Genomic DNA, 113,586 nt, shown 5'->3' on the forward strand with positions numbered 1-113,586 from the left:
TACCAAATATGGATTTTGGATTTTGGGGGGAAAATTAAACACTCAATTTGTGTGTTAGTTAATGAATGGTCTCAATAGAACATCTTTGTAAAAATAGTAGAGGTTTACATTGATTGATAGTAAAGTCATCTTGCTTCCCTGACCCCATGCAATGACATACTTGTGACTCTTTGTTTTACAGGAATGGCCGGGTTTGCAGCAATTGTTGCATATGGATTATATAAATTGAAGAGCAGGGGAAATACTAAAATGTCTGTTCACTTGATCCACATGCGCGTGGCAGCCCAAGGCTTTGTTGTGGGAGCAATGACTCTTGGTAGGTTCTTAGAGGAAACTTTCAAGTTTCTAATTCCCATTAATAGATTTTATAAATCAAGGTAGGTACTTTTAGCTGACTTTGAAGTAGTTTGAAATGTCACTTACATTTTTCACATAAAAATTGGATTAATAAAAGTAGTTCAAGTAGTGACACAGTTTTTACTGTCTGATACAGTAAATGTTTTATATGTTTTAAAGAAAAAAAGGCAATTCTGTCCATCATAGAACTTATAATTTCACTGGAGTCTAAATATGTAAATAGGGTTGGTACTAAGAGCCATTATCTGGGAGAGACATATGACATATGACTACTATTTTATTGAATTTTTGAAAGTGGAAAACTTTATTGGTTTTTTTTTTAGAGCCCAAAGGGGTGGGACAGGTTGAGGGAGAGGTAGAGAGAGAATCTAAGCAGCCTCCACGTTCAATGGGGAGACCAACATGGGGCTTGATCTCGGGACCCTGAGATCATGCTTAACCCAAAATCAAGAGTCAGATGCTTAACTGAGTCACCTAGGTGCCCCGGAAAATGTTTTTTTAATGTAGGTATTACACTCTTTTACTGGCTTTATAATTTTGTTGACTTTACTTACGGTTACATGGCAAGAATGACTCCTTTTAAAGTTGTAAGATAAATATTAATTGTTCTTTAAAACAAATATTTCAGTAGTCTGAAGTAGTCACACTAGCCTCGAGCTACTGGGAACCTATATAAAAAGAATTTCAGAAATTCTAATAAAGAAGGCAAGAGTATAAACAGCCTGGGGTCTTACTCCCCTTGTAAATATTGCATGCTAGCAAGGTGCTACTTTTAGCTCTTTTATGAACTGTTTTCCATTTTCTTAATATCATGGAAAATATTAAATGTTTAACTACTGTTTTTTTTTCTTTAGGTATGGGGTATTCCATGTATAAGGAATTCTGGGCAAAGCCTAAACCTTAGAAGAAGAGAAGCTGTCTCAGTTTTGTTGGTGGTGTTTGCTTTAGTTAGGCATCTCATATTGAGTTTATATGTTTATGTTGAAAATAAATCATTTGAATGGGTCAGATAATACTGTAGTTTAAGTACTGGCTTCCTTTCTTGCAGGCTTGATTTGCCTGGTTACCAAATTACTAGTGACCAGTTAACTAGCTAGGTCATTTAGGGGAGTCACATTAGCGCAAAAGAAGAAACATGTCACTTTTAAATGGACTGGACAGTGGTAAAATATGCTCCTCCTTAAACTCTTCTGATAAAATCAGTTATAAAGAGGACAGTGTGCCAGTCCTGAAGTACTCCCAGTTGCTGATTTGATTCTAGTATCAAAACATGCTTTTGATGTTATGTAGGAATCCCATTTAACTTTTTTCTGCCTATTTTGCAGATTGATTGGGTACTTCCGTTTTTAGGACTGATAGGCTCTTAACCCTTTCAGAACAGTGCATGGAATATAGTAAGCTTCCCCACAACCTAAAATAAGTTTATTTAAACCAAACCTAAAAAGCCGATAAACAGCTGCTTAGGAGTAGTATTTATTTCAGAATCACACTTGTAAACATGAGAATAACCTAACTGTGGATCCCAGTTTAGCTTTTTTTGCAATTGCAGAGTTATATTTATGCTGCTGTTGTATTAGAATAATTTTTAAATGTTGAAATGTGTATTTTAAGTACTAATGCAAAGGTTAAGTGAAAAACACTTTTTTAAATGTATGAAGCTTGTTTATTTTCTCTGTAAGAATCATAAATGTTAACAAATTACCTATAGTTGAAATGATTGATGATTTATTCGCAAGGTAGTTTGGTCAGACATAATACACAAACTTTTTGGTATACTCCAGAATGCTTTATCACATTTGTGAAATTTTCTTGTCTAACCTAAATTTACATTCCATGGTGATAACATGGTAAATGTAGTATTAGTAAAGAAGGTGAACACATCAATTGCCTTGTATTTATTTCAATTTGGAAAAAAATCAGTCATTCCTTAGTAACACAAGGATTAAGTTCCAAGAAAAAAGAGAATGTTTTGTACCTTTAGTAGGAACTATGGTTAAAGCGTATTTATCAAACAGGAATAATAGTTAATATCTGTTGAGTATTTACTATGTGCCACACACTATTCTAAGTGCTTTTCATGTGTAATGTCATTTAGACTTACTAACAATCCTAAGAGGTAGGAATTATCCTTATTTGACAGAGGAGGAGACTGAGGCATGAGTGTAAATATCTAACCCAGGGTCACAAAGCTAGAGAGGGTTGTAGGTTTGGGACTGGAACCTGGGCAGTCAAGTCGTAGATGCCAACAGGTATTAGAAATGATGGCCTTTGTGAAATTGAGTGGCCGCAATTATCATGAATTAATAAAGATAGGCAAGAGGTTACAGCATGGTCTTGACTCACCACTGACTCTAAAACTTGGATTAAATCCTAGTTTTCTCAATCTTAGGTATAAAATGAGAAGGTGAGCTAGGTAATTTCTACAGTCCTATATAGCTGATAGGTCATTATATGAGTCTGAAAAATGCTTTAAAAATAAAATCTATTGGGGCGCCTGGGTGGCTCAGCGGGTTAAAGCCTCTGCCTTCGGCTCGGGTCATGGTCCCAGGGTGTTGGGATCGAGCCCCATGTCGGGCTCTCTGCTCGGCAGGAAGCCTGCTTCCCCCTCTCTCTCTGCCTGCCTCTCTGCCTACTTGTGATCTCTGTCTGTCAAGTAAATAAATAAAATATTTAAAAAAAATAAATAAAATAAAATCTATTACTAGGAACTATTTTCTCAGGTTCCAGTAGACCTGATAGGAGATCCTGGTAGCAGTCCTAGCAATTGTACTGAGCATTATGTAATTAAAGGTGGGGTTGCTCATTCAAGGAAGAGAGTGGTAAATTAGCTGGATGAATAGATTGGCATCAGATAATGAAGTTCTTAAAAGTAGCTTAGGTGGATGTGATATTACATGGTATTAAGTCAGTCCTGGGTTCACAGCTCTGCCACCTATTACCCAAGTAGCCATGGTTTCGTCATCTGTAAGATGGGGGCAGTATTAGTGGCTGAGAGTCATTGGGATGGTAAAATGCAGTGGTGACTGTAAGGATCCTAGCATAGCACCTGATGCGGAAGGAAACCCAACAAATGACTGCTACGACCCTCGGGGTACTGTGGTAAGCTTGGGAAAGTCCAGCAGGGAAGGCAGCCATTAAGTGATTATAAAAAGCCTGCTGAATGCTAGGAAGAGGTAGCAGCAGTAAAATCCGGTGGGGGGGGGGAGGGGCTTAACCCAGGGTTGGAATCAGAGATAAGTACCCCTCAGGAAGAGATGGTATGCTGATTTTCACTGAGAGTTTGATTCCTTGGCTTAATATTTCTACATTATTGGGGCATTGATGTGTGATTGCTTCCATGTCTCCTTTAGTATCTTTGAGGCCATGATGATCCTTTCCATTCAGAGCACCTGGCATTAGTGCCTGTCTCATACAAATGTTCAATAAATATTTGTTTAATGGGAATAAATAGGTTTTGTTTTTTTACATTTATGAGTCAGTCCCCAGAAGTTCCCTATTTTTGATGAGCAACAGTGACATCTGGTGGTAAGAGTTGGAACTGAAATCTTCAAAGTACACGGCTTCCCTGTCAGGATTTTGGAGTAGTGTGCATCAGTTAGGGCAACCCTTTTGCCTCACAGATGAGGAAATGCTACTTGGAGAGTTTCAGGAACTTGAAATTTAGGCTCTATCTCTATGTACGTCTAAAGCCCATTGTAACATACCTACTAGGCCAGAAAAAAGCTGAATGAATAAGGTATTTTAAAGTTCTGTGTCAAATGATAGAACTGCCAATTACTATTTATATACTTGATCCTCTTTGAAATAAAGAATTTTCTTTTAGCAAGGTATACATTAGAAAATTTTTTTCCTAAATTCAGCAGTCATAATTGGTTCTAGTTTGGAGGTCAGTGTCCACATGATCCCTTTAGAGGAACTCAGTTAACAGGTCCTCTCTAGTATTCTGAGCTGCTTATAATGGTGTTTGTTTTTTTCCTGTCTCCAGTGTAACTGAAGTGTCACAGACAAAAATTTCACAATGTGAGAAGGAGATGCCATCCTGCCTTTCATGCCTGTATCTAAACTCAGCCCGCACGTAACTGTACTTACTGTCTTCCCCACTGGTGCCCCTTCTTGGCTCACCTATCTCTGTCACTGACACCATCCACCTCCCTCTGTCACGCTCTGGCCTCAAACTCTTAGAAGTGTCTTTACTTTCTCCTGTGTTATCACTGTTAAACCACTCACCAAATCCTGCCAGGTTTTCATAAACAGTCTCAGATTTGTCCTTTTCCACCTGTTGCTACTACTTTAAATGTAGGCCCTTGATCTCCTGTCCTATGACCTAGTTCAGGAGTGCCAAAGCCCTGTGCTCTCCACTGCCCCCAACACCTTTGCTCCTGTGCCACTGGTTTTCTGAATGTTCCCTGTCCCCATTCCCAGACAATTCAAATGCACATCATCAAGGCCCACCCCAAATTCTATTTTCAGTAAAGCTTCTTTGAACTCTTGTAGGCCACAGTGAACTTTCCCTTTTCTCACATCTTCCCATAATGAGTTGTAAATGCCTAAGACAATACTTTTGTGAAAAGGAAAAAAAAACCACAATACTTTTGTGCACTGCTTTGCTGTATAGTAAACGCTTCAAGACTCTTCTACTAGTTCCCCACAAAAAGACGCTGAAGTACGTATTACCCTGACTTTATCAACAAGGAAAACTAATTTACTCAAATACATGAAATTGAAAAGTGGCAGAGCACAGACCTAGAGCCTTGGTCACATAGAGAAACTGCATGATGGAAGGGAAGGTAGATAAAGAAGGTACATATAGTAATAACTGTTCAAGAAATACTAAGTCTTACCTTCATTTCCACCTTCCATCACACACACATGCATTCATTCCCTGTTCAGGTCCTAAGTCCAGTGTTTCTTTTTCCAATGTGCCATAGCTGTTTGTCCTCAGATTTCTTCATTTATGAAAATTCTCAGTATTTGTTTTGGCCTTTATGAGAAGAAAGATGAATGAATTCTCTCATATAAATGGTCTTTACTGTGAAGCTGGTAAAATAAAAAACTAATATGTACTCAAGGCACTGGGAACCTAATCAACAGGGAGAAACCAAGAATTCCTGACACCAGGTGACGCATCCAAGTGTTTTGAAAGACCGTGATATGAGCCAAGAGTGAAATTGAGAAATTTTGAGTAAAATATAAAATAATGACCAGTCCATTATGCTGAAGGCTAGGAGGAGAGCCAAGGTAGATCTCATCCATCAGATAGGTCCCTTGGAACTAAGGACTACTGAATCTTGGCGGAACATTGAGTTTTCTAATAAGATCTACACATGATGAGTGAGATCATATGTACAAACACATTTTAGATGAAATAGCACCATGGATAAAATAAGGCTTGATTGTAGCCAAAATGGTGTTACACTAAAACACGAAGTGTACTGGGAGAGGTCTGTTAGAGGTTGAAAGCCAGCAAAGAAAGCCCAAATCCATGGCGAGTTGAAGAGGTGGAACTGACGTATATTTACCACCTTCCAGCAAGAAGGATCTTGCCCCTGGCGAAAACGAACAATTTTTGTCTATTGGAGGGGGGAGGGGTTCCTGATTATGAGGAATATTTTTATAAGGCTTAACACTGGGTCAAAAATATCTCAAGGCAGTTTGCCTCTGTTTGCTCTGAATCCATGCTCAGAATATCTTTCCAATGACGCTTGGCTTTGCGGGTGTTTGATTCTGGGAAGGGAGAGGCTCTGAATATGGGTCACAATTCCCTAATGTAAACTAGTGGCTTAGTGCTCTGGTTTATATGTCAATCACTTAATGCCATGACTGCTGTTAAGTCTAGCCCCAGTAGACATTTATGGTATAATGACCAAATTAGATTTTGGACCTGCAAAGCTGAAGTCCATAAGTGGAGAGGTCTGAAATGTGTAGAGCCAAATGGTGCCTTAGTTTTAAGCTGCAGCAAAGCTTGCTTCCATTTTGACACAAAACAGCAAAATATGTAATAATACACCTGAAGAGCATTTCACAGTTTAAAAAACACTTTCATGACCTATTTGATTATCATGGTTATAAGAGTACTATTGTTATTTTAAGAAAATTGAGGTTTGTGACTTGACTAATGTCAGAGAATTCTTTCTTCTGATCATTTATTCAATTCAATTTTGCTTCTCATAGTAAGAATAGGATCACTGACTGCTTATGTTATATTTATTTGTGGGACAGTGCATATAATTCCAGTGAGGGAAAATCTATTTGGTGACCTTATGATCATCTTTTAAAAAAAATAAATAAGCATGGATAAAAGTCCCGCTTTGAAGTTGGAGCTATGGGAAAGACCTAATTGAGGGATTGGGAAAAAGAGCAGTGAGGTCCACACACATCGGTGCAACTGATTTTTTTATTTTATTGTAAAATATACACAACAAAGTTTACTATTTTAACCTTAAGTGTACAATTCAGTGGCACAAAGTACACTTGACAATGCTGTGCAACTGTTACCACCATCTGCCTCCAGAACTTCATCATCGTGCCAAAGAGAAACTTAATACCCTTTAATAAATCCAATTTCCCTTTCCCCGGCCTCCTGGAAACCTTTCTTCTACTCTCTATGTATTTGCCTTTTCTAGGTACCTAATATAAGTGGAATTATATAATATTTGTCCTTTTATGTCTGGCTCATTTCACTTTAGCATAACATTTTCAAGACTCATCTATATTGTAGCATGTCAGAATTTCTTTTTTATGGCCGAATAATATTCCACTGTATGAATAGAGCACATTTTGTATATCCATTCATCTATGATGGACACTTGGGTTGTTTCCACCTTGGGCTATTGTGAATAGTGCTTTTATGAACATTGGTGTACAAATACCTGTTTGAGTTCCTGCTTTCATATTTTGGTTCTATATGAAGTGAAATTCCTGGATCATATAATTCTATGTTTAAGTTCTTGAGGAACTGCCAGACTTTTCTATAGAAGCTTTACCATTTTATACTCCACTAGCAGTGCATAACGGTTGCTTTCCACATCCTGATCTGCACTTGTTATTTTCCTTTTTTTTTTTTTTTTGGTAGTCATGCTAATGGAGTGGTATCTCATTGTGGTTTTGATTTGTATTCCCCTAATGGGTAGTGATGTTGAGCATCTTTCCACGTGCTTGTTGGCCATCTTTTTTGGAAGAATCCGTTCAAGTCCTTCTCTATTTTCAAATTAGGTTGTTTTGTTGTTGAGTTTGCTCAACTGATTTTTGACAAAGGTTCAAAAGCAATTCCATGGAGGAAGGCTACCTTTCAATAATGGTGCTGTAGCAATTGGACATCCATAAGCCAAAGGATGGGGGGAACCAAAACCTCAACTTTACATTTCATGCAAAGATTATGTCAAAGTAAATTGTGACATTAAAATCTTAACACTTTTAGAAAATCATAGGGATGATGAGTGCTGTGAAATGTGTAAACCTGGCGATTCACAGACCTGTACCCCTGAGGATAAAAATACATTATATGTTTATTAAAATAAAAAAATTTAAAAAAAAAGAAAAAAGAAAATCATAGGGAAAAATCTTTGGGATCCAGAGCTAGACAAGGAGTTTTTTGTTTGTTTTGTTTTGTTTTGTTTTTGGCAAAGAGTTCTTAAATGATCCACAAAAGATTGATAAAATGGACTTCATCAAAACCAAAACCTTTTGTTCTGCGAAAGCCCATTCAAAGAAAATTAAAAGACAAGCTATAGATTGGAAGGAAATATTTACAAGCCACATATCCAACAAAGTACTGGTATCTAGAATATACAGAGAATTCTCAAAACTCTACAGATATAGGCAAAAGACATGAATACCAAAGACGATAGATAACAAGCAAATGAAAAAAATGCTCTATATCATCACCCATCACGCACATTAGAACCACAATGAGGTGTCACTACATACCTATTAGAATGGCTAACACAAAATAGAAATTACATCAAATACTGGCAAGGATGTGGAGAAACTGGGTCACTCAATGTACAGTTGCTGGTGGGAATGTGAAATGGTACATCCACTCTAGAAAACAGGTTGGCTGTTTCTTATAGAACTAAACATGCAGTTGCCATACAACTGCACTCTTGCGCATTTATCCCAGAGAAATGAGAACTTAGGTTCACACAAAAAAACTGTACATAAATGTTCCTATCAGCTTTATTCATAATATCCCCAAACTGGAAACAACCCAGAAGCCTTCCAATGGGTAAATGGTTAAACAAACTGGCATGTCCATACCATGGAAAACTACCCAGCCATGAAAAGGAGCAAATTATTGATACACACACAATAATTTGGATGAATTTCCAGAGAATTCCTCTGAGTAAAAAAAAAGAAAGAAAGAAAGAAAAATCAATCCCTGAAAGTTAGATATTGTATATTTGCATAAAGTTTCTGAAATGACAACATTTTAGAAAAGGAAGACGAATGGTTACCAGGGTTTAGGGACTGGGAGGTGAGAGAGGGATGTGGATGTGGTTATAAACCTCGAAGAGAGGGATCCTTGTGGTGAATGAAGTGTCCTGACTGTGGTGGTGGGTATGAAAACCTACACATGTTGTAAAATTGAATAGGACAAAATACACCACAAACATGAATACAAATGAAACATGAATAAGATAGGAGTATCAGTGTCAGTATTCTGATTGGTATTGCAAAGTGTGGTCCGGTGCCACATCTTTCTGAATGTCTATGGGGTGAATGCCTTATGAGGAAAAAAGAAAAGCAATTATGAGATGTCTGGACATTTTCAAATTACAAAGGCCTGGATCGATACTTGGAAAGCTTCCTTCGATTTCCTTTCATAGAAATTTGCCTCCCACTTCCACATAGCCCTTAATATGGTAGTGACTTAGGTTGGGCAGTGCCTTAAAAAAAACAAACATACAAGTGTTTTCCACGATGAAAATAAACCATATTCATTATTTTTAAAATCCCCCAAAATGCAAGAAGAAAAACAGCACTGTGATTCCACCACCCAAATATAATCATTTTCTTTTAATATTTCTATGTGTTCCTCACAGTCTTGTTTCTTTTTAAAAACAATTTAGCAATCACTATTTTGCGTCCTGCTTTTTTCACTCACCATCACAACACAATTTCCCCCATTTTTCAAAGACATGCAGAATACGTTAAATTTCGTGGTGGGATCATTTTTCAACTCCCTTACAGGACAACTGAATGTGCATCTCTGCACAAAATGTTTAGCCGACGAAACTTTTAAAACATGTTCCAGAACCAGATAACTGGGCCAGCGTTAAAGTTTCAGGCACAGGACTCCTATTTCAGCCTACCGCCCCTACTCCCATACCTCTTCAACCTGGGCCACAAACGCCACCGTCACTTTTCCAGCTCCCAGAGCCCCCTCGGCCTCCGTAGACACGTGGTGACGTCACGCTGGTCGTGACGTTGCTGGTTTCCCTGGTGACGGTTGCTGGGGCAGCGCATGCCGGCGTGGGGAAGAGACTGAGCTGCTCTGGCCTTGCAAGTGAGGAGCGGAGTGACGGCTGTAAGTGTTGGGAAGGGCGGGAGGTCCTAGGCTGAAGCCGGGGGAGCCAGCAGCTGCTGGGGGTGCGGGTGGAGGGTGCTGGACCTGGGTGGGAGCGCACAAACTCGCCCGGGCATCCTTCCCTGCCGCTGCCCCGTGCCCACTGCCTGCCTGGCGAGCGTGGTCTCTCCCCACTTCATTCTGTCAGTCTCCACGTACAGCTTCCTCGCCTCTCCAAACAGAGACTTAGATTCCATACGTTTACAGGAGGTGGTGAGGTGCAGAGAGGGATCAGCTGCCCAAAGTCACACAGTAGGCGCCATGGTCGGAACTCCGACCCAGGTGCGTCGGACCAGCACCCTCTTCTGGTTATCCTCTACAGAGCCCTGTTGCGCGGTACTGAGAGGTGGAGCGGGAACTAAGCGACTTGTTGGTATCCACTTCCCTCATATTCCCGATTCAGGGCCAGCCCCCACGGACCGAAACCCAGACGAGCGAGTGCCCTCAGAGCGGGACTCCCGCCAGGTGAACCAGACCTGTGCGCCCCACCCCAAACCCATCCCTACGTTGATGCGGGTCCTGACAGGCGACTAGTCGGTGCACAGGGGTCTCAATTGGGAATCTCTTGGGCTTCTCCTCTCCACCCCCAGGACCCCAGGCTGTTGCTCGGAATACTCTAGGAGAACATAATAAAAAAGAGAGAGAAGGAAGGAGGAGGCTGGTGGAGGCAGAGCGGCTCGTGCCTGCAAGATGCCTCAGCCCTTCCTCCCTGGTCTCTGTGCCCAGTGCTCAACTGCCTCTGGGACCTTTGCTTTGCTACAGGAGTAACCTAGTGAGTAGGTGCCATTCTCCCCATCCTTTGGCTCCAAATCTTTCCTGAGCCGAAAGTTCCTTCCATGCAGACTTAGCTTTAATTTTTTTTAAATTAATAAATAGGCTTTATTTCTTAGAGAAGTTTTAGATTTACAGAAACATTGAACAGAAAATACAGAGTTCCTATATACGCCTCCCTTTTCCCCATTATTACCATCATGCATTGCTGTGATACATTGTTACTACTGCTAAAGCTATGTTGTTATTAACTTTAAAAGTCCATAGTTTACGTTAGGGGCTGTGTGAATGTGTGTGTTGTACAGTTCTGTGGGTTTTGTCAAATGCATAATGTCAAGTATCTACCATTAAAGTATCTTACAGAAGAGTGTCATTGTCCTAAAAACCCATTGTGCTCCACTGTTCATCCTTCCCTCCCCTCTCCCCAAACCCTGGCGACCACTGATCTTTTTACTTCTCTGTAGTTTTGCCTTTTCCAGAATGTCATATAGTTGGAGTCATACAGAATGTAGCCTTTTCAGACTGGCTTCTTCACTTGGCAATATGCATTAACTTTCCTTCATGCTTTTTCATGGCTTGATAGCTCATTTCTTTTCATCACTAAACAATATTCCCTTGTATAGTTGTACCAATTTTTTTTTAATCTTTTCACATACAGAAGGATATCTTGGTTGCTTCTCATTTTAGGTAATTATGCATAAAGTTGCTATAAATATTCACTTACAGGTTTTTGTGTAGACATAACTTTTCAACACATTTGGGTTAATATGATTGTTGGATCATTTGGTAAGAATATGGTTAGCTTTGCAAGAAGCTGCCATTCTGTGTTCCAAAGTGGCTGTACCATTTTGCATTCCCACCAGCAATGAATAAAATTTTCTGTTGCTTCAAATCCTTGCCAACTTTTGGTGTTGTCAGTATTTTGGATTTTAGCCATTCTAGTAGGTGTGTAGTAGTATCTCATTGTTGTTTTAATTTGCAATTCCTAACTACATATGATGTTGAACACCTTTTCATATGCTTATTTGCCATCTCTATATCTTCTTTGGTGAGATGTGTATTCAGATCTTCTGCTCACTATTTGTTTGGGTTGTTTTCATATTGTTAAGTTTTAAGACTTCTTTTGTATATTTTGCATGCAGTCCTTTATCAGATATGTGTTCTGCAGTCAAAATTTTCTTCCAGACTGTGGCTAGTCTTTTCATTTTCTTAACAGTGTCTTTTGAAGAGCAGAAGTTTTTTATTTTAATGAAGTCTGACTTACCAGTTTTTTTCTTTCATGGATCATGCTTTTGGTATTGTATCTTAAAACTCACTGCTAAACCCAAAACCATCTAGATTTTTTCCCTATATTGTCTTCAAATAGTTTTACAGTTTTTCATTTTACATTTTATCTATGATCCATTTTGAGTTAATTTTGTGAAAGGTGTAAAGTCTGTGTCTAGATACATTTTGTTGTATGTGATATCCAGTTGTTCCAGCACCATTTGTCAAAAAGACTATTGAATTGCCTTTGCTTCTTTTCAAAGATCAGTGGACTCCTTTTGTGTGGATCTATTTCTGGGCTTTCTTAGTTCCATTCCATTGATCTGTTTGTTTTTTCCCCGATACCACACTGTTTTAATTTCTGTAGCTTTATAGGAAGTCTTAAAGTTGGGTAGCGTCAGTCCTCCAATTTTGTTCTTTTTCTTCAAAACTGTATTGGCTATTCTAGGTCTTAGGACTTTTCGTATAAACTTTAGAACCAGTTTGTTAGTATCCACAAAGTAACTTGATGGGATTTTGATTGGGATTGTGTTGAAACTATAGATCAAGTTAGGAAGAACTGACAACTTTTTTTTGTTTGTTTTGTTTGTTTGGGGGAAGAACTGACATCTTAACAGTAGTGAAGTCTTCCTGTCCATGAACATGGAACATTTATTTAGTTTTTCTTTGATTTCTTTCATCCGAGTTTTATAGTTTTCCTCATACAGATCTTTTACATATCTTGTTAGATGTATACTAAAGTATTTCCATTTTTATGTGAATGCAAATGGTGTTACATTTAAATTTCAGTTTCTGGTTGTTCTTTGCTGGCATATAGGAAAACAATTGACTGTTGTTTACTAAACTTGTGTCCTCAACCTTGCTATAGTTGCTTTTTATTTTTATTTTTTTAAAGATTTTATTTATTTATTTGACAGAGAGAGAGCGATCTCTGCAGAGAAGCAGGCAGAGGGGGAGAGGGGAAGTAGGCTCCCTGCTGTGCAGAGAGCCCGATATGGGACTCGATGTGGGGCTCAATGTGGGGTTCAATCCCAGGACCCAGAGATCATGACCTGAGCCAAAGGCAGAGGCTTACACCACTGAGCCACACAGGCGCCCCTATAGTTGCTTTTTAGTTCTAGGATTTCTTTTTTGTTCTTTTTGTTGATTCTTTGGGATTTTCTACATAAACAGTCATGTCATCTGAGAACAAGAAAGTTTTATTTTTTTTCTTTCCAGTCTGTAATGGTTACATTTTCTCTCCCACTGCCAGAAGCAGGATTGGATTTTCCTCTGATTTTCACAGTGAGAATCTGGTAGGGTTCCTGGGGCTAAAAATCATAAAAGTATGAGGGCCCCCAAAGAACTAGACCCCTTGGAGTTTTAAAATTGCAAGATAGTCCACACCGAGCCCCCAACAATTACTCAATTACAGGTTAGTGTGTCTACTGATATTGACTCTAGCTGTAGACTTCTGCTCCTAGTAAGCTGATTCTTTGTATTCACCTGACTCTCCAGTTTTCTGGGAGCAATTTGCCCTATGACCTCAACTGTCTAATGATTCTGAGCTCCACTGATTTCCAGTTGTTGATTTTTACATTTGTTCTTATTGTGAGGATAGAAATGATAGCTTCTAAACTCTTTACATGTCAGAAGTTCTGTTCAGCTTTAACTTCTAAAACTCTCTGTACCTCCACTTCCACTCCTTAAGTCCAGAACAAGTAACAAGACCCTGGTTATGCCCCAGAGCACCACATGTAGAAGGCACAGTATTATTAAGATGGATTTTAAAAGATAATGCTTGTCTAAGCTCTTGTTACCATTACTTATGAATAGCATGTTCACAGATACAGCTGGTTACCAAAGATGGTAGGACTAAGAGAGGCCTAATTAATCATTTTTCCAGAAATACTGAGCGCCTACTGTGTGCTAAATTCTGTTACAGGTCTGAAAAACAGCAGTGAAGATGTGCCGTGTCAGGTAGCTTATGTACTAGTTAGAGAACACAGATGATAAACAGTTAAAATGTTCTGTGTATCAGACTTTGAAAAGCATGATGGAGAAAAACATGGGTAGGGAAGAGGGAGTTCAGGGGCTGGAAGCAGGGGAAGGGAATATAGAACTAGGTAGGGTGGGCAGGGAAGGGTCCCTGAGAACATGCCCTTTGAGTAAATACCTATCTACCTGTCTGGCAGCTGGAGAAGAAAAGTAACCATTACAGGTTGGAAAGGAAGAAATAAAACTGTCCTGTTCCCAGATGATCTGATTGTCTGTGTAGAAAATCCCAAAGAATCAACAACAACGAGTACTTTGGAAAGAACATGCCAGCAGAGGAACAGCCAGCAGAAGAGTCTGTGAATTTGATGTGTCCTTGATAATGAAAGATGGGTTGGCAGAGGAACCAGATTACACGAGGCCCTATTTTTATGCTGAGGTGGGCATGGTCTGACTTAATGTATTAATAGCATTAGTATTGAGAAGAGACCATGGGGTTGGGGGCAAGGGCAGATGTCAGGACAGAAATTAGGAGGCTATAGCAGGGATCAGGAGGTGGCAAGTGCTTGAGTTCTGGGTATATTCTGAATGTAGACCAAGAGAATTTGCTGATGGATTAGGTGTGCAAGGGGAGTAGAGGCCTCTGGTCATTAGAGGCCCTGCCATTTTTCACTCTGCCACAGGGCCTCCACACATGCTGTCCCTCTGCCCCAAATGCTCTTCCTCTGCTTAGCTCTTACTCATACTTTAGGTCTCAGCTCACTTCCTCAGGACTGCTCTCCTAGATTCTCCAGACTATGTCAGACTCCCTGATGGAGAGTCTCAACCCTATGTCTCTCCTTCAGAGCATCCCAGTGACCATTTTATGCTTTTTTTTATGGGATCATTTGACCGATGTCTGTCTCCTCCACCAAACTACAAGCTCCATATGAAGAGATCTATCCAAAGCTCTCTGTGCAATGCCAGTACACATTTGCTGAGTGATCTTTCAACCACATTCTCCAGGACCAAATGAAATCAAGCTGAATGTCTTCGGTGCTATTTGCTCTAGGGCCAAAATAGCTGCTGTGCTTCCTTTATTCATTCATGGCACACATGTCAACTTAGCACCGCTGCATACCCATGCTGGAGACAAGATTCAGAGATGAACATAACATTTTCCACCTTGAGAGTACGTGGAAGGTGACAGGAAGCCTTCCATTCTTTCATCTGGACTCCCCAAAATACAAAGCACAGGCATATCTTTGCTCCTGTTCTTAATGTATACCAACCACATGGTCATGAACTAGTCAGGAATCAGGTGAGGCTAAAGGGTGTTTTGAAAAATCTAGCTTTAGCATTATTATTATTTGCTTTTATAAAGTACAAGTTTTCCTTTCTGCTTCCTGGGAATCAGCATCCCCTACTGAGATCCGTGTTGTCTTTGGTCAAGGGTCTACCTTGATTTGTAATTAAGTTGTTTAAGAAGAAGAAGAAGAATGTGGTCTGGGGCCCATCTCAGGAGGTCCCTGGCATCCACCCTTCAGTGGCCCCTAACTGCAGCTTCCTGCCCCCACAGTCTCTGCCCTGATCAGCCCACCTGGCTCTTTTTTGCTCAGTCAGACTCACCCGTCTGTCACCATATCTACTTAGTAGTATCTGCTCACTTCTATCTGCTCCTGGCTATCTCTTCTTCCTCCATTGTCCCCTTCCTTCTCTCTCACCTCCTTCCCAGACTCCTGCTCACCTTCTCCCCACTGGATTTTGTCCACCTCCCAATCTTGGGCTCCTGAGGCTCCAGCTCAGGCTGCCCTTCTGAGCCACAGACCCACCCAGCATCTCCATGTGGAAAGCCTAGGGAGTCTCAAATTTAGCAGTGCCTGGCACCAGGCTTGCCTGCATCTTGGAAAACTCTTTTGCCCAGGCCCACCATCTCCCCAGCCACTTAAACCCAAACCCACTAGATACCCCTCTCCTTCTAGGCTGCATCCTTGCCTCCCATCTCTTCCACTTGCCACCATTCCTGTTCCCCATTCTCCATCACCACGGCCATAGCCTTGATTCAAGGCCATGTTCCTTTCTGGAAACATCCTCCCAGCTAGGTCCCTTTGCCTCCAGCTTCACAAAATGCAAGTGTGATCCTGTCTGCACCCTCTGAACATCCCCAACATCCTCAGGATGAAGTTCAGGGTCCTTAGTTAGGCCAGATAAGGCCTTCTTTCCAGTCCCTCCCCAAACCTCTGCCCTGCCCTCTGGCCATCCTGAGCCTTTCTCAGTTCCCCACACTCATCACACTCTCTCTGCAAATGCTCTTCTGGCAGGACAGCCCTCTGCCCCCCATCCCCCAACTCCAGCACCCCCTTTTCCCCACCCTAAGCCAGTTTCGTTAGTGCTCAGCTTCAGGCTGATGGGGGTGCTCTCTCCTGCAGATCTCCCCAGCCCCTCAGACTGCTTACCTCCCCTCATTCTCAGGCCTAGCTCACCGTTAGACTCACATGGGAAACTGTAAAAATAGATGTAAAAAAAAACCACAATTAAATAAAAAATAAGTGAAAACACACAGAGGCCCAGGCCACAGCCCAGGTCAACGAAATCCAAATCTCCACTGGTTGCCAGCAGAGCACAGAGCGGATGCCAGCAGCCTGGGGGCTGATGTAGACCAGAGGGCCCTGTCTGTCTGCCATGCTGTTTGTCTCCCACAGGCTTGACCAGGGTGAGGACACCCCATTTCATAGGAGGAGAAAGATAATAAGAGCTAAATTGTCAAAAAAAAAAAAAAAGAGCTAAATTGTCAGGAGAGCTTCTGGGCCAGGCACTATTAACACTTGCCATGCATTCTCTCATTTACTCCTTGAGGGAACAGCCACCCTGTGAAGTATATAATGACTATCCCCCCATTTTACAGATGGGAAAACTGAAGCACAGAGATTAATTTGCCCAGGTAACAGTATGCATCTAGAAGTACCTGTTCCCCAGTTACTTCAAGTGCACATCAGGAATAGAAGAAAAGGCTTTACAAGTTACTCCTTGTTCAATTATTCACTCAGTCACTCATTTTTAAGGTTTTGTTAAAAAATCATAGTTGCCCCAATGTTACATTAGTTTCAGGTGTACGATAGAGTGATTGGACAAGTCTATATGTTGTGCTGTGCTCACCACAGTAAACGTGGCCACCATCTGTCACCATACGATGCTATTACAGTATCATTGACTATATTCCCTGTGCTGTACCTTTCATTCCGTGACTTACTCATTCCATAACTGGAAGTCTGTAACCTCCCACTCCCCTTCACCCATTTGGCCCATCTCCCACCCCCTCCTATCTGGCAACCACTTTTGTTTATTCTCTGTCTCATGCATTCATTTTTTCCCCTTCATCCTTGAGCACCTGCTACATTCTTTCAATGACAATTCTATAAATAATTGAAAGCCCATTCTGGGTGAGATGCTGAGAATTAAAAAAATAAGACCACTGCCCTTAGGAGTCCTCTTAGTAAAAGGAAGGAATAGAAACAAAATCATAGATAATTATAATACATTGAAGTATGTTTAGTGATTAAGGGACACTCAGGGGATTCTAGGAGTCCACAGTGTGCCCCCAGGGGAATCCTAAAGGCTAAAGAGTCAAAGGGGGGAAAGCCTGGGGAGGAAGGCATCCCAGGAAGGTAGAGAGGCTGAAGCAAGGCTCTGCGATGCCTCTAGGCTTGAGCATTAGGAGGAGTCACAAACGCAGACATCTGCTGGAGCTGATGGGAAATGAAAATGGTTGAATCCAGCAGATGAAAGAGAAAGAACAGCATTTCCGAGCAGTGACACCAGGCGGCTGATGTGCCGGCTGCAGCATCTTGGGGTGGTCTGGATGGTGTTGAGTGGGAAGAGCATAGCCTACCCAGAGGGAACTCCTTCTGCCCAGCCGCTGCTATTCATGCTGGGCTATGGACCCAGCATGGCCAGACCTGTAAACTTTTTAAAAAGAAGCTGGAAATCTGGCTTTAATTGAAATCTGAAGATCTTTGAATATTGGCAACAAATTCAGTTAAATAAAAGTTAAATAAAAATGTGGGATGCTTGGCACCCTCGGGCCAGCCAGAGTGCCCTCCATGACTCCTGTCAGGGTCTTGGAGAGGTAGGAGCCACATAGATCTGGTTTTAGAAAGCTCCTAAATGGCCATATGTGGTATAGATTAGAGGTACCGAGACAAGACCCGGAGCTAAGGTGGGAAGCAGGCAGCCAGAGAGATGAGGAGGTACTAGGAGGATACTGGGGTGAGCAGGCTGGAGATAAGGTGCAGAAGAGGTGACCTTGTGAGGTGAGGGAGTGGCTGTGGAGGCTTCCCCAGCCACGTCATGGGGCTGAGTCACTGGGGGCCCAGCAGCCATGGGAGGCTTTCTGCTGATAGGTCACAAGCATCACTGTGAGGGACAGGAAGCACCTGGGTGTGGGGCAAGGGGAGGAGGAAGGGAGAAAAAAAATATTTTGTTCTTGCCAATGAATAGTTAACAAAGTATCTTCACACACACACACACACACACCCCACCCCCGCTTTGCATTCGCCCTTCCCAACACTTCTGTGGCCTCTCTGTCATCTCATGCTTCTTGAAGAGGGGTTAAGATCCAAAGAGGTCTAGAAACACTCTGGACTCACACAGAGCTAAGTTCACTCTGAACCCTAGGTGCCGTCTCAGCTGGGGCCAGGCGACTGGTACAGTAGCCCAGACCAGCATGTCTGACACACAGGCTGCACCCTGACCTGTGACTTCAGACTCCCTGGGTGTGGGACCCAGGCACCAGGATCCTTAAAGCTTCCCAAGTGGTTCCGGTGTTCAGCAGGGGTGGGAACTGCTGCTTTATATGCTAGGCACAGCCTCCAAGTTGCTCTTGACCCAAAATGATTATTAATAGCTCTCCCTTTCACTTTCCAAGGTGACCCAATTTGGAAAATGAAGTATACGATTGTCCCCTCTTACAATCTACGGAAATAGGGAATCACAGGATAAACTTATTTTTAAACTCTTGGGTTATATTTTCAAATAATAGGCTCAGTAGGGTTTTCTTCAATCTCCGAACACTTTTTCAGGTGAAATTCCCCTAAATTGGGTTGGCAAGCTAAGGTCCCACAGTCCCAATTCAGCCCACTGTCTGTTTTTGCAATAAAGTTTTATCGGAAGGCAGCCACACCCACTCATTTCTGGTTTATCTAGTGCTACTTTCTGCTACAATGGCAGAGCACAGTACTTACAACAGAAACCATGTGGCGCACAAAGCCTAAAATGTTTACTGTCCGGCCCTTTACAGAAGAAGTTTGATTTGCCTGTTTGTAACAATGAGTCCAGTTGTTAAGTTACATTATATCTCTGGGTGTCCCAAAAGATGGGTTGGGAAATGGAATGACTAAGGTCAACCACGCAGGCAATCAGCCATGCCTATGTGACTGACCCCCAATAAAAACCCTTTTGTTTGTTTGTCTGCTTATTTAATAAAGTGTGAGTGGAGACTTATCTAGGGCTACAACACATTCACCAGAGGTGTCCAGGGGTTCCTGTAGTTTGAGGGTCCCCAAGACTAGCCTCAGTTTCCACGATTTGATAGAAGCATTCTCAGAACTCAGAAAAGCTGTTATACAGTTAGTTATGACAAAAAGGTCCAGATTAGAATCAGCAAAGGAGAAAGGCACATTGGGCAGAGTCCGGGAGACATGAGACACGAGGTTCCATTTGTCCTCTCCCAGTGGAGTCTCAGGAACAGTGCTTGCTTCTCCCAACAACACGCATGGAGCATTGCCAGCCAGAATAGCTCACCCAAGCCTTGGGGTCCCGGGTTCTTACTGTGGGTCAGTCACATAGGTATGGCTGACTGCCTGCATGGCTGACCTTAGTCATTGAATTTCCCACCCCTCTAGAGGTCAAGCTGATACATGGCATGGCCTAAGGCCCCCATCATAAAATCACATTGTTAGCTAGCACAGACAATCTGCAGTGGCCCAAGTCGCCCGGGTCAAGAAGGGCATTGTTGCCAGGAAGAATATACCAAAGACTTGGAGGTTAGCTTCTAGGAGCAGGTCAAGGGTCAAACCTTTCTTTGGAATGGGCTGGGTGTGGACAACCCAGAAAGATGAGTTAATTCTTTACTGCACAGTTCCTCTTATGGGCAGAGCTACCTGGTAAGGAATTCCAAGGTGACACCAGTTCCTCTTTTACTGCAACAGGCTCAAGGTCAGACTGCAGGCCCAGTCCTCAGTGCGTCCCAGCCAGCCGGGCCACACTAACACAGCCCCATGCCTAGTCTCCACTCCAGACTCATTTGATGGAACCTCTAGGACTGGGGCCTGGACATCACAACTTATAGATCATATCCCTAGAGATTCGATACTGAGACAGGTTTAAGAAGCCCTTGGTATAGGCTCTGGGACCACCTCTGTAGACAGGGTGGAGATAAGCCCAGTGGAGAGGTGTAGATGCTGGAAACATATTCTTCCTGGAGGGTCAGGAAGTGCTATTTATGCTGGGCTTGGGGGAACCAGCAAGATTTAAGTCAGGGGAGGGGGAGATGTAGAGACAGAGGAGGAAGGGGACACTAGAGAGGACGATAGGCTGGAAGGAGAGACAGAGGCTCAAGCCCCCAAAGCCTTTAATGCCATTGGACTTGGTTTTGCGGCTAATGGGCATCTAATGAGGCTCTTTGGTGCTGGGTATGTCAGGCTCAGAGCTGTGCTTTAAAGAGAGCAGTCCCTTGGCCAATGCAGGCTAGACTCTAAGTGAGGTGGGAAGAGGGAGAGGACAGCCAGAGCAGGAGGGACCCCCTGAGCAGTCCTGGGAACAGAACCATCCATCATTAGTTCACCAAATACTCACTTCATGCCTGCTACACACCAAGCCCCATTCTAGTCACTGAGGGCCCAACAGTGAACATCACACAGTGCCTGTCATTGTTGGGCTGGCAGACAGCCCAACAACCAACAAACATACAGCATGTCAAGGGAACCTAAGTGCTGTGGAAGAAGATACCAAAGGGTAAGGAGCATGGGGAATGAGAGTAAAAAAGGTTTCTACAAGACTAGAGTACAGAGGCCTCTCTGATAAGGTAACATTTGAGAGAAGTGAGTCAAGTAGTTGTTGGCTGAGGTGGGGGGTGGGGTGGGAGAACATTCCAGGGAGAGAGAACCACAAGTCAAAGGCCCTGAGGTGGCCGTGAGCATGACAGTGAGAGTGGTATCAGTGGAGCTAGAAATATGGGGGCGGATGTGAAGACATTTACGGAGAACCAATGAGATTTATGAGTAATTGTATGGTGGGTAAATGGTGTGACTTAGGTTTGGCTTAAGGCAGGGGTGCTTAACACTTGTCTACACTTTAAAATTGTGTGTGGACCATTTAAAAATTCCAGTGTCAGTGCTCTATTATTCTGTTTATCTGAAGTTCAAAAGTGACAAAACTACCCAGAATGTATAAGGAACTCTGACCACTCAATAATAAGCAGACCATGCTATTTAAAACTGGGGGGAAAAAAACAAATATATATATATGTGTGTGTGTATATATATATATATATAGAGAGAGAGAGAGACATCCCAAAAGAAGATATGCAAATGGCCAGTAAGCCCATGAGAAGATGCTCAATATAATTTGACATCATGGAAATGCAAATTGAAGGCACACTGAGATATTACTATATACCCACTAGAAAGACTAAAATTGAGACCAACCATACTAAATGCTGACAAGGCTGTGGGACAACGGGAACTCTCATACACTGCTGGTGGGAATGAAAAATGTTATAGTCACTCTAGCAAACAATTGAACAGTTTCTTATAAAGCTAACATAACTTTACCATATAATCTGACATTTCTACTTCATTGTATTTACCCAAAGGAAATAAAAAAAATATGTTCACACAAAGACTTTCTTACATATGAATGTTCATAGCAGCTTTATTCATATTAGCTGACAATGGAAACAGTTCGGTGTCCAATAACAGGTGAGTGTGTGAGTGAACTGTTATATATCTACAGTGGGGTACTACACAACCATAAATAGGGATGAGCCAATGACACATACGCAACGACATGGATGAGTCTTTAGAAGGTAGTACTAAGCACACACACACACACACACACACACACACAAAACAGCAAAACAAAACACAGAACAAAACAAAAACAAACCACAGACTACCTACCATATGATTCCAATTACATGAAATTCTAGAAAAGGCAAAACCATGAGTGACCAAAAGCAGATCAGAGTTTGCCTGGGGTTGGGACCCGCAAGGAGACTGACTGCAAAGGGGCACAAAGGATCTTTTTTGGTGTGAAAGAAATGTTCTACAGTGATGGTGGTGGTGATTTACACAAGTATATGTATTTGTCAAGACTCAATTGCACACCTAAAATGGAATATTTTAGTATCAATGAATTATGCTTCAAAAGAGCTGATTGAAAAGAAAACTCATCTTTAATGGCAGAGGTCAGAATAGTGGTTACCTGGGGGAGGGGGCACTCCTGCCTGGAGAGGGCACAAGATAGCCTGCTTGGGGACAGGAAGTACCCGATACCCTGATCTGGGTGGCCACCATAAGAATGTATACTTATGTTAAGACTCATTGAACATAGACTCAGGATTTATGCACTTTACCATGCGTAAATTATACTTAAAATTTAAAAAGTAATGATGTCTGGACCTCACTCCTAGAAATTGGGATTTTTTTGGTCCAAGAATGTTGTGCGCAAGCTTTGCTATATTTTAGAGGCTCCTAGGAGAGCTGAAAATCCAGCCAGAGCTGAAAGCCTCCGTTTTTAGAGACAGGAAGGAGCACAGTGTTGAGTCTGAGGACTGGGGCATATTCTGACGCCATTCCTGGTCTGGTGGCACATTCAGGGCTGGGGAGGATGCTCAGCTCAGCTTGGGCTTTCAGGGGATTTGAGGCGAGGGTGGGTCTTCTGAGCTTCTATATGGACACACACAAGGCTGAGCGGGGTCCTCCAGACTTGGAGACTGTAGACAGAGCTGTGTGCTGAGTACTCTCATGAAATGTGTACTTGGTGGGGTTTGCTGCTTTTCCTACTCCTAGGGCTAGATGGCAGCAGACGAAGGCACACAGGACACCTTACGCCTCCAGTTCAAGGCCATGCAGGAGATGCAGCACAAAAGGTTACAGAAGCAGATGGAGAAACAGAAGGAAAAGGAATTGAGCCTCGAAATCAAAGTCAATGACCAAAAAGAGTCCTTCGAGATCTCCGATGGCCTCAGCCTTCTCCAAGCTGGGGAGCAAAACTCGAAAAACAGCTTTGAGCAGAGGTAAATGCAAGTTTGAACTCTCCCAGGAGCCCGGGAGGGAGAGGGAAAGAGGGGGTGAACTGATCACAGACCACTGGACTGATCAGGTTGATTAGATGTATGTTTCTAAGTTGAGCCACAGATGTCTGATAGACCTGTGCTCCTGTGGATATAATTTGGTATGAACTGTATTTAAAAATCATTTAAAGTCAAATGGAAAATTGGAAGCTCATCAGGGTGTAGTTTATTCACTTGAATTTTCTTATTCAGTCTCTCTTTCATGAAAATCATGTTTGGGTTTCTGAGGAGCTGGTTGGCTGTCACGGTTCATAAAGGATCATTGCTCCAAACTCTCATCTGGGATCGTTCTCCTATGCCAGTTTCCCTCTCCTGACACATAACAATCCATAAACATACCTGCATTAAAAAGCTCTTGATTCGTTCCTTTGTTCTTTGCAGTGAAAAGGTTGAAAGGAGTCCAGAATCTTCTCATTTTGCTCTAAATTCAGCAATATCACAGATGCACATTGATTTATTCTTGCTATTAGAAACAGAAGGCTATGTTGATACAAGATTCTCTACTAGTAAAAAAAAAAAAAAAAGAAAGAAGGAAGGAAAAGAAGAAAAAGAAACCATAATAGTTGTTGAGTTGTCTCTTTGCTTCTGGTTTGGCCCAGCATCTCTCTTCTCCGTTTTCATATTCTGCTTTTTATGCTTTCTCAATTTTCAAAATGTTATGCTAAAAAATGCTAATTGGGAAAAACATACAGGTTGTTCATTAATTGAAAAACTTCCTATGGCTGTTAGCTCTAAGTTGACTCCAGGCTTATTTCCCAATGATCTTTCCCCAAATCAGAGAAGCTGGAATTGGTGGAGACTTGAGCCATTGGTAGAATAACAACACTAATGATAATACCAGGGGCCCCTGGGCAGCACAGTCAGTTAAACATTCAACTTTTGATTTCAGCTCAGGTCTTGCTTTAGGGGTCATGAGGTCATGAGTTCAAGCCCGGCGTTGGGCTACATGCGGGATGTGGAGCCGACTTTATTTTATTTTATTTTTTAAAAAGATTTTATTTATTTATTTGACAGAGAGAGACACAGCGAGAGAGGGAATACAAGCAGGGGCAGAGGGAAAGGGAGAAGCAGGCTCCCCGCTGACCAGAGAGCCAGATGCAGGGCTCAATCCCAGAACCCTGAGCAGAAGGTAGAGGTTCAACTCCACTGAGCGACGCAGGCGCCCCATCGTACCGGCCCGTTCTTACCGCCACCTAGTGTCCGGCCGGATACAGCACACCTGCTCGGCAGAGGCCTGACTCCCGCCCATTGCTCCCTGTAATTCTGCCTTTCCTTTGTAGGATGCTTGAAGATGAGGTTGCACACCTTCGAGAGCAGCTCAGGGAGACGGTGGATGAAAATGGGCGATTGTACAAGCTGCTGAAGGAAAGGGACTTTGAAATCAAACATCTCAAAAAGAAAATAGAAGAGGACAGATTTGCCTTCACAGGTAGCCGCAGCATGGCTGTGAAAGTCCGCCCCCCCCGCCCCCCCCCCCCCCGCCGAGAAGTCCCCATAGTGGGCTCAGCCGCCACGGTAGAGCACCCCCGGGCAGGGCAAACAGCAGGACGCAGAGGGCAGGTGCTCGAGAGAGAGTGCCAAGGGCCAGCTGTGGTCAGGCTTGTCCAGATGAGGGCTGGAAATGAAGCAGCGAGTGGAGGAAGAGAGCAGGCCGCGGAGGCCAGTGTGCCAGGAAATGGGAGTGTGAGAACAGCGGGGACAGTCAGCAGGCTTTCCGGGCAGTGCTGATGACCCATCTAGGACTCACAGCAGGTGCTCTCCATAGGTGCTTGCTGCATGTCAGTGGGCTAGCGGGGTCCATTCTGAGCCACCCAGGTGCCCCTGGAATTGGTGGAGACTTAAGCAATCACCAAAGCATTGTGTTTGGCTCAGACATTGTATTTGGATGTGAAAAAACCCCAGTGGAAGTAGGCATTTTCCCCACAGCATGTGCTGCCCCAGAAAAGTGGATGGGACAGGGAAGGTAGCTGTTCTGAGGGGATTTCCTAGGACCCTGGAGGGTCTAGAGTGGGGCTTGCCTTCAGGTGGGGCTGGACTTTGGGTCTGTTAGTAGGGACGTTGGCCTATGGGCCTGGAGTTGACCTTAGCTCTGTGGGTGTGGGCTGGACATTGGCTCTGTGGTTATAAGCTAGACCTTAACCCTGCAGATCTGGTAGGGACCTTGGCCCTGACTGTCCTCTATTCCATCTATACCCATTGAGCAATTCCCAGGTAGCTGACTAAACCAGAAAGTTGGTGTAACCGATCACAGATAACAATGGGCCTCTGCTGCCATCTGCCAGGGCGTCCCTCCCTGCCTTCAAGAGCCAGTCTCTTTAAGGGTGGGTGCATGCCAAGCACCAGTACTGAATGAAAAAGCAAAGGGAATTTGGTATCCTAAAGGCCTTGGGTAGCCTATTGTGTCTCCCTCCATTCTTTGGGCCTCTTCAGTCTAAAACAAAAACCACACTGAGGAGGAGTTGTGAGACATAGAAACACACCCAGCCTGGCTCGAGCTCAGATGTGAAGGGGCAACTTGCCCTTGGACAGGGCTCTAGAGAAGCCCATAAGCTGTAGGGGGGAAGCACAAGATGCTTCCTCACCCTGGGAGACTGGGGTCTGGGGGTGCCTCCCTCTTGCCCAGCCTGTCCCATGCTCTCTCTCTGTCATCTCTGCCCGCTGGCTCATGGCCTCCTCTGATTCCCAGCCCTAACTCTCCTCAAGACCGCTTGATCCAGTCCTTGCTGTGCAGTTCTCATTTCTGATTTCCAACGTCAAGTCTGGAGGGGAAAAGTCTGACGGGCCTGGCGCATGTTTTTAGACCAGACCACAAGGGATGGGCTGCTGACAGCTGACGGACTGGTTTTCTTTTAGCTGGATCTTTGGTGATTGCTTTAATTCTGTTTTTTTAAAAACTCTATTTCTTTGTATGAGTTTTTAGTGATTGCTCAGGTGAGCACAAGATGTGTACCTTTTCACAGTCTACTTAGAATTAGTATTTTGCCACTTCAAGCAGAATGAAGAAACGACCACCCTATTGATCCCTTTGCCCTCCCCTGTAGAATGCAGCTTTATACATAATTGTATCTCTATATACTGAAAATCCCAACAAACAGTGTTATAATATTTGCTCTCAACCATTACACATAAAAAGCCTAAGGAGACACAAATAGCCTATTATATTTCCCCATATATTTAGCATTTTTGTGCTTGTCCATTCATTGCTGCCCCCTTACCATGCGGTTGACGCTTCAAGAGTGGGGTTTAGGGACACGTGGGTGGCTCAGTGGGTTAAGCCTCTGCCTTTGGCTCAGGTCATGATCTCAGGGTCCTGGGATGGAGCCCCGCATCAGGCTCTCTGCTCAGCAGGGAGCCTGCTTCCCCCTCTCTCTCTGCCTGCCTCTCTGCCTACTTGTGATCTCTGTCTGTCAAATAAATAAAATCTTTAAAAAAAAAAAAAAGAGTGGGGTTTAGGAAAACAAAAAAAAAATTTTTTTTCTTATTTTGTCTGAGTCCCCCTTCCTGCCCTTTAGACTAGAAAGAGCCTAGTAGGAGCATCTGGGTGGCTCAGTCAGTTTAGCATATGCCTTTGGCCCAGGTCCTGATCTCAGGGTCCTGGGATCAAGTCCCCACATCCAGCTCCCTGCTCAGCAGGGAGTCTGCTTCTCCCTCTCCCTCTGCCTGTCTCCCCAGCTTGTACACTCTCTCTCTTTCTCTCTGAAATAAGTAAAAATCTTTTTAAAAAAAAAAATAGACTAGAGAGGGCCTCTCTTGGACCTCTTCATGACCTCTAGTTCCGGGATTTTTGAGTACTGGAAGGAAAACATAACCCAGAAAATTCACTGCTGGGCCACGTGTACTTCTAGGTCTGGCTGCCATCCCTATGTTCTGAGCCCTTTCTCTTGAAGTGTCCCCGGCCTCTTCAGCAGATGGGAGATGGCCAAGGGCAGCTGCTCCTAGTTGCCCTACTCAGTGTCGGGCCCAGGCCAGCAGCAGCAAGCCTGGGCTGAGTCGCCTTGAAAGCCATCCAGCATGCTTATTTACCTTCCACCAGTTGTCACTCTCAGGCTGTTTTGAGGCTTGTGACAGTCATATTAAAAAGCAGGCCTAGGGGCACCTGGGTGGCTCAGTGGGTTAAAGCCTCTGCCTTCGGCTCGGGTCATGATCCCAGGGTTCTGGGATCGAGCCCCGCATCGGGCTCTCTGCTGAGCAGGGAGCCTGCTTCCTCCTCTCTCTCTGCCTGCCTCTCTATCTACTTGTGATCTCTGTCTGTCAAATAAATAAATAAATAAATAAATAAATAAATAAATAAATAAATAAAAAGCAGGCCTAGAAAGGTGCCTCTCGCAGTTACCCATTGCTAGAGCGTCAGACCAAACCTGCCGTTGCACAGCTGGGCTGGGGGCTCTCATGCTGTCCAGTCAGTCAGTAGCCAAGCTGGGCAAGCTCCTGTTGCCCGCCATCGGCACAGCACCACATCTTTCAACTTCCCAAATTCCCATCCTTCCATCTCCCTCTTCCCCGCCTCTTGCCCTTGCCCACTGTGTTCCAGCTACTCTGCACTGCCTGATGGTCCTCAGATACTCCAAACATATTCCTGCCTCTGGACCTTTGCACTCGCTGTGTCCTCTACTTAGAATACTTTTCCTAGTTGAGAACACTCTTCTTTATGGCTTGACCTCTCGCTTCATTATTCATCCAGGTCTCTGTTCACATGGATCTCCTCGGACATGCCTTTCCTGACCACTCCATCTAAAATAACGTCACCCATCCCTCTCACCCTCTTGCCCAGCTTCCCTTTATTTCATAGCCCATGGTCCTCCTGGACATTGGAATATATATTTATTTGTTTTTTATTATCTTTCTCCCCAGCTAGAATGTAAACTCCATAAGTCTTTTTTATTCACCATTAAATCCCTAGTACAGAGAGTGCCCAATACTTGATAAGACCCAAAAAATATTTACAAATGGATGCATGCATGCATTTGTACTGGTAAGGTGTCACCACAAATCTGTGTGTAAGAAACTAGCACATAATGTCAGCAGCATTCAGCAAGAAGCATGGATTGAGCTCAAACATCTGGGGCTAATTGGGGCTCAGCAGATCTAGGCCAGGCCTGGCTAGGGCGGTTCAGCTTTGTTCCACGTGTCTCTTCCTCTTCCTGGGACCAGTCATCTGGTCTGGCTGTGTTCTTGTGGACACAGTACAAGCAAAAAGAGGGGGAATTAACTGCCCAAGTCCTGTTCAAGCCTCTACCTGTGCCTTATCTGCTGACAACCCATTGGCCAAACAAGTCATTGGCTTAGCCAGAGTCAGGCAGGCATAGAAGGGTCGAGGGGATACACCCTATTGGCTGGAGGGCACGGCAGAGTCATAGAGCCTAGGGTGTGGATATGTAACCCTGTCATTGAGGAGGATATGAAGAATTGGGGCAATAAAGTTACATCCCATAGAAGTAAAATGTATACTTTTCTGAGCAGCTGCATTTCTACTCATTGGATTTGGGTTTCAGGGTTCCCAGGTATGTGGTCACTCGCCTGAGCCTCTGCCCTTCCATGAGTGTTCTAGCTTTTAAAACCCCGGGGCCACTGGTAGTGTGCCATGAGTTTGATGTGTAGGCCTGTGTGTTTCACTGACCTCTCTGTTTTCCTTTATTGTAGGGACAGCCGGTGTGGCCGGGGATGCGATTGCCACCAAGATTGTGGAGCTGTCCAAAAAGAACCGGGTGCTGACAGCAGAGTCGGAGGGTGCAAAAACCAGAGTGAAGCAGCTGGGCAATCGTGTCCGGGAGCTGGAGCGGGAAGTGAGGGGCGTTGGTCATTTTCTTGCCTCCAGAGGGGACTCCCAGGACCCTGGCCTACTCCTCCAGAGAGGGAGCCACATGTAGATGCTTTGGGTCCTTCTGAAGGGCTAGTGGGTCAGTGTTTACAAAGAGTTCCTCAGTCTTTGTCATGTCCTGAGGGTGGGGGGGGAGTGTGTCTAGAAGCAAGGGGGGCCACAGGGCACAGGGAGGCAGCCATCAGGGTGGTTAGGACTCGGATCCAGAGCCTGACCACCTGGGTGTGAATCTCAGTTTCATCACTAACCTGCTTTGTGACTTCCAGTAGGTTATAGACGCACCGTGCCTCAGTTTCCTCCATCTGACACATAGCAGTAGTAACAGTACTAACTGTAAGGTTTTTCTGACCGTTAGGAGATGCAACAGTGTAAAACGTTTCAACCTGTGCCTGGCAGGTAGCAAGCACTAGGTAAACATTTGTACCTAAATTAACAGGGATCCTTGCTAGTGTGAAGCTAGACCCGGCAGCACTCCAGCAGCTGGTCTCACTTTTGCCCATCTTCCTCTTTCTGCTGCCCCCTCCCCTCCCACTGCTAGTCAAAGACCCCCCTCCAGTCTTGCAAGGACACAGCCCAAGCAGTTCATGATACCTTTGGAGCTGGGATGGAATCCACGTGCTAGAGAAAACCTATGTAGCTCCCTTATATGGCTTGTATTAATATTAATTAATTTAATAATAATATGTCTATATTATATTAGGGGGCTTTCTTGAGTCACACAGCATGCAGTGGTACCTCATTGCGACCCCAATTCTGTGACCCTCCACAGTCCCCCTCAGTTGTTATCTGCTGCCACTGAATTAGAACTTCGTTATTCTGTAACAAATGGTCTGAGAACCACCTCAAGCTCTGTGCCAGGCCCTGTGGGGGGAGCAGAATAGGCATGGGCCTTGCTCTCCTCAGAGGCAGACCCAGCACCAAGGGCCCCTTAGAGGAGGGGATGCACACAGTGGGTCCCTGGAGGGTGGGAAGGGTCCACACTGGCAAAGGTGTGGGATGCCCCCTCCAGCCCCCGTGCAGGAGGCTCAGCAGGCGCCAAGGCCTTGAGTGGGGACAAAGGTCTGAGAGGAAACCCAGGTGGCCAAGAGTAGAGGAAGATGAGGTCAGAGAGGTGGGAGGGCAGGCCACCCCCGGCCTTGTCAGGTGTGGTCTGGTCTTTGGGTGAACAACTGGGAAAGCTTTAAAGGGGCTGTATGAAGCTCTGGGCTCGGCTCCAGGCCCTGAGCCAGTGGGGCAGTTTCTTAGCATCTCTGACCCTGTCTTCCTGTCTACCACATGAAGTCCATTATCCCTTTACACTGTGCCTCCCAGATTGTGGACAGAGCTCCAGGATACGGATCACGGCTGCAGTATTAAGTGTGAAGCTGTTAGTGAATCCTAGTGTGTGACTGGGGAGTGGGCCAGACGATCCATTAAACCCTCTCCCATTGCAGAGCTGTTTGTAGGGGCGAGTTCTTCCGTGAATGGTCCTAAAGTGAGCTGAAAGGTGAACCAGTGAGATCCAGTAACCACACACCTGGCGGTGACATGGAGCACCGCCCTCAGGCCTCACAGTTGCCAAACAGAATCCAATATTAAGTGCAAGGTTTGCTTTGCAGCTGCAGGTGGCCCTGGCCAAACTACCAGCCACAGCGGCCACCGACGCGGGAGCCAAGGCGTCGAGGGCTCAGATGGGAGACAGAGCCTTGGTATGAATTCTCTTCTGTGCTGGAGAGTCTGTGAGGCAGCCATGGGCCTGGGCCTCCTCTCCTCTGGGGGAGTATAGGCGCCTCCGTCCGGGGTCACCCCACTGAGCCAATACCCACCAGTGAAAAGCATCCTCAGCATGGTCATCAGGGAACAGTAACCAAGTCTGTGGCCTGAGGACAGGAATGTCCGCAGTGGAGACTAGTGAAGGTCTAACTGATTCAGTCCCCAGAGAGGGAGAACAGGAAGGGCCTGAGGACCCTGGAAACCTAGAATTTCAAGACCAGCAGGGAAGGCCTGGTCCAACTGGCCTCCCACTCTCAGCCCAGCTGTATCCTTTGTAGCATCCTCACTGGGGAGACATCCAGCCGCTTACTTACCCCAGGACAGGGAGCGCACTACTGCCCAATAGAGCCCTGTTGGAGGTGAGGGGATATTTCATATTGTGAGAAGTCTTCCCTTTTTGGAGCTCTAAATCTACAAAGTTGAGGTGACTGTTGGGAATGGTGGCTTGTTCCCCAGATTCCATTCTACTCAGCCAGTGAGTAGGGCCTGGAACCCAGGCAATGGGAATTGTGGCTCCATGAAAGGAAGGCAATGTGACTCTATAGGCTCCAGGGAGGGGCGTGGAGCCCATGCCAGATAATAAGGAACCTCAGAGTCTTTAGAACAACCCAGGAGGCCTCCCCAGTGGTGTTCTTGGGGATACAAGGAGCCAAACCTTAGGACTCCCTGTTCAGTGCTCCTTTTCCAGCTCCACCTCCCTTTGCCTACAACTCAGGGTCAGCCACCACTTGCCTCTCTTGGGGAGAATTCAGCCTTCAGTCTATAGTGATAGGCCCCCAGAGTTCCCATGGCGGGGAATCTAGAGGGGGGGGGAAGGCTAGTCTTGGGTAACTCTGTCTCATTGATGGGGAGATGATAGAGGGGCTCTGCTCTTGGCGGGGCTGTTCTGTAGAGCTTTTCCTGGTTCCAGGGGACATTGCTAAGCGGCTCCCAGTTTATCCAAAACACTGAGTGTTGCCATGTCCCTGATGAGGCCGCCATTGATGGGAGGATGCTTGTTCAGTCACTTGTTGGGCGTGATAGGTTTTTCTGAGCCCTGTGACACAGGGAATCCAAGACAGGGCCTCTGTCCACAGGGGAGCCCAGAAGGGGAGATGAGTAGCCACACCGAAGTGAGGCGGGGACAGGGCCTCCGAGTTCACAGAGGGAGCACACCCTCCCTGTGAGGCTGCCAGGAGGTGGGCTGGAGGAGGGGGTCCTGGGGTGGGCCTTGCTGCAGAAGGGAGATGGTGGGGGAGGGCCCTCCAGCAGGAGCAGTACAGGCCAAGGCTGAGAGGCCAGGGACCACTAAGTATCCCTATTCTGTTTGCTAGCTGGGTGTTGGCTGGACAATGTTTTGCTGCAGCCCTGGGCCCACAAGGGGAAAGGGGAATGTAAGCCACACAAGGCTAGGGTGGGGTCACCCACGGAGGGCGGCCTCGACCGACCGGCAGCTGGAGCTGGAGCTCTCACCTTTGCTCAGTGGCCGCAGGGAGCCTGGCAGGCTTCTGACAGAAGAGGGGGTGACGGGCGGCAAGCCTCCGTTCAGCCGTACCCTGTGTTTTCCAGGGCACCTTCTGGTCAGAGAGAGAACCAAAGCAGTGTGCCCCCTCACTACCTCGTTCAGGGTAGCCCAAGCCTGAACCACACTTCAGAGGCCTGTGCGGGAGCCAAAGCGCATTCCAGAGTGGAGCTGAATGGCCTGTCTCCACATGCGTGGTGGGCGTGGGGCTCCCGAGGCTGAGCTGCGAGAGCACTGGCATCATCTGTTCCCCCGACACTGCATTGCAGTTACTCCCTCACAGAAAATAGCCCAGGGAAGGGGAGGATTAGGCCCCCACTCAGGTCCCCCACAAAGCCTGTGGAATTTCGCTCTGGGCAGAGGCAGCTCTGAGATGGCAGTGATGCGGGGTTGGCCCAGCTGTTCAGGAGGAGAGGACGGGGCTTGGCAGCGCAGAGGGGAGAAGCTGCCACGCATGTGGGCCCAGCCCTCCCTAGGACACTGGCTAGCCCCTTTGCCAGCTACTCCAGGCCAGGCCAGGCCCCCCAGCATTACCCTCTGACAGAATCTGTCCTGGACAGCATACTTCATGTGCCTCTTGTCTCAACACTCACAGGCCTCCTGGGCCCTGGGGTTAATATACCCCTATTTTACAGATGATGAAACCAGGCTCAGAGAGGGGAGTCATGGCCTGCGTTCTAGATCTGTCCGCAATGCGTGCTCTCCCTGTGCTTTGAGCAGGATCACAGTCGTCCCATGGGACACTCACAAACACAGCTCCTGCACCATGGCCTGTCAGGGCCAGCAGGCCTAATGGTACCAAAGGCCCATTAGGCAGGCAGTGGGGGGACAGGCATCCAACAGCAGGGAGCAGGAATGGCAAGCAGCAGTCAGATGCGGGGGCAGGGGGGAGGACACGCACACACACACACCTTATTTTTAAAGATACATTTGTGTTTTATGTAAGTTCCCAGTTTATACTCTGTTCACACTGGGTATGCTGTTGAGCCTTGTGGTGGTGCTGTGAAGACACAGGACAGAGAAGGATTCTTGTACCCGTTCCATAAATGAGGAAACCAGATGAAGTCAAACTTCTCGGACTATGTGTCTGGTTCCCGTTTCCTTTCCAGGTGATTTCCACCTGGGCTGTCCACAACCTCTGGGGACCAAGGAACTTCCCAGATCCAATCTCTGCAGATCTGCCTTCCGTACCAGGGTCCCCGGGAAGATTCTGCGTGTGCCTAGTGAGGAAAGCTCAGAGAGCCACTGCAACACTTACCTGGCTTCCCAGAAGTTGAGCCTACCTGGTCTGTCAGGGTAGGAACAGATGGTCTTGGCATCATTGCCTGATGAGCTGCTCCACCCACCCACGAAGCCTGGGTGCCAGAAACAGCTTCAAGTGAGACAATCAGCTAGGGCAGGGGAAGGACCGGGCTCCTAACCCGACTCATGTCATCCCCAACTGGCTGTGTGCCCTAGGGCAAGTTATTCCCCCTCTCTGGGCCTTATTTTTATCACTTATGGAAGGGGTTCCAATGGGCTAACTGTGGAATCCCTTTAATACCAACCTTCTGAGAGCCTCAGAAACGTCTACTGAAGACGGAGACATGGGCGGCACATTTGAGGAAAATTTACATCCAAGTAGTTTAAATCAAACATAATTAAAAAAAAAAAAAAGACATGGCTAAGAGTTCCAGCAGGCAGAGTTTTCATGGTTGCTGCAGTTCTTCAAGCCACAGAAACAGAGCATTTGGCAACGAAACTGGGTCCTTATTTCTGCTGCAGGAGCTCCTCGCCAGGAAGGGGAGCTCAAGGCCCAAGCTGATGGTTTCAGGAGAAGGAGACCCCAAGTTAGGGTGGTTGTTGGGGGTTGCCTTCTGTGATGGAACTAGTCTCCTCTTTATTCTGAGTGGAGATAGTTTAGCTGTGGTTCCAGTCTCCCGAGCATAGCAGAGAGAGCCCGCGCCTAGGAAGGGTCTGGAAGGGGTGGAGCTTGCAGACCTCCTACAAGGACTCCCGGCTTGGTGGCCACCACCTGCGTCCCTGGTTGTGCAAGGCTCTGAGGAAAGGCCTCAGCTCCCAGAGGTGGGCTGCCACGATACATGTCCCTGCTCCACCTGTCCCAGCCAGGTTCCCCACCCCCACCCAGCCAAGAGGACTCCCCCCTCCTCTAGCCTCTGCTTTGCACATCTGGAAGGGGCTGACAACCGAACCCACCTCACAGACCTTCCTGACGATTCAATGACTTGTAGCACCTGGAGCCCCTAGCCCGGTGCCTGGCACAGCCCTGGGTGAATGGAACCAGGATTGTTGTGATGATTTCAGCAATAAGTGACCACTCTCTCCTCTGTCCTGCCCAATTAGCCGGAGACCCCAGAGGTGAAGGCCTTGCAGGACAGGCTGGCGGCCACAAACCTGAAGATGAGTGACCTCCGCAACCAGATCCAGTCCGTGAAGCAGGAGCTCCGGATGGCCCAGAAGGTATTCCAGAGCCAGGGCTCAGGTGTTCTGGTGGGGCTGGGATTGGGAAGAGCACGGGCAGGACAATGGGTTCCATTCAGGAGCACCAAGTGCTGGGCCCTGTGAGTGTCATGCTCTGGGCCAGGCTCCAGATCCAGTAACTTCCTTCTGTCAGCCCTTCCTACACACCATTGGTGAGTGGGGTTGCTGGCTCCTTTCTGGTGCCCTACCCAGCCTGGACAGAGGAGGACAGTGCCCTCTACCCAGGGAGAGTCCTGTAGATTTCCCTTGAGCTATGTGCGCCCTAGTGGATCCTGGGTCTCTCCTTCATAAGCCACCTTGGACTTGGAAGCCTGCCCAGACTTGCCTCCTGCCCTCTGCTCTCTGTAATATTAGAAAATGAATAGGTTGTTTGTGTATTAAAGGCCCCTTTCAAAGGAAAATACTCAGACTTGGGACACAGTCCCAGCTGGTTCATTATTTATTTTTATTTACATAGTGAATTCTCTGGCATTTGTCTTCCCTGCTGGAACCACTCAGACTAGCCAAGATTTCCAAAACAGTGTTCTATTGTGGAAACAAGCGCCAGAGACTCGGGGCGCTAGATTGGTTCCCGTAACAGGCTTCAGAGGCCCAGGGCACCCACTGGAGGGTTTTGTTTCCACCTCAAAGCCTTGAGGTAGGGCCTGTGCCCCACCCTCCAACAGCCGCAATGTTGAAACTTTCTGGAATCAAACATCCCCAGTTGACATTTAGGGGTTCTCCTCGCTGCACTCAGGCATGGCCGCTAGTCAGAGGCTTTTCACAGAGGGCGAGGCACTGTGGTAGCATACTTCCTGCAGCCATCCAGAAGGATCTCAGTTCTAAGTGGCAGGTGAACAAATTGAGGAAGCAGATTTTGGTCAACTTTGTGGTTCACTCATCCCAGAATATGTCAAGACCAGAGGACCCCATCTGGGCACTGTTGGCAGTTCCTTGCCTGCTGGAAGCATCACCCAGAAATGCAGGGGACAACGGGATGGCTACTTTCCCCGGGACCACTTCTCTGAGAGCATGGTCATCTGGCCTTTGAAGCAGAGGCAGGGATGCAGATGGGGGGGCCAGGCCCTCTGGAAGCCCCACGCCCCCAGCGCTGCTTCTAAGGATGCACCCCTTTTAGGGCTCTGGTGGGGGCCCTCTCTCCTGGCCTTAGTAAAGGCCCTGCCCTTTTCAGGTTTTGACCAGCGAGATTGGCGAAGATGTGAATGTCCAGCAGCTCCTGTCCTCCCCGGGGACCTGGAGAGGCCGGGCTCAACAGATTCTCGTGCTACAAAGCAAGGTGAGTGAACTTCTGCTGAAGGCCCTGAACAGAGGGCTTGAAATACCCCCAGAAAGGTCACACCACCCCACATGAGAGACACAGGACCCTAAAAAGGCCCTCAGGCCCCGCAGAGCATACTTGCAGGGCTGTTGTTGAATATTCTCCCCCCACCAGCCTGATTTTAATTTGTTATTTGATGAACAAGCATTTATATAACACTTACCACGTGCCAGGCCCTGGCGCTTAACACATGCCAAAACCTTTGATTTATTTTACTCTAGGCATATTTTTTCCCCTAGTTCATGTAAATTTGCGTGACTGTTGTACTTGCCGGCTTTTTCCAGTTTTGTCCAGATGCTTGTAGACTTTTGAAAGTTTGAGTTACCCAGTAAAGACTTAGCCTTGTTCCTCTCCTTATGTTCTAAATATTTTGGAACATCTTTAGAGGCTAAAAGCTGGCGCTCTGGAGCCAGGCTGCTTGGACTCAAATCCCAGCTCTCGACTCAGCAGCTGTATGACCTTGGGCAAGTTCCTTCACCTCTCTGGGCCTGGGTTTTCTTCTCCCTATACCATGGATAACGATAGGGGCTCTCCCACAGGGTTGATGGGAGGACTGAATGAGTCAATGCGCATAAAATGGCCAACACAGTGCCTGGCGCGGAGCGAAGACTGTACGAAGGTTGAATGTGGTTATCTTCTTCTTTCCCCTTCAAGCCAAGAAGCGCAAGAGTAGGAATGTAACTTCCCCTAGTGGCCAAGCACATGGCCTTCATCCCCATGGACTTCAAGTTCACAGTTCCTGGGTCGCTTGGATCCTTGGGGCCTCCTATGGGATCCTTGAAGCCAACACGAAGAGGGGATGGTGTCCAGAACACTGTGATGAATGACCGATGTGTGGCCTTGAGGTTCAAGAGACCCCAGTTTGAGTCTGGCCTCAGTCACTGGTCTACAGTTTCAGTGACCTTAGACAAGTCACTTCGACTCCCTGCACCTCAGTCTCCTCACCTGCAAATGGAGGGTGTTGTGGGATAAATGAAATTACATCTGTAAAGTACCCAGCACAGTGCCCGTCCATAATAAGCACTGACACATTAGTTGTTAGTTGTTATTGTTAAGCTGTGTAAATAAACGATTGAGAGTTTCATACTGTATTCTCTAATGCTTAAATGGAATTACCACACAGTGCCACACGAGGGCGCCGATACGTGCTTTCAAAACGGTGCCACTGCCCTTTATTGGGGATCCTAGGGAATTTGGGCCCCGCACAGATTTACCCAAGGTATTCCATCACTTATGTTGTATCAACACGGAAACCAGGATTAGAAGGACCCTAGGAGTTATTCACTTCTACCCCAGTGCAATAAAGCCATCGTTCTGTGGGGTAATATCTACCTGCCACTTGCTGAGAGCCTGAGTGCTGGACGGTGCTGAGGGCTTCACCTGGGCCATCTTGGGGTTTCTTAAAATCACCTAGCCCTAAAAAGTGCCCATAGGACTTGTTTAAAATACAGATTCCCCATCCTTCCCCTGGAGCTCTGACTTGTTGGTCTGGAGTGGGACCCAAGATTTGTCATCCCAAGAAGCATCTTGGGGGTTCCCAGACTCAAGACAAGTTCAGGATACTAAATCCTTATAACATTATGTGGGGGGAACCCATTTCACAGATGAGGGGGCCCGAGATTCAGAGAGGTTAAGTAAGCTGTGCACAGTCACACAGCTAGTGAGGCTTTGAACTGGTCTCCCAGCTTTTAAACCCCGCCCTCCCTCTGAAGCTTCTCTTGCAAGTGGCCAGGACCCCACATCTCCCAGGGAGCGCACCTGGTCTTGGGTCAGAGAGTTCGTCCTTGTACTGAGGTCCTCCATCCTATTCCTCCCAGGTTCCTGGAGTCACATCTGCTTCTTGGTCTCACAGAACCCCTAAGCAAGGGGGTGATTTTTCTCATTCTCAAGCTAAACCTCCCTCCTGTCCTCCCCTGCTTGGCTCAAGATACCATCTCAGACCTCCCACCCCCACCTCAGTGCCCCTCACACAGGGATCCTGCATCCACCTTGAACAGCAGTGTCCTCTGTCTAGTGGGGCTTCCTGTTGCACACCTCAGGGCAGCCCCTGAGTGGCCGAGTCTGTGAGGGCAGACCCCCTGTGCAATGACGAGTTTTACCCCCTCAGGTTCGCGAGCTGGAGAAGCAGTTGGGACAGACCCGGAGCCAGTCTGCAGGAACGCCCCGTGACGAGCCACCTGTCTATCCAGACCCAAGGAAGCTGTCAGCACAGGAGAAAAACCTGCTGAGGATCCGCAGCCTGGAAAGGGAGAAACAGGAGGGCTGGGAGGTAATGCAGGTCCAGGGAAGAGGTCAGTTGGGCCCATGGGACCGGGAGATCGTGACCACCTCTGCAGGGCCCTGAGGCCCATGTGGTCACGAGCTCTGAGCCACCCCTTAGAGGCAGGAGACACCTGGGGCTTGGGGTACCCCCAGTGCCTCTTCCTCATGTCCTGTCTGTCAATCCAGCTGGAACTGCCTGACTGGGTCATCAGCCCATTTCCTGAGCTTTGTGTGTTCTGGAGATGCTAGACCTGAAATTCTCACCGTGGAAGGAGCAGAGATGGTCAGGGCCCAGAGTGGTGATGGCCCAGGGACAGGGTTAGGTGGGGCTCAGGGGAGAAGAGCTCCAGACTGCTGAAAGCTGGGTGCTGCATCTCCCTGACTATGCCAGGAATGGCAGGAGCCCGACTCTACCAGGCTTGTGCAACAAACAGAATTGATTGACTTGTGTGGATGAGCGGTGTAGAGGTGGCCTAGCTTCAGGCACAGATGGATCCAGGGATCTGGGGATGTGGTCTTGCTGCCGCTTCTTCACTCTCTCCCATGGGGAAGCCCGGTAGTCCCAGCCTCTTTCTTCCAGCCTGGCCCCCACAAACAAAAGGCTTCTATTTCCCAGTGGTTCCAACCCAGTCCCAGAATGAAGTGTCCCCTGGATAGCTTAGGCCATGAGCCCATCCCTGAGCTGGTCACTGCTGCTGAGGGTCCAGGCTTCTCTGACTAGCCGGGCTTCAGATCCCTACTCCAGGTCTGGGAGCTGAGTCAGCCTCTCAGAAGTGGGGAGCAGGGCTTTCTCAAAGAAAGTAGAGGAAAAAGTGGCACGGGATGCTGGCAGGTAGTGGGCTTCCTGATAGTGAGGCCTTACCTTTCCATCAGGAGACTTCCATTCGCAAGTGCCAATTCAGGACTAGACCCTGTGTTAGAAACATTGTGACCATGTACACATTGTGACCTGTAGTACACCCCCAGGATCCTAGATCATCAGGTGTCAGGAGGAAACAGTGGGCCTGGAGAGGCTGGCCAGACCAGGTCCTCCTCGACCTTTTATGCCAGCCAGAGGTTTGGGCTCTTATTTGAAGGAAGTGGAGAACCACCAACGTGTTTTAAGTTGTGGAAGGACATGGACGGCTGTGCATATTGGAAAGGTCGCATGGTTAGGTGGGGGCAGGGGCACCTAGGTCGGAGGACACATGGAAGGCAGAGGCAATAATCCACTTGAGACATGACCGAGGACCTGAGCCAAGGCAGTAGGACTATAGCCAAAGGCCAGACACCTGCCACATTTGAAGGTCGACTTTACAGGACTCAGTGACGGGATAGAAAGGGGAGAAGCAGAAGGATTGTGCAGGACTTCCAGTGAGTCTAACAGGGTAGGGGAGACAGGGAGGGAACTCAAGGGAGATGGGAAATTTGAAATGTTGGGTTTGAAAATGTTGGGTTTGAGGTACCCCTAGCTTAGAGTTATACATTGACACAGAACAGAATATGTTGCGGTCATGGAACCAACTGTAAGCCACAACGTGGGTGGAAGGAAGCTATTGCCTGTGTGTCCTTCCTCTGCCAGGTGCCTGCTAGAGCTAGAGTGTGTAGACAGCAGAGCAACAGGTAAACAATGGCTGCCTACAGCAAAGATCAGTGGTCTTCAGGATTCATCATCTACTATTTTTCATTTCTGTAATTCACTTCCACAAGGATCTGAAAACACTTTTCCAATGATAATTAACCCTCAAGACCAAAGCAGATTACATCACCTCTTGCCCAAAACCCTCCTCAGGGTCTCAATCTTGGCTCCTGATGGTTTACCTAATCTAGTCTCTGCCCTGTCTGACCTTGCCCCTGACCTGTCCCCTCTCTCACTGTGCTCTACTCACACATGTTCTACCCCAGGGCCTTTGCTCATCCTGTCACCTCCTTTAGTCTCTTCTCAGATGTCAACTTTCAGAGAGGACTTCCCTGACCATGCCATTGTCCCTCCCCACCCCATTCCTTTCCCCAGTTTTCCATAAGCAGAGCAACAGGTAAACAATGATAACAGGTAAACCGCTTAACATCTGTCTCCCCAGCTAGGGTGTTAGATCCTTGGGGACACACTGTTTTGTTCTCTGCTGTTTTCCCAGCACCTATAACAGTTTAAAGCACACAGTAGCCCCTCAGCTAAGGCCTTATTTGAGACGGAAGGAAGGAGAGAAGGAAGGAAGGGAAGGGAAGGAAATGGAGAAGGAAGGGAGGGAGGGAGGGAGACTCTGAAGGCGTGCCCAGCACTTGAGTTGCCCGTTAGTAGCTGACCAGAGCACGGCGCAGTCTGGGCTGACGCGCTGGACACGCACGGAGGAAGTGAGGCGACGCAGCAGGGTGGCCCCTCCCTCTCATTCTGGCTCTGGTGGGGTGAGCCACTTCTGTTTGAACCCTAGACTTAGCCCACAGTTGGCAAGTGGGGCTCCTCTCATGTCTGACCCTGACAGAGCAAGGGCAGCTGCCTTGATCCCTGTGTTCTTGGGCTGACGGAGGAGTGCTGTCATCTATTAGTGACATCTGTCATGTACAGGGCAAGGCCCCACCTGACACCCCTGAGAGGTGGGGCCCGGGAGCTGGGACCCCAGCTCTGCTGCCTTGCTGTCCAGCCTTCAGAAGTCCCCTCCTGTCCCTGGGCCTCACCTGTGAGCGGGAGCCTGGGATCCCTTCAGCATCACTACCCAGGACTGTCCTTCCTGATTACAGAAACTTGTGGCTGAGCGGGATGCTCTCCAGAAAGAGCTTGAAGAACTGAAGAAGAAGTTGGAGGGCGTCAGGTCCCGGAATAAGGTGCTATCCAGCGAAGTGAAGACCCTCAGGAGTCAGATGGGGACCCTGGTGGAGAAGGGCCGGCATGATGATGAGCTCATCGACGCCCTCTTGGTATGGCTCTGCCACTCAGGCCTGACGAGAGCCAGGGCCCGGTGCCTCCAACATGGGGCCCCCAGCCCGCCCGGAAGCCTGTGACCCGGCTCCAGGCAGAGTGAGCCCTCACAGATCCCAGAGGCTGCCGCCAGCATCCTTCAGAAGCCCATGGCCTCACCTGGGTGCCAGCCCCAAGGCCATGCCCCAGGGACAGGAGCAGCTCTGAGGCTGCCCAAGCACACGTACACATCGTGTTGTGTGGTGTCGGTGCTGGCTGTGACGTGTGAGAGCCTGGCACAGCCACTGGACCTGTGGACCCCAGAAGGGAAGAAGTGGGTGTGGGGGGAGGAGACGGGAGTACACACTGGGTCATTCCATCAAGGAATGGAAGGGACAACTGAAGGTCCAGAACAAATTCTTGTCCATGTGACAGCACACAGTCCCTTCTGGGTACTTGGGGTACATGTGGTTCATAATGGTTAATCACCAAGACAACCCCTAGGGTCATCTGTTCTAATCCCCTTTCACACCTGGGGTAACTAAGACTCCAATTAGTTGACTAAGTTGTCCAAGATTATACAACTGAGTTCAAACCAGGTTGCTCTGACCATAAGGCCTGCCTCAAGGCCCCACTGCTCTCCTGACCCCTAGACTGGCCTTTTCTCTCTGGGATCTGTGCTGCCCCAGGGTTTTGGTCTCTGAATCCCAAATTGTGCCCCAGGACCCCGGGGTGGCCATGCCTGGCTTGGCTGGGGGGCCTGGGGTAGTAGGCAGAGTACACCTCTGGGGATACCTCCCTGGGGAACACTAGGCCAGTGGCACCCCCTCTTTGAGCCTCAGCTCCCGGTTTTTAAATAAGCTGTGGAGCTGCATGTCCTCAGCGGTAGCTGTGTGCCATCATTCCGTGTTACTGCAGATGGCATGACGAAGGCTGCAGATGAGCCCCAGCCAGGCAGGCCATCCACCAGCACTGTGCTCTTGGGCTCTCTGGGCCTCAGTTCCCTCCGTGTTCCCAGTCACTGACTTGTCCTTCCTGTTGACTGTCAAGTGAAGCCTCCAGCCCGCTAGTGTCCTGGCGGCATCTGCAGGAGATGGGGGGGCCTCAGTCAGGTGCTGAGGGATCCCTGGCCAGGGGTCCAGGTACTGCCTTCAAGGCCATCTCCCAGCAGAGGGATAGGGTTTCTTCTTCCCCAAATATCTCCCCCACTGGCTGAGATGCTTTCTGTCATCCCGAGAGTCCCTTTGATGTCCTTCTCGGCCCCATCTCAGAGAAGGAAGTTGAAGACAGGAAAAGGGCATGGTCCCCACCTGCCTGGTGAGTCCCCCAAGGGCAGGCAAGGAAAGTCCTCCTGCTTCTCAAAGGAAAAGGTGGCGTCCCACTGTTAGGTTCCTGCCGCAGCAGGGAGTGGGTGAGGGAAGGTGGTCTTCCCTGTCCTGCCTTGCCTAGGGGTCATGGCTGAACTTGTCTGTCGTCTGCCCTCCTGCCCGGCCCCGCAGGACCAGCTGAAGCAGCTCCAGGAGATTCTGGGTAGCCTGAGCCTGCAGGAGGAGAAGACCCGGGCGTCACAGCGCCACCTGGACCAGCGGGTCAACAGTGAGGTTCAGCAGAGCAGCAGCCTCATCACCCAGCTACGGGCCATGGTGGCAGAGCGGGAGGCCAAGGTGCAGCAGCTGGAGGTGGAGATCGGCCAACTCAGTGTGCAGGTAAGTCGGGCACCAGCCCGGCCCGACATCCGTCTCCAAGCCCCAGAAAGTCCATCTGCCATCCAAAGAAATCTCAGCAGCTTCCTGGGCTCTCCACTTATCTTCCCTCAGTCCACACCATGTCCTCACTAGCTCCGCTCTGGCCCTCAGCTTCCATCTGGCTTCCCGTCCCTTCTCACATACCTTTCCTCTCTTTCCTGGTTGTCTCCAGCCTCTGCACAAAACCTGTCTGTGGCTCCCAGTCGCCCTTGGCCTCAATCCTTAGGGGTCCAGGCTCCCTCCTGCATCTCCTCACCCTCCCCAGCTATGGCCCTCGTCCCAACAATCCAAGATGGCGGCTGCAGTGCCAGGCTTCACGTTCGTATTCCAGGCGGAGGGAGGGTGGGAAGGAAGCTGTACTCCACCCGACTTGCAGGGCCCCACATGACGAGCTCCTGCTGCCTTCCCTCCTGCATCTCCTCTTCACCCTCCCTTTCCTCCCACACTCTGGCCTCGTGACCACCACTGAGCTCCTCACACAGCCCTGCTTTCTTCCCACTCCAGGCTTGTGCGCATGCCTGAAGCATGTGCCTTCCCTTTCCTCCCCCACTGCCACTGCCTGGCCAGGGGCCCCCAGCCTTTAGGTCTTACCAAGTCATGAGCTCCTCCAGGGAGCCCCAGGGCCCCCAGGCTGTGCTCCATGCTCCTCTTGGGCACTCTCCTAACTCCCTGTGCGTCCCCAAGACAAACTGTTGTCACCCTGTGTGATCGTTTTCCTGCCCCCCACACCCAGGGGTGCATACCTCGGCGCCTCCTGGTTTGGCCCAGGACTGGGCAGCCAGTAGAGGCCCACAAATGCTATGCAGTGAGGGAGCTCCTGAAGGGTTGGACCTTGACAGATGCCTTACGGGCATAGCCCAGGCTGCCAGGAGTCAGGCGCCATGGGCTCTCTGCAGCTCCTTCCAGTGGTGGTGGTAGTGTTCAGAGGGGAGGGGACTTGGCAACCTTGACAGGCACACAAGTCTCCCAGTGAGAGAGAAGTCTCACAACCAGGCTAACTGGTATAGCCTAAGGCATGTCACAGAGCAGCCCTGCCCTTTATTCCTGGGGTTCCACGATCCCCTCAAAAGCATGGGAACCCTGGAGCCCTTCAGCTCCAGCCTTGGGCCGGTGTTGGCTGGGGCTGGTGGTTTGTCTCCCTCAAGCCATCCATCCCCTAGGACCCCGGTGGCTGGGGTGGAAAATGCCAAAGTCCCCGAGGCTGAGGGGAGCCCAAGGTTATGTCAAAGGCCTGGGGACAGGGTGTGTGTGGCAGTGAGCAGGGGGGGCACTGCCTCGCCATCCTTGCCCTGCTTGCTTCCCACTGGGAAGTGAAATCTGAAGGAACACACGGGAACATTCCGGTAGTTTCACCTCACCACTGTCCTGCCTTCGGGGCACACAAAGGGAAGCACTTCTTACCTCAGAGATCATCAGCCGGCTGGGGGCCAAGTGTGACCCAGCAGACAGACTCAGGGTGGCTGGGACTGGGGGACATGCTGGGTGGGCTGGCTCTCACACCAGCTGTCCACCCCTGCTGGGGGTCCTCGGGGGACTCCTTCTTCAATCCGGCCTCACCAGCTATCTGGAAGAAGGAGGTGGGGGGAGGAGAGGAGGGGGCCTGGTGAGCCCAGCCTCCCCCCAAGACTGTGGCCCTTGCTGAGGCCCTGCCAACCTCTCTGGTTCTGGCTGTCTCCCAAGTCCAAGTGTCTCCAGCTGACAAAGGCAGCTGGCCTCAAGTCACACCTGGCATTCACCCTTCGTGGGTGGGGCTGCCCGTGAGAGGTGGGTCCACTCAAAGACATCAGTCTCTGATCTGGCCCAAATCAAAGGCCGTGCACTTCCCTTTGGGACCTGAATGTAGAACAGCTTCCCGGCCCAGTGGCCCCCTGGCGCCATGTAGCTCCCTTTCTGAAGAGAGTCATTATTAGACGCCATTATCATGCAAGGAGTGCCTTCACCGCCTTCACCGAACAGGCCTCGATTTCCACTCCTGAAAAGAAGCCTCTTTCATATGCCCTCAAAGCCCCAAGCTCTAGCCAAGGCCCCCCTCCTGCCTTCTCCAGGCCTCTGAGCCAAAGCGCTGAGAATCGACCCCACGTCTGTTCCCTGCAGTATCTTCAGAATAAAGGAGTGGGCAAGGGGTCTGGTGGGACCGAGGTCAACACCGCCTACACCAAGTTCCTGGAGGACCCAGGCCAGACCAAGTCCCCGGCCTCAGCAGGCGATCACGTTGGCAGGCTTGGATCTTCTCGGTAAGAAAGAAAAAAAAAATGGGATAGAAGGGTTGGAAAGTGAATACTAATTATTCAGAAGAAACCCTGCCTCCTCTGGGAAGCCACGGGTGCAATTTTAAGATGACTGTGGCATTGTCCTTGCAACATGAGGGCCTCTCGTATTCCATTAGCCTGCATCTGCATGGGGGAGCCAGTTAGGCCCAGATATTATTACTGGTGGCAGTAATAATTACTGGTGGAAGCTGCCTGTGATATCGTCTCTGAGCTGGCCTTGAAACGCACCTGTTTCTAGGACTCCCCTAAAGACCTGTGTTGGATTGCTCGAGGCTCTGATGTCTCCCGGTTCTGTCTCGTTTTGTTTGAGCCAGCAAGAGTCCTGGAAAGAAGGGCAGCAAATCCGCAGGACTGCCCAGTCCAGGTTGCTGCCAGGGCCGGCACTGGCCACCTCCTTGGGCTCCCTGGATCCCTGCTGGCCCCTGCTCTCCTCCCAGGCGAGGCCCACCCTGCCTTCCTGGGTTGATGATCCCCTTCTGCCTTCACACAGCTCTGTGACCAGCCTGGGCCACACACTGGTGGAATCTGCTCTCACGTGGCCTTCTCTGTCCAGTCCTCATGGGACCTCACCCAGGTATGAACCTGGGCCCTCCCACCCTTGATCGCTCAGCCAGTACTGCCATCCCACTGAAAGGAGGGGAAACTGAGGCCAGGCCACGTCCAGGGACTCCTCCAAGTTTACATAAGGACGTGGAGGGTCAGGGAGACCCAGTGCCTTGTCCGAGGTGATAGAGCAAGAAGCTACTGGACCAGAGTCTTGGCCTCTGGCTTGCAGTCTAATGTCCCTTCCTGCTACCACAGAGTTAACACAAGGAACCTTCCAGGGCCTGAAGCCCAGCTCCCTTCCTTGTCTTCTCTTCCCCACAAGAATCAGTCTCTAGGGGAAGAATTTCATGTCATATGGGTTCCCACTTTAAGTCACTGATATCCCCTCAGCTCTCTGGCCCCCTCTTTGTTGTTAGACTCAAGCCTAGGGCTTCAATGGGCTTTTTGTTCTTCCTGCCAGCTCACAGACAAATGGTGGCTTTGTCCTGCCTCCGAGCCCTGTCCTGAGCCCTGCCCCCTGTCCACTGGAGCCATGCTCCTGCTGTCAGCCCCCATCCCCACCCCTTAGGCAGGTCAGCTCAGGCTCTGGGCCAGGCCTCTGTGGGGCCTGAGTCCATGTTTGACTTGCTGTGTTGCTCCAGGCAGTGATCATCTCTGGGATGTTATTTCCCAAGAAGGGCCTGAGACACTTTTGGCCTGACATTTGGCAGCACGGGGACCGTGGGCCAAGGCCGATCCTACGGCTGCCCCACCCATCAGCCTGGGGTCACCGGGGCATTTAGGTGAGAGTGGGCTACTCTGAGCCACAAGTGGGAGGCCTCCTGGTACCCCACAGAGAATGGACGGGCTCTGTCTCCCTGAGGTTTTAGTCACAGTAGTGGGAGCAGGAAGAAGGACAAGATGGTCCTCAAGACCCCTTCCAGGCCTGTGTGGCTGTGACCTTTGCCCTCCACAGGGAAGCAGGAGCAGATGTGCTCCTCGGCTGTCCAGACTGCTAGTTCCCAAACTTCCGTGTTGTACACTACACAAATGCTTGCTGAACCCAACCATGTGCCAGCCCTGTCCCCATGGAGCATACCATCCTCTTCCGTCAGTGACAGGACAGGCAGGAGTGACCCCAGAGAGGTCTACTGGGGCTGGTATGGTGACTGTGATGGGGTTTCTGGGAAGAGAGCCCCCTTCTTCTATGGCCCCCTCCTCTCCCCCTCTCCCCCCATGAGAAAATTGTGGAGGTGAGATGACCAGAGCTTTTCTGAAGGTCAGCGTGCACTTAGACCCACCGGCTATCTGCTGGGTTAGATGTGGGCTCTGACTCGGTAGGTCTGGACCCCAGCTGCTGACTCAGAGACCATACTTGGAGCAGTGAGGCCTTAAGTGTATTTAGGAGTCAGAACATGGAAGGGTCTGCAGTTCTCAGGCCCATCTCAGCCAACCCCTCAGTATTCAAAAGGAGGACATAGGCCCAGAGAGGGAAAGAGACCTGCCCAAAACCCCAGACCAAGTTTACCTCTGGTCTCACACGCTCCAGCCCAGCTCTCCCTGTATCCTGTGATCCTAGAGAGGCAAACCAGGGCCACCAGGGTCTCGGGGGGGAAAGATGAGAGCAAAGCAGAGAGCAGCTTGGGACTCACACGTGTGCTCTTAGGCGGGGGTGGGGGGGGTTGGGTGGGAGGCAGAGCTCCCCTTCTGTCTGGGCTCCAGCCAGTGGGTAAGGGTCCAGTAGGCAGGCCCAGTGATAAGGAGGGAAGCGGTGACAGGCTAGATCAGCACTGAAGAAAACTGACCAAGTCACCAAGCCAAGCATCCATTAAAGTGGGCTGGGCATGGGGCCAAGTCAAGGGCTACAGGAGGGCAGGGCAGGTTGACAGGGAAACAGAGGTTGCGCTCACCTGGCAATGGGCAGGGCAGCCAGGCCGCTGGCCACACAGGTACCCAGGCCACCCTAGGCCCTCAAGGGCCAAATTCTATAGCAGCCAGCCCAATTCCAGGCCCCATAGAGGGACTGGATGGACAGAGGTACTGATGCAGCTCTAGCCCCAGTGGGGTCAGCTGTGCAACCAGCTGAGTGAGATCTGCAGACTTCAGCAGGCACAGGAAAATGATGGGCTGAGAAGAAACCAGAGGAGGAGGACCAGCAAGCCCAGGAAGGACTGGGCTGGCTTCCTTCTCTGTGGCTGTCTCTGAGGATCCCTGAATGTTCTTCCAATCCCTCCCACCATCATGGGTAAGTGTGCATCTTCAGATAACCCCTCAGATGACTTCTGACCTCTGACCTCTGCCCCACCCTGGTCTGCAGGTTCTCGGACTCCCCCGAACAAAAAGGCTGGCAGGCACAGGTGACAGAGTTCAAGGCCCTCTGGCAGGCTGCTGAAGTGGAGCGTGACCGGCTCACCGAGTTTGTCAGTGTCCTGCAGAAACGGTAACACATGGCACCCAGGGACGAGCTATTGTGGGCCTGTGTGGGCTGGGGGTGTGACAGCCTGGCACAAGGCTTGGACAGGGACCCGGTCTCATCTGTGACTGGGTCCACCTTCCTGGAGAGTTCAGCTTCCACGGTGTTCGTCTAAAGTATTCCCATTCACTACTTGTCTGCCTACCTAGGTTTCCCACAGCCTTGGGGCCCTATTGTCACGAGTGCAGTTTGCCCTGTCCTACGTGTATTCTGTGAGACTGTCCCATGCATGAGGACGTGAGGTGGGAGTCTCAGGGGAGAGACTCTCTGGAGCAGTTCTATCAGTCAGATCAGTCCACAAATAATCAAAATCTCTGATGAACAGGACACCTTCCTCAGGGCACTGGGGGAGTTGGTGGGAAGACAAAGGCTTGACGCACATCTGAATTATAAAGAGCGAGAGTTGCTCATAGGTGGCTGCTGAGACTTCTCTGGGGAGAGGAAGGGAAGCACGTGGCCCCAGGCAGTGGACCAGGAGGCATAGTTTTCTCCAAGGGGCTGTTGACAGACTTCCATTCAGATAAATCAGTGCTCCTTGTTCAAGTGACCCTTTTGGCAAGAATTGCAGGTACTCAGGCCAACGCATGGCCCAACCGTGTGACCTCCACACTGAAAAATATAGAGGACACCACTGAGTTCCTGCCCTACCGGGGCATGCGGCCAGGGCTCTGTGGTGACAGACAGTAGAAACCAATCCTGGCTACGTTAAGGGAAAGGCAGATTTTGGAAGGTGCTGGCAGGCTTCAAGGGGTGGGACAGGAGAGGAGCCCAAGGAAGTCTGGGAATCTTGGGAACTGGATGCGGTGGTAGGAACCCGCACTGGCCCGATGGCTTCCGGTTCCTGTGCCAGTGGGTTCTGGGAGAGGAGGTCTAGCTGGCCTAGGTCGCTCACAGGTCCTTCCCTGAATGTAGGCCAAGCACCTTGATTGGAAGTACCTACAGGTGCTTACAGAGTGGAGGAGGGATGGCTTGCCAAAGGGAAAAACAGACTGCCGTTAGCAAAGGAGTGAGGGCTGCTGGGAAGTGGTCAATGGATGGCCAGTACCTAAGCAGTGAGAAGGGACCAGCTTTAATCATTTCTTGTGTGTGTATGTGTAACCCATGAAGACACGAATTGCAGACATACTCAGGGATAAGAGAAAAGTAACCTTAATTCTTTTTCTGTAACTGAAATATAGTGGCTGGTACAAGCCTCCAGTCTACCAAATGGAAGAAACATTCTCCGGTTTCCCTCGAGTGGCGCCAGAGTTTTGGGGGGTTTCGTGAACCAAGGTGACTCCGTTATATATTGCTGTATAACAAGCCACTTCCACACTTCGTGGCTTCAAACACGATGGTATATTCCTTCTCATGGCTCCGTGAGTTAGCTAGGGGATTCTAGTCCACATGACGCCCGCATGACTCACATGGCTGGGTTCCACGGGAAGCTCCATGGAGGTGCCTCGCTTCTCCTTTACTGGCCTCTTTCTCCACGTGCTATTCCCTCTCCCAGAGCCTCCCCATGCAGAGCTGGGATTCGTGGGAGGCAAGCAAAGCACTCAGAGCACAGAATTCAAGGAGGCACTCACTAGGGTCACGCATGTGTGATTTTCTCTTAGCTTGATCTTTTTGGGTTCACTCTGCTGCTCTGTGTCATTTTAGGGTGTGGGGGACCTAGTTCTCGGAGGCTGTCCCAGGCCCATGAGCCAAGACATAGGGCCTTTCCCACTCAGGGGCATTGCTGTCTCCTGGCGCTCTAACAAGAAAGCATTCAGATGCCCCCAAACCTGTTTGGATTTCTCACTCTGAAGCACAGGACCTGCCCTTCTCAGAGATCCCAGTTTCTACTCCCTTCTTTTTCTGTGGAGTCTGTTCTGGTCTTATATCGGGGAGGCAGAGTTTCCCCTTTCATACTCTGCCCTACCACTGCCAGCGGCCTCAGGCCCCCTGCAAGTCCCCAGTCTTGTGTCCTTATCCCAGTGAGACTGCTGTGCTCTGCTTGGGGGTCCCCTCACCCCCTCTCTTCGTGCAGTCAGACTAAAAATGACAACAGAGCTCATCCTTGTTTCCCTTCCCTCAAGTCTGTCTCTGGTCCTGTTGTCCAGTGTCTGAGAACAACTTATTTCTGATATTTTATCCACTTTTCTAGTTGTTTACAATAGGAGGGGCTAGTCTGCTTAGTCTGCCATGACAGAGATCACTAAACATGTCTCTTTTTGAAAAGCATATAATTGGCTTTGTTTTTAGTTTTTATTTTTTTTTAAAGATTTCATTATTTATTTGAGAGAGAGCGAGAGAGAAGGTATGTGTGAGAGAAGGGGGAGGGGCAGAGGGAGAAGGAGAGAAAGAATCCCAAGCAGACTCCCCGCTGAGCATGGAGCCCCACCTGGGGGGGGCGCTGATGTGGGGCTCTTTCCATAACCCTGAGGTCATGACCTGAGCTCAAACCAAATCGGGCACTTAACTGAACAAGCCATCCAGGCACCCCTTGGCTTTGTTTTGAAATTCAACCTGAGACTTGGTGCTTGATGAGATTTTAATCCATTTTCATTTTTGTAGTATTTGGAAATAGTTTGATCATCTCAATTAATATTTTCTATTTGCCATGGTTTTTCTGCTCCTTTTTCTCTGTTCTCCTTTCTATTTGATAGGTCGGGTTTTATTTCCCTCTCTTTCATACAAGTTTGGAAGTCATACATTCTATCTCTTTTCTTTTAGTGGTTACCTATAACTTTTTTTTTAAAGATTTTTATTTATTTATTTGACAGACAGAGATCACAAGTAGGCAGAGAGGCAGGCAGAGATGAAGGGAAGCAGGCTCCCTGCTGAGCAGAGAGCCCGATGCAGGGGCTTGATCCCAGGACCCTGAGATCATGACCTGAGCCGAAGGCAGAGGCTTTAACCCACTGAGCCACCCAGGCGCCCCTACCTATAACTTTTAACATAGAATTCAGCAAGTCTAAAGTCAGTAGATTTCTTTAGTATCCCTTTGAGCAATAGGATAGCCATCGAGGTTTTTGTTTTGTTTTAGTAATCTCTGCCCCCAATATGGAGCTTGAACTCACGTCCCCAAGACCAAGAGTCCCATGCTTTTCTGACTGAGCCAGTCAGGTACCCTGAGAAGTTTACAGTGTTTAACTCTGACTCCCCTACTTGTGTCTTTCACGTTACTGGTTTCTAAGATTTCTCTAATATTGCATTCTTCTTTCTAAACCCTCTGACATTAACCCTCCAAGTTTATTAATCTTTTTAAAAATTAGCCAGGGGCGCCTGGGTAGCTCAGTGGGTTAAGCCTCTGCCTTCGGCTCAAGTCATGGTCTCAGGGTCCTGGGATGGAGCCCCACATCTGGGTCTCTGCTCAGCAGGGAGCCTTCTCCCCGCCCCCCGCCCCCCGCCCCCCACCTGGCTCTCTGCCTACTTGTGATCTCTGTCTGTCAAATAAATAAATAAAATCTTTAAAAAAAAATTAGCCAGTGTTCACGTACCTTGGCCAACTCAAAAATGTCTCCTGTCACTCTTGCTTCTTGTATCTCAGTCTCCCTTCTGGGTTCAGCTTCCTTTTTACTGCAGGGCTTCCTTTTGTTCAGCTGAGACCATGTGGATGGTAAGCCCTCCGTGTCCTTGCTTATTTTGGAATCTTTATTCTGCCTTTCACTTGAAAGAGAATTTCATTTGGTGTAGAATTCTAGATGGTCGGGTACTTTCTCTCTGCACCGGGAAGCTATGACAGCTCACAGTCTTTGAGCATCCGCTGAGGTCAAAAAGAAATCTGCTGTCAGTCTGGTTGTTGTTCCTTCCTAGTCCCCTCTTTTCTCTCTAGATGCTTTTTCAGATATTCCTTTTGTCTTTGGTATTTGGAAGTCTCACTGTGGTGGGTCTAGGTATTCTGTCTCATTGTATTTCTGCTACTTGGGAATTGGTGTGCTTTTTCATTCCGAGGTCTTCAGTCAGTATATTGCCAAGGGCCTCTCTCCATGTGTTGACTCTCCTCATTGTTTCTGTCCTTCTCGTCTGAAATGCCTAGTCAGCCCACAGCAGACCTCCTTCTTCTTTCTCTGCAGCTCTTAAACCTCCGTGATATCTTGGGCTGATAACTGCATGGTTTCTTCAAATCTGCATTCCAGCTCCCTAAATCTCTTCAGTTGCACTTCTTCTGCCATGAAACCTATTTTAATAACTGTATTTTTTCACTTCTAGCAGTAAAAAGAAGCCTTCATGAGGAAGACTTCTCCTTGTATTAATTTTAAACTCACTCATCCCTTTAGAGTTGCTCTCTCGTCTTCATTACTTACTACCCTAAGTAATGTCTGTTGACTCCCCCTCCCAGTGAACAATTTCTCTATGTGGTTTGTACTTCCGTGTTATTTCTGTGAGCTTGTCTGCAGTGTTGTTGGTATATTTTCTTTTCCTGTGGGAGTTCTTGGGTTAGGAAAGTGCTCCTGTGGAATGGTTCTGCTTTTGTCTCTGTGGAGCTTTGGGGTTCAGTGGTCTCTGATTGGTTCTTTATGCTAATTTATTGGTTTAGGGTTTCCTGAGTGCATGAGCATTGGCCTTGTGTTTCAGTTTTCTCGTGATTGGTGCTTCCCCCCCCCCCCCCCCCGCACACTTAAGGCCCTGATAGACTACAGGCTTCCTTACCACTTCCCTGGCTTATGGGTGTCTCAGTCTTTTATTGCAAACGGGGCACTCTGGAGGCTTCCAGAGTCATGCAGGGAGCTTCCTTGCAGTTTGCTGCCTTATAGGAACCCAGGATCATAGCTTCTGCCCTCACATTGGCATCAAAATCCCTGCTGTATGGGATTGGAAGTTTTATTAGTTCTTCTATTACAAACGTATTTCTGTTATTGTAAAAAGCCTTCTTTCCAACCTGCAGTTCCCCATTCCCCATAGAAAAGAACTGTCAGAACTTCCAAAATGTTTTCTTTGCACATCCAAAAATGTACCTGCAGATATATGTATATACGTGCCTGGACATATGTGCACATATGTACATTTTTATTTCAAGATGAACTCATGCTAAACACATCTTTGCATTTTTGCGAGCGTATATCACTGTCAGTTTCTAAATGGAATCACTGAATCAAAGAATGTGTACGTTTAAATGTTCACAAATAGGAACGCCTGGGTGGCTCAGTTGGTTAAGCAGCTGCCTTCGGCTCGGGTCGTGATCCCAGGGTCCTGGGATTGAGTCCTGCATTAGGCTCCTTGCTCGGCGGGGAGCCTGCTTCTCTCGCTGCCTCTTCCTGCCTCTCTGTCTACTTGTGTGTACTCTCTCTCTCTCTCTGGCAAATAAATTTTTTAAAAAAATCTAAATGTTCACAAATAATGGTAGATTGCCCTTTTAACATAAATCCATTTGCATTCCCATTAATAATGGGAACTATCTGCATTTCCCCATACCCTCACCACTACAAAGTTTTATCAATCCATAACATGTTTCCAAACTAATAAAGGAATACTATTATCTCAGTTGTTTTGATCTACTTTGCTATAACCAAAAGTGGGGATGGGTATATTTTTTACATGCTTATAACCTTTTTAAAAAAGATTATATTTATTTATCAGAGACAGAGATCATAAGCAGGGGGGAAGGTAGAGGGAGAAGCACGCTCCCGCTGAGCAGGGAGCCTGATGTGTGACTCAATCCCAGGACCCTGGGATCATTACCTGAGCCGAAGGCAGATGCTTAACAGACTGAGCCACCCAACTGAGTGCCCCTGTTTATAGCCTTTTCTGTTAAATATCTATTCAAACTATTGCACATTTTTTAGGGAGTCATTTATATTTTTTCTTAACATCCATAAAGAGCTCTTTATGAATTATGTATACAGTATTATGTATGTAGTATAATATTATGTATGTTTGTCTTTCATAAAGGTCTTGTATCATTTATATTAAATTAATACCTGGGTAGGGGGACCTCCTTATCTGAGTATTCTTTGTCAGTATCCCCACACTTATAGTCCTCATGAAAGCAAAATTTTTACATGAACATATTCACGAATGATTTGCCTTACTTAATACCGTTCACTTTACACTGCCACTGGGTCAGTTTGGTCAGACTCTTGAACTCTAATAAAAATCAATTACAGAGTAAAATGACAAAGTAAAAAAAAAAAAAATCTGGTCTGTCAGAAGGTTGATGCACATGGTGTGAGAGAGCTGGTAAGAGCCACCCTGAAGCCATGACAAGAATCAAGACAAATTAGCCCATTTTGTGATCGAAGAAGAAAAAAATCTGTGAGAATCGAGACTGGTCCAAAGAGAATAACCAGAATCCCAATGGGAAGATTTGAGTAGAAAGTGAAACTGTGGGACACCTGAGTGGCTCAGTCGGTTAAGTGGCTGCCTTCGGCCTCAGTTATGATCCCAGGGTCCTGGGATCGAGTCCCATATCAGGTTCCCTGCTCAGTGGGAAGCCTGCTTCCTCCTCTCCCTCTGCCTGCTGCTCCCCTGCTTTTGCTCTTTCTCTGACAAATAAATAAAATATGAAAGAAAGAAAGAAAGAGAGAGAGAGAGAAACTGTGGAGGCCTGGGGAGGAGCAGCCCCAGACCGGGTGAAGGAGGGAGAAGGGGTGGCCCCGGTGTGTGTTCAGAGGAAAAGCTGCAGGACCTGCTGATAAATCGGAAGCCGCAAGCAGCAAGGAAGAGAGAGAAGGCAAGAGTGCTGCCCAGGTGTTTAAGCCAGGCAACCGTATGGTTGGCGGTGACATTTATCAAGATGAGGAAGGCACATTTGGGGAGGAGAAACCAAAGGTTTGGTTGTTCCTAAACTCTGTGGGAATCATCAAGTGCTTTCGCATTTGCTGTGGTGTTTGCTGTTCGTTTATTTCCTCCAGCACAAACAGAATACAAACCTCAGTAAAATGCAAACATCGCTGAAATACACGACAGAAAAATGAAAGCCCCTCCCCCCCCTCCGCTGTCTAGTCAGTAACTGGTGCACGTCCCTGTTGTCAGCGCATTGGCTGAGTTTCCTGAGCGCTGCTATCTATTTGTTTTTAAATTTTTAATCTGTTATAAAATTTTTAATTAGGTTATATTTTATGCATAATCTTCTGCTACTTCGTTCACTCAATAATGTATCTCAGACATCCTTTTCAGGTCAGTACATATTCTTTTTTATGGCTAAGGAGAATTTTTATTGTGTTAACCCACTATGATTTATTGTCCTTTATTTACATAAGCGGCATCATATTGTACGCGTTCTTGTGGCACTTGTTTTTCTTCTCTGATCCCACGATGTGGAGATCTGTGTTTGTACAAGTAGCTCTACTTCATTCTTTCTCGTGGCCAGAGCAGTGCTGTCCAGCAGAACTTTCTGCGATGGTGGAGATGTTCTATAGCTCTGCTGTCCAGTGCAGGGGCCGTTAGCCACATGTGGCTTGGATCACTTGAAATGGGGCTGGTGTGACTGAAGAACTGAATTTTTAATTATATTTCCTTTTCATTGGTTTCAGTTGAAATAGCTACCTGTGGACATAGGGCTGGCAGCCACTGTGTTGAACCCTGCCCTATTCTATCACATTCCATGGTATGAATATTTACCACTTATTCTGTATTTCCTCTATTGATGGACTTGTAGTTTTTTGTGGCGTTTTTTGTTGTGGGTTTTTTTTTTTTTTTGGCTTTTGCTAATAAAGTTTCAGGGAACATGCTTGAACAAGTCAAGTTAGTAGCTGATAACTGTGTTAGTATACAGCTTTGTGTTGGTAGTTGTATGCTGTTGATAATTGTCACCATTCTCCTTCTTGACTCTTCACCAAAGTGGAAGACCACTTCCTCCAACACTGTAAATTTCCAGACCTCCACTCTGATTTGCATGTGCGTATGCAACTCTTTGCTTAGGTTACATTTCAGGGAGTCCTGGCCTTCTAACTGAATCTTTTGTATCACAGAAGTCTAAAATGCCATACCTAGCCACAGGAGAGACCGAAACCCCAGCCTCAGTGAGATTAAACAAATCTTTCATGTGAAATGGCCAAATGGCAGTATATTCAAGTCCCATGAATTCATGATGGGCATATGGAAAATAATAATAAGTAATAACAACGAATAAAAATAAACAGAAGGCAATCACTAACTCTGAGAAAAGCAAAAAAATTAAATAAGAAAGAAAATGTGATCATTGCCATGCTCCATGTTTGAATAATTGTTCTAATGTAACTCCCTGTGGTAGACAGGATTTTTGTCTCCCACGCCCTTCACTCCCTGCTGTTGTGCCTGTGAACATCCTATGATATATGGCAAAAGGGACTTTGCAGATGTAATTATAGTTATGGGCCCTAAAATAGGAAGATTATCCTGGATTACCAGGTGGGCGCAATCTAATCACTTGAGCTCTTAAAAGCAGAGAAATTTCTCCAGCTGGGGTCATCCAGAGAGATGCTACAGAAGAAGTCAGATAGATTCAGAGCATGCTCAGGGTGTCTGTTTGGCCTTGAAGCTGTAGAGGGCCAAGGGACCTCTAAAAGATGAAAATCACCCAGCCAACAGCCAGCGGGAAACAGGGACCTCAGTCCTTCAACTGGGACTGAATGCTTTTAATAACCCAAGTAAACCTAGAAGTGGATTCTCCCCTAGAATCTCCAGGTAAGAGCCCAGGTCAGCCAACACCGTGATTTTGGCTTGTAGAACCTGGAGCAGACAAACCAACAGAGCCTGATGAACTTTGACTTCCAGAACTGTGAGATAATAAGTGCACGTTGTTTTAAGCTGCTAAGTTTGTGGTAATTTGTTACAGCAACAACAGAAAATGAATACACCCCCTACTATTAATTCAGCCGAAAAATGGTATGTAATTACCTTGGGAGGTGGAGGGATGATTCTGTTTGGTAAGGGCTGACTCTGTTTGAGAGGGCTAAACTCAAGCTAAATTCTCGTGTTGCGTGACAGGAAGTCCAAAGATTATATTTAAACCTTGAAAAATAGCAGTATGGGCATCTGTAGAAATACGGCAGTAAATATTCAAAGAAACAGCTCAAAGTGTTCTAAGCGATTGCTTCTGGAGAGCCGGAAATGGGAGTGGGGAGGAGTGTGAGCGGCTGGCAAGCTTTTCATTTTAAGCCTTGGAGAGAACTATATGATTTTTAAACACATGTTCCTATGTTCCTGCAGTAAAAATAAAGGACAAGTCACACCGCCACTGGTGTAAGACGCGCCCGCCTCTCTGAGAGCAAGAGCCGCTGGGGTGGGGGCTGCCCCTGCCTGCCCTGGGGTACAGCAGCCCCTCCTGTCTCATCTCCAGGGTGGAGGAGAGCAACAGCAAGCTTCTGGAATCTGAGAAGAAGCTGCAGGAGGAGCGGCACCGCAGCGTGGTGCTAGAGCAACATCTCGAGAAGATGCGCCTGGAGCCTGGGAGGACATCGGTCAGTCAGAGAGCAGCCCCCAGGAGCAAAACAGGTAGGGGCTGGACCAGGGGCCCCAGTGTCGGGGCGGGGTGGGGGCAGCCTTGCTGCTAATGGAGGAGCCCATCAGCAGCACCGCTTCGGTCCCTTGGAGAAGAACGTGGGAAGCAGAAGCCTCCATCAGGGTGGCGCTCTGCCTGCCCATGCTGCTGGGGGTCCCCTTTCCTTGGCCTCCTGGTCAGAACCAGGAGCCCCAACGGGCTCGCACGTGGCCCTGACCCGGACATCTGCAAACCCTTCCGTGGGGTGACCGTGCCTCCGCTAAATAACCTCAGCTGCCGCCCCCACCCCAGCCCTTAACCCTCTGCCCCGAGCTGAGGCTATTTAGAGTTGGTCCCAGGGCAAAGTTGGCCTGCGAGGAGGCCAGGGCAGCAGTGGCTGACCAGGAGAAGACCCTGTCTCTGCTGCTGGCTGCATTTGAGCAGGGATGAAATAAGTAGGGGTGATGGGGCTTCTCCATAGGCCTGGGGACGGGCTGCTCCATCTTCTGTCCCACCAAGCCCGACATGCAGCCTCCATGGTCTAAGATGGTTCCTTTAGCTTCCCCACCAGCAGCAGGAAGGAGAGGAGGGAAGGGGGGGACAACCTGCTCCTCACCTTTTAAGGGCATGAGGCTAACTGCCTTCATCCCCAGGGCAGATCCTAGTCACATGACCATGCCTAGCTGCAGAGGGAGATTTTGTTGTCCTCAACTAAAAGATTTATTGTTCTAACACGCTGATTAAAAAAAAAAAAAGAATTTATTTATTTACTTGAGAGAGAGAGCACAAGAGCTGGGTAAAGGCAGTAGGGAGAGGGAGAAGCAGATTCCCCACTGAACCAGGAGCCTGATGCGAGGCTTGATGTGGGGCTTGGTCCTAGGACTCTGGGATCATGACCTGAGTTAAAGGCAGACGCTTAACCCACTGAGCCACCCAGGCGCCCCTAACACAGTGATTCTTAAGGTGTGATCCCCGGACCAGCAGCATCAGCATCTTATGTGGCTGGGTCCAGCTAGGGGTGCAGGATGCCAGCACCGGAATCCAAGGAGGGAAGAATCTTTAGTACAGAGGGGCTAGACCTGCCTCCCTCTGATGTCCCCATCCCAATCCCCAACAGGCTCTGGAGTGGAGGTCCAGCCCCCACTGCCCTGCCTCTCCACACCGAAGTCTATCCCCCATCCCCTCCCCTAACAAGGACACTCAGACCTTGTCCCCAGCCCAGATAAGATCAGAATGTTCCAGAAACACATGTCAGAATGAGGTACAAAGCAGGAGTTGTGCACTTTTCCCTTGTCCCATCAGCAGGGCTTGAGAACTCAAGGGCCCTTCCAGTAGCTGCTGAGGGTCCAGGCTGGGGAAGGTCCCTATAGCTTAGCCCTGCTGGACCTTCAAGAATAGGTCCTCTAGGAATGTGGTGTTACTAGGCCTGGGGCTTATGTCCTGAGTAACCCAACCAGGGGGTGCTCAGCCACAGCAGAACAAACCATTTTGGTTCTGCCTAGACAGCAAAGAGCAGCTGCTTGACAGAAAGTGTCCTTGTGGCCTTTGCCACCTGCTGGCCTGTGATGTGGGCAGAGCAGCACTACTTCAGGGATTGCAGCACCCCCCCCCCATCTGTAGAACGAGGAGACCTGAGTCTGGAATTTGGTCCCTCCAATGGCAGTTCCACTACAGTGAGGAAGATGGATAATTACAAAAACAAAACAAAACAAAAAATAGTAAAAGACATGCTAAGTCAGATGGGGGCTGGGGCTGGCAGCAGAGGAGGGGATAGGAGGCACTGAGAGAGTAGCTGGTTTCCGGGAGGCCAGGGAAGACCTCATTGAGGAGCTGGCATCTGCGCAGACACAGCGGGAGGGGCAGGCGATGAGGCGTACAGATACTCCACAGAAAAGCAAGTGCAAAGGCACTGCAGTGAGAGCTTGGCTGGAGGCTTGAAGGAATAGCAAGGCATAGCAAGTGAGGCTGGCACGTGGTGAGGGGAGGGGGACATGAGGCAAGCTCAGAGAAATGACAGAATTCTGAGGAGGTGGTCTGATCCCTTAGGGCCTCAAGGTAAAAAAATGGAATTCACCCAGGCCTCACAAATCTCTGGAGGCAAGAACTATTATCCTCATTTTACAGATAAGAAAACCAGCTCAGAAAGGTTGATGGTTTACCAGAGGCCACACAGCAGGGGGTGAAAGCCAAGTCTACTGATGCCAGGTGATTTTCCCTGGGCCACACCATCCCTGAGAACCACGCCACCTCTGAGGACCTTTTCTGCACGGGTTTTCTGATGCCAGATGGTGCCCAAATTCCTACCAGTCACCTTTGATTTCTTTTTCTGAATATTCTGTGGCCTCTGGCCCTGAACACCATGGACCCCCTGTATGAATGTAGGGAGCAGGTCAGGGTAGGCCTTGGAGGCAGGGAGGACTCAGTGGTATGAGGGCGTCAGAGGCAGTGGTGATCTAGACTCAAATGAAGAGCAGACTTCAGCCCTGGATGCCTGCCAGAAACTTGTGAATTGCAAAGATGGAGACAGTCACGAGAGGACCCACCTTAGTAAGCACAATCAGGGCTGTAGCAGAGACCAAAGCGTGAGTCCAAGGGAATACAGAGCAGGCATCAGGGAAGGAGGCAGCCCTTGTTCTGCATCTTAAAGAAAAAAAAAATTTTTTTTGAATTGAAGTATAGTTGACACATAGTGTTAGTTTCAGGCGTAGTGATCTGACGTGTGATCTGACAACTTAATAGGCCATGTGCCTTGTCCTCCATCTTGAAGGAAGTATAATGTTTCAGCAAGTGGGAAAGCAAGAAATAGGCAGTGGAGTGGAGAGGGGGGAAGGAGAGAATTTACACAGGGCCATGGCCTCATCACAGAAAGTGGCTGCTACTGCCCCACAGGTCTGCCCACCTCCAACACCAGGCTCAACCCGAACGGGAGTGAAAGGAAGGACCCATCCTTCACCCAGCTCTCCAATGTGCCCATGGAAGCTCAGATGGAGGAGCTGACCACCAGGTGCTCTCCTGCCCCATCTTCCTGAGGGTGGCATTGTCTGGGTGGCAGTACTTCCATGGGCAGAAGGATCATGTCCCTCCCCATTTGGGTTGTTTGTCCAGAGGGACGCCTGCTGGTCCTGGATTCTAAGCCTGCAATTCAGCAGCTGGCCATCAGAGGGCAGAGAGACCCAGCTGCGTCTCTGATGGCCTCCAAGTTCCAAGAGTTTGACAAAGCCTGGGATGCTGAAGCCACTTTTCTCACTCAGTTAAACTTTCAGGGTCAAAGACAGTGATGTTCAAGGAAGGGTGGGGGGACCCCTACAGATTAGTACTCATCCTTGAGGCAGCCAACATTTGGGGGAGCTACTGGGTGCCAGGCCCAGGGCTGTGGGCGGGTACAGAGAGGAATCCCACATGGTACTCCCCCAGGGTCCAGGGGAGGAGGGGAGATGTCAGAGAGCTGCAAGAGCAGCTGTGCCACCAGCCCTGTCCCCAGCACCCCTGTACACATGTGTGCTAGCACATGTATGCTAGCGTGGGCCACACTGAGCCCTTTCTTCATGTGGCCCAGGCTGGCCATCCAGGTGGAGGAGAATGAAATGCTGAAGGCTGCCCTGGGCAGTGCCCTGCGTGGAAAGGAGGAGGATTTCCGAATGTACCACGAGACCCTGGGCCAGGTGAAAGGGGTCTTTCTGCAGGCCCTGCAGCAGCAGAAGGCGGACACTACCAGGATCATGGCCCGGGGTCAGCCTGGCAGGACGGGGCAGCCTTAGGCCCAGAGAGGCCTCCACCTGCTCCTGGAAGCCAACCTGGGCCAACCAGCTGAGCCCCTCCTCCTGGAAGAGGTTCCCCAAGGGTGGCCAAAGCCAACACGTCAGACCTGGAGGGCAAAGGAGAGGCCCAGGCAGAGCCCCGGAGGCGAACCCCGAACCTGGACAGGCCGGACAATGGCAGGGGAGGAGGCCCAGCAGCCCTCTCAGCGCCATTGAGAGGTCTGGGATGGCAAGCCAGCTGTGGAAAGACAGAAGCGGCCCCTGAGGCAGGTGCTCATCGCCCTTGGCCCCAGGCCCAGCTGGGAGGCCCTGCAGGCCCACAGGGCTCCATCACATGGGACAGTCTGAGGGCTCCAGCTGTGAACCTCTCTGAGCCCCACCCCTCCACCTTCCCAGGGCATTACTCCCACCCTCCCCCAGTTCCCCTCCATGGCTCCATCTGTGGCCACCCCGACCTTTGAAGACTTGGGGGCACGTGCTCCCCACCACTTTGTCAGCCCACTCTTCAGGGCTCTTCCTCAGCTGCAGACCTTCGGACTGGTAATAATAATGATTATTTTCACAATCGCCACAGGTCCCCAGTGAGTGAGCATCTGCCGTGGAAACCCGACCCCGTCTAGTCTTCTAGTGACCCAGGGATTTGTCACCCTCTTTTGCTGATGAAGAAACAGAGGCTTTTAGAAAGGAGTTGGGCTAACATTTAACCCTGGGGTGGCCTGACTACAAAAGCAGGGTCCTCCAAGTTGAGCGATTCGCTTACCCCCAGCCAGCTGCTCCAGGGGTCCCCTCCATTTGCTCCCACAGGCTGCAGCTAGTGGATGCTGGTGGGGGGTGGGGAGTGCTGGGCAGGAGCTTCAGGCAGGGAAGGGAGGTTCTGAGGCAGTGAGCCCAGACCAAGGCGCAGTGTTCCTCTTTCATGGCCACATAGGGGTGAGCCCCCAATGTCCCTCTGTCACAGCGTCGTCCCCCCGCCTCACTGCACTCACAGCTCTGGGGAAGAGTGGCCCTAAGGAAAGTCACCCACAACCACACAGTCCAACCAGACCTCTTAGCCACACCTGGGTACACACAGGTCCCCACAAAGCTGCAGGTGCACAGAAATACCTAGAGCCAGTAGCATACAGCATCATGGTGCACACACGCGCCCCCAGACCACGCCAGCTCCAAACTCACAGGCCTGCCACATGGGCACGTGCTCACACCCCAGCACACGAAGACCAGTCACTTGCACAGTGACTCATAGGTGCGGGCATGCGGGCCATGCAGAGACCTCCCGGAGGGAAGCCCTCTGGGGCTCCTGGGAACTCTCTGCTCAGGCCCTTCCTCAGGGGTGGGGCTGTGCAGGTACTGTGCACTGGCCCCACAAGCCAGGACACCCCTGACCCCATCTGGAGTGGCACTGGTCTAGAGGTCCCCTGGCAAGTTACAGTGAAGGCCATCCGGATGAAGCCACAATGCTGATGGGGTCCTAAGGGTCCCAGGAAAGGAAGAGTTTTTCTCTGATTCCTTGGGAAAGGAGCTGGCCAGGCAGAGCCAGAGGACTGAGAGGCCTCGTGCAGGAAGGGACAGTGTGTGACGGAGAGGAGTGGCCTAAAGCAGAGTTAAGGCACCAGACCCAATAGACCGTGCCTTCCCCTGCAGGCGTGGGGGAGCCTCCGCAGGGGGATCTGAGTGTGGGCGGTGCATGCTCCAGCCCACAGTGGAGTCCCTGGGAGGGATAAGCAGGCAGAGGACCGGCTGTCCTTCCTCAGGGATGGGCAGAGGCAGGGATCTCCTCAGGGAGGGCCAGGATGGCATCACACACATCCTAACCACTGGAGGGTCATTTGGCCACCCTTCCTGGCTCAGGGCTGCATCTGAGAGAGGAAAGGGTATCAAGTCACAGGGTCTGAATAGGTGGGGGTGCCTGGGGCACATTTCTTTCCCCATTCACCAGCTTCATGGCCTTGGCGGGTTGCTTAACCTCCCCGAGCCTCCATGTCTTCATCTGTAAAATGCGGACAAGAATAGAAGCCTCCTTAAAGGGCTGCTGTTCTATGTGTCAGAGAATAGCTCAGAGACATTCAGCTCATTATTAGGTCACCTCTTACTTTTGTACAAGGGACACATATCAATAGATTGATTTCATTCCACAAAGATCAAACAGGATTTACACGAGAGAGAGTGGGCAGTCAGGCATAAGTGAATCTTGTTGGCTCACTTTGAGGTCAGCTAGTTAAGTGGCATCTTGCAGAGGGCAATTTGGGCTTCAGCCCTTGCTTAGGCCAACTGCAGGCATGAAGACAACTGTCTCAGCTCACAGATTCTATGGCAGCCTTGAGAGCTTTACTGTGGAGCTGCGTACCAGGGGTCCCTGTCATGTCTGCGGGCACCTGCCATCAGCACCCCAGCTTAGTGAGAGCAAGCCTGCTCCGTCCCCCCTCAGCATCCCTCTGCAGGAGTCACTGAATGAAGAAGAGTCAAGTGCTAGAGCAGCGGCTTGCACACAGTAAGCGCTCAGTAAGTGTTAGCCCTCAGCATGCCCTCTGTTAGGTCAGCAAGCACCTTGTCGAGCAGCCCCCCAGCCCCAGGCACGGTGGTGTCGGCCACCGTACACTCAGCTGGCCGGCCATCAGGCAGTGAGTGCCACCGGCACGCCAGCATCTCCAGGCCTTTGAGGGGCCCAGAGGTCAATCTGACTTGCTGTTTTCAGGGAGATCCTGGTCAAGTCAGACAGGCATAGGAAGTAGGGCCACGAGGAAGCGGGAGGTTATGGGATGCAGAGACGGAATGCAGCCCCTCAGAGCCTCTCACCACCTGTGCTGAGGCTTCCAGGCTCATCGCCCAGATCTGGATGGAGCAGGAGCTGTTTGTATTTCCCTGAGGGTTTGGGGCTCCGGGGTGGAAGGGGAAGGCCCAGGAGAGCCAGGGAGCAGAACTTTCTAAGGCAGGGAGGGGTTGTCAGAGGGACCAAGGACCGGGGCCCTGAGGATCTGGATGCAAGTGGGCCAGGCATGGAGTGGGGCAACCTGGTCTGTCCAGCTTAGTGCCCATGGTCCCTCCCAAGCCACACCACCTGTCCCTGGGACCCTTCCCTCGGGCGGCTGGGCAGTGGGTGGACAGCAGATGGGCTGGACTTGCCTTTCACAGATGAGAACACTGAGGTCTGTGCCCAGAGCCAAAGGTCGGGGCAGGAAGAGGAGGAGAGGTGCTTGGAGAGCCGAGGGGTAAGGACAAGTAAAGGGGCCGGGCTGGGGAGAGGCCTCACGTGAGGACTCTCCCTGGCTGCACCTCAGGCAGGTGCGGGAGGCCTGGGTGCTCAGGTTCCTGCACTGACAGGTGAGACCTGGTGGAGCTGTGGGTGTGGCTTGGCCACCATCCCCACAAAGGCCTCTGGGGCACCACAACGGAGCTGGACAAGGTCACAGCCTGGCTCAGACTGATTCGAGCTCCAAATACATTCCATTGTCATGGGGCCCCTCCCTGCTTTCAGGGGCTCAAGGCAGGATGGCCTGCAGTGGGGGTCCTCTTCTGAGCCCGCATATGCAGTGGCAGGAACCAGCCTCGCCTCTCCCTCTGCACCGCCAGGGCCAGCAAGCCCACAGTCACCCCACCCATTCTCCACAGGCACTGCCTGCAGTCCCCAAGCCTTGCATATACCCACTACTCTCCATGCATTTTTACTTCGAGCAACAACACACCAAGAAATGAAAAGGGACGCTGAGACCTGAGAGAATTGCGCCCCCTGCCCATTGCATCTCTCCCAGGGGCCCTGGCGGCCTTCGAGAAGCTGACCCAGGCCCTTGTGCTGGTCTAAGCCCAGTCTGCTTCCTTCCCTTGTTCTGTGGGCTGATCACGCCAGGCACCCTTCCTTGCCACTACCCTCATACAGGATGGAGCTGGCCTTGGACTGTCCAGCACCAGGTCTGAGAGGCCTCCCGAGCCCTCTATCCAGCCTGCCATCCCCAAATGCCAGCCTCCCTGCAGACGCCACTGTGCACAGCTCCTGCTATGTGAGCCCTGCTTCTCTGGGCTTCTGGGGTGAGAACTCTGTGGCCTTCTTTATGAGCAATTCAGCGAGCCACGCCCTTCATGGAGTGAGTCATGGAATCCCCCCAAAAGCCCAAAAGGTCAGAGCAGGCCCATTTACAAATGAAGATCTGAGGCTCTGAGCAGATCCCACCAGCGAGGCAGATCTGGGACTCAGGAACAAGTCAACTGGCTGAACCTGGCTCTCGACTGCAGAGCCGAACCCCCCATCTGCTTCTCTGAGCCATTCTCTTTGAGCCTCATGGGGGTACCAACTGGACAGCTGGCCCAGGCTGGTCACAACTTGCACCCAGGGTGGATGAGCGGGGTTCTTGTCCCTGCAAGGTTATCAGCCCCAGAAGCTTACGGGGCTGACCTCGTTGTGCATCAGTATCCTTTTCTATCAACTGGGGGAAATGGAAACACCTTCCCTAGGGGTTGTGGTGATATTAAAAAGAGTTAGTCCATGTAAAGCCTTAGAACTGTGTCCAGCTACTGTGATTAACTTACTGCCCTTCTAACAACCATTGACTCTACCTCAGGACTCTGCTCAGCTTCACCCCCACACCCACCCCTGTCCAGAAAGCCCTCCCTAACCCCTGCATTCTGGCTGAGGCATCCATCCCTGATGCTGGCCAACTCGAGTGCCCGTGATCCCAACTGCCGCCCTCACCCAGCCCCTATACTGTGTGGTAATCTTGGTGTACACTTCTCGAGGCTGGGCACCAGTGATGAAGGCCTCCATGTCATTCTGTTGTGTCGTTCTGATGCTGAGGTCTCCTTGCTTCTTCCTCTGGGCCAATGTGTCCGCTTGGGAAGAAGCTCATTGCCTAAGGGCATTGTGGGAGGGTAGGGGACTCTCCCCTTCTCATACTTTGGTCAGGCTCTGGAAGTTCCCCTATTAGGGGGTGGGGGAGGGTCGCAGGGCACAGTGCCTTCTTTCCCCATCCTCTGCTGAGCCCATGGCTGGAGTCCAGGGATCAGCAGGAGTTCCAGGACCTGTCCTGTGACTTGTTACAGTCACACAGCTCCTTCAAACCTCCAGATTCCAGGTTCTGCTCACCGCACATGCCTGAATTGGACCCCACAGAGAAGGCACAAGTACACCCAGCTCCCCTAGACTCTGGGGTCCTCCTCCTAAAGGGAGACTGTCAGGTGTTCCTGTCCTCTTGGCAGGTTCTTTAGGATACTCTTACCCATTGGGAAGGTGGGGCTGAGGCCTTGGGTGCCCCTTGCATGAATGAGGGCCATGCCTTGCTGCCCCCAGAGGGCTCCTGGTTGGTTAGGGACATTCAAGAGATGCCAGTCACTCCAAGAACCTATTTAAGCCTTGCCAGGTGACCCTGCTAGCACCTCGCCACCTGGACAACTGCCTATGGGACAGGGCTGGGGTATGGGACCCCCTCCATCACATGTCTCATGCCAGTTCCAATCCTACTAGTCAAGCCAGTCCTCCCCCAGGCACTAATACCTGGGCAGCAAGGATTCTTGATATAGTGAAATCAACCAGGACAGGGGACTAGATGGATCTGCCCTGGGACAGCCCTTGGGAGTTCCTGTGTAAAGATGTGGGTTAGAGTATGGAGCTGAGCATGCGGTGTGCATGTGTGTGCATGCAATGGAGGCAGGGCTCACAAGAGGCCAGTGGGGTTTTCCCAGAAGGCTTCCTGGAAGAGGGGAGTTCTGGTCAGCAGGGAGAGGGAGCCACAGGCTCTACAGACCAAGAGAGGCAGGCTGAAGTGAGGCCCAGGTGTCCCTGTTAGAGCCTATGCCACTGGCCACCCCTTCCCCACCCCTGCCCCCCCCCCCCACGATCCTCCCTGCGGCTCCCTGTGGCCAGCAGCTCTGCAGCGCTCGGCTCTGCTCCACTCTGCTTAGCTCCGCTCCGCTCCAGGAAGGCCACCTCCTCCCTGCCCTCCTCCACCCTCCTCCTGCTGTCACCACTCACCGCTCATAGCCTTGAAGGGGTGGGGACCCCAGGCCTGGACACACCCCACTGTGGCCCCAGAGCCTAGCTGGTCGGACGGACGCACGGTTGGACGCAGGACCCCGGAGCCCCGAGGTGGGCAGTGTGCCAGGGTCCCTCACAGCCTCCTCAAGGTCAGTGCCAGCCGGGAATTCAGCTACTCTGGGGTCCTTGAGACCCATGGAGCCCACCTTAAGCCCCTCATCCTAGACTTCAGGTCCCAAAGCAGTCTTTACCTCAGGTGTGCCTGAGGCAGGCAGGATCAGGGGGCAGGGGGGACGACTGTATCCAATAGGCCCTGGTCCGGGGGTCTATCGCAAGAGGTCGCAGGCCAGGGGCCAGCTTTGGTCCTGCTCATGGAGGCCTCACTGGGGACACCCCGCACCGGCCATGGGGAGCTAAAATTGGAAAGTGGCAAGTGGGAGGCAGCTGACAAAGCTATTTCTCGGGCTCTTCACCGTGCTCTGGTTTCAAGCTCCTGCTCCATTAACCCGATCCTCCAGGCCTCCCTCCCCCACCTGGTCGGTGAGGAGACGCCTCAGCCCTCACTCAGCACTGCAGAAGTCAGTCTGGAGAGCCCCCTGGTATGGGCAGGGGCGGAAATTCTCTTCTCCTATCTGAGATTCCAAAGGGCTCACTGGGAACACACAATCCTGTCCCAGGCTCACTGTGTGACCTTGACAGGTCCCCGCCCCTCTCTGGTCCATGACCCCTCTGTATATGAAGTGGGGAGAATGCTGACTCTGGGGGGCTGGGAGAGCTGGTTCCAATGCTGGGAAGGGAGATTTGGGGGAGGAGGATCAGGTGTGGGAGACAGGGCCATGCCAGCCACCTCTTGGCCCAGCCCAGCCCAGCCCAAGAAAGTGCCCAGACACATTCCTCCCTTTAATTTGGCCCTGGGTCTGTTACCCAAGGCACCCTTGGGAAAGCCCAAGTCCAGGCTGGAGCATAGGGGGGTATACGAGGGGGTGGCCCATCCTGGAGACGAACTAGGCCCTGGAAGAAGGGAGTGGCTGGGCTCACCCTGAGCCTGATACTGGTCAGCACCTTGGACAGAGGCCAACGCCCTCCCTGGGGCCCTGTCTGGCCCTGCCTGGCCCCACACCCACTACCCCAGGGCACCTCTTCAAATAGCACCGCCTCTAGCCAGCATCCAGGGCCTGAAGACACAAGCACTGAGAGTGGGCTGGTGTAGCCAGGGACACAGGGCAGGGACCAGGAAAGCGGCAGGCTGGGGCTCAGGGGCTGGTTGGGGCAATGGGAATCAGTGAGAGGCTGGAGGCTGAATGAGAGGTAAGGAAGCTCAATACTGGGGACAGGACCTGGGAGGCCAGGAGATCTCAGGGAAGCGAAGGCAGCTCTGGAGGGGTATGGGAATCCGAGAAGAGGGCATGGGTGGGGCGGGGGGTTCCGGGGGGCATTGTCAGGAACTGAAGGAGGTTTACTGAGGGGGTTGGGGGCCCTGGGGGCCAGAAACATGATTGAGGTGACATAGATGGAGTCCCCCCCACATGAAGGTCATCTGAGGCCTCGGCAGGAGCCGTTTGAGCAAAGGGTGGGGACCAGTCCACCTTTCAGGGGACTGGTCCATACCTTTCAGGTATGAAGGGGTCAATGAAGGTAGGCAGGCAGGCTGAGAGTGAAGATTACACTGTCAAAAGCCTTCAAATGGGCAGGCGGGAGCTAGAGCAGCAGCTAGGAACGGGCACTAGATGTTATGGTGTCTGGGACGAGTGGGGGACGGGAGAAGTAGGATAATAGCTTGAGATCCCATATGGGATCCCCATCATCTCCACTGGGGACCATCAGGTAGGGTGAGGCAGGGCTAGGGGGCAGCAGTACCCTCACCCAATCTGTCTCCCCCAGCACCACCCAGGCTATGGGCATCAAGACAGCGTTGCCTGCGGCGGAGCTGGGCTTATACTCCCTGGTGCTGAGTGGGGCTCTGGCCTATGCTGGTCGGGGCCTCCTTGAAGCTTCACAAGGTAACAGCCAGGCTCTGGAGCAGGGAGTGGGACGCTTCTTCCCCTGCGGGCTTCAGGGTTCCACCCAGCAAGGCCATAAACTTCAAGGCTCCAGACCGAGGATATTCCCTAAGCCTAGGGGTTTGGGCTGAGTTAGGTGAAGTCACAGAGAGAGACAGTTGCAGAGGCCCTGAGAGAGATCTGCATACAGAGCCACAGAGAGAGAAAGAGATACTCCGACCCTCGGGGATAGTCAGAGACCTGGCCCGAGACACACAATGAGACCCAGAGAGAAGTAGAAGCAGAGAAAGAGAGACCTAGACCCATTCCCATCTCCCCAGGGTCATGGGCAGCCCAGCTGTAGGGGCAGGTGTGGGTGGGGTGTGAAGTCCCCCCAGCCCCCACTGAGGCCACACACTGTTTTCAGATGGGGCCCACCGGAAGGCCTTCCGGGAGTCTGTGCGACCTGGCTGGGAGTACATTGGCCGGAAGATGGTAGGTCCCCAACACCCCTGGTCCCTGATAGAGGTCCCTGATTCCTGGCATGTCTCTCCCATCCCAGACCCTTTCCAACTCTCCCCCATTCCAGATGTTCCCATGTTACAGAGGGCTCACGGTGAGGAGGGTCTCTGGCTTGAGCCTCAGAGTCCTGTTTCTCCACCAGTCCACCCAGTGTCCTCCTGGGGCCACATCAAGCCTGCCCCCAGGCACTGCTCATTTAGGAAATAAATTGAGACATGCTTCAGCAGGGGCCCCCAGCACCGTTTTTCCCAGGAACAGTGCCATGAATGGTGGAATGTCAGGCAATATGCCGAACAGAGGGGCAGGGCAGCTCACACACCCCACCCTTCATTTCTCTCTACCTACCTGGTTGGTACTTCCCCCAGAGGAGAAGGTGAGGGCCTCCAGCCATGGCTGTCCTCTAATGCATAAGAATATGGGGGCTGGGGAGGTGCTGGGACTCTGCTCAGCCAAAGTGCCAGCCCATCCTGCCCCCCTACCCCTCCTTAACTGCCCGGCCTGCCCCAGGACGTGGCTGACTTCGAGTGGGTGATGTGGTTCACCTCCTTCCGCAACGTCATCGTCTTCGCCCTCTCTGGACACGTGCTATTTGCTAAACTCTGCACCATGGTTGCCCCACAGGTGAGTTGAACCTGAGCCACCCCAGCCTTCCCTGCCAGCTCCCCCTGAGCTACAAGTGATGGGGGTCCCACCTCCATTTGTATGGATAGATAAACCATCCCTTCTCCCTGTCCACAGCTCCGTTCCTGGATGTATGCCGTGTATGGGGCCCTGGCTGTGCTGGGCACAATGGGCCCTTGGTACCTGCTGCTACTGCTTGGCCACTGTGTCAGCCTCTACTTGGCCTCGCTCTTGGGCCAGCCGTGGCTCTGTCTTGGCCTTAGCCTGGCCAGCCTTGCCTCCTTCAAGTTGGATCCCCTAATCTCCTGGCAGGTGTGCAGTGGGGAGGGGGAAGTGTGGAGGGTGCAGGACTAGGACCCCAAACTTCTAACCCCATCCAAAGCCCTCATTTCCAGAGGCTCCCCAAGCATTTCCTTCACTTCCCACCTGTCTCCAAGTCTCTGACTGGGGCACATGCTTGCCCCCAGAGTGGTCCCCTCCACCACAGCGGGGACATGTTCTGCTTGTTCCCTGTGCTATCCAAACAGTTAACATGAATGAGCCCTCAGTGGCTAGTGTTGATTGGTTCTGCAAGAGAGGAGGGGGCAGGATGAGGCTGGGCCCTGTGGGAAGCTGGGTGGGCTTCCCAGAGACAGGGGCAACTGGTGAGCTGGCGGCCTGTTCTCTCCTATCCAGAGCGGGTTGGTAACAGGCACTTTTGATCTTCAAGAGGTGCTGTTTCACGGGGGCAGTGGTTTCACGGTACTGCGCTGTGCCAGCTTCGCGCTGGAGAGCTGTGCCCACCCTGACCGCCGCTACTCCCTAGCTGACCTGCTCAAGTACAACTTCTACCTGCCTTTCTTCTTCTTCGGGCCCATCATGACCTTTGATCGCTTCCACGCCCAGGTGAGTGGACACCCTGTGGGCTTCCAGAACAGGGCTGGGTTTCCCTCTCCAGACAGAGGCTCCCATGTCAGCTAGGGCTCCCAGGACAGGTTGCGACCTCACCCTCAGTCATGACTCCAGGACGAAGCTGTAATACCCAGCCTCCTCAGACCCCAGCTTGGGGCCTCATTCCCTGCTCAGACAGGGGTCACAGGCCGGAGAAGTGACTCCAGGCTCAGGGAGGGCTGCCAGGATGAAGCCACCTCTCCCCTCACCCACGGATCCCCAGTTGGTGACCCCCCATTCAGACCTTCCTCCGGCAGGCCTTGCCTCCCCACTCAGACACTTCGCATCTCCCAGATGAGCCAGGTGGAGCCGGTGAGGCGCGAGGGTGAGCTGTGGCGCATCCGGGCCCAGGCCGGCCTCAGCGTGGTGGCCATCATGGCCGTGGACATCTTCTTCCACTTCTTCTACATCCTCACCATCCCCAGTGACCTCAAGTTTGCCAACCGCCTCCCGGACAGCGCCCTCGGTGGGTGCTCGTCTGGGCCAGAACATGGGGCTGGGAAAGACAGAAAGACAGACCCTCTGCGCCCCAGGGCTTCACTGCTGGGGGAGCTGACACCTGAGAGGGCACAGCACCGATCCAAGGGTGGGCGAGCCGGGATTTACTTTCTGAAATGCTTGGGACTTGGAGTTAGCTCTGCTCTGTGAGGCCAGAGCGATAGCTGCAGAGCCCACCTCGCAAGAGCCTCGGATTGATTTCCACTGCCCCAATGGCGTCTCCCTGGGGCGGGCCGGACCAGCTCCTCCCCCAGGAAATGGGGGTGTGGCCTCCGTGGGGGCGGGCCGGCTGCCAGGGCCTCCTCTAGGACCTGACCTGCGGAGAGAGGCTGTAGGGTAGGGCCCGGTTTCCTGCCTTCCCACCACAATTTGGGGGATCCTGGGAGCGGAGACCCACATGACTCCCCCCAGGCAGTGACAACACCCTGTCCCCAGCTGGCTTGGCCTACTCAAACCTGGTGTACGACTGGGTGAAGGCTGCCGTCCTCTTCGGCGTGGTCAACACCGTGGCGCGCCTTGACCACTTGGACCCGCCTCAGGCTCCCAAGTGCATCACAGCGCTCTATGTCTTCGCTGAAACGTGAGTATGAGATCCGCGGGAAACACCACAGCCTCTTTCTCCCATTCCTCACCGCCCCCTGCTCCCCGAGCTCTACTCCTGGCTGATTCACACCCATCCGCTCTCCTCCCACAGGCACTTTGACCGTGGCATCAACGACTGGCTTTGCAAGTGAGGTGGGGTGGGGTGGGGTGGGGTGGAGTAGGGTGGGCAATGGTCACAGTCATCCCGCGAGGTGTGTGACTCGGGCAGTGCAGAGATGGGTCCACATTTTAAAAGATGGCCCATTCCCTGAGCCAGAGGAAGCAAGGAGGGGGTCGTTGCAGTGGGCTAGGTGAAAGAGGTTTGGACATGAATGGGGGTGCTGGAGGTGAGAGAAATGGTTGGAGTCAAGACACAGAACAGGGACCCTGGACAGGACTTGGCCATGGATTGTGGGGATCAAGAAGGAGAGGGAAATGACTCCTAGATTCCCTTCTGCCTGGGAAGATGGAGGGGCGGCATCAGAGGGGGGTTTTGTGTGAGAAATGGTTGGAATCTGGGAGATATCCTTGTGAAGGTTCAGGAAGGTGGCTGGCTCTGAGGGTCTGGGGTTCAGAGAAGTCTGGAGGACTGATGTAGCTTTAAGCTTTATGAATGTGGGAGGGTGGTCTTTAGTCCTTGGGAGTGCGTAAGTCCCAAGGAGAGAGTAAAGAAGAAGAGAGAAGGTGCAGCTGGGATTGGAGCTGGAAGGACTCCCACTGGGGGAGAAGAGAGAGTGGCAGAAGGGACTGAAAGGTGTGGTCAGAGGAGCAGAACAGTCAGGACCACATGACAGTCTGGAAACCAGGAAGACCATCCAGGCACGGTGGGGACAGCTGGGTCAGATGCTGCTAGGGAAGCTAGCTACTGAGGGGGAGAGAGGAGTTGCTGAAGGGAGATGTGAGGTGTCTTAAGACAGCAAATAGTGGAACATGCCTGGTTGCTAAGAGGAAGTCTAAGTTTGGGAGGCAGGATAGAGAGGTAATTGACAGAGTGAGGTCTCCAAGGAGGGAGGAGGTGATGGAACCAGTGCTAGGCAGAGGTGTGGCTTCAGGACAGGGAGGAAGAAGAGAAGCCAGCATGGGTGCAGGGTGGCGGGTTAGTGTCAAGAAGTAAGGGTCCACCTGAAGCCTTCAGTTTTCTCCATGAAATAGGAGGCAAGGTCAGCAGCTGAGAGATGCAGGGCTGGACATGGAGGGAGGCAGCATCTTTGTGGCCCCTTTCTTCTTGCCTAGTTCCCCCCACAACACCTACTCATCACTGGGGGAGAGATAAGGGTGGGTTAGCCACTGCAGAGCATGGCAGAAGAAGCTGACTAGAGAAACCTTAGCACTGAGAGCCCGGGTGGGGTTGGAGGTGGTGGATTTATGGACTCTAGCACGTGAAGGTATGAGATATTCCTCATCAGGGCTTAGCTTCTTGGGTGCAAGTGAGGAGAATGTGGGTGATTGGGCTCTCCCAGTTGGGTGAGAAGAAGTGAAGGATAAGGGGTTTTAGATTACTTACAAAGATGACTCATTGGATTTAAGCCAGTTAAAGAGGGTGGTAAAGATAGGATCTCAAGGTAAGGAAGAGAGGGAGGAGTCAATGAGATCCAGTTCTCCAGAAGAACTGGAGCTGGGGGCCACATCAGGAGGGGGTGGGTGGAGAATGGTAACTAGGAAAGAATGAAATTTCAAGTGGTGACAAAGTTGGAATATGGTGTGGAGAAGAAACCATTGGAAATGAACAGGTCAAGGCATGGAGAAGTCAGTTACTCAATGGGTCTTCTACTGAATTTATTTAACAAATATTTATTGAGTACCTACTATGTGCCAGGCACTGTTCTAGGCACTGGGGATACAGCAGTGAACATGGCAAAGACTCTGAACTCATGGAGCTTACACTCTAGTGGGGAGAAACAGCCCATAAACAGGTAAACAAACATATAAATAAGATAATTTTAGAGAGTGGTAAGCATTATGAAAAAAAAATAAAACAAGTGTGATGGGATAGAAGCTGGCCACAGGATAGAAGCTTCTATAGTTGTGGTCTGGGGAAGCCTCTGTGGGATGATATTTGAATTGAGACTTGAGTGATAAGGAAATCTAGGGAAGAGAATTTCAGGGAGAAGGAGCAAGTGCATAGGCTTGAGGCCGGAACAAGCTGTGTGTATCTGAGAGACAGGAAGGCAAGAATGAGGGCTAACTGGTGGGTGTGAGGTCAGGGAAGGAGGCAGAAACCAGACATCGTGGGATCTTCTAGCCTTAGTAGGGAGATGGTTTATTCTAATCATAATGGGGAGCCTTGGGGGCACAGTCCTATGATCTGACTCTGGCTGCCATGTGGAGAACGGATGGTAGGGGGCCAAAGGCAGAGGCAGGGAAATGACTTAAGAGACTCTTGCAATAATCTATGAAAGGAGATGACCTGCTGGACAAGTAGTGGTAGTGGGGGTGGCAAGCAGCAGTCAGGACTGCATAGAGCCCACAGAACTTGCTGGCTTGGATGTGGGGAGGGGAACTGATAGTCCAAGATGGTGCCAAGGCTTAAGTAGAGGGAAGTGTCATTATCTGAGATGAGGATGTGGCAGGTCTGGACAGGGATGGGGGACTCAGTCATTCAAATGAAATGTCTAGTGACAGTTGGATGTGTGAGTCAAGAAAGTGGGCTAAAGACATAGATTTGGGGCTCATCAGCCTAGAGACAGTGTTCAAAGTCTTGGGTCAGATGAGATCGCTTGGGGAATGGATGAGAAGACACCGAAGTTCAAAGCTGAGCCTTCCACATTTTGAACTTGGGTAGAGGAGGACCAGGCATCTGAGATCAGGAACATGGGACATTCCCCAGGATGACAGTGTTGAGGAGGGCTGCCCTGTGGTATATCCTTTGCCTTTTTCCTACCTGCCCTCTCCCACACCCCCCGCTGGTCCTTTCTCCTGCCTTTCTTGCAGGTATGTGTATGACCACATTGGTGGGGAGCACTCCGAGGTGATCCCAGAGCTGGGGGCCACTGTGGCCACATTTGCCGTCACAACTCTGTGGCTTGGACCTTGTGATATCGTTTACCTATGGTCATTCCTGAACTGCTTTGGCCTCAACTTTGAGCTCTGGGTGCAGAAGCTGGCAGAGTGGGGGCCTCTAGCACAAATTGAGGTGAGTGGGAAAGGCTGGGGGCAGGTGTTGGCTGCATCACTGGAGGGGGTGGCATTGCTGCTCTCTGGGATCTTCCAGCCACATGTGGAGTTCCTGAAGAGTTCCCAGTCCAGAACTTTCTCACCACGACTTCCTGGCTATCAGGGCAATGTCTCCCCCTGTGGGTATCTAGCACCCCCTTCTGTAGTGTGGACACCTGGGCCAGGCTGTGTCGGTCAGGCCCTCCCCTCTGTCTGGTGGTCAGTATTCCCCTCTTTAACAATGAGGGAGGGCTGCCCTGGGGACTCTCAGGGACCCAAGCTCATCCCCAGGGCCTGGGGTAGCCATGTGGGCAGGGTCTCTGACCCACCGTGTCCTCTTTCCCCTGGCCCTCTTGCCAATGCCTTCCTGGACTGGGCAGGCTTCTCTGTCGGAGCAGATGTCTCGCAGGGTCCGAGCTCTCTTTGGGGCCGTGAACTTCTGGGCCATCATCATGTACAACCTTGTAAGCCTGAACAGCCTTGAGTTCACAGAGCTGGTCGCCAGGCGCCTGCTGCTCACAGGTGAGGGACGGGGGTGTGGACACAGAAAGTGCCAGGCATTCACCTTGAGGACTGTGACCTCCTGAAATGCCCCCACTGCAGCCCAACACCGCGGGGACTCAGCAGGGAGGGCCAATCAAGTGGGGAGAGGCATGAGAAGGAAAGCGTCACCAAGGCTGGGGTCCTGCCCCCAGGCGTCGATGACCTCTTACCCACACAGGCTTCCCCCAGACTACTCTGGCCATCCTGTTCGTCACCTACTGTGGTGTCCAGCTGGTGAAAGAACGAGAGCGAACCCTGGCACTAGAAGAGGAGCAGATGCAGGACAAAGAGAAGCTGGAGTAGCTGGGAGGAGTAAGAGGGGAGAGGAATGGGCTCTGCTCAGCTACTCCCCGGTCTGGCCCAGGCCAGGCTGGAGGGGGCCTGACCACTAGAATAAAAGACTTTTCTACCACAGTTCGGCTACTCCCTGTCCCTTCCACCAGCAATCTCCTGGCTTCTTGTCCATGCTATATGAGGAGGTGGGGGCTCTGAGCCCCAGGGAGGGGGGTCAGGCTCTAGGGGCACCAGAATGTGGAGGCGATACCCCCATGGAGTGCAGAGGCCACTGCCCTGGGCAACCCAGGCGCTCAACACCGAGGCCTGGCATCTTCAACCACCTGGTCACTGACTCCTGGAGGACCTGATTCTAGATCCTGAGCTACTTGCTCAGAAGGCACTTTATTCCTCTCCAGGCTGCTGAGTGTGCTGGAGACGGATGCTCCCCAGCTGACAGGCAAGGAGATGGGGTCCTGTGGGTACTTCCCCCTTGGCACACAGGTGGGCTGGGACAGGCCCAGAATGCAGCTTGGGACACCCCCCTGAGGCTCTGGTTCATGGAACAAGAAGACGGGAAATGGGGACCGGAGAGCCCTAAAGTTCCTGGGCCCCGCTGGCAAGGCTAGGACTGGGCAGCAATTTCTCCCCCTGCTGAAGAGCACCCCGGGTGGCAGGACAGGATCCAGGTGGACTCTGGCCCCTCCCCGCCTCCACTTGGGAGTCCCCAAAATCCAGGCCCGTGTGGCCGCAGAGTGGGAAGGGTGCTCAGCTCAGGCCTCCGGGGCTGGTCACATCTTGGTCAGGCGCAGCACGTTGAGCCGCACAGGAAGGAAGGTGGCGCCAGCTGCGTAGGCTATCTCCCGCAGGACACCCTCCCACTTCTTCTCGTCCTCATTATATCTGGGGGTGAGAGGGAGGAGTGGGGACAGGGACACAGAGCTGGGTCAGCTGAGTGCAGAGTGGATCCCAGCAGGAAGGGGTGGCTGAGGATGTCCCTGAAGCCCCAGACCCATCTCCAGAAAGGTCTGGTTCTGAAGAATTCTCATGCCCTAGGAAAGGGCCCCCCACCACAAGGCCCACCCCCCAAAGAACAGCCACCCCACGTTCCAGGAAGGGTCACCTCTCAAGGAATATCACACTCCTCCAGGAAGGCCTGCATCTCCACAGCACCTCCTCTGGAGAATTCTGTACTCGGCACTCCACACGTCCCCCCAAGACTCCCTATCCCCACGTAGCAGTGGGAATAAGGGAAGGTTCAGCAGGTGCCCCAGGCACCGAAACCTCTTCCCTCCACCCCCAGAAAGGGCCAGCTTGGAAAGTGATGGTTCTGGGCAGTTGGGGTCCAGCTTCTTCTCAATCCTGGCCCCAGCTTTCCCCTCCGGCAAGAGTACTCAAGATGGAGTGGGGAGGAAAGGCCTGGCTGCCTCTTCAGGACCCCCTCTACTCCCTGGGGCCTGTTTCCATTGGTCTGGGCCCTAAGCCTGGGCCAGCTCCTGGCTGCGGCATGCTTGAGGCTTCACAGGTCCCCTGTGAGCCCACCGGGACCTTGCCAGTCAAAAGGGAAAGAACCGGGCTGAGCCGGGCATGTCTGCTATCACTTCCGCAGGGGTCTCCCTGGAAGAGGATAACCCTAGCCCCAGATGAGTTTGCCAGGCGCCACTGGGGGGCATCAGTCTTGCTCGGGGACTTCCCTGGGCCCAGGCTCACCTCCAGATGTCATTGAGCTCTGTGGGGACCAACTCTCCAGACTCAGTCTCCAGCGTGGCAAAGCCACCAATGGCATACAGGGTGCCCGCCAGGCTGACCAGGCTGAGCGAGCTGCGTTCCTGTGGGAAGGCCTCGAAGGGTGCCCACCTGGTGGGGAGGAGGGGGCGTGAAGGGGTGTGTCACCCAGGGGCCTCAGCAGCCCCAGGACCCACAGCTCTTGCTACAAACCCCTTGGAAACCTGAATCCCAGGCACCCATGCTCCCAGCACAGCCTCCTGTGTCCTGACCCTGCCATCCACCATGGATCCCCCAGTGGCCCTCCTTTGCTCCTGAACTAATTTCCAGGGGAGCTGCCCTCCCCTGATGCCCGTGCCCCACCCTTCCCCTCTTCACTGCCCAATTATTCTCAGGGTCTCTTCATTCCCCTCCTCTGACCCTGAAATTGGGTCTTCATCCCTACGATGAAGGCCCCCTTCATCCCTATCCAAAACAGCTCTACCGTCCCCAGCCACCACAGAACATAAAATCCAAGCACAACACACGTCTCTGTTGATGTGATGTTCTCACCTCCCACCTGCCCACCTCCCACCTGCTCTCATGTCCTCAGATTCCTTCCTGGATAATGCATCCGCCCCCACAATCCCTTGGGGCTTGGGCCTCAGCTTCTCCCTCTTATACTCTCTCTCCTGAGGGAGTTCATCCCCTCCGTTTACAATTGTACCCAGATCTCTCCAGCTCAGCATTCTCTCTGCCCTGATGGGCTCCTCCTGGACACTCCCAGGCCCCTCAAATCCACATGTCCTAACTGGACTGTCACATTTCTGATCTAACCCCAGTGGTTCTCCATTAAATGATCTCACACCCTCTCTCAAAAGTATCCACATCTCCCTCTTTTCCCCAACATCCAATCAGTCTCTAAATTATATTTTTTCTATCTCCTAAACTCTTGCTACTCTAAGTGTGACCCATGGACCAGCAGCATCAGCAGCACCTGGGCTGGGTTGCAGGGGGTAGGGGGGAAGGGGGAAGGGGTTGTTAGAAATATACACTCAGGCCCTTCCCCAGGCCCAAGAATAAGAATCTGCATTTTAACATGACCCCTAGGAGATTCGTGTGCACATCACAGTGGGAGAAGTGCTGGCCCACGCCTTCCTCCTGTGCATCCCCTCTGCCTCATCTCCGTTGTGCCCCATCTGCAGGCTACCACCCCCTCCCACTCTATGGCTGTACCCCTGCCTCCTGGGAAATCTCTAATCTGTTCTCTACATCAGCTGTCACCTAAGAAACACAGATGTGAGCCTAAAACCCATCACGGGCATTTCACTGCTCTCAGGATTAAGTCCCTCAGCCCTGCCCTGCTTGCCCCCTCTCCAGCCCCAGTACCCCCATCCCCACTTCCCCATCCCCCATCCAACCTTTCTTCCAATAGGCCTGCCTTTTTCCTCCTAACTGCCTTGGCACCAACTTTCCTTGGCCTGGGGCATCCTTCTCCCGCCATCCCTTTTGCTGGCAAAGTCCAGGTGGACTGCCGGTTCAGTTTTCTCCTGACCTCCCAGCACCAGGCCCCCTGCCCAGTATGACTCTCTGAATGAGGAACCAGGCATCTGCCCCCGCACTCCTGGGAACTGTCTCCTGCAGACCAGGCTGGCCCTAACCCTGGCCCCGAATTGTGGGGGAAGCCCCCCTCATGGCTGATCAGGAGAGAGAGGCTACTTCTGTGCTGGTGTCCAGGGGCAGCAACCATGGTTCCTGCCAGGGCCATCACAGAGCGAGCCAACAGGTCCAAAGTCACACAGCCGGGCAGTCACAGTGGGGCCCTTGGTCCCTGACTGCCTAGGGAAAGGGGCAGGAAACAGCCATACTTGTTGTCCGTAATGCTGTACACTTCAGCTGAACTGGTCAGCCCCGTATCTGTGACCCCAGCGGCTACAAAAATGCGGCCATCGTGGACGGTGGCCCCGAAGAGGGAGCGGGCAGTCTGCATGGGTGCCAGCTCCTTCCACTCGAACTTCTTAGGGTCGTAGACACACATCTTCTTCAGGCACTTCCTGGGGAATGGAGGACAGTAAGTGAGAGGGAAGCCTGAACACAGCGCCGCTCCTCTGGTTCAGCCGCTCGGGACGCCTTGCCCAGGCAGCCCGCACAAATCCCCGACAGCCTGGGGAGACTGTGCTCCCGCTCTGACCTACCACCCTGCTCCTGCCCTCGCTCCAGTCCCGAGCCTCACCTGTCACTGCCTTTGCCGCCAATGACGTAGACCAGGTCCATATGGGAGAGCACCGCGTGGCCGTACACGGCGTAAGGCAGAGGATCCGATTCGCCCCATTTGAACGACCTGGAGGAGACCGGAGTCGGGCGAGCGCCCGGTTCAGGAGTGCACTGGGTCCCTGCCTCTGCATTCACCCACACACCCAACACATATCCGGGGTACACCCGATGTATTACCGGCACCTCTTGGGTCCCCGCTCCCACTCAGCGGCCCACCGCTCTGCCCCTACCCAAATCCGCCTCCGCCCGCAGCCCGGGATTCTGGCCCTGGCCCTGGCCCTGGCCCCGGCCGCCGCCGTGCCCCTCAACCCCGCCCCCGGGCCCCTCAACCCCGCCCCCAGTCCCCGCTCTCAGCCGCGGGCTCTGGCTTTGGCTCTAGCCGCGCCCCTCTAACCCCGCCCCGGGCCCCGGCTCACAGACGGTCGTAGCACATGACCGAGTCTAGGCTGCGCTCGCCGTCCTTGAGCTCTCGGCCGCCGACCACGTAGATGGAATTGAGAGCCTCTCCCAGGCCGAAGAGGCAGCGCGGCGAGGGCAGAGGCGGCATCCCCAGCCACTCGGAGTCCAGGTGGTCAAACTGCGGGTCAGGCGTCCAGTCAGCCACCAGCCCCACCCCACCCCCACTTGCCCAGCCCAGCCCAGCCCCGTCACCCTGTCCAGGTAAGGCCTGCGCAGCCTGGAGGCCATCCCTGGAGGCAGCACCCTAACCTCCCACCAGGATGAGAACCACGGAGGGCCCCGGAGGTGGGCGCCCAGAGACCACATCACAGCACCACAGTGGGGTACCCCACGCAGAGCCATGTCCCTTCCCCAGTACAACTCGGGAACTGAGGCCTGCCTGCCCTCTGTTTTCCACCCAACCCCACTGTACAGAAAACTGTACAGCTCTACCACCCGTCCCCCAAAGTCTGACGGCCTGTTACACCTCTACAGTCTTACAACCATATCTGTGGCTCAGCTTTCTGAGGGAGCAATGTGCCAATGGACACTTTATAACCATCTATAACCTTCAAACAACCTTATCAAGCAGGAAGAATAATATCCCCAGTTACAAACGGAGGCCCAGAGAAAATAAACAATGCCCACGAAATACCTTGGCTGGAAACTGCTGGAGTTGCCCCCTTCCCTCCCTGCCCCCCCATGTTTAACTCTGATGCCTAGTTGCCCCTCAACCTTCTCTACACTTGGTCAGGCCTCACCGAGCACACCACTCATTAGGCTCATTCCAATCTGTGTCCCTTGCTCACCATTCCTCGGGCAGAAACACCCTAATTTCCCTTCATGTGTCCAAATTCCACCCAAATGGCAAGACCCAAACCTACATAGCCAGTCACCAAGAAACCACATCTGCCCTCTGAGATCCCACAGTACCCTACGACTTGGACTGGTCACCCGACTCTACTGGTCCTTTCTGGGCCTCAGTTTTCTCATCTGTACAGTGAGAAGACTACACAGGATGGTCCCTGTGTTTAGGACACCCTTATTCTATACTCCAGTCCTGGCCTCATGCCAAGGTCCTGCCCCAGACCCTTCCACTGACTTGCTCCTCCTTCTCACTTTGCCTGATCCCAATCCCTGTGCAGAGACTAGACCTCCCTGGGGCTCACATGCCCCTGAAACTGAGACATCAGTGTTACAATAATTGTCATTTGCCTATAACTGTCTTCAACCTTCAGGTAAGTGGCTGTCAGTCAGTCTCTCTGGTCTACATCTCATCTTAGACACAGTGGCACCCCCAACAAGTAGACACAAGTCTCTCATGGGCCCCAAAGCTGACCCCCGTTCCCAGAACCGGCACTGGCTGCCCCTCCCAGGGCTGGGCAGGCACCTGCAAGAAGTAAGCACTCATGGGGTCCTCTTTGTTGTCCTCGTTGTAGAAGAGGCCCCCAGCCACAAAGACCTGGTTCTCCTTGGTCACGAGGCTGACATGGTTCTTGGGGATCTGGGTGGAGAGGGAGGCACAGTAACACTCGTTGGCTGCCGGATCATAGGCCACAGCCCCCTCCTCACTGATCATGAAGATGAGGTCCTGCAGGAACATGCCAAAGCGCAGAGTGTCATTGAGGATCCCGGGTAGGATGCGTTCCGCCTCCTCCTCGTCGTCCTCCGCCTTGGCTTCGCCCGCGCTCTTGTCAGCGGCCTTGGCCCCGGCTGTCTCCTTCCCCTTGTCCTTCTTCTTCTTGCGCAGCACAGTGAGGCGGCCCTCGTGCGCGTCCTTCACCATCTGCACCTTGCGCAGCAGCTCGGGCTGGGCACGCACGAGAGGGTGTTTCTCCACGCGGCTCTCCAGAAAGGCCCGCGGCAGCAGGCGGCAGCGCACGCTCTCGAAGACGGTGGGCAGCGCCCGCTGGCGCTCCTCCTGCGCCTTGGCGTCGCCGCTGCCCGCCCACCGCATCACCGCCTCGAACACGGCCTCTTCCTTCTCCACATTGAGGCCGTCACTGGAGATGATGGCGATGAGCTCGTCGGCCGAGAGCCCGAGGAAGTCGGCGTCGCGCGCCACCAGCGAGAAGCGCGCGCAGATGAAGTCGCGGGCTGCCACGGCCAGGCGCGCGCAGTCGAGCAGGAGGCCGAGGCGGAAGACGGCCAGGCAGTTGGCGAGACACAGGCGCTTCTGTAGGAAGGACACGCAGATGGTGAAGATGGACGGGATCTGGAAGCGGTGCGCCGCGGCAAATAAGTCCTGCACGCTCGCCTCGTCCAGCGCTATCTCCGACGTGTACAGGTAGTGCAGCACCTGCGCCACCACGTCCGGGGACACCTCCTCCAGGCGCAACTCACCAGCTTGCTCGGGCTCGGCCAGGAAGCGCGCGCGGAAGTAGGGGCTGCAGGCGGCCAGCACCAGGCGGTGGCATGGGAACTCGCGCTCACCCACCCGCACCACACAGTCGAGGAACTTGCCGTGGTCCAGCATGTCCTTGAGCCCGTCCTGCAGGAGCGTCTGCTGGTACAGGCGCTGCTCCTCTGCCTGCTCCAAGCCCAGCGTCATCGTGGGTGGCTTGGGGGTGCCGCTGTCTGGCCGGGGCCTCCTCTTTCTATTCCCCTGCTTTCCTTCTGGGTCACTCTTCGTCTACGCAGCTGTCTTCGCGGGGCTATATATAGAGGTGGACAGGGCCCTGTAAGGCGAGCTGCCTGGCTTCCTGCACATGACACGGAGGGGACAGCTGGGCAGAGGACCCCTCCCAGAGCGGCCTTGACTCAGCCCCGGGCGCTTATGGGACAGGGGTGGGGAATTTGGGCCTATGAGGGCCTCCCTGCCTCATTTCTAAATGGAGCACAGCAAGGCCTTGACTACATTCCTTGGTCAGGCAATGCCCCTGAGGGGAGGGGTTGACCCAAGCTCTGCCCCTCAGTCCAGGGAGAGAGAAGCATCGGTGTCCCTCCCCCAGGATCTCCCTTCGTTCATGCCTTCTGGGCCTTTCTGTCTGGGTGCTTCTGTGTTCCTCCCTGGAGTATATCTCATCCCACCCATCCCTGGATATAGTGTGCTTGGGTTTCCTGTTCAATGAACTTGGAAAGGCATTCACTCATTGGAGACCTTGTTGCTGTGCCTTTAAAATGGGAAGAACTTACACCTTCCTACTCCAAATCTGAGACCCTCCTTAGACTATGCAAGAAAGCAAGAAGGTGCCTTAAGATAAACTTGGTCACTACTTTTCTGAGGGCCTGCACGGGTCACATGGCTCTGTTGAGCCTCAGTTTCCCTCTCTACACAATGGGGAGTTTCATGAATTAGAGTCTAAGGGCCTCAGTTCTGCTGAGGTTCAGTGTTCCTGGGAATACACTGTCACAGGGTTTTAACATTGCAAGGTGTCAGACGTGCTAAGAAAGTAATTTCCTAGGATTCAACTATTCTAGGTCCTTAAATTCCCAGGGTTTTAACATTCTAGGGGAGGGACAGTCTGGAGTCTAATGTTCAAAAGGTAATACTGTAAGAGTTTAATACTGCAAGACAGCTGTCTATGCCCACTGTTCTTGATCCATATAAACTTGATCAGAGCCTACCTTGGCCTTGGGGCCCTTGCACCCTGTCTACCATTGAAGAGGTGTCAGGATAAAGACCCAGGGTAGCCAGTAGTGATGTCCAGCCTTCTCTGGACTTACCACCCTTCCCCCACTACACACACACACACACACACACACACACACACACAATCAGCCGCAGCCACCAAGATTAACTTGTTTCCAAAGTGCCAGAAGCTGCAGCTGTGGGTTAAATTTAGCCCCCAGGACACTAGTGTGAACTGTTATGGGGCATTCTCCCATCATTCCTCTGAGTCACTTGTTTATAACCTCAGGCTTGAGAGGCAGAGGGATTGGAGAGGGGACCAAAAGATGGCCCAGGTCTGAGTCACCTCCCCTTTTGTGATCTCAGAGATGTCACTGACTGTCCCCCCGTGAGCAATGCCTTCAACCATCGTTTGCTCACCCCACCAACAGGTCTAAGAGAGGCAGCCGCCGGACAGGTTCTGGAGGTGGTCCTGTCCCTCTTGCGGAAAGGGTCAAGTCTCACCCCAGGGCTTCCAGCCCAGCCCCAACTGCAGGTCATTTCCAACAGGGACCATCAGTGAAGATACCAGGCTCTGAGGGGCTGAGCAAGTTGGTCAGGTCACATAGCTGGCAAGAGCCCGCACCAGGATTCAAAGCAGATGTGCTCACCTCCGAAGACTGTGGGAATCCCTCCCTACCATATTGCTTCCCACTAATTAACAACAAAAAAATTAGCGGTTGTCTCATTTTCTAAAGACCAGGACAGAAAGTATATATGGAACAATTAACTTATGTTTATCAGGTGACTCAATGACATATTTTTAGATTATGATGACTCCCGTAGCGTTCACTCCCTCCCAGGCATTCCACTAGCGTATTTATATGTAGCTCATTCATTCATCGAGAACCTGCTGTGCACTCTGTTCAGTGCTGAGGATTCAACAGTGAACACATCAGGCAGGAATTCCTGTCTTTATGGTACTTACATTTAGCCCAAGTCATGGGAGAAGTCAGCAACAAGTAGTTACACAGGATGTCAGATGATAGTAACTGCTAAATGACAAGTAGCAGAGAAGGGGTCATGGAAAAGAACAGGTGGTGGTGGTAATAATTTTAGTGGAACAGTCAGGATGAACTCACTGAGAGGATGCCATTTGAGCAGGTTCAAGCCATGGGATAGGAGGATTCTGGGTGGGGGGTGGGGTACAGCTTGAGCAAAGGCCCTGAGGCAGGAGTGCACCTGGCAGGTTCCAGTGGGGCTGGAACAATGAATAAAGAGGTGAGTAGGAGGAGAAAAGGACAGGGGGTTAGGGTGGGGGAACCATGTAGGGCCACTTGGGCCAGTTTTTCCCTTCAGTGAAATGGGGTGCCACTGTTTATTTTTTATAGTTATGAGAAATGCAAACATATCCATAAGTAAAGAGAATAATATGCCAGTTTAACATGTACCCACCTCCCCATTTCAGCAACTATCTAGTCACCAACTCATGGCCAATCCTGTTTCACCTCTGCCCCCAGCCACTCTGGTGCACCCAAAGAGCCAGCCAGGGATTGGATGTGAGTACAGGAGAGAGCGACAGAGCATGACTGCATGGCTTTTGGTTGACTCAAGGGAAAATGCCAGCTCACTTCATCCTTTTAATTTTTACTCATTTATTTTTTTTAAAGATTATTTATTTGAGAGAGAGAGAGAGCATACAAACAAGGGGAGGGGCAAAGAGGGAGGGAGAAGCAGACTTTCCGCTGAGCAGGGAGTCCAACAATGGGGGACTCCGTCCCAGGACCCGAGCCGAAGGCAAATGCTTAACTGGTTGAGCCACCCAGGCGCCCCTCATTTTTACTCATTTAATCTTACCCAAAATTTTATTATTTACCCCCTTTTATAGAAACTGAAATTTAGATGGCCAGCAAATAGTCTTGTCATGTTTTTTTTTTAACAGCTTTGTTGAGGCAGAAGTGACATACAATTAACTATATGTACTTAAAGTGTACAATTTGATAAGTTTTTTTAAAAAGATTTTATTTATTTATTTGAGAAAGAGAGAGCACATGAGCATGAGGTAGAGATAGAGCATGATGGGGGTTGGAGGGCCCACAGAAGGAGAAGGAGAAGCAGACTTCCCACTGAGCAGGGAGTCCAATTATGGGGGACTCGATCCCAGGACCCCGGGTCATGACCTGAGCCAAAGGCAGATGCTTAACTGACTGAGCCACCCAAGTATCCCACAGTTTGATAAGTTTTGATATATACACACACATACCCATGAGACTATATATATATATATATATATATATATATATATGTGAAACCAGCACCACAATCAAGTTAAAGAATGTATCCATCAGTCACATGTCCTTGTGCCCTTCTTTAATCCCTCCCTCAACTCTGCCCACAGCAACTCAAGCCTAGATAGTCACTAATCCACTTTCCATCACCGTCATCCATTTGTATTTTCTAAAGTTTTATATAAGCAGAATCATGGAGTCTGTCTGTCTTTCTGTTCTGACTTCTTTCACACAGATAACTATTTTGAGCTTCAGCGAGTTTGCCCACTCATGTTCTGCCTTCATTAGGAATCTTAGCACATCACAAGGGTTATTTAAGAAAAATGCCAAGTGAAAATCTTGAGAAAATTGACGCGCATTTTGCCAAGGTCAGAGAACACCTTACCAATGCACCAAGAAATTCAACAAGGTCTGCTGCCCTCAATGCATGAACAGGCCTCACCCCGACATGGGCTTGTGGGGCAATGACTCAGCTGCTGAGTATTTGCTGGAGTAACCATGCTATATGTCCATATGTGGCAGACATTTGTCACTCTTGGTGGTCTCCTCAAATCTCCTAAGTAGTCTTTCTATGTTTGGGACAGTCCCACATCAGTGGTCCTTCCCCAGGGTAGAAACCAGAACCTTCCCTGACCTCTGACAGTCTAGAAGGAAAAAAAAGATATCAGTAACCAAGGGACCTCAAAGACACAGTGAGACCCATGTAAAGTGAGGCCCCCCAGTTTACAAGGCTGACTGCCACTGAGCTCTTTGGTGCTATAATAAAAAAATTATTGAAAAGATGACTTCTGGCCTACACAGTGTGGGACTCATTTCTCCCCATTCTTCTCTGTTAAGTACAATGATAAACCATGGAGATACACAAGAGGCAATTAAAGGGTAACTCAGAAAGGTGGAAGAAGGTTGACTAATTGGTTTGGGAATCTAAGAATGAAGGAACATCTCAGCAGCAGGTGTCTCCCTCACACACACACCCAACAAAGGATGACCTGGTGGGTTTACTCATCTCACAAATTGAACAGGAGTCCCAATGACAATACCAAACAAATGCAGCATCACCAGCAAGGCAAGTGTGTCAGAAGCCCACTAACAACAAGCAGCCAGGGAAAGCGCTGTCCTTCCATACCTGGCCTGAGACCCATTTCCCTGCCAAGGGACTCTGGGCAACCTGGCCTGGGGAAACTCCTTCTGCTCTCTCTAGCAGCAGCAGCAGGAACAGGTGGGAGCCCCAGCAGCACCAGATAAACCAAGCAGGTGAAAATAACACAGCAAAGTCTCTGAAAATTAAATTGTCGTTGGAACCTCAGCCCACAAAAGTAGGCCAGCACCTGCATGCCAAACTTAAACAGGGCAACCGCCTATTATAAAAAAAGAACCAAATAGAACTCGAAGTCTTCTAAACATAAAGCCAAAATGTCCAGGGTACAGTAAAAAAAAAAAAATTACCCATCATAATAATAACCAGGAAAATCACTACTTGAATGCAGAAAGCATCAGCTGATGCCAACAGTGACATTAATCAGATGTTGACATTTTCTGGCAAGGACTTTAAAGCAACTATCATAAAAATGGTTCAGCAATCAGTACAATGCTCTTGAAATAAATTTGTAAAAGGGAAAAATCTCAGTAAAGAAATAGAAGTTATATAGAAGAGCCAGATGGAAATAATAGAACTGAAAAATACAATAACAGAAATAAAGACCTGCTGGATGGCCTCACTAGGGTGGGAGAGATGACAGAGGGGAGATGTCCACTTGAGGACAGGTGAATAGGGTTTATCCAAACCAAAGAACAGAGAGAGAGAGTGGAGTGAAAAAACAAAAAACAATGGATGGCATCTTGGGCCCATGAGACAGTAACCAAAGATCCACCATTTATATCCTTACAGTCCCAGAGGAGAGGAGAGAGGGACTGGAAGAGTAACTGAAGAAATAAAGTCTGAAAACTTCCAAAATTTGGTGAAAGACACAAATCTGCAAATTCAATAGCCTGAGCAAACCCCAAACAGGGATAAACCCAAAGAAATCCATGCCAAAATACATCATAATTAAACTCCCAAACACTAAAGGCAAAGGAAAAAATCAGGGAAGCAACCAGAAAGGAAAAAACACATTACCTATAGGGAAACCCTAATTCAAGTGATGGTGGATTTTTCATCAGATACCATGGAGGCCAAAAAGAAGTGGCACAACATTCTTCAAGAACTGAAAGAACTGTCAGTGGTGAATTCTATATCTGGTGAAACTATCTAGAATGAAAGGTAAATAATTCCAGGCAATCTAAAAAAAAAAAAAAAAAGTCCTTTAGGAATTAATAAATGGCCTCAGCAATGTCAGAGGATATGAAATCAACCCACAAAAATTAACTGCATTTCCATCTACTCACAATGAACATATAGAAACCAAAATTTAAAGCAATGCTATTTATAATCACTCCAAAGATATTGAAATATTTATGAATATTCCTAATAAACCACATATAAGAACCATGCTGAAAATTACAAAATGCTGATGAAAGAAATCATAGAAAACCTAAATAAATGGAGAAACATATTATGTTCATGGATTAGAAGGTTCTACACAGTAAAGATGTCAGTTCTCACCAAACTGAACTATAGATTTAATTCAATGCCTATGAAAGTCCTAGAAACATTTTTAAGAGACATAGACAGGTTTATTCTAAAATTTGTATAGAAAAATGCATGACCTAGAATAGTAAAAACAATCTTGACGAGGAAGAATGAAGTGGGAGGAATCACTCTACCTGATATTAAGTCTTCCTATGTGGCTCTAATCATCAGGATTGTATGGTATTGGCAGAGCACCAGACACATAGATCAATGGAACATAATAGAGGACCCAGAAATAGATCCAAGTAATGTTCAACTGATGTTTGACAAAGGTCAAAAGCAAGTCAATGGAGGAAAGAGACTTTTCAACCAATGATTCTGGAGCAATTAGTCATCCATAGGTGGAAAAAAATTTTTTCAATCTTAATCTTACACCTTATACAAAAATTAACTCAAAATGGATCACAGGCTTAAAATGTAAAACATCTTAAACAACCTTGAAAAAGAAGAACAAAGTTGGAGGTCTCACACATTTTTTTTTCAAAACTTACTATAAACCTAAAGTAATCAAAACTGTGTGGTCCTGGCATAAAGACAGACATAGAGACCGGTGGAACAGAACAGAGGGCCCAAAAATAAACTCTCACATATATGGTCAAATGTTTGGTTGCAAAAGTACCAAAACCATTCAATGAGGAAAAGAAATATTTTTTTCAACAAATGGTGTTCAGAGAACCAGATATCCATACCCAAAAGAATGAAGTTGGACCCTTGTCTTAGAACCAAAGATAAACACAAAATGTAAGAGCAAACACTAGAAAGTTTTTAGAAGAAAATATGGGTGAAACTTCATGACATCAGATCTGACAATTTCTTGGATACAACACCAAAAGCACAGGCGAAAAAGAAAAAAAAACAGATTGAACTATATCAAAATTTAACAATTCTGTACATGGAAGAACACAACTGACAGAAAAGGCAACCCATGGGATAGTAGAGTTTATTTGTAAATCATATACAGTTTTAATATCCAAAAAATATAAAGAACGCCTAAGAGTCAACAATACCAATGAAACAGACAACCTGATTTTAAAAATGGGCAAATAGGGGTGCCTGGCTGGCTCAGTTGGTAGAGTGTGTGACTCTTATTCTCAGAGTTGTGAGTTCAAGCCCCATGTTGGGTGTAGAGATTACTTAAAAATAAAATCTTTTAAAAAATGGGCAAAGGACTTGCCTCAACCTTTTTCTGAAAAGGTGTGCAAAAGGCCCACAAGCACATGAACAGCTGTTCAACATCACTCATCACTAGGGAAATGTAAACACAAACCACAAGACACCACCTCACCCATTAGAATGGCTACTATTTAAAAACAAACAAACTAAACTAACAAACAAACAGGTGTTGGTGAAGGTGTGCAGAAATTGGAACTCTCTGTACTGTTAGTGGGAATGTAAAATGGTACAGACACTGACACTATGACAGTATGGTGGTTCATCAAAAAATTAAAATTAAAAATTTTTAAATTAAAATTAAAACTTAAAATTAATTTTAATTTTAAATTAAAATTAAAAAATTAAAAACTTAAAATTAAAAATTAAAAATACAATTACCATATGCTCTAGCAATCCACTTCTGGTTATAGACCCAAAGGCCTTAAAAACAGGTACACCCGTGTGAATTGCAGCATGATTCACAACAACCAAAAGTTGGAAGCGACCCACGTGTCCATCAATGGATGAATGGAGAAATAAAATATAGTTTATACACAATGGAACATTACTCAGCCTTAAAAGGGAAGGACATTCTGACACATGCCACAACATGGGTGAACCTTGAGGACATTATAGTAAGAGAAATAAACCAGTCAGAAAAAGACAAATACTGTATGATTCCACGAATGTGAGGTATCTAGCATAGTCAAAAGCATGGAGGCAGAAAGTAAAATGGTGGTTGTGAGGGCCTGGTGATGGCCTGGGGGAGCGTAGGGAGTTAGGGTTTCAGAGTTTCAGTTCAGAGTTTTCAGTTTTTCAGTTCAGAGTTTCAGTTTTACGAGATGAAAAGAGTTCTATGGATGGATGGTTATACAACAGTGTGAATGTACTTGCTGCCACTGACTGTACACTTAAAAAGGGTTAAGAGGGGCGCCTGGGTGGCTCAGTGGGTTAAAGCCTCTGCCTTCGGCTCGGGTCATGATCCCAGGGTCTTGGGATCGAGCCCCACATCGGGCTCTCTGCTCAGCAGGGAGCCTGCTTCCCTTCCTCTCTCTCTGCCTGCCTCTCTGCCTACCTGTGATTTCTGTCTGTCAAATAAATAAATAAAATCTTAAAAAAAAAAAAAGGGTTAAGATGGTGACTTTTATGTTATGTGTATTTTACCACAATTAAAAAAAAAACAAACTATAGCACTGTTGGTCCCACGACTAGAGTTGGCTCCTAAAGAATAAAGTAAATGAGCATCTTTTTTAAAAAAGTGTGAAACAAGGGATGTCTGGGTGGCTCAGTTGGTTAAGCATCTGCCTTCAGTTCAGGTCATGATTTCGGGGTCCTGGGATCGAGTCCTATATTGGGCTCATTGCTCAGCGGCATGTGTGCTTCTCCCTCTCCCTCTGCTGCTCACCCTACTTGCATGCTCGCTCTCTCTGTCAGATCAATAAATAAAATCTTTAAAAAAATTAAAAATGTGGAAAAAAAATAAATAACTTTTAGGGGGGGAAAAACCCAACAACTGGAGAGTAGCTTTGGCATTTGGCTAGAGAAAAAGTTCTTAGACCCAATACCAAAAGCATGATCCATAAAAGGAGAATTTGGTAAGTCAGACCTCATCAAAATACAAAAATTATGATCTGCAAAAGCCCATGGGAAGAGACTGGAGAGACACGCTGTGGACTGGGAGAAAGTATTTGCAATATCTAGACGCACAAGCAAATCTCAAAACTCAACAGTTAAAAAAAAAAAACCAACAATGCAACTGGAAAATAGGCAGAAGACCCAAACTGATATTTCATCCAAGATGATGTACAGATGGCAAACCATCTCTGAAAAGATGTCCAATATCATTACTCATCGGGGAAATCCAAATTAAAACCACCATGTCACTGCACATCTGTCAGAGCATCTAAAATAAAAAATCGTGACAACACCCGAATGCTGGTGAAGATGAAGAGAAACTGTATCCCTCACACATTGCTAGTAGGGGTGCAAAGTGGTACAGCCTCACAAAAAATACTTTGGCGGTTTCTGATAAAACTAAACAAGCAACTATTTACATAACTCAGCAATTGTCCTCTGCGGCATTTATCCCTGAGAAAGTAACACGTTCATACAAAACCTATGCGGGAATACTCATGGCAGCTGTATGAGTAATAGCAAAAAATGAGAAGCAGCCTTGTTCTCCTTCAGCAGATCAATGTAGTACATACAAACTGTAGACTACTACTCAGCCATACAAAAGAATGAGCTATTGATATACACAGTCACTTGGGTCAATCTCCAGGCAATTAGGCTGAGTGAAAAAAGCCAATCCCAAAAGATACCATACACATTAATATAACATTTTGAAACGATAAAAATTTTTAAATGACAACCACCACATCAGTGGTTGCCAGTGCTTAGGGACAGAGAGGGGGTTGTGTATAGTTATAAGTGGGCAAAAAGGGCAAGAGATAGAAGCCCATGGTTCTGGAATGTTCTGTCTCCATGGTGGTGGTGTATATGTGAATATACATGTGTGATAAAATTCTAAGAAGTAAATACACACACCAGTGAGAACAAGTCAAACGGGAAATCTGGATAAGATTTGTGGAATGTGGCTGCCGATGTCTTGGTTGTGGTATTGTACTAGTTGTGCAAAATGTTATCATTGGGGGAAACTAGGTACAACGTATAAGAGATTTCTCTGAAATGAAACAAGATGGGATTGGGAGGGAGACAAACCATAAGAGACTCTTAATCTCACCAAACAAACTGAGGGTTGCCTGGGGGAGAGGGGTAGGGAGAGGGTAGTTGGGTTATGGACACTGGGGATGGTATGTGCTATGGAGAGTGCTGTGATATGTTAATAAAAAATAAAAATTTTTAAAAATAATTTAAAATTTTTTTTAAAAAGAGGTTTCTCTGTATCATTTCTTATGGCTATGTATGAACCTAATTGCAATAAAAATTTCTTTTTTAAAAAAAGATTTTGGGCGCCTGGTTGGCTTAGTGGGTTAAGCCTCTGCCTTCGGCTCAGGTCATGATCTCATGGTCCTGGGATAGAGCCCTGCATCGGGCTCTCTGCTCAGCAGGGAGCCTGTTTCCCTCTCTCACTCTCTGCCTGCCTCTCTGCCTACTTGAGCTCTCTGTCTGTCAAATAAATAAATAAAATCTTTTAAAAAAAGATTTTACTCATTTATTTGTGATAGAGAGAGTGAGAGAGAGAGAGAGACAGCATGAGTTGGGGGGAGGGGCAGAGGGAAGAGAAGCAGACGGCCCAGCGAGCAGAGAATCTGACATGAGGCTCGATTCCAGCACCCTGGGTTCATGACCTGAGCTGAAGGCAGACGCTTAACTGATTGAGCCACACAGGTACCCCTATTACCATAAAAATTTCAATGAGAAAAGTGATCAAAGATCACCCAACATTTAAGGAAAATCTCATTCTAAAAAAGTCTCATAAAAAACAAGTGAAAGGAAAGGAAATTAGAGGCAACAAAGATAAAAAATAGTTGGAAGCAGAAAAAAGTCACACATTGCTAGTAATAATATCAGAAAGATCCTTACATAATAAAGGGAAACATGCTATAAAAAAGGAACTTCCTGGGGTGCCTGGGTGGCTCAGTGGGTTAAGCCTCTGCCTTTACCTCAGGTCATGATCCCAGGGTCCTGGGATCGAGCCCCACATTGGGCTCTCTGCTCCGTGGGGAGCCTGCTTCTGCCTCTCTGCCTACTTGTGTTCTCTCTCTCTCTGTCAAAAAAAAAAAAAAAAAAAAAAGGAACTCCCAGAGAAACAAAGAACTTTTGGAAATTGAAAACTATAATGGCAGAAATGTAATACTCATTAGAAGGCTTGGAAAACACATTTGAGGAAATCTCCCAGAAAGTAGAAGAAAAAAGATGAAGACCATGACACTGGGTAAGAGAATGAGAGAAGCTGCCCAGAGGGTCCAATATCTAAATGACAGGAGCTGAAGAACAGAGAAAAACTTGGAGAAGAGACAGTTAAAGGCGTAATTCAGGTAAGTTTCCCGAACTGACAGGGATCACTGAGTCCTGCGCTCACTGGGTGAGAAAAAACCCACACCAGGGACTTAGCTGTGATGGCTCACAATGCTAGAGGCAGAGCAGAGGCCCTGAAGGCCTCAGAGAGCAAGAAGCAGGCCACCTACACAGCATCGGGGTCAAGACAGGATCGGGCTTCCCAACAGAAACACTGGCATCTAAAACCCTGCGGGAAGGGTGCCTGGGTGCCTTCGGCTCAGGTCATGATCCTGGAGTCCTGAGATCGAGCCCCGAAGAGAACTCCTTGCTCAGCACAGGGAGCTTGCTTCTCTCTCAGCCCCTCCCCCTCTTGTGCTCTCTCTCAAAATAAACAAAATTTTAAAAATAAAATAAAATCCCAAAGGGAAAACAATTTTTAACCGAGGGTTCTGTACCCACACGAAGTCATCCCCGTGTGAGGGTAGGATAAAAATAGTCAAGATCTTCAGAATTTCATTCCCTGAAGTGGTCCCGAAAAGAAGCTACATTTCAGGGTTAGAAAAAAAGTAGTCCACTAAGACATAAACCTTCTAGAAGTTAGTTTTCAGCAGTCAACTTGAAGGGATCCGGTCTCAGCAGTGTGACAGAAAATGTAGGTCTGGGGTTGTTCTTAAGCCGAAGTGTCCTTAAGGGAGATGGCGTCACTTTGGTGTATGCCAGGGTCGTCTTGCCACCCTGCTCTCGAGTGGTGGTGATGATGAAGCTGCGTAAGGATGGTCCCTAGATCTGCTGCCCCCTGTGTGACTAGGGAAGGACCGATCACATCGGGCCTGGCCACGGCTTTCCACGTGCCCATCAGCCCCTCCTCAGGAAGCCCCTGGAGGATGTACTTCACCAAATTGAGGGAGCAAACGCAGATCGAGGAAGATAGAGGACTCAGGGGAACGGGAGGTGCATCTAGGAACTGGCAAAGGGAGTCCTCAGGAGGGTGGGAGAGCCCACCATGACAGCTGGGGGAAGTCAACCACTCCAGAGGTGAGCGAGTGTTCTGGAGAGACACTGCCAAGAGGGAGATGGTGGGATACCCGTTGTGTGTGCACTTATGAGGAGAGTTACCCTTATGGCAGGGTTTGGGGACACAGAAGCGATAGGCACCTAGAAGCCGAAGGAACCACATTTTGAAGAGAGAAGGGGAAAAGTTGTACAGGAAAGGGAAAGGAGTCATATTCTATGACATGGCTTGATTGAGATCAGCGATTACATAGTCATAATATTTACAATGCATGTTAATCTAACTCCAAATAATAACATAAATGTGCTTGGAGAAAGGAGAAGAGAAGCTGTGTGTGTGTGTGCGCGCGCGTGCGTGTGTGTGTGTGTATGTGTTGGGAGTGTTGAAGAAAGAAATCAATGAATGATACCTAACACTGAATCCATCAGGAAGTAGGAGTGAAGGCATGATTTCATAGGCATGAAAGTCAACACCAAAAATACCAACTGAATTGGAACTAGTTACCTACTTAGAGTGGGAAAAGAGGGTATACAGGCCACGGCAACTTCTATTTAAGAGAAAAAAAGGCCTTCCAGAAATATTTGGCTTTTTCAACTATGTCTAAGAAAAACCTTAATTGTAAAAAAATCAGTATTTTCCCAGGGATTCTACACAACACAGTGCTGTGTGGCATTGGGCCACACATGGCTCACAGCATGTACTGGTCTTACCCTTCGCCCAGGAGCCGCTGTTGCTGTGGAAGGGGGGCATTACCTAGGAAAGAATCTGTTATGGAACCTGCCCAGCGACTTGGCCTTGCCAGGCTGGGAGCTTCCTATAGGAGGCAGTATACTCCAGACCTGTGTCCAGAGCGCAGGCATGTGCCAAGGTTTCTCTTAGAATGCCTGGGAGCCAGAACCAGGATTCGGGGTGGGGGAGGGGCTCTTTGTGGCCACCCCATTACTTTGGTCCACCTTTTTCTGATCGTGAGCACTACCTGCCCGACGTAGAAGACATGCTCGCCTTCCCTGGGACTCAGGTGTAAATACAGGGCCCGTGCTCCAGGACATGAGGTGTTAACAAGCTGTTTGGTCCCAGAGAGCAAAACCGGGGGAGAACGAGTATTCCAGGGACACCAACCATGGTGCCCACCACCACCCTGTGGCCTTTTCCTCCCAGCCCAGTGAGACTCGTGCCTGAGCATCACTGGAGTAGGAAGTTGGGAACGTTATTAGAATGATTGGGGTGGGGTGGTGTGGGACTGAAGGAAGAGACTGTGCAGAGAAGCGTCACGCAAGCAGGTGGGTGGCAAGACGGGTGGAGAGCAGAAACACAGAAGCAGAATCCCGAGACTGGCGGGAGCAGCCAGGCCCTCAGATTCACCCGCAAGCCTTGTTTTCAGGGTGACTGAAACTGAGTGAGCCTGTTCCTTTGGGCCAAAGAAGTATGGCTGTGTGGAAAGGCTCCCAAATTCTGGGACCTGCTGTTTGGACCCCTATCCTCAGAGGGGTGGTGCACAAGAACGGGAAACCCGTCCTGGGACAGGACCAGCTCCCCCACACCCATCTCCAGCCTCACGGGATGGGGGGCACCTGCACCTTGTCTCTGGCTCAGGAATCTACCCAGCCCCTCCTGGTCCCCACGTGCATCTTGTGCCAAGGGTCACAAAGCCAGGGGTCTTGTTCAGCATACAGTCCTGGGGGCCTAGAGTTCCACCTGGCACGGAGCCAGGATCCATGGATCACCTGCATAAGGAATTAACTCTTAGAGGTCCCCACAGAGGACCGTCTGCTCCCTCCTTGGAGGCCACTAGCTGCCTTCCATCTGAGCTTTTGTCTCCCTGGTGCTCACGTCAGCATCTCTGATAGCAGGGGGCTTCAAACCGCCCTTGCCGGCCAACTGCTGAGCTCAGGAGCAGGAGTGGCTTGGGCTGTCCTGGACCTCCCTTGTGGGCTCTGGCCTCCTGCAGGGGCCACCTTCAGGGATCTCAGCGTCAACAACCCCAGAATCTCTCTCCTCCTAGAATCCCCTTCTGCATCCAGCTCAGGACCAAACATCAGCTTGGGGGCACATCTCTGTTCTTGCCTCAGCTCCTGACTCTCGGTGTTCCTAAAGCCCAGGCCCATGGCAAATCTGCAGGTGCTCTAGGTCTTTCCAGCCAGAGGAGAGGGTAGGCAATATGTAAAGAAGAGGCTGGGCCAAGGGACAGTTGTACTGACTTTATTCCCCTTCACTCTCGCCCTCACCCTCCTGCTATCCCCCCACGACCTTGGGGCCCAGACATCAAGCATCCACACACCTGGCACAGCCATTCTGCCACCAAAGACCCCCCGCCTCGAGGGGCACTGTGGCCGTACATGCCAAGGTTAGAGACTGCGCTCTAGCCCCAGTTTGAGGCCCCGCCTCATCTCTCTGCTCACCCCCAGCTGGCCCAAGACCAGGGAGCACATGGGGAGCTGAGGAGGGAGCAGGCCCAAGTTTCCGACCCGAGTTCTGGCCAAATGGGCTGAAAAGTCCATCTGGACTGAGGGGTTCCCCACCCCCAGCACATCTCCAGCGGGAGGTGATGGTCCCGACTCTGCTTCCCTGCCACCAGCCCCGGGAAGTGGGTATGCAGCCCCGGTCCCCTTAATCCCACATCTAAGTGCTCGTTTATTTGTTTTAAAAATAAAAAGGAAATGTAAAAGCTGGTAAAATGAGAACCCCTGCCCACACTGGCACTGATGAGGTTCCATTATTGCTTCAGACCCTTGTGATCTGGCTGGAAAGGAGCTCCCACCCACACTGGCCTAAGGGGAAGAGAGCATTTAGCACCAGGGACCAGGGCTCCTGTCACCGCTGGGACAGGGGCCTCCCAGGAGAGGGTTTGGCTGTGCCCACCCACAGCTACAATGACCATTGTGACCAGAGCCCAGCCTGCCGCCTGGACCCCTGCCCTCAGAGGAGAGGTGTATTAGAACAGGAAACCCAAGTCATGGGACAGGGTTTCCACACCAGCTCTCCTCCCCTGCCCCATACCCATCTCCAGCCTCTGCTTATCAAAGTGTGGCCTCACAGGGATCTGGCCTGGCCAGAGTCCCCCAGGCTCCCTCACTAAGGCTGCAGTGGGGCTAGCTGGTGATAAGGCCACCAGTCCCCATGGGAGACCCTGGTGTCAGTGACAGGGGTTGGGGAACCCATAGGGGTGCTGACCTACGGCAAATCGGGGGAGATCAACTTTCTTGGGGAAAATGTGAGCCAGTTCTGAAGAGCTGCCAGGCACTGGGACCAGAGGTTAGAAATAGCAAGGAAAAGGAGGAAACAGAGAGGTGGGGGGGACCCTGAGGACGTCATGGAAGCCCAGAGATCAAGGGGTGCAGAAGAGGGAGCTATAGTACAGCGGGAGTCTAGAACCCCCAGCCTTGGGGTAAGGGAGCTGCAAAACTGGGAGCCAGACAGGGAGGCACGCTTCCTCTTTCAGTGAGGGGCCCATCTCTCTCCGAAGGACAGCAGGGCTGCTCTGAGGGTACGTCTGGAGGCTCTGACTTGGAATACTCCTGCTGTAGCCCCAAATGCAACTAGGCCAGGGCACTGCCCCCCTCTGCATCTGGAGAACAATCTGGGGGTGTGTAGCTTGGATTATAAATCCTCAAATCACTCGGGCTTCTTGGACCTGCCCACATCTGTACAGAATAAAGTGCTTCGTTTATTGATGATTAAAATGTCCCCAGCCCCCACCCAGCGCCATGGGCCTCACAAGGAGGTCAGAGGGGTTCCGACCCCCTCAGCCCTTGGGCTGATGGGGCCCAGTCCCCCACCCCCCACCCCGCCCCCTGCCACTGTCCTCCTTGGGCTTAGGCCTCTTCCCACTCCAGCCATGCTTGGGAAGGTGGTGGTGTGAGGGTAGTCGTAGGGGCTTAAGGTGCAGAGTATAACAAACAAAACTGTATAAACACAAAAGGAAAGAGCTTAACTAGGAAACACGTAGCTTATGGAACCTTCCTCCCCATTTGTGAGGCAGGAATGAAGACGTTAAATGACAACAAAAAGGGGTGTCCTATTAGTGCCGGCCTCATGGGGGCAAGCATTGGGCACAGGCTGGGGCTCCCCCAGAACCCTGACCCCCACCCTGGGGCCTGAATGTGTAGGTGCCTCTCATCACCAGGGCTACAGGCGCCCTGCCCATGGTGCAGAGACCCAGCAAGGACAGGGAGGCCGCACATCGGCCTGGAGTGGGTTGTGGCCAGGCCCAGGAAGAAGACGAGGCCTCTGCCTTCAGAGCAGGGATGGAGACAGACACACACATCTCCTCTGGCGTGGGAGAGACAACCAGGGCAGCTCGTGAGGACCCGGGTGCACTATGAACAGCTGCCCTGCCCCCTGCCCCACTGATAGCACCTTGAAACCTTCAAACATGGCCTCCTTCTCAGGGCCTGCCCTTGGGGTTCACCCAGTCGCAGGGACTCTTGGACTGCAGTCCCCGGCATCTGGCGCTGCGGGAGCCAGCCCGTCTGCCCACCTGGGGCCGAGCCCCCAGCCCCTCATGGCCCAGCAGCTTCTGGGGATATGTCCTCTCCTGAATTCAGGGACCTCAAGGCATCTGGTAGAGCTCAGGGATCCCTGTGCCTAACGGCAGGGTGGTGGGTGAGAAAGCAAACGCCTGGGGTCCAGCCCCTGCCTGCCCCACTGCACACGGTACAAAGTTGGGTCTGCAGCCTTCACAGTTCGCCACTCCCCCCACAACACACTCGTGGGCATCCACACTCAAGCCCTGCCTCAGTGTCCACAGCCCTCAGACGGGATCCACGACTCCTTCCAGGGAGGCTAACACCCCAACTTTTCCCCACAGCCTCCAGGATGAGGGAGCAAGTTAGGGGGCACAGGGGAAGCTGAGATGAGCCACTGAAGCTGACCCAGGCTTGCCTGGCCAACGCCCTCCGGCTCAGGCCTCAGGCGAGTGACCCTCACACCTGCTCCCAGGCCCTCCCTCCCTGCTGTACCTGCCGCCTCCAGCACCCCCCTCACCTGGAGGGTGTGCTGCAAATAGTTTGCTCTTTTCTTTTTCCTTCACTTCCAAGAAAAAAAAAGAAAGAAAGAAAGAAAGAAAAGAAAAGGCAAAGGCTTCAAGGAGTCACTGAAAGGGGGGGCACTTGGGAGTGAGGTTCCCCTCCACCCCCACACAGGGGGCCATCAGCCTGCACACCCCCATGGTCAGGGGCCTCAAGCGGCACAGGTCCAGCCACGTCTGGAGGTGGAGGTGGCCGGTATCACTGTCCGACCCCAGGCAGGAGGGGCGGGCCGGGGTCCCTCCCAGAGGCGGCCCCGGGGCTCCAGACCCCGCGTGTGCGCTCCCGCAGTCAGTTGTTGGCGCTCATCCTCCCGCCGGGAGTGGCAGTGGTAGAGAAGAGTGGAGGTGGGGGCGGCAGGTGGGGCGGGGGAGGCAGGGTCTGGGGCAGCCCCGGGAGCAGGGGCAGCGTGTGCGCGGGAGGCTGGGCCTGGGCCAGGCCAGGGCCGGAAGGGGGGCCGTCGCCGGCCAGGGGGTGACTGACGCGGAAGCATTTCTCCTTGTGCGCCTTGAGCATGTTGGAGAAGCGGAAGCGCTGGCCGCAGACATCGCAGGGGTACGGCTTCTCGCCAGTGTGTGTGCGCCGGTGCCGCTTCATGTTGGGGCGGCTGGTGAAGCTCTTGCCACAGATCTCACAGATGTACGGCTTCTCCCCTGGGCGTTGGCAGGGGCAGAGGAGCGTCACCGAGAAGTCGGCGCACCCTGGCACCCGCAGGGCCTCCCTGCCCGGGGAGAGGCGCGGAGGATGGCGCTGAGGCCCCGAGAGAAGGGTGAACGGAGGCCCGGAGTGGAGAAGGGGCGCGGCTGGGGCCATCGCAGGCAGGCATCCTGGGGCAGAACTGGGGAGCGGGGCGGGGGGAGCCCCCCCCCCGTGCAGCCTTGCACGCCGCCCCCACCCCGCCGTCGCGAGGCGCGCGTACCTGTGTGGGTCTTCATGTGCTCATCGAAGTACTGCTTCATGTTGAAGTCCTTGCCGCACCACTGGCACATGAACTGCTTGTGGCCGATGTGGATGCTCATGTGGGAGCGCAGCTGGTACTTGTACTGGAAGCGCTCGTTGCAGTTCTGCGGGTGGGGGGAGGGTGAGGCCCAGGCGCAAGGTGGGGAGCAGCAAGGTGGGGAGCAGCTGCGGGGACCTCGGGGCCCAGGGCGGACACACACGGGGAAGGCCTCCCGGGGCAGGGGGTGCAGGGGCAGAGAAGGGGTTAAGGGCCGCCAGGGCCCAGGCCCGGAGGGAAGGCAGGAAGTGGGAAAAGGCCACAGAATGGAGGGAGTCGTCCTGCATAAGGCCAAGGACCTCCATCCTTGCTCCTTGTTGGAATACCGTCCGGCTTCCACACCCCCCCCCCCCGCAACCTACACACACACACACACACACACACACACACCCGCAGCCTGCAACTCTTTCGCTGCTCTGCCTGAGATGTGCCTCTCTGGACCTCTCCAGACAGTCTGTCCCCTGCCTAGTGGCAGCCCAAGGGCAGGGCCCACCTTGACTGTGTGCGGGTTGGGTCAGGGAGGGGTGGCTGAGGGTGGGGGTGGGAGGGGGGCAAGTGGGCAGCAGTGGGGTCAGAACGCTGTGGGAGGTGGGCCAGGGGGGGCCACCCCTCTTTCTGAATCCTGGACTCCACTGCCCCCAACTCCCTGGTTATGAAACAGCTGCTGCTCCTGACCCCTGCGGGTTCAGGGTGGCCCCTGGGGCAGGTGGAGAAAGGGACTCACCTCGCACCGGAAGGGTTTCTCCCCAGAGTGCTGCAGCGAGTGCACTTTGAGAGACATGCTTCGTTTGAAGGACTTCCCACAGGTCTCGCAGGTGAAGGGCATGTCCTTGGTGTGGGCTGTGGGGCAGGCCATTATGTCTCAGGGCGACCTCCAAGGCTGCTCCTAGGGGATCCCTGCCTGCCCACCTCCCATACTGGGCCTCCTGGGAGGCCCCTCTGCTTCACGGTCTGCCTCAGAGCCTCGGTCTAGCACCTGGGGCTGACTTTGGGGCAAGGACCCCAAGCAGTACTGGCTTCGGCTCAGACCCTGGTCCTGCCACTGGCTCTCTGCACTGCCTCTGTGCACACCTCAGAGTGTCCTTCTATGGAGAGAGGCCAGGAGTGGTACTGAACCTCAAAGGTGGGCTTTACAGGGGATGACACTGGTCAGTCCAGAGGGAATAGCTGTGTTCTCCCCCAAAACCACGGACAGATGAGGACAAACTCTTCAAGGAAGATCTTCGAGGAAGTGACTGGGGCCAGAGAGTTCCCCTTACAGCTCATTGCTGGGGAAGCTGAGCCCAGGAAGACCACCGGTCCTGGGCTATGCAACATGCTCCTGGCCTGGACCTCCACCCCAGGGTCCCAGCTCCCAGGAGGCTAGAGAAAGGGGTAAGACCTGGCCCGGGGCCACACCTCTCTTGAGCCCCAGACCTGAAGCTGGCAAAGAAAGGAGGGCCACTCGAACACCAGACTGCCAGTCAGGCCCTCCTAGAGGGGAGGGACGGCCATCCCAAGACGGAGGAGGAGCCCAGCACACATTTGTGGGGGCCTCCTCATTCAGAGGAGCCTGAAGGCCTGTAAGGGCCATAAGGTGAGAAAAAAATGAGAGGCACAGTTGTCATCAAACTGAGACAGGGCCTGTGTCAGCCCATATGGCATTCTGTGTAATTTAGGAAAAGGTACTTCTTTCCCTGGTGGCCAAAACCCCATGCTAAGATGCATAGTCTGGTTAGCAGTGTGCCAGCTGGATTCTGGGCGCCCCCTTCCATCTTGTCCAAGAACACTTGCTCAGTGTCCAGCCTGCCCAACCGTACATGGTAGCCCCGACCTCTCAGCCTATCCAGGTCACACCTGCCACTGCAACAAGTCTTCCCAGGCTTCCCAGTTGAGAGGGGCCTCCTCACATCTTCACGCTGCCCTGGGATGAGAAGTCCTTCCCAGCACAACCAGCAGCTGGCCCAGCTCTGACCCCAGATCCCATTCCCTCCCGGGGCCAGACTTACCAACCATGTGCTTGCGCACGTGGGCCATGGTGTAGAACTTCTTCTCGCAGATCTCACATGAGAACTTCTTCTCTGCATAGCCATGCACAATCTTGTTGTGCTCGTGGAGAGACCAGAGCTTTTTAAAAGCTTTGCCACACGTCACACACTGCAAAGGGAGAGAATGTTAGGCCCTGGGTCCTGCGTCAGGGCTGTGTGCCCTGGGACAATCTGCCCCTCTCTGGACCTCAGTTTCTGCACGTGGACTGTGCTGGAGGGAGAGCCCTCGATGTCCAGCAGCCCGCCAAATCTGACATTCTGGGAGTTGGGGATGGTAACTCCCTAAAAAGATGCCCACTTACCCTGGGCTGCGGCCTGGGGCCTTTCCTTACCCTTGAGCTGGACTCGGGTCAGGGACTCCCTATACAGGAAGCCCTGACTCCGTGCTCATTTCAACAAGGCACCTGTCTACGAGGGGAAACACATAACTGTCCGAAGGGCCACGATGTGTGAGGAGGCTGCACACAGTGCATGGAAAAGCCCTTCTCAGATCCCATGTCTGGCCTCTTCCCTGCCGGGACCTATGCCCCGACACCCTGGAGATCCCGAAGGAGAGAGGGGCCAAAGCGCTGGCTGGGGTGGGGAGCTGCAGGAGTCCCGGGTCCCATGAGGAAATGGGATGGCAGTGGGAACCCCAGGGGCCATGCTCCCCTCCTCCTCTTGTCCTCCCCATCCCCACAGGAGACACTTCCAGAGGGTTGGAGCAGGTCAGGACTGGGCCAGAACTGGACTCGGGTCAAGGTGCCCAGGTCAGAAGAGGCACATGCAGCTTTCCCCTCCGAAAGGAAGGTTCGGGTGTGTGCAGTGGAGAGACAAAGGGCAGCCTAGTGGGCAGGCAAGTGGGAACAGGTGCAGGAGGGCGGGGCAGGAGACCAGGTAGCCCTCCAGGTAACACTTTCTCCATAGGGCACTGCAATTAGCAATTAGCTCAGGCAATTAGCACTCGCCTACCTGCTGCCCCCACAACCCCCTCGTGGCCAGAAGGGATTAAAAAGCAGCCTGGCGGGCCCTGTGCTGCCTGCACCCTGGGAGGCAGAGCTGGCGCACACTCAGGCCGATGAGGCCTGGCAGCCAGCCCAGCCCCCCTGCTTGGCCCCGGCAGCCCCTGCTCTTCCCAAATTTCTCATCCAATCCCTCTTCCCAAGCCCAGGCCAGCTGGCATCTCCAAAGAGCTGACAGCAGGGGCTTCCTCCTCTGGGCCTCCCCCTTGCTCTATTCAGCCTCTGTGCAAGTGGAAATGGCGCCCCCTCTGGGCAAACCCTGCCCCTCCTCCTCTGGGCTCCTGTGCAGAGCCCAGCCTGAGAAACTATGCATGGTGGCCCTGATGGCCTTCCAGCAGCCTTAGGATTTACTAAAACACAGGATCACCCCTCCTTAGAGCTGGCTATCCATCAGCCTAAAGTACTCAGACAAATCCCTCCTCTCATCCTCCCCTCTGCCCCTCTGGCCAAGGGTACTGTTTGTTCCTGTCTGATCTGCACATGTCTCCATGTGCCAAAGCCCTGGTCTAGCTGCCTCCTCCAGGAAGCCCTCCTTGGTGTTCTCCCCTGAGTGCCCACCACCCTGGGCCTGGGTTGGCCCCATGGGCCAGGGGTAAGTGTGTCTGGGCACGGCAGGCCGCAGGACCCTGGGGATGCGGCCTGGGGGGCCAGCCTTCAGCCCTCCAGCCCAGCCCTGCCCCACCCGCCCTAGGAGGAACCCCCCAGGCCCACCTGGATGTTGCGTTCACAGTCTGTCTGCCGGTGCAGTAGCAGCTCGCTCTCCAGCAGGAAGCGCTTGCCACACTGGTCGCAGATCTGCATGCGGCTATGGGTCACGTTCATGTGCTTCTCCAGGTACCAGCGGTTGTTGAAGACTCGAGGGCACTTCTGACACGGGTGGTGCTGCTTCTCTTCCAGCTTCACCTTGGCCCCCAGCCCGTCAGTGGCCTGTGGCCCTCGGGCCGCTGCAGAGGCTCCCCCTGGAGCAGGCTTGGGCCTCTTCCCACCCCTCGGCCTGGCCTCCTCGGGCTCAGGGGGACCTCGGCGTCGGGCGTTCTCTCGAGACCGCGTGGCCATGCGGCTGTGGGGAGGGGGCTCTGCCCTGCTGCCCCGCCGCCCTGCGGGCCCCTGCCTGCTCCCCGCCTCCCCCCCTTCTTCCTCCTCTTCCTCCTCCTCTGAGCTCTCTTGATCCTGCTCACTGTGCCCTTCCTCTTCCTCCTCCTCTTCCTCCTCTGGCTCACTGTGCCCTTCCTCCTCCTCTTCTTCCTCCTCTCCCTGACTGCCACCCTCCTCTTCCTCCTCTTCCTCTTCCTCCCCTCCACTGCCACCACCCTCCTCTTCCTCCTCCTCTTCCTCCTCCTCCTCCTCCTCTTCCTCCTCCTCGTCCTCTGAGTGTCTCTGCAGCCCGTCCTCCCGGCCCAGTACCATGGTGGCCGGGCCTGTGGTGGAGCCTGGCTTGCCCTCAGGCCCTGTAGACACGTGCAGAGTCTGGTTGTTGAGGTTCACCTCCACGATGATCTGGGACTGCTCCCGGCGGCTGTAGGTGCCGGAACCCCCAAGCTCTTCCTCCAGCCCCTCCCCCCCCTCCAGCTTGCAGAGGCTGCCCGGGGGCCCACCGGCCTCCTCGGCACCACCCTCCTTCTCCTCCTTGAAGAAGGGCTGAGCCGGCCCGATGGCGGCAGGCACCGGGCCCCCCGCAGTCCCGGCCCCGTCCTCGACACGCACGGAGTAGGGGTCGGGGCCCTCACGGGCATAGATCTTGGGCAGGCCCGGGGCGTCTGCCTCCTGCTTGATGTCGCAGTAGTAGGGGGGTGCGGCCGGGGTGCAGCCCCCGGTGGCCGGTGGGGCCAGGGCCACGGCGCTGGGGCCCGGGGGGCCCAGGGAGCGGGCGTCCAGCAGCTCCTGGCAGGACGCGGCGATGTCGGCCATCTGCAGCAACGAGGCGGCACTGAGCACCTCGTGCACGTTGGCCGCGTTGACCAGCAGCTTGGAGGTGTAGATGAAGTTGAGGATCTGCTGCAGGCCGCCGGGGGCCAGCGCCTCCAGGGACAGCTCCACGCGCTGCAGCTGCTTGTTCTGGGTGAAGAGCGAGTGGAAGAACTGGCTGTAGGCAGCCAGCACGCCCTTGTGTGCCGGGAAGACGCTGCGCTGGGGGACCAGCACCAGGTCCACGTCGCAGAGGTCGGGCTGGAAGAGGCGCTGCTCGTTCAGGCGGCCCATCAAGCAGGCAAAGTGCAGGGCCACGTCCTCCACCAGCGAGAACTCGGCCGCCGGTGAGTCTGTCGTCTTCTCAACCAGCAACTGCGAGGGGCGGAGGGGGGAGCAGAGGGCACATATCAGGTCAAGGCCAGCAACCCAGGCAGTGCCCACCGTGCAGGAGGCAGCCTGCCCAGCACTCCAGTCTCCGTGTTCTAGAAAAGGAGCCGAAGCTCTGGCCAGGACGCGGGGAGCCAGGGCTTGGGCTCAAGCCAGCTGCCCCTCAGAACTCAGATTCCAATCACGACTGGCAGCTCCTGAGTGAGTTGGTTAACTTTTCTGGGCGTCCAGCTCTTCCCTGTGAGACAGGAAGTCCTCCTGGGCAGGGAAAGGAAAGAGAAGGAAAGAGGAAGGAACAGGGACGAGGGTCACTGGCATCCCGGAGTGCGTGGGACTTAGGGACTTTCCATGCTAACACTGGGCCAGTCCGGGCAAACTGGGGCAAGGGGGCCACCCCAGAAGCAAGCATTTCTTCAGCAGTTCCTGAGCTCTGCGGATTCTCTCCCTCACACGCACAAATAAAGCCACGCCTGCCCGACCCCAGGCCCCTCCAGAATGAAAGGCTCACTGGCTCACTGCTTGGCCTCTGGCTGCTACTGTGCCCCAGGGATAGTACCTAGGAACCCCTCACTGCTGGTGGGCCTCAAGGCCTGGGCCTAAGGCTTTCAGGGGTAGAAATTCTTGGGAAGAGATCCAGGCCCAGATTTCTTCCTGCCCTGCTGTAGGAGGCCGGTGGGATCTAGGCAGCCCTTCCTTACTGGGCCAGGCTGCTGCCCAGGGCCTTAGGCCTGGCTGTCGGCATCTCCCCCTCACACAGGGGTTCTGTGGAGGTAGAAGGACACTGCTGTGTTTTCTGTCCACCAGGCTTAGAGACAGGAGGCCCCCAAGGCCTGCCCTAGACCCTCTTCCCTCTAGGCCCCCAGAGCCCAGGTCAGGTGTGGTCCAGGCACAGAGGCTCGGAGATGGCCCCATCTTGGAAGCTGCACTACCTGGGGACTTTGGAGCCCCAGAGAGGCCCTCAAAGTCTGATGGGTCAGATTATCAGGCTCCTGAGCCACAACCAGCCCCTGTGAATTGTCCAGAATAAGGGCTGGATTAATCATTCCTGGGTCCTCCACAGCAGCTTTCCCAAAAGATGGCCAGCACTGAGAAGCAGGCTGCCCACTCCCTTGCCCAGGTCCAGGGCAGAGGTTTTCAGTTACCGTCTATGGATCACTTGCCTGGTTGGACTAAGCCTGCACGTTCCAGTTTCTGGCCATCCTTAGGCCCTGTCGAGCTGGGTCAGAGCCTCCTATATTTAAGGGGTACCTTGCCTCACTGCCACAGAGCCATCAGTTTTTCTCCCCCAAGCACCTCCCTGCAAGCCTGTCCATCCACGGCCCACCCCAACCCTCCATGCTAGTCCTTCCACTGGTGGGGCAGCAGTGGCTGGGCCCAGACTGGGCTGGGAGGGGGGAGGTGATATCTGGGTTCACCTTCTCAGTTGCCTGAATGAGAATCAGCCTGGGGTCTCAGGATGAACCTCAAAGAGCCTCAGGGGCAACCTGCTTCCAGATCTGTCCCTGGCCCCCCACCCCACCACTGCATACCCAGCCACGCCCGGCAGCACCCACCCAATGCTCTCCAATCCCCATCTGGCCACTCTTGACCACGGACACTACCTCCCTTGAGTTCTCCTACGCCTCCTTCCCCTCAGCCAAGAAGCCACCCATCTGCCCCCTCTGTCTCAGGACTGCCGGCCTGCCCAGGCTGGGCCAATCTAACAGGGACATGGTGCCAAGTCCCTCCCACCTCCCTCCTCTGACTCATTCTGATTCATCTTCTGGGACCAAACTCTATTGCACAGATGGGGAAACCGAGGCTCAGAATGGGAGGGTCTCACAGTGGACAGTGGCAGAGCCCCTAGACTCCCAGCTCTGCTTAAGGCCAGCCCTTCCCTGCTGGGCAGGACTGGACACCCCTCCCCATGGATGGATTTCTTGGCTTTTGATGCCTGAAAAAGAAGGAAGAGGCATCTGGGGAACCTCTGACTCAGAGGACCAGCTGTGCTTGCCGGGACCCCACCATTACCCCCGCCACCTGCAGGTCCATGAGAAGGCAGCGTGCAACCTGGGCTGTGACGGGGCCCCTAAGGGCCACTGGGGGCCAGATAGGGGCAGAAGTGGCTTGGATAAAGGCCTGTTCAAGCCAGGTCTGTTGAGGGGAGCACATCCTAGGCCACAGAGCCCCCAGTCCTCTCTGCTCTCCCATCAAAGAATGCCCCCCAGTGCCTACCTGGCACTGGAAAAAAAAAAAAAAAGGCAGTGCCTGACATTTCTGTGCGCAGATCTGGTGCCAGGGCCCCCCAATCTCAGTAGGGAAGGAGGGGTTAGCCCAGAGAATACTGGGTGCCCCAAAGACTGTGTTCCCATGCCAGAAAGCCCCAAGCCAGTGCCACTCTGCACCCTGGAGGGGCCCAAGAGTCTCCACCAGGTTTCACCCTGACTGGACTTCCTTGACGGCACACCCATGCTGCTGGAAGTCCATAACCCGTCAACTACCTCAGCAGGGCTCACCGTCCCCCCGCAACCCCGCCTGGCACCTCCCATACAAGGCCCACCAGCTGCACTGCCCCCCTGCCAGTTCCCTGAAACTGCACACATGCCTCCCTATCGTGGGGGCCAGCTGCAGCCATACACCCCACCCTCAAGTACAGCCCAGGAGGACCTGAGATGCTAGACCAGGGGAGTGGTTTGGGCTCCCACTGCCAGGGGGTTTCAAGCCCTCAAACTCTATTTGCAAGCCCATTGGGGGCGGGGGTGGGGTGGGGAGAGGCCAGGTGCCAGGGACTCCTGCCTTGACGGCTCCCCAGGGCCAGAGCCTTCTGCTTCGAAGGGGTACCCTGTCTCTGCGCCACGAAGCCCCACAGGCTCCCTAGCCTGCCCCAGTGCCTCCCTGGAGGCACTGGGATGAAACCTGGGCACCCATCTGCACCACCTCCCAAACGCCCACGCCAATCCTTACTGGCCTGCAGCCCGATGTGGGGAGGGGGGCACCCACACTGAGCAAGGGGGCATAGGTTCATGACTCCCAGGCGCCTCCTTTTGGAGAGGGGGTGTCTGTGCCAGCCTCTTCTGCACTCATGGCCCCACTCCTTTCCCAGGACACAGGCCCAGAGAGGGCAGAGGACTGGCCCAAGGTCACACAGTAGTTTGGACAGGAGCTGAGGACGTCCCGCCCCAACACACCCCGCTTGGCCCAGTCGCCCCAAATCCCCAAGCAGGGCGGCTCCAGCGCCCACGTGGCCCAAGGCCCAGGCGGGAATCCGACCTCCCCCCTCCCCCCCCATCACCCAGTCCGAGGGCGGCGCCGTCCCAGGCTCAGAGAAGCGCCCCCCTCCGCGGGTGCCGAGTAAGACCTCAGCCTCTCGCGCCCGGGCCCCCACCCCAGGAATTTAACCCCCTCCCCGCCGAGGGCCGCGCCACAGAGACGCATTCCTGGCCCGCGGGGACCCGAGAGCAGGGGCCGGGGAGACGCGGCGAGGGAGATCCCTCCAACTCCTCCGCCCGGAGCCGGCGGGCCGTGCGCTCGGGAGGGCAGAGCGGGCAGGTGGGCGGATAAGCGGGGGGACAGGCAGGGCCTTGCGTACCATGGTGCCGTGGCGCTGGGGGCTCACAGGGCCCCGCGGGATCGCGCTGCCCCCGGCGGCCGGGCCGGGGCCGCTCCATGAAGCGCCGCGCTGGGGGCCGCCCCCGCGCAGGGCCCCGCGACCATGGCCCCCGGGGGCGCGGCCGGGCGGGCGGAGGCGCAGGGCCGCGGCGAGTCCAGCCGCCGAGCAGCTGCGGCCCCAGAGCCTCGGGCGCGGCGGGCGGGGGGCGCGGGGCGCCGATTGGAGCCCGCGCGTCAGCTGGGGCCGCCGTCTGGACGCTTAAAGGGCCAGGCCGCCCTGCGTGCCGGCGGGGGGCGCGGACACGCGTGGTTTGCGCGGTTCCACCGCAGCCTGCTCTGCCTCGGGCCGCCGAGGCCCCCAGCCAGGTCTCACTGCTCCCATCCCAGCCGATGGGCCCCGGCCTCACTCTCCTGCGCCGAGCCCCCTTTCTGCCGGGAAGTTCGTCCCAGAGTCTAATCTCGGTGCCTTCCAGCTGCGCCACAGAGGCGGGGTCGGAGTAGGAGGCGGCCCTGAAATCGGGAAGCTGGGCGCGCCCACTCCCCAACCAGCTGCCGAAAGCCTTCCACCTGCTCCCCTGAGCGACCCCAAGCTGAGAGACCGAACCCCCGTACCCTAGCCTCGCTCACCACCCCCACCCTCTGGCCTGGGCCGCTTTGACCTGAGGGTGAGTCTGGGATCTCCGGCTAGCCCGGCCCCCCCACCCCTAGCCCAGGACAGCCCAGGGCTAATTTTGCTCTGTGCTGGTTGACCCATACCTACCTGGTGGCCTCCTCTGACTGCTTGCACCCGCGCTAGGGCGGGAGATACAAGAACTCAGACTACCGCAGCAGCAAGCAAGCCTTGAAGGTGGCGGGCCCAGGCAAGATGAGCGGAGTGAGGGCCAGAGGCCGGGGGCTCCACTGCACCCCTCCCCCGTGTGACCCGACCACTGCTGAGTAGCCTCCCCGCTCAGCCTCTGCTGGGGAGATGCAGCCAGGCCGGCGGATTGCTGCTCTGGCATGGACGCCAGTGGGGGCAGGGGGCGAGCCGTGCTGGCAGGAGGCTGCAAAGGAACGCTGCCAACCTGAGCAGGCGGCGGGGTGGGAACCACAGGGCGCTGGCCTGGCAGGGCCCAGGTGGTAGCTGAGCCACCAGGGTGAAGAGGGAGCCTCTGTGGCCCTCTCATGTGGCCCATGTTATCATTCCAATGCCCTCCTGTGCCCCCTACCCCACCCCAAGCTGGCTGCTGCCCCATCTCTGGTCACTCTGGTAGTGCCCTTACCCCCACGGTCCCCGCACCCCTCCGGGCACATGAGCCCATGTGCTTACACAGCAGCCCCTGCCTGGCTGCAGCAGGCGCCCCTGGGGATGCCATCTTCCTCCTGAGTGGGCAGGGACTCTGGGGCCTGCTCAGAGTCACTTGGTTCTGGTGCCAGGGGAGGAAATGGAGCAGAGGTGAAGATCCCAGGCAGGCGCCATCAGAAAGTCTGATGGTCTGCCCTGTAACATGGCAAGGGCCTCCTGACCCCAGGGCCAGGGAGAAGACATCTCAGGGGCACGGATGGGGGTGACCAAAAGAGTGCCAAGATGAAGGGGAAGAACACACAGAGCTAAATGGAGTGTTGGGAGAGCCCCTGGGGGATAAGGGTGTGGGAGGAGAGTGGGGGCACGGCTGGGGACATGCCCTCAGAAGCAGCCACTGCAGACATCCCTCACTTCTGTGGCCATGGTAAGTGCACAGACAGCCGGTCCCGCTCCCAGAGGCCTCAGGCTGAACCCAGGCCAGAGTGGCCTGCATGCCTGACCAAACTTGTCACCCCCAGTGCTGCTTTCTGCCTCGTCCTCTGTTCTAGCCGCAGTGAGCTGGGAGGTGACAGGGGAAGGATTGTGTACCCATTACTTGTACACAGTGAGGCCCAGAGCAGGACAAATCACGCAGCTGGGCACCAGTGTCAGGAGCTGGGGAAAGGAGAGTTTGGGAGAGAGTGGCCTCCCCCCGAGGGCTAGGAGGAGCCTGGCTGTGTGGACTGCTCCGGACACTCCTGGGCCCACTTCCAGCCAAGGCTTGGCAAGGGGGCGTGGCCAGCGCTACGTCACCAAGGTAGGGCTGCTGGCCTCTTTGGGATTGGCCTTGCTGCAGCAGTCAAGCCAAGGAGGGGCTGGAGGTTGGGGTGAGAAGAGCGGGAACAGGGGTCTATCTCCCTGAAGACCACAGCTGTTCCCCTCTTGCTTCTCTGGTCTCTAGCTCATCTACTAGGGGAGCCCAAGGGCAGAGGAAGCTCTGGGAGAGGCTGCTAGCACTTGGGGCCCATGAACCAGGCAGGAAGGGGCTGTTTGAAAAGCCCAGTATGGTGGGCTCAAATGGGGCCACTCAGAGTTGAGGACTGACAGTTAACATTAACTAGAGCAGAGGGAGAAAAGGGGTACTCCAGGCAGAGAACAGCACCTGCAAAGGCCAGGAGAGCGGAGACAGGATACCATCTGCAGGCAACTAGAGGCGATTTGATATGGTAGAGTCAAGGTTCTTGTCGGATGGGAGTGGCTGGCTGGATAGGGATGGCAAAATTGCTCTTGGCTTTGGAGAGGGCCTTGCCCTGGGCGCTTCACTTCAATGTTGGTCAAGGCAGGCTTTCTGGACTGGGTTATTGGGAAGGAGGATCCCAAGTCGGAATCCCAGGCCCCAAGGGTAATCCAGTTTGTGGAGACAGGTGCGGAGCTGGGTGATCCTTTGGACACTTGGGGCTGGGTGCTGGCAAGGTCAGCAAAGTCATGCCCCTGCCTTGAGAGGTCAGCTCATGGGTGTCCTCATAACTTCCTGAAGCATCTGGTTTCTGTCCCGTGTCGAGGAGAAACAGATCCAAACTGTGCTAGGGCAGTTCCCAGGCTTGCCTGGGGACACCGGATTCTCCCCTACTGAGCCTAAAAAGAATAAACAGCCCAGGGTGGGATGGGTGTGTGTGGGGGGGTGTACACATGCATGTGTGCACAGGACTCAGCCTCAGGCAGGCAGGAGGCTTGATAGCTGCTGTAGCTGCGATAGGACAGCAGAGTGGATAGTGTCCGGCAACAGAAGGGGACAACACAGCATGAAGTCAGTGGGATGGTAGGGTTCGAGCTACCCACTAGGGGCTGACTCAGGTCCCTTCAGGGTTGGAGAGCATGGAGCTCTGGGTGTGGAGCTGGGGTTGCTGCTCCTGT

General features: G+C 51.7%; 5 protein-coding genes across 20 annotated transcripts in view; 3 read left to right on the forward strand and 2 right to left on the reverse strand.

Annotated features, from left to right (window-relative positions):
* Positions 1-3,012, forward strand: part of HIGD1A (HIG1 hypoxia inducible domain family member 1A) — a 7,832-nt gene extending 4,820 nt beyond the window's left edge. For all 3 annotated transcript variants that reach the window (XM_080808671.1, XM_080808670.1, XM_080808672.1), the window contains exons 3-4: positions 182-316; positions 1,212-3,012. In XM_080808671.1, the coding sequence (XP_080664797.1) occupies positions 182-316; positions 1,212-1,261 (185 nt within the window). In that variant the 3' untranslated portion in view covers positions 1,262-3,012. The remainder of the gene's footprint in view (positions 1-181; positions 317-1,211) is intronic.
* A 19,974-nt stretch (positions 3,013-22,986) lies between these two features.
* Positions 22,987-61,975, forward strand: CCDC13 (coiled-coil domain containing 13; the record flags this gene model as incomplete). The annotated part of the gene is made up of 15 exons (XM_080821134.1): positions 22,987-23,207; positions 24,545-24,693; positions 28,905-29,047; positions 30,681-30,770; positions 34,679-34,795; positions 35,988-36,092; positions 38,242-38,403; positions 41,112-41,288; positions 42,768-42,974; positions 45,108-45,247; positions 45,774-45,857; positions 48,126-48,248; positions 57,508-57,662; positions 60,538-60,652; positions 61,205-61,975. The coding sequence occupies 15 exons, from the start codon at positions 22,987-22,989 to the stop codon at positions 61,404-61,406; spliced, it is 2,190 nt and encodes a 729-aa protein (XP_080677260.1). The 3' UTR covers positions 61,407-61,975.
* A 5,154-nt stretch (positions 61,976-67,129) lies between these two features.
* Positions 67,130-76,607, forward strand: HHATL (hedgehog acyltransferase like; the record flags this gene model as incomplete). Of its 14 annotated transcripts, none has more annotated exons than XM_080815247.1 (12): positions 67,130-67,514; positions 69,247-69,365; positions 69,772-69,839; positions 70,374-70,487; positions 70,605-70,799; positions 71,163-71,372; positions 71,712-71,883; positions 72,351-72,495; positions 72,610-72,645; positions 75,429-75,630; positions 76,031-76,172; positions 76,372-76,607. In XM_080815247.1, exons 2-12 carry the CDS (start codon positions 69,260-69,262, stop codon positions 76,494-76,496), a joined length of 1,515 nt encoding a protein of 504 aa, XP_080671373.1. In that variant the 5' UTR covers positions 67,130-67,514; positions 69,247-69,259. The 14 variants fall into 14 exon arrangements, with proteins under 14 accessions (XP_080671373.1, XP_080671366.1, XP_080671368.1 ...); XM_080815249.1 differs by having other exon boundaries at positions 67,419-67,514; positions 71,199-71,372; XM_080815250.1 differs by having other exon boundaries at positions 67,419-67,514; positions 76,346-76,606.
* On the reverse strand, positions 74,258-83,592 carry KLHL40 (kelch like family member 40). Its single transcript, XM_080815207.1, has 6 exons — positions 82,273-83,592; positions 80,861-81,021; positions 80,404-80,511; positions 80,039-80,224; positions 78,177-78,323; positions 74,258-77,369 (listed from the first exon to the last, which is right to left on the reverse strand). The coding sequence occupies exons 1-6, from the start codon at positions 83,431-83,433 to the stop codon at positions 77,258-77,260; spliced, it is 1,875 nt and encodes a 624-aa protein (XP_080671333.1). The 5' UTR covers positions 83,434-83,592; the 3' UTR covers positions 74,258-77,257.
* A 14,067-nt stretch (positions 83,593-97,659) lies between these two features.
* ZBTB47 (zinc finger and BTB domain containing 47) lies at positions 97,660-106,724 on the reverse strand (the record flags this gene model as incomplete). The annotated part of the gene is made up of 5 exons (XM_080823211.1): positions 97,660-101,153; positions 101,420-101,564; positions 102,222-102,337; positions 103,486-103,633; positions 105,237-106,724. The coding sequence occupies 5 exons, from the start codon at positions 106,722-106,724 to the stop codon at positions 100,792-100,794; spliced, it is 2,259 nt and encodes a 752-aa protein (XP_080679337.1). The 3' UTR covers positions 97,660-100,791.
* Positions 106,725-113,586: the final 6,862 nt, after the last annotated feature.

This window comes from Martes martes (genome assembly GCF_963455335.1).
Source record: "Martes martes genome assembly, chromosome: 1".
Lineage (NCBI taxonomy): Eukaryota > Metazoa > Chordata > Mammalia > Carnivora > Mustelidae > Martes > Martes martes.

Coding starts and splice junctions, on each gene's coding strand:
- KLHL40 (XM_080815207.1), bottom strand. CDS start 83,433: ATGACGCTGGGCTTGGAGCAGGCAGAGGAGCAGCGCCTGTACCAGCAG. Junction 81,022..82,272: donor TGAGTGCTTACTTCTTGCAG/GTGCCTGCCCAG, acceptor CCTGACCCGCAG/TTTGACCACCTGGACTCCGA. Junction 77,370..78,176: donor GAGCTCAATGACATCTGGAG/GTGAGCCTGGGC, acceptor TCTCACCCCCAG/ATATAATGAGGACGAGAAGA.